The sequence below is a fragment of the Dromaius novaehollandiae genome, chromosome 2, assembly GCF_036370855.1.
Source record: "Dromaius novaehollandiae isolate bDroNov1 chromosome 2, bDroNov1.hap1, whole genome shotgun sequence".
NCBI lineage: Eukaryota > Metazoa > Chordata > Aves > Casuariiformes > Dromaiidae > Dromaius > Dromaius novaehollandiae.
This window is the reverse complement of record NC_088099.1, coordinates 3,138,200-3,278,187: the sequence shown is the minus strand read 5'-3', so window position 1 is coordinate 3,278,187 and position 139,988 is coordinate 3,138,200. Positions and strand designations below refer to the sequence as shown.

General features: G+C 46.0%; 1 protein-coding gene across 1 annotated transcript; it reads left to right on the top strand.

The window, feature by feature from the left end:
• Positions 1-21,521: 21,521 nt before the first annotated feature.
• WNT9A (Wnt family member 9A) lies at positions 21,522-82,106 on the top strand. Its single transcript, XM_064505647.1, has 4 exons — positions 21,522-21,724; positions 57,853-58,112; positions 62,134-62,396; positions 75,213-82,106. Exons 1-4 carry the CDS (start codon positions 21,630-21,632, stop codon positions 75,684-75,686), a joined length of 1,092 nt encoding a protein of 363 aa, XP_064361717.1. The 5' UTR covers positions 21,522-21,629; the 3' UTR covers positions 75,687-82,106.
• The last annotated feature ends 57,882 nt before the right edge of the window (positions 82,107-139,988 follow it).

Below are 139,988 nucleotides of genomic sequence, written 5' to 3'. Positions count from 1 at the left end.
AAGAAGATCGTTTACACACAGTGTCCATCAGAAAGGAGAGTTCAGCTGGACAAGATGCCCTAGGAGACCTCTCCATTGCCTACACAGCGATGGAGTGGTATTGTCTGAGGGCTAACACCAGGCATTGTCAGAAAGCCATTCCTTAAGTGCAGGGATGACTTTAAATTGCTCAGCCCATGCGATTTAACTCTCACTATTAGCACTGGCAATGTGGCATTGCTCAGACCTTTATGCGGTCCTGGATGGACACATTCAGAGACACGAGTCCTGCCCAAGAACACCCAAACACCCATGGAGAAGAGAATAAAAGACATACGCCATTTTTATATGCGTGCAGGAACGGGTCCCTACTAGACCAGGCATCGTATCAGTACCATAAGCCTCTGAAAATTTCAGCGCGCTAGCAATTGAGTTTAATATTCAGCTGAGGAAACCCTCCCTTCCTGCAGGAGCAAACTGCATTTGCTCCTTCAGACAGGGAAAGGTGAAGTTTCAGAGAATCCCTTCCACCATCTGGAGATGGAGTCTGGAGTCTTCCTGGCTGCTAAAAATAAGAGACCTATTCCCACTCTTTCTCTGGAAATCCCAGTCTAGGGCTTCTCAGGGAGAAAACACCCAAACTTTGCACCACAGTGAATATTGTGTTATCCTGGTTCTCTTCATCACTTCCCTTGTCCTTCCTTCTGACTAAAGGCCAACTGATTCTCACCTCAGCCTCTTCATAGGCTCTTTTTGTGGCTAAAGGCTCCCACTATTCCTTCTGGCCAAGACCACAAGGCTAAACACTTTCAGCATCAAGACTCCCCTCGGCAGCTAAACCTTCATTCATTATAACAGCATTTCCCCTTGTGGGCCTATTTCAGTGCTTTTCAGCTTGGCCTGCTAGTCCCAGACTCTGCTGCAACTTGCAATTGCATGAGCCCTCCCAAATTTCAGAATGGCTTTGCTTAAAGATAGGACCTGAAGGACAGATGGACTAGGTCCAGCCTGTACTAAAAGTGCCAGCAAACCTTTGCCAACTCATACATACTTTTGAGGATTTAAAGCAAGTGGGTAAGATAGATGAGAATTGCTTTTACCTGCCTGACAGCATAAGCCAGCAGAAACATGCCCTTGGAGGCTGCACATGCCTTTGGCTTTTTAACATGCCGCAGTGGAGGGAGCGAAGGGCACACAGACTCCTCTCTGCAGGAAGCCTAACTGCTGCACTGATCCTGGGAACGTGGGAAAGCACAGACCTAGCGAGACATCCAATCTAGCCCTTTTCTTCAACCATCACGGTGCTGTGGAAACCCTGTCGTACCCCTGTCTGCTAATCACAGAATAATCCAGGCTGGGAGGGATCTCAGGAGGTCTCTAGTTGAGTATGGGGGTGAGAACAGATGTGGGGAGATGGATGGAAGACACTTATTTTGCCTGGAGGTGGGATGCAGAAAGAATGCAGGGACAGAGGAGAGACAAGACCTAGGCTGATAAAAAGGTTAAGAAGGGGATTAAGAGAGGCTTATGCAAGGTGAACATGGTGATCTTTGTGTTTTCCATCCACATTGCTGTTTGCCTGGCTCCAGCTCTCATTAAAGAATCAACACTGTGCTTAAGAAACGCGAAGTCTCTCAGCAGATAACCCAAACAAGACTCTGGGCATACGGCTGAGGGACCGTGGTGTACTGTGTTTTGCCCATATCTTACCCGCACTAATGACAAAAACACGAGCACAGTCACGTAGTGGTCAAGTGGGTGCTGAGAAACATTTTGGACTCGCTCTTGGCAGACACTGCAGGTGCCCGCTATAATTTCTTTGACAGTCATGCCATCGCACTGACTCCAGATAGCTGGGGAAGTCACACCCAGGTCTCCTCTGCTCCATGGGTCCACAATGATACCAGAACATGGCTAAGATGACAAAAAACGATGAGGAAAGGTACGGAGAGAGCAGGCCTAGCAGCAGATAGCCCTGACTCTGACAATGGCCCATTACCTAACCATAATTGTTTCCCTTATGTTTCCACCCATCTTGTCTATGAAGGTCTTGAAGGTCTGAGGGTCAAGTCCCCAAAGGGCAGCAGATATTTGTCCCCACTCCCACTGCTGGTGAAATCAGCATCTTCCCTGTGCGAGGCATCCAAATGCGACAAAACTGCATTTCCTCTCTCCCATGGGAGCATCTGAAGATGTCTGGTCCCCCATAGCTTGATGCACCCCTGAGCCTGCAGGAGGAACAGTCCTGGGAGCACTGAGCTGCGACTGCTCGTAAATCAGGGGTGAAATGGTATGTTGGAGAGTGGATGCTTCATTGGTTAGTCCCTGAACTATGGCCTAATATGTGTGAGTGCTGACAATGATTTACAGGCCAGGAGCGGTTTGCACGCCCACACACACACACATGCACACTTGCAGGTGCCAAAATGCCCTGGAGGGCTGGCAGCTATGCCTTCTACTTCTCCTCCCGCACCCATGCAGGCTCCTCGTGGGGTGCCTTGACACCAGGGAGGCAGGCTTTGCAAGGTGGGAGTGAAGAGCAGATTGCTTCCCATCCGCTTGGCATTTGGGTGTAGCAACAGCCGAAACGGAGCAGAGGAAGGGAGGGGGCTGACGGGAATCATATGCAGGAGGAATTTAGGGTGAACCCTGCACCCAGGAGGTCTGAGAGGGTCTGAGAAAACTCGTCTCTACTGTCTGTGTACCTGCGAGGCCTCATACATGGGGACGACACAACACAGAGGTGAAATACCAACATCATATGGAAACTTCTGCAGTAACTGAAAAATGTCATGCCTCATTTTGAATTTACGTATGCCAGGTTGGCCGTGATGCTGCCCCCATTTGTGACGGATCCAACAACCTGAGCCTGAGCTGGGACCTCGTGGCAATATCTGTGCTACTAAATAAAACAAGCTGGAGCATGTTATCTTCATCTGAGATAAGCAGCATGGACAAAGTATGTCCATATATCTGAATGGTCTCCCCACTCTAAACAGAGTGGCTGCCCCAAACTGGCTTCTGGCCCAGGTGGTCTCTTGGACTGTGTGTTCCACTGGGGAAGGTACTAACAAGGACAATGTGGATGGTTGTGGGGCAGAACTTGAATCTGGACCCTGGTCCTATTTTATTTCCTAGCATAGGTGTATTTTACATGTATTGTAGCTGTATACATGCAGCTGAAGGTCTCTCCTCACCCCAAAGGTCTTGCCTTCAGGAAAGGTATTCCAGATTCAAGCCAACACCTATGTGCCCTGGATTGTCCACATTTTGAGAGCACATTGGCTACCAGAACTGAAATATAAGGGAAGGTCCAGCCATTGCTGGCCAGCCCCAACACTGTTGAGGATCTGGGGCAGGTCTGCAGTTTGATGTCTATTTACTGAAGGCCGAATCTGCTTTTGAGCAGAGCAGAGAGCGCGAGTAGGAGATTACACACCTGCAGGTGCCTTTCTTGGTCTGCTTTTCTCCTATTGCTGCCTCGGGCGGCCTGAGGGCTGCTGCAAGGGGCAAAGCCGGGGCGGCCGTCAGGGCTGCTCCAGCAGGTGCAGCTGCTGGATCCCTGGCAGGATCTGCCCAAGCACCGATGGCTTTGCACGGCTCAGAGCAATGCATCCTAATGCTACGAGCACTGATCAGGCAGTGAGGCGACGTACAGTCCAGTAAGGTGTGACTCATTTTCCCTGTTTGTAAAACAGGGAAAAGCACTGTGACCTTTGTGAAACATTCAGAGGTCCCCATGTGGGAAGTCAGGCGTTACTGATAATCAAAGACAAAAGAGAATTATATTATTTTCTCAATAATTACGATTTCCTCAGAATTCGGTTAGAGGAGAACAGTGCCTAGCAAATAACTGCATACTTATACACACTGATCTCTTTCTCCAGGCACACACACACACACACACACACATAGAGCTAGTTCCATGCAAAAATGAGAAGCCTGGACAAACGTTCCCAGCAAACTACTCAGCCTGTGACTCTGCACACGGTCTGCTGTTGTGGTATGACTGTTTCTGAGCAACGCAAAGAAACAGGCCCTAGTGTCCAGCATCTGCAGTGCACATGCCAGAACGTGTTCCTGACAGCTCGCCCTCAGAAACCCGGCACCGAGCCACCCAAGCCAGAAGGCGAAGGACAGGCCTGAAAGGAAACTGGAAATTAGTGATCAGGACTCTCATAACCTCCCTGGCAGGCAGGGAAGGATGCCAAGGCAGAACACACAGTGAGTCTGTTTTGTGGCTCCTTCCAAGATCAAAACTGGCTTCTGCATTCCAGGTCAAAGCTCAGGGCATCAGACAAAGATGTGTAAGTTAGCCTGCCACTTGTGGACCTGCCCACGTGCTCTGTGACTGCTGCAAATGCCACCATAGCCAACATCCAACATCAGTCCAGGCTGCTCTACCCCACAGCCAGTGTGAGCAGAAGACAGACACGGGACCGTACCCACAGCTCAGCTGGCATGCAATAACTCACTGAAAAATCTGCAGTTCAGCTTATTTAGAGACACCTGCCTGCGACTGGCTGAACAGTTCCGCAGTCACCACGGACCAGATCTCCACCGATTATAGTGGGAGCTCAGATGCCCACTCACATGGAGACCCTGAGGCTTAACTCGGTTGCCTAAGTGTAGGTCTCAAGTGCTATTTGAGACATCTGTGGGTCATTCAAGATATCCATGTGAGCCTGGGGGGACCTGCATTCACATGGGATGGCAGCTGGAGGCCAGCGGAGGATCCCATAGAGCATTTCAGATGGTCCTAGGTGCTTATGTTTAAGTGACTGAGTTGTGCCTCTGCATTTAGACATCTAAACCTAGGTGCTGTAATGTGCAAGCTGAATCTCGCTCCTTGTGATAGGTGAAATGAATCCTCTGCCAAGGAAAACACCAGCTCGCCCAAAGTCATGTAGAAAGCCTGTGGCACAAACAGAATTTGAACCCAAAGTTTCTATGCCCTTGCCAAGGCCCTGAACCACGTGAGTGCTTTTCATCTCCATAGGACTGTGATTTCCCCTTTCTTCTGTGGCATTTCTCAGGGCATGTCAAAGCAAAGCTTGGCTTTGCACAGCAACAGCGTGGACTGACAAAGAGAAGAAAACAGCCAAGCAGGTGGGTATCTGGTAACTGGGTCTGGGAGCTGGATCTCCAGCTCTGCATTGTTTTCTTGGGTATGAGTTTAGTCTGAGCTTTAGCATGCTACAGACGGGAAAAGGCCAAGCATGAGCATTGCAGGACCAGCCTGTATGGCTCAGGCAGAAGCATGGCCAAGCGATTTGCAAACTAGCCAAGCTGCAAAGCATCAGGCAGATATATCGAACCTGAATCACTGGCACAGTAAAAGCCAGACGCTGGCATGGAAAACACTCCTTTTGCAAGTTTGCTGCCGTTTTGGTTTTTCGCTTTGCCGTTTTGGTCTTTTGCTTTACCACATGCTGCATGTGTAGCTGCAGGGGATGGGGTAAATCACGAGGATGCCCTGTGAGCTGGACAGCCCTGGAGGTTTCGAAGGGTTTTAACGACACAGCTTCTTCAGCTGGCTGGAGGTGAGCAGAGCTGCCACTGTCTCAGAGTCCAAGCGGCGTTTGCCAAGCAGGCATGTAGGAAGCTAACAAATATGATCATTTGCTATAGGCAAGCAGCAGGACTTCAGAAGGGAAATCTCCGAGAATTGATATCCTTGGAGCTTCACCCAACGACTGACATGTGGCTCGATTTCATATTTTTTTCATTACCTTTCAGACCTCATCACCAGGAAATGAGATGAGATGTGAATTTGAACTGAACTTCATGAGTTAGAGCCTTTGAGAAAAGGCGAGGGTGGCTTTTACAAAGCTGTAACCCAGCCAGGCTGGAAAGGGGCCTTGGAGATTTCACCAACCCTTTTGCCCTGCCCCAAGACAGGACCATATCTGCCTAAAGCACCCTTGGCAGCAATACGCTCGCCTTGCTCTTAAATATCTCTAGAGACAGGTTGTTTCCACGCTTTCACTGACTTTCCAGTTAAAAATAATTTCTTAATGTAAGCCTGGTAGCCAAGACTTAAAAGACCAAGAAGCTCACTCATCACAGGTGTCCTTCAAGGGGGGAAGGTCCAGAAGGCTGGGCTGGTATCGGGTGGAGAGGAGCAGGGCTAAAACGGGCAAGGGGACCAACAGGTATACCTAAGCCATGCTTATTTTACATAGGTTATCTTTCTGTGGGAGGCATTTTGTGCATTCCCCTGCTTTTCTATCTTTCCAGCTTTGTCTTTCCCCTCCTTGAATAAAGTATTGTTTGTTGAACTAATTTATTCACCTTTGTGAGGGGGGAAGTTTTAGCTCACGGGGCACCAGGACATTCAGCTCGATGTCCTCAGGTGTCTGGGGTCAGAGGCCCAGACTGGTGTTTTATGAGTGACTCCATCACGTTTCAGCCTGGTCCGTGTGGCTGCCAGTCTGGCCCTGTAGACGAATTGCACTAATGTTTAACTTCAGCCTGTGTCACTGCATTTGCAGTCGGCTGTTTCTTCTCCTCTAGATGAGGAGGTTATTCCCTCCCTTTCCAAGCAGTGGATCTGCTGACCCCATCTCCTCTCAGCCTCCCCTACACCAAGCAAGTCTATTCCTCCGTTGCCCCTCATGGGTCCTTTTTTTGAGACCTCTTTTCAACTTGGTTGTGGTCCTGTGACCTTCTCTAGAGGGGTAACCTCCTTCCCTGAAGCAGCTGAAAGCCTGAGTTGTTTTCACCAGGAAGGACATGGGGGATCTTGCCCTGGAATAAGGAGATGGTTCTGAGGCCAAACAGGCCAAATTCAGGAGTACAGGCATTAGGGCTCTGCCTCATGGCTAAGGAGGAAGAGGGAGGATGAATTAGGGGGAGGAAGGCATAAGGTTACCCCCTAATCCCTTAGTTACCTGGAGTAACCGGGCTCCCCTCTCTGAGCCCACCATGCAGGACATGCCAGGACCTGGCACAAGGACTCATGTCTGAACTCAGAGCAGAAACGCCACATCAGCTCGGGCCATCGGCTCCCTTAGAGATTATCTCAACCTACTTCCCCAAGGGGAAATGACAGATTGTCCCATGTCCCCCATCATTAGGACATAAGTTAAAAACATTTTGCTCCTGGTGAGGAGGGCTAACTTCTACCGCTGATCCCTTGCCCCAGCCTTGCCTCTGTGACCTTGCCCCGTCATCTGGTGCAACATTCACTGCTTGACAACAAAGAAAGCCGGCAATGCTGAGGTGTTGGCGTGCCTCTTCAGACGTGAAGGGGACCTTTACTTCAAAGGTTGCACATCCGTGTCCTGAAAGGCTGGAAGTAATTCCAAAGTGACAAGTATCCACAGGGCAGGAACAAACACTCCAAGTGTTTGTAGACCCTTCTGCTGTTACCTCTTACCATCCTAGAGATGATGACATGAAGTCAAGGCTGTTGTTCCTAAGTGGACTTGAAGTTTATTGACCATAGTGAGTCATAGGCATTTCAAGACCACCTTTGGGAGTCCTTTGTCTGGGTTGTTAGCCTTTTTTGTCTGAGATGTATCTTTTTTCATCTAGTGGCTAGGTTTTCCTGGCGGTAGGTTGACAGGCTATGTGTTTTAAGAGATAGGAAAGTCATTGCATTCTACCAAAGAGGATGGAAATATATTGAGGGCAGTTTTAAAGCGTGTGTCCTGGGCATACTGGAGATTGGTGACTCTTAGAGTCCTATTTTAGGAAGGGACAGACTGTGCTCTGGAAGTGACCATCTCGAGAGAGTGGGGCTCAATGCCCTGTTTAGACTGCACATAGAATTAAATTCCTGACAAATTAGGGTACAGGGGCATGAATCACCATTATCCTCAACCAGCTAAGGTCCATACTTGTCACTGTGACATACAGATAGAATTTTTAAGGTCAAGAAATTATTATGCAGTTTGGCAGCCTGAACATAGTAAATCAGAAAATTGTACTTGCTGATGCCTGCCTTGACCCTGACAACCTCTGACATCTCTAGATTACTTCAGATGCTTCTGAGACTCAAAGTACCTGTGTATTCATTGTATTAAAAATGTCCAAGCAAGTGAAACCTCCAAAATGACACCAGCAAATCAAGGACACTTGGCATTAAGAGTTTGCCACCTGTCTCTAAGATCTACAACATCTCTGCTGGATCTGTTCAGACAGCAGAGGGTGCAGGGGTGGAAAATACAAGTTTGGGATCCAAAACTCTGCAGCTGTTTAAAAAACCATAATAAGACATACTATTGGAGACTCTGAATTTCTAAATGGTAACAGCCCTCTACCTGTCTTGGCTGGAATGAGTTTTGCATGTCAGCTTGCAGTCATTTGTGTGCTATCTGATAGTTTGTGGTCAGTTAAATTGTTGGAAAATGGCTCGGGATTGAAACATTTAATTTTTGCAGATCTCTGTGTGTGTGTCTGGTCATACACACAAACATTTTTGCATGCGCGTGCATCTATGATCGTGTGCATATATACATTATCGCTCCAAATGTTTCCACAAATCTGAAGTTGGAGCCTCAGAGCCTGATATTTTTCTTCTCTCTCATTCTCCCAGTGTCAAATACTTTCCCTGCTCCCAGCTGGGAAGTCGGCCTGTCACATGAACTGTAGGTAAGGAGCATTATCTGAGTGGGTTTACTTGTTGAACAATGCAAGTAGATGATTAACCATTAAAGCAACAGAGTTTGCTGACCCATTAACCAAATAGGAAGGACCTCTTGTTTGCTGAACAATGGGTCCCATACAGAAAGCACCCCGACTTGTCCATCCCATCAGCGCCGCTGCCGACAGACCTCGGCACTTATTGTTATGTAATGACTCAGTTTGGGCTTTCGCTCCACCAATCGCGTGCCTGAGGCCGGTGCTCCCCACATTTTCACTTGCACTCTGTTGACTTTGGACACAAATCCTGCCAGAATCCGTACGTTGAACCAAGCCCCGGGAGGCTTAATAGTCACCATTCATTTTTCACCCCCGCATTTGCTGACCACGGGTAGAGGGTGCGTCTGTTGGCACGCGACGTGTCCCCATGTTGCTCTGCGGGGGATGCAGAATGCTATGTCCGAAATCAGTAGTCTTTGAAGTACGCCGATTTACTCATCAGGAGGCATTGGCCAAACACCCATCAGTCCTTGCACAGGGCAGGATCAACCATTCTTTTCTGGCTTATCATTACTAGCTAATCCCTGCATCGCATACCATCATTGCCTTGTCTGTCAGATGCATTCCCAGCCAAACCATCACTCCGGTGTTTTTGCTGTATGCATGTTCAGTTGTCCACTGCTTTTTACAGGTTATTTGTCTTGGAGCTGGTGCTGGAAGTTAGGAGAACTGAATTTGCTGCCTCTCTAGTTTCAAAAGAGAAGAAAAATCTAGTGATGTGATGATATGATGGGGGAATCTCTTCCATCAGGATGTCATCAATGTCATAGTGTGACACAAAGTCTAGATATTGGGATGGGAAGACACCTTTTCTTTTTTTCCTTCAGGTTGGTAATCAGGTTGGGTATGTGGCATAGTCCTTAGTATATCACGAGGTTTCAGGGAATACTGAAATAGGAAGTTCCCCAAAGGCAGAACTGAGTCTGGGATGCTGAAAGGTATCTGAGAGCCAGATCACCAAAAATATTTAGTATTCTAAAGATGCAAACAGAAAACAAGAGATCTGTTTTGAGCCTGGGAAGGAGGAGAGTGACAAAACCATGACAGTTCAACATTTGAATTGAAACTTAAGAAAACATCTATTTGAAACAAATGAGGACAAACATTTCTGTGTATTGAACTTCATCTATATTTTCCCCCCAAAACTGCAGACTGCTGGAGCATTTTCAGCAATTCCCCCCACCCCTTTCTTTTAGGTGAGAAATTTGGCCTGGCTCCATGTCAACCTGACACATGCTTGTCCTTCAAAGACATGGACAGCTAGAATTAAGTGCACATTCAGCCCCATCTCAGGCAGTGCATACTCTGCACTAGCACAGGATTGCAGCTTCAGATGCTAAAGGAGCATTTTGCAAGATACTCGAAGTCCCTAGAGTGCTCAGTATCTCAGTGTCAGGCAGGGCTCGAGTTATAGCACTTTTTACTCCATTCCTGGGCCTCCTTACCAATATTCTGCCAAAGTTACTTTGTAAGAAACTAAGTGTATTTTGACTCTCAAGCTCTGGCCTTCAGGACTCTGGCTCTGGAGGTGTTATCTCAGTCAGTCCTGTGTGGCCTACAGCTGTCGATCCAGTAGGACCTGGGTCATATCTGCCAGTCATATGTTGGTATCTTGGATATTCTAAGTCCTCTCAAATGGCACAAGATGCCTGTGTTAAGACAACTGATTCCCACATACGGATTGTACTGATTAGGTCTCCACCGATAAGGATGAAAGCTGAGATGCCTAAGGGGAGAAAAATTGCCCTGTAGATCCCGCTGCATGTATTGGCTAGATCTCTAGTAACTATACAGGGAGCCTGCAGTGAGTGTCTAGCTGGGATGGAGGTATTTACACTGTAGACATCTACATGTAATCCAATGAATCCCACATAAGGATTGGATGAAAGATGGAATAATCAAATGGTATATGCCAGCTGTTTGATTTAGGGCCAGCTCTGGAGTGACTCTCTTGGTATGTCTAGGATGAGCACCCTGCCCTATAGGCCACACTTAAATGGCAACTAATCAATTGGACGGCCCCTGCTCTTCAGTGCTCTGCTTACCAGCTACCCAGTCTGCCCATGCAGTAATGTCACATCACTGGCATCAACCAGTCAACCCTGGGGTCCTCCTATGATTTGAGATCTGGCGAGGTTCAGCCTGGCTGCAAGAGCACTGTGGACATGCAAAGCTGGGTACTGAGAGACAATGGGACTTCAGGCTGTCCCTTGAGCTGGCTACATCAGGTGAAGAGCTTGCAATCTAAGACAGAAGGCAATGGGCTGCAGAGAGAGCAGGGAACAGAAGTAAACAATAAGCTAGCATTGCTCAGCATGATGGTGTGATTGTAAGAGCTTACACTGGATCAATCAGTCCATGGTACCACCATCCTTGGCTATCATCATGGTGTGCCACCATCAAAAGGTATTTGAATGCCTAAATATGAAGGTGCCACACAGATCAGCTCTGTGTCACTGCAAAAGCTGTGTTTAGAGACCAGCGCAGCTACTACAGCTAGCTCAAAATTGAGATTTGGAATTTCCTTAGGAGAGAGTTTCCTTCTGAGATTTGGCATTTTTATTCTGTTATTTAGGGAAAGAAGTGGTAAAGAATTTCAGAGATGTGGTGGGTTGGTATAAGGTTTGCGAGAGCCTCAGTAGTAGCCAGCACATTGCAAAATGATTATTTCATCACTCCAGATTTGTAGGGGGGCATTAAACATTGAGCAAGTGGACAGAAATCAGGACTGGCAGCTGAAAGGTAGTATAGCAGGCATGATCCTGTACTCTCACTTGGGCAGTCCTAACCCCAGGAACATGTACATGTTTACAGGCAACCTATGTGTCTGAGCTCCCTTTACAGACAATGGAGATACTCCACGCAGTTAATGGGGTGGGATTCATTCATCCAAGCATGGCCATCAGGTGACATTTGGGATGTCCTAGGGTGTCCTGCTGGCCTTCAGCTGCTGCTCCAGAAAACACAGCTTAGCTCCTGTGTCGTATCTACCAGTCCCACGTGGATGTCCTGAGGCCAGCTCAGTGGCACCAGACACCTGTGTTCAGACTGTAATGGGGGCTCAGGTGCCTAGCCGACATGGGGCACCTTCACAGGAGACCTCTAAATGGCGGTGTCTGGGTCCATGGGCTGCATCTCACTAAGGGTTTTTGTGTTTTGCCAAATACCTGTCTGGAAGCATCACAACTGACCAGCCCAGTGACCATGATCTTCTCGAGCTTGAGTGGGCCTGAAGTTTTTTTCAAAATGCTCAGTTTGCTCATGGGAGCAGGGACTCATGGAAAACTCCCTTCAGCTGCGGGCTCATGAGTCAAAATCTGGCAGCCTAAGCATACACTAACACAGGTAAAAATACCCCGTTCCTGGACTCTCTGGCTGAAGACCAGACAGATGGCAACCTTCAAGACAATGGCATTTCAGTTATAGCAATAAATCATAAGCCTGTTTCCCCCTGCTGTAAAAGAAAGCTAAACACTGTGAAATAAAACCCTTTTATTAGCATGAAACGGCCAAAAAGAGAAATAACATGACCGAAATCACCTTTCATCTAAAAATAAAAGCAAAAAGAGAGTTTTCAGCAGTCCTGGAAAATACCCGACACACGTTCAATGGGTGGGCTTGATATTGTGACTACAAAAATATTTTTGCTCAGTTTGTTTCTGGCTGTTTTGCAGCTGACAGGTTGCCAGATCTCTTGGCTGGATCCCTTCTCCTTCGGCATTCAATAGGATGGGCTTGTTAGCTAGCGCATACAACTTGAATAGACGGCGGCAGCGCAGGACTCGGGAAATGACCCTCCAGTATTTCTACTAGAAATATTCCACCGTTCTGAGCCACTGCAACTGTCAACAGTTTCAGAGAAACTGCCCAGAGCTGCTTAAAACCAACCAACGGCTGCTTCAGCGTTTCCAACAGGGCATAGCAGGACCAAGGAGCAGCACTCTTCCCCTTTGTTTAAATAAATGCATCTGCCTGCAGGACGGAGGAGCACAGGAGGACAGGTCTCTGGGGAAGTGTCTGCCATCTAAGCACTGGGGTTGAGTGGTTTTGGGTAATGTTTTTGGCCCCTCTGAGCAAATCAGAATGGGGTGAAGGCAGGTGGCTCTTCTGAGTGGCAGCCAGAGGGAGGCTGAACCCAAAAATGGGGGCAGGAAAGTGGTGACAGAAGTAAGTCCAGGTAGACTGGAAAAACCAAAGGCTTTTTTAAGGCTTTTAGCAAAAATGAAATTGGAGAACAGAAAATGTCTTTTTGGCTCAGCTCATAAAAGTCCATTTGAGTTCAGTTGTGGGTGTTGTTGCCTTCTGAGGGCATTTCACTCCTTCCTTCACCGCTTTTGCTTCCCACGTAGGGATGTTTTGTTTTAAGTACAGTATGTCATTTTCAAACAAAAAGGTCAGATTTGGAAATGTCCAAAGAAATCTGTCAGCATTTTGGACGTGCATGGAGCATACTGCAGGGAAATGCCCAAGCAATTTCAACACGAATTTGTGAATACCGTCTGTCGCTCCCAAATCTCCATTTCCAGAAAATTCACTATTCATTAAAAAAAACATAAAATCCAAAAAGACACTACCCAGATCTGTTCCTCATCCACTACTATTCTGTCTCCTTATTCTCTGCCATGTTAAAATTTGATCCAGCATCTTCTGTCCCTTCTCAATGGGGCCAATGGAGGGAACGGGATCCAACGCCAGGATCCACAGCCCCGTCCAACAGCAAGCTCCCTCCCTCGCTCCCGGTGTGCACACACTGACATTGAATACACACCAGCCAGTCTCAGCCACATCTGGCCCCATGCTGCAACCTATATGCACAAATGGAGTCTAGGAAAAGCAAATGTTATGGCTTGTCCTTTACCAGCAAGGAGAAACCCCAGATGAAATGGAGACAAGAAACTAGGAACTGATAAGAAGATTTTGTCTTTTTTAAGAGCGATGATTAATCAAGTGAAATTTTCATCACAAGAAAATCACAGCTGAAAAGAGCTCAGAAGAATTTAATGAGGATGCTGTAGATGGAAATATTCACAGACAGACTAAAATGGCTAGAAAACGGATTCAGTGCATGTTACAAGACATCACCTGAAAATTAATTTCTGGAGATTTGAAGTAATTTCCTCTTGGGGCAGTTTGCTCCATTATGGGGTTCTCTGAACCCCTCTCCAAGGTAACAGCAGTGACCCCAGCAGGGACACAGTAACGGGGCCCAGCTGGGCTCCAGGAATGCAGCCTCTGGGATCCTGTCCCTCTTTCTTTCTTTCTTTGCTTTTTTTGCTCCTTTTCCTTTCTTTCCCACACTAACATACCTCTTCTTTTCGCTCTCAGGGTCTCTCGCATGTCCTTCGGTTAAGTGGTTTAATATATGTTCAAGGTCAAAGACCCCTGACTTGGTCATATCCCTGGTCATTGCTGTCAGTCCCTAAGATATACAGGCAAGGTGGGTGACCTTAAAGATAGAGGAATAGGTTACCCTGGGCACCTGTCACCCCAAGGATGAGGTAAACAAGAGGTCCTATGACAGCAGAGCTAATGAGGCCTGATTTCCTATGGATCTGCAGCCAGTGTCCTGACATCCGTCCACTGCAGTAACCCTTGCTTCACCCGCAGGTCCCCTAAGGCCTCCCACACATGCACTACCTCAGTTTCCCAATTTACCCTCCTCTCATCACTCCCCCTACCATCTCCAGTTTGAAAGCAGCATGGCCAAGGGCTGGTTCAGGGCTGGCAGCATGTAAATGGTGCTCAAAAGGGCTGCTGAGCTCCCACGGGGAGTTCTCCCTCAACAGTGCATGAATTTACATCTCCCTCTTCTATCTGGTTGCTGATTTTCCTAAGGAACCAAACTCTCACTAAACACCTTCACTAATGGCCAGTAAATCGCTGTGATTTACAGCATGGGCTATGGCAGAATGTGAAAAGAGTCCCTGCTTGCTTGGCACTATTCCTTCAGACCTACAAGATACCTCCTGCAGCTTTATATAACAAAAACACATTCATTCCTAGCATGCCTGATTGCCATAAAGACAATAAGGACCTTATTTTGCAGTGGGACTAATTGCATTAAAAATCACTCAGGCCCAGATTATAAAGTCCCTGATTCCCCGTGAAATCACCAGGAGAAAGGTGCCCACGTTAAGGACAATTTGTTTGGATTTCCTCAGAAGGGTGATTTTGATAGTGCTCATGTACTTAGACATAAGAAGAAAAACCTTTGTGAGAGCAGAGCACAGACCAGTAAAGACATGCACAGAACTGGGAGGCAAAATTCCCATTTTTTGATGTGTTTTTAAATCACTTCCCCAGCTCTTGGGAACATCAGCAAAGAGAGGTCCCCTTTGCTGCCAGAGAGGAATGATTGGATATTAAGGGAAGCATTTACTGGGCTTTCAAAGAGTGTGAGATAATTTACGATTCTGTTTTCTTAATGATGGAGAACAATTAAAAAGCAAAGCATTTGAAAACACTTTGTTTCATGCACACCTAATATCAGCACGTAGCATGACTGAGCTCATCTATCATGATCCCATGCTCATACCCAGCCTGCCGTGGGTATGTCCCTCCATCACATGAGGGCATGGGAAGAGGCCTTTGAGAAGTCTTGACACAGGGGTATAAGAGACTGGTCCAGCTCTTCAAGAGCTACGTGGCCCGGGGTCAGGCTCACCCTGGAAATGAGACTTTTTGGGAGAAGGTTGGGCCCATGCTGCTTGTAGGGCAGGAATGGAGATGGGCTGACAGGCAGCTGATCCGTATGAAGGCTGGAATGTCTCCGGGAAGGAGAGATCTGTGCGGAGCGGAGATTTGGACAAGGCAAACGGGAGCCTGTTGAGCTCCTTTTGGTTGGACTGCCCTAACTCGGATTTTCTTGGGAGCCTGCATAGCTGCTGGGTTGATCAATCCCGTTGCAGGTCCCCCCAGAGACCAAGAGCAAAAGTGTCAGGGCATTGGCAGACCCAGCGGGTCAAGGTTTGTAAAGGTTGCTTTGGGGTGTAGGGGGGTTGGCCAAGCTACCTGCCAGTGGGTTGGCAGGCAGGAGCCTGGGAGTGCCCTGCAGAAGGCCTGTGGGCTGACGTCCTTGCGAAGGACATGCCAGCGTTAACCAGCCGTGAGCAACTCTGTGCCGACGGTGGTTGTGTGCCTCTTGGGGAAAGTGTGTGCAGCCACCCTGAGCTCATTTAAAACCAAAAAATCATGAGCTTGGGCCTTCCTTCAAGTTAACTCCCAAGTGGCATCTTCTAAAATTAGGTGGAATATGGGAAATATGGAGCAGAAATGAGAGGTGAACGCGCTTGATCTTCTTGCGTGGAAGGGACATGCAATTCCAGAGGGGCCTCAGGAGAGCTGAAAAGTTTCCTATCCCCTTCTCTTCGTGGCACAACAGGAGAGCAGGATGCCTAACAATTGCTCCAAAGAAATTAAATAAATATAAAGGAGCAGCTCCTGCTGCGGAGTGGAGGCTGGACTAGGTGACCTCCTGGGGCCCCTTGTAAACATATTTTATGAGATTGCCTGATTATACCGAGAGCTGGCAATGCTCAGAAAGGATCTGCATGAGCCTGTTACCATAGTCCAGGAGTAAGGTGCTTGCTAATGCTTAATAAGATTTAGCTGCCGTGTAACAGATGCCTATTGGGACCTGTTGGTTAAGTCCCTTTTAAGGTATTTTAATATGGGTCCTGTAATCAGTTAAGAGAGGGGATCTCTGATGGGAATGAGGGTTAAGGAAGCCTCTTGCTTATTGAGGTTTGGTGCAAGAGGCCCTGCTTGGGGTCTGTCCCATGGCAGCTTTGTCACTGGCCCGATTCCACGAGAATGACTCATTTTGGGGGTAGAATCATAGAAGAACATGCAAAAATTCAACAGGTGTAACCTCGTGAGTCTGACGTGGACCCAGGGCAGATAGACCTCAGGGGACAAAGCTGGTGGCCCCCCATCTTCTGTAACTGTGGCAGGGGACAGCCTTTTTGCAAAATGTGGGAATAGAGGCCATGGAGACACAGGGCAGGAGTGGGGACAGGAGCGGCCAGGGACACGCTGCTCCTCATTTGCACTTATTCGCACCATCCTGAGCCCCGACTGGGGAAGCTGACTGAAGCTCAGAGCTGTCCCCAGGGTGACTCTAGCTGTATCCAGGCCCAATGGAAAAGAAGTGAGAACCTGGCTTTGAGCCCGCGTATGATTACTAGGAAGGAGGAAACACCCTGGGAGTCCACATGACAGTGAAAAAAGAGCAAATGGAAATGCAAGCAGCGGAGGCAGGGGGAACTTGAACGGTGTGATCCCTGAGCCGGTGGAAGAAACGACTATCCACGGGCGGGCAGCGCTCCCACGCCTTGCCTGTTATTTCAGGCTGTATCCGGAGGGCAGAGAAACGCCGTGCCCATTTCTAATTAAGGAAACCGAGGAAGGGAAATGTGAGTGGCTTGTCTCCGAGGCGATCTGCCCAGAGGAAAGGTGGCTGAAGGCTTCTCAGCTGTCCCTGGGCTCAGCCTCGGCTGCCCAGAGCAGACCAAGCCTTGGGAGGTCCCCACCTCTTGCCTCCTCGCTTGAGTTCCTCTAGTCTGAGAGCGAGTGCCAAATATCCGATGGGGAACCCATGCAGAACCGGCAGCCAGGGATGAACCGGATGACCTCATGGGTATTTTCCTTCCCTCTCGGACTCCTATGACTCAACGGCCCCACTGAGCTGGAGTCACCGAATTGGAGAGGTTTGGTTCATGCTGCAAGACCTCGGTGAGCCCTCGCTTGCTGGAGCTGAAGCTGCTGGCACTCAGCTTTCAAACGGGGGCTGCCCGCAGAGGACAGCACACAGACCAGGGCGATAGGAAGGGCAGGGGAACTCCACGTGGCAGAGGAGCCAAGTTGCTTTGCAAAACATGCTAGCGAGAAAGGCGAGGGCTCCTCTGGGGTGGGGAAGCCTCGGTGGCTCCGCACACAGGCTGAGCCCAGGGAGCAGCTCGAGGGCTGAGTCACGGAGAAGGAACACTTGAAGTCACCTTCCAGATTTCCCTGTAGTCTAACGGGCCTGGGAAGAGCCTGACGGAGCAGCAGTGGCCACTTATGCTGCCTGAGGATGTCCCATTTGCGGGAGGAGGTGCCAGGCCAGGGCCAGCACCCTCTCCTGGGATCTCACTGGGCGCTCACCAGTTTGCCCAGTAGCCAGGAGCGCCTTGCAGAAGCGAGATGGCAGGGCTGCGGTTGGGGGAACGATGTGGGCAGGTTTTCTATGGGTGCCGAAGCATGCAGCGAGGTGGGGTCAGTGACAACCACCCCGGGGTTGATAAAGGAGCTCCTCGTCCACCATCAGCCTCGTGTCCCAGCGTCTTATTTCAACCGCAGAGAAGACCTTATCACGCTGATAGCAGCGCCGTTTCCCGATTCAGATAAGCCTCGGAGGGCCTTTGAAACCATCGCTTCTTGAAATGCCTATCTCATTAAGCTGCTTGGCCGCTACAGCGTGTCCCCTGCCATGCTGGGACTAAAACACCCTGGTGAAAAGGGACAACTTAAGAAGCCCAAGCACGCGGCAGCGGGTCGGCGCTCGCCCCGGGACACGCGGCGCTGCCTCGATGTGGCACTGCCCTCTGCTGTCGGCAGCCCGGCCCCGGGGACGCCGGCCAAGGGCACCGCCGCCGAGCAGAAAAACGCGGGTTTGGCGGCCTCCTGGGAACCGCAGGATGAAATAACGCCCTGGAGAGCTGCAAAGCTGCTCCGGGAGGATGCTGCGCCGGGGACTTGTGCATGGTCCCGTTGCGCTAAAAACAGCATCTGCGGCAGGGGGTGAAGCCAAAGAGGAGCTGACTCCGGCTTGGATCAAGCAATTGGGCTACTCTAGCCGGGATGAGCCACATCTTTGGAATAACAGCGGATTTCCCAACTTGGAAAAAGCCCCATGCACGCTGCTGCTGGCCCTCCAGCGGAGCGAGGTGCCATGGCTCACGGCCGTGCCGGCTGGTGCCGCTCGCCAGGGCTCTCCGTCTGCAGTGACGTAGCTCCGGGCAGGGTCTCCCGCGTGCTTCCCTTCCCCCCCAGCCCGGCCGAAAGCAGAAGCAGCGGCTCTATTTTGGGTCGGCATGTGCTGTGCCACGTCGGAAAGAACCGTGGCCGGCCACAGCGCACTGCCGCGGCATGGGCACCTTGCTCCCGCAGAGGGGAAATGACTAAAGGCCACGGCTGCGCTGCCTTTCCGGGAACCTGCCTTCCCTACGTCGCGGTGAGCCGGCGTAACCGGAGTTCCCTTCCCTCCTTCCCGTGCTGGGCACCTCGGCTCTGCGGGGACACGCGTGGAGGATGTCTCCTGAACCGTCCACCTAGCCCCAACCGGCAAGACAAGGTGACCACAATGCTCCAAGGCCCCTGGTGAATCACGCAGTGATGAAGCAGTTTGGATATGAACCTCCCTGCTGTGGTTTCGCCCCACTGGATGGGAGCCCTCCGCTATGGGGCAGAGCCGTGGGGAGCTGAGGTTTGCAAAGCGGAGCTGCAGCGGGAGCTCCCGAAGCTCGTGCACGGAGCGTTGGGTGGTGCGAACCGGCCGCTTTTCCATGAGGCCGTTTTGCCAAGGCTCAGTCTGCGACTCAGCTGGGATGTTTTCTACAAGCCTGGAACTTTAAACAGCCTTTTTTTTTTTTTTTTTCTTTTCCTGAGCACATGGTGAGAATAAACTCCCTGACCTCCCCATGCTACCCAAGAGCCTATTCCAGGACAAAACGCCCCGAAAATCTTTTTCCCCACTAACCCCATGCGTGGGCATCCTGAATCAGTCTGCTTCCAGACTATTGGAGACAGGAATATAGCCCAAACCTGCAATGGTTATCCCAGTGCTCGCTGTGGTTAGCATGCACCGCTGCAGACACCGCATCCTCCTGCAGGGTTATTCACCCCACTTTGGGCTCTCCCTGCTCCGGGGGCTGCATGGCCCAATCCCAGCCTGAGTCTTGTCCCCCTGTCCAAGCATCAAGGTCCCCGTGCCTCCCTGGGCCTCACTTGCATGTCTACCCTTTGCACAACTGTCCAGCCTTTGCACGACTCTCTAGTCCTTGCACGACACATCAGCACTCGCACGTGTTGCCCTTGCATGACTGTCCAGCCTTTGCACATCTCACCCTTGCACATCTGCCTCACCCTTGCACAACTGTCTGGCTCTGCCATGCTTAGCCCTTGCACAGCTGCACACCTCTTCCATTGCTATCCAGTCTTCGCACACCTAAACCTTGCACAGTTTTCTAGCACTTGACCACTACCTAGTCCTTGTGCAGAGGATCGACCTTTGCACAGATGTGTGGCCTTTGCACGGCTTTCCGGCCCTGGCATGTTCAACCTTTGCATGGCTACCTGAGCCTTGCACAACCATCCAGCTCTTGCACACCTCCCCAGCCCTGGCACAGCTGCCCAGCCCTGGCACATCCAGCCCTTGCACAACTGCCTGCCTGTTGCACACAGGTTCACCCCAGGCATACGCAGCCCCTGCATGGCTTTCTACCCCTGGCATGTCCAGCCCTTGCATGACCGTTCAGCCTTTGTGCAGTGGCCTGGATCTTGCATGGCTGTCCAGGGCTTGCACAGCTGTCCGGGGCTTGTGCGGATGTTTGGGCCTTGCGCAGATACCTGCCCTTAGCACATCCAGCCTTTCCACAGATGTCTGGCCCTTTCATGCATGTCCACCCCCGGCACCTCCAGCCCCTGCACCGTTGTCCAGCCCTTAAACAGCTGCTTGGCCCTGGCACGGCTGCCCAGCCCTTGCACATCCAGCGCTTGCACACCCAGCCCTCTCTCACCCTGCCCTTGCACAGCTGCCACTCCCCCGCACACCCAACCCTCGCATGACTGTCCACAGCAGCACTTCCAGCTCTTGCACATCCAGCCCTTGCCTGGCTGCTTGGACCTTGCACAGCTGCGCAGCCCTTGAAGGTCGAGCCTTTGCACATCCAACCCTTGCAGGGCCACCTGGCCCTTCCACGGCCACCCCCTTCCCCCCAGCACATCCAGCGCTTGCATGGTTGCCTGGCCCTTGCACGGCTGCCCAGATCTTGCAGGAGGAGCCCTTGCACAGCCAGCCCTTGCACGGCCACTGGGCCCTTGCATGGCCATCTCCCCCCCACCCCCGGCATGTCCAGCCCTGCACAGCTGCCCAGCCCTTGCACACCCAGCCCTTGCTCGCCCAGCCCTTGGAGGGCCACTGGACCTTGTTCAGCCATTCCCCCGCTACCCCGGCACATCCAGCACTTGCATGGTTGCCTGGCCCTTGCACAGCTGTCCAGGCCTTGCAGGTCGAGCCCTTGCACATTCAGCTCTTGCACTGTTGCCTGTCCTGGCACACCCAGTCCTTGCACACCCAGCCCTTGCAGGGCCACCCGGCCCTTGCACAGCTGTTCCCCCCTACCCTGGCACATCCAGCCCTTGCACGGTTGCCTGTCCCTTGCACAGCTGCCCGTGCCGGCACGCCCAGCCCTTGCACGCTCAGCCCTTGCACGCTCAGCTTTTGCACGCTCAGCTTTTGCACGCCCAGCCCTTGCACGCCCAGCCATTGCACGCCCAGCTTTTGCAAACCCAGCCCTTGCACGCCCAGCCCTTGCACGCTCATCTTTTGCACGCCCAGCCCTTGCACTCCCAGCCCTTGCACGCCCAGCTTTTGCACACCCAGCCCTTGCACGCTCAGCCCTTGCACGCTCAGCTTTTGCACGCCCAGCCCTTGCACGCCGGCCCAGCGCTGCTGCCCCCCCCCCCGCCCCCGCCGCTCCGCTCCCCCCGCGCCGCGCGCCCGCCTCCCCGGGGGGCGTGGCCTCGCTGCCCGACGCCCCGCCCCGCAGGCAGCCCCGGGCTCGGCCCCGCCCCCGTCTCGGCCCCGCCCCCCCAGGGCTCGGCCCCGCCCCCGGGCCCCCGGCCCCGCCCCCGCCGGCCGGGCGCTCGCTGCCGGCCGCGCTATAAGAGGCGGCGCGGGCGGCGGGGCCGCAGCGGGCGCGGCGGGGGAACGAGATGAGCAGCGCCGGCGCCGCTGCAAGATGCTGGATGGACACGTCCTGCTGGGATGGCTCTCCTCCTGCGCGCTCCTAGGGCTGCTCGCCTGCGCCCCGCGGCCCTCCGCCGCCTACTTCGGGTAGGTCCCCCCGGCTCCCTGCAGCCAGCCCCCCCGGCTCGCGTTTGCACCGCCCCGCTGCTTTATTGCGCTTTATTTCGCACCCGCAGAGTGCGCGGCGGCTTTCTGCTTCTCCCCCGCGCCCAGGGGCAGATGCTGCTCCGCACCGCGGGACGGGACGGGGCTGGACCAGCCGGAGCGCTCGCTGCCGGCAGCGGTGTGCGGAGCGGGCAGCCCCGGCTCCGCGGTGCTCTCCCGCCGTCGCGCAGCTCAGCTCTGTCCCCGCGGAGCGCTGCCTGCCCCTGCCAGGCGCAGCTCTGCGGGCGCTGCCGGGCTGTCACCGCTCGCCGGCCGCCTGCGAGCTGCAGGTCGCTGCCTGCACGGGCGATTGCCCTGCTTAGGGAAAGTTTTGCAGCCCGCTCCCTTCAAGCCCCCTTCTCCCCTGGTGGCAGCGCGGGGGGCTGGGGAGCTCCAGGTGCACTTGTGCTGGAAACCCCCAACCAGCATGGGGGGAACCTGTCTCCTTCTCCCCATCGTGATCTAGCTGCCCGCCACCCCCATGTTTTCCCACCTTCCCAAACCAGGTGCTTGCAAGCGGTCCCAAACGTGAGTTTTTTAATAGGAAGAAGGGGGGGGATTTTGCTTGCACAGTGACCCCATCCCGCAGCCCCGGCTCTCGGGAAAACCCGGGAGAGCTGCTCGGGGCGAGGTGGTCCCCGGCGGCCGCGGCATCCCCGGCGCGTCCCGCCCGTCCCGTCGCGGCGCCGCCGCTCACCTGCGCGGGGCGGCCGCGGTGTCGCGGCGCGGCCGGCAGGGGGCGCCGCCAGCCCGGGCCGCCGCTGCTGCCGCGCAGGTGGACGGGCCGCCCGCGGCGCCTCCCCGCCGCGTTTCTTATCCCCCCCCAAACTTCCTTTTCGCCGGCTAAAACCCATTCTTCCACCCCAAGCCCGTTCTCCCCCATGAATCCTCTTTCCCTCCGTGCATTTTTCCCTTTTTCCCTCAAACCAGTCCAGCTTGAAGCCCCCTTTCCCGTGCCAAGGGGAGCAGCCTGCGATGCTGCGATGTGATGCTCAACCTGTGCGTGCTGGTGTGGTTTGATTCGGTCTCTGGGGTGTCTCTAAGGGTTGCTTTGGCTGCTTCTCCTCTTTAAAAGACCTGTCTGGAATGGGATCAGCTCATGGTGGGGAGGATGTGAGCACCCAATCATCGTGTTTCCCAAAGTTCACTGGACTAGTGATAGGTCTTGGTCCTGTTTAGGATGTTATGTTGTGACCACTGGTAGGAGCTGCTGGACCAGCCCCAGGGAAGGCTTTATCAGGTTTGAAGTCTCCCCCCCCCCCCCTTCTTTCCAGTAAAACAAATCCTGGTGTTGAGGCTTGTCCATTTGCCTGTGGTCTGGCAAAGCTTTCCAAACAGTGCTACTTGCATCTTCTGTTTCCAACTTGAGAACTGTTTACCTTCCTGCTCCTGAGGCTGGTTTTGTGAGGAAACAGCATCAGCCCTGTGTGTGAAGGCTTTTAGGAAAACCCCCTCATCTCCCACTGCAGTGCACAGGGTGTAGTGCTGAGGTGCTTGGCTGCAGGTCTGCTGGAGACCAGAGGCACTGGGTGCTTGTCCTGTGCCTTTGGACCGATGGGGCTTGAGGAGGTGGCTTTAACTCTGCTGATAGCTGTAATACAGCAGGTAACTCATTCCAGTTATGTGCTTTGGGGACTTCTGTTCTGGCCTCGTGTGGCTGGTGTAGATTTTAGCAACTTCAGAGTGAATGTCTTGAGTCAAGGGAAGTACTCTCAGGTCTAGTGTCCTGACCACTTCAGGTTATTCCCTATCTCAAGACACTCAGGGCAGCTGCTGCTCTGCTCTCATCCTGATTTGAGGCTCCATTTCTAAGGAGGGGAGGAGATCCTGCCAGATGTGGATCACAGTGAAGTTTGCTTAGGTTAAGCATCTTTCTGTTCGGGTTGAGCGTCTGCTAATCTCCTCATTGTTCTTCTAAGAGGCCTAAACCAGTGATTGCACTTGCTGAGCTGCTGGGGACACTGGAGAATATTCAGGGCTGAGGTCCAGGGTCCTTGCTAGTCCCCAGTGAGATGTGATCCAACAAGTGTGTGTGGAAGAGGTGAGCTGCTGCTCCTTGTGGCAGGCTTCTGCATCACTGGGGAAAGTGGCAGGCTCTTCCCCCAAATCTGTGCTCGTGCAGGGCTCTTAGTGCCTCTGCATTTGCTCTGCAGTGGCTGGTGTTACCCTCTCTGATTACATGGCTTCCCATATGGATGTAGCTGCATGCATGGGGGATTTTCTCCGGGTGAGGAATGGCCTCAGTTTATTCTAATATAACCATCATCCCTAATCTTGAAGGGGAATTGGGGACTTTGGCTCAGCCATAGTGAAATGGGAAAAAACTTGGATGCATCACCCTCTGCTTGGGACTGTGCTGAAGCTGGCTCAGCTGGTGAGATGTCCCTGCCAGGCAGGGAGAAGGGATGCTCCTTCCTGGTCCAAGGAACTAGTGTCATGACACCCCTTGATGGCCTGTGAGACCCTTTGCTCTGTGGGCTTGTGTCCCCATTGGGGTGGGGGGAGCAGAGATCAGCAGCTGGCAGTGTTAAGCAGATGTCATGCAGCTCCTGCTTAGCTGCCCTGCTCTGCTGGCCACTGGGGGATAGGGACAGCTGTGGGTGATCCTTCCCCCTCCTCTCCCCCATGTCTTATTTCGGGGAAAGAATTTGGCGTTTCCAAATGTGTGGCCTGCCCGGGAATTAGTGTGGGGGGACAGAAATGAGGCATGGTTACCTGATAACGAGATTGTGTCAGCATGTAGTTATGTCTGGGGCTGCCCCCCTGGGGCAGGGGGTGAGCAGGAGGGGAGGCTGGAGCAGGGCCTGGGTGGGTGCTGGGGAGAGAAAGCCCTGGGTTGGGGGGTTTTAGGCTCTGGTGGTGGCTCAGAGGGATTTGCAAGCAGCCAAAAAATAACAAATAAATACCCTCTGGGCTGCCTGATTTTAGAGCATACACTGAAGGTGATGCCCCACTGTTCTGGGGTAGAGGGAGGGCCAGGCTTGATCCCTTGCCTAGAGATGGGGCTAGCAACCTTCTGCAGGCTCAGTGCTGGTCCCTGGGTGTTGCTCAGCTCTCCTGCTCCTATAGAGAAGCAGGTGCTTGCTGGCTTGACCTGGAGCTGGTGCACAGCAAGGGCAGCACCTGAAGTGATGCTTAACCAGACAGTGGTGAGCAGAGCTGAGTCCCCAGGCAGCTGCTCAGAAGGAGACTTAGCCCTGGTTAATGGAAAGCAGCTGGAAAAGGCTGGGATGTTGTAATGTAGCATCTCCTAAGCCTTGCCTGATATAAGGCTGCTTGCTCTTACAGAGGAGACAGCAGGCTGGCAAAACTGGAGCAGGACCTACTGGGCTGCTGCAGGGTCCAGGTCACCCAGCAGCTTCCCTGGGGATGCCTGAGGGATAAGGGCATGTTTTAGGCTGGGAGTATTTGTGACACTGGTGTTGGTTGAGTCAACACCAGAGGGGGAAGCATTGCCTTGAGATAGGTGTCAGCTGAGCCTGGCTAGCTGAGCTGCACTTGCTGCTCTGAGTCAGTCTGCTTTTATGTTCAGGCATCTCTGCAGCTGGGCTATCTTAAAACTAATTTGCACCATATTACAACTGGTGGATGAGGATAGCTTGGAGCAGCCCCAGCCTGCTGAGATCTTGGAGAAAGCACTGCATTTTGCTTTCCTCCCCTTTCTGCTGCTCTGACTTGCAAGCTTTGGGTGTGGGTTCCCCTGCCTCCCTCCCTGCCTTTCCTCTTACAATTGCGGGTGCTGGAAATGCCATAACGGTGTCTGGGAATTGTGTTGGTGGCAGATGACAAGATTAGCTGTGCAGGGGTGACAGGCTGGTTGACTTTGGTCCTGCTCTGCATGCCCCACTGTGAGCAGGAAGGAGAGCTGGCCCATAGGAGCCTGCTGCTTTCCTGGTCTGCCTTGGAGATTGCAACCTCTCCAGGCCACAGATCAAAACCCCTCAACTTGCTTCTTTGTGGGTGTTTTGATTTACAGACTGACTGCTTTGATGCTGTTCCCCCCAGATTTTTCTTTTTCTTGATTTGAAGAAGTGAGTTCCTGCAGCTTGGAGTTTATTCTCCTTTCCTCCCACAGCAGAAGGAGCTCGAGCAGATCTGCCCCCTCCACAAACACTTGTCAAGCCCCAGTAGTAATGTTACAAGTGGCTCATGCTTACATAGTGTTTATATTGACAGATTGCAATGTTCTTCATAAATGTAACTGATCTGCACCCTGCACGCAGGCAGCGGGAGCCCTTAAATACTTGCGTGGGGGAGAGGGAGGGAGGGGAAGCATAGCTTGCCCTAATTTACCAACACAGCTACTGAGAGCAGGGTTGCTACTGCACAGTGCGTTTTTGGTGAGGGAAGTGTAATATGTTTTTGCTGCTGATGGCAGGTGCAGAGTAGGTGCTCCAGCTATGCTTTAGGTGCTGCTAGGGTGGAAATGCTGCGTGCATGCTAGTTCAGAGCTCGATTCTGCTGAAATCACACTGAAAAGACCTGTGAATACTAGACTACTGGATACTCAAGGGTTGGGGTTGAGTGACCACCCTGATGGTCACAACCCCTTTAGTGGCCTCAGAGGTAGCAAGAGGTCCTGAACTGTTGCTGCAAGTATGTGGCATTGGCTTGAATGCTGTCTCCAATGCAAGCAAGCCCGCTGGTGCCGGCACATCTTGTTTTCCAGTTGCAGCAGCCTGTGGATATGCTGGACGCGAGCGTGGCTGTTGCCTATCAAGCATTTCTCTACCTGTCACTTGATGGTAGTGTGGGGCCACACACTCGAGCTCCAGCTTCAGACTCGCTGCGTGTGAACTCCTTGGGAGCTGCTGCGCCGCCAGGCCACAGCGTGTTAGCTTTCCAAACACACTGGCTGCCCCTGGCGTGCGTTGAGATGTAGCAGCTGGTTTTTTGGAGCGACCAAAAAACAAAACCTGGGCTCGGGTGGTGAGGGAAGAATGCTGCGTGCAGGCGAGCGCAGCTGGAGCGGAGGCAGCTCCTGGGGCTGGAAGAGCAGCTCAGACATCCCACCCGGGTGCTTGAGGCTTGTCTGCTTCTCTGGAGCCTGATGCTCATTTAAGGTGCTGATTTTTTTGGAATATAAAGGATGGGCTGTTTCTCTGCTTTTTCTGAACTGGGTGAATTGTCACATAGATCAATCAGTCTGAGTCCTGACTGGCTTCTCTCCCAATATTGGCCTCTCTGGGTGAATTCAAAGCAGGTTTTTAAACTTTCATTGCTTTGTAAAGGAAACCCCATGTACAGAAGCATTTGCTTTGTAGATACTTGGAGGCAGCACTTGAAGTGATGGATGAAGTGCCATGAAGGTGGTGAAGAACTCCAGGAGCACTTGGAAAAATAGCCAGCTCTGCGCACACAGCAAAGGTCTACCAGAGCTGTGTCATCAGCCCTGGGGACCTGGAACTGTCCCAGATCTGCCTGGGTGGTACCTGAAAGCACCCTCTGCCTGCAATATGCTCAAGGAACAGTGTCCAACTTTATTCAGACAGGGGTTAGTATGGCTTGGATTCATGTCCTGGCTTGTCACAGCTGCTGCATGCCTCAGTTTTCCTTATCTGGAAATGGCCATCACATCCATCTCTCACAATGCAGAACTTGTCCATGGTGTGTATTGTGCAGCCCTCTGCATCCAAATATGCCTGTTTTTTTTTGGTGGGACCACCTCTGGTGCAGGTGATTCCTGGGGGAGAAGACAACTGGTTATAAAAATAATTGCATACCTGGAAAAGCAGGAGGAGGCAAGAAGCTTTCTGTAGTGCAACTGGTGATGCAGAACTAGAGGCCAGAAATCTGTAGGACTCTGGTTTCCTGGTGAAAGGCCTGGTCAATGATTAACTTGCTTTCTGGAAGCTGCTAACAACAGAACGGGAGTCCAGCCCCACAGCCCCAACACAGAGCCCATGAATGTTTAATAATTAAAGGCCTTGTGCTTTATCACAGGGTAATGAGAATTGCCTTAAGGCTTATTCAGTGGTAGGTAATTGAATTAGACTGTAGGATGGGGAAGGGGGACAGTTGAGTAAAAGGTCTGAAAGGATCAAAGCCACCTTGATGCTCTGTAGTTTAAATCTTTCCAGCTAGACTGGGTTTTGTCAGTCTTGGCTTTTCCTGTCTGCTTAATCCGCTGTGCTGGTAGACTTTGTGGTGCACTTGTCTCTTGGAGAAGATGGAGTGAAACTTCACTTTTCCCTGGTGAAGTGCTGATATTTAGAGGAGGAGGTATTGACCTAATGAGCATCACCAGCAATTCCAGTGCTGAGTGGCTGAGCAGCCACAGGGTCTGCTGTGCAGAAGTGATGGGACATAGCTCAGCTCAGAAGAGGTGCAAGCCAGATTTGCTTCCCCTGTCTCCTGCTTGCATCCCTGTGCCTAACTGTTAATTAAGTGGAGGAAGTTAGGCTAGATGGGAGTTCTGAGGCTTTCCAGAGGTGGCTGAAGAGACTAGATGGGAATATCCCTGTGGAGGAAGCTGTGAGCTTCACTGTGGCACTTTCAAGAATTGGGTTAAATCTCTGATCACTGAGGTCTATACAATACAAATGGGACAAGTCCTATCCTGATGTTTGAGAAACTACTGGGGAAGGAGCCCAATGTGCTAAAACTGTCTTGATCTGATAGATATGACAGCTCCCTTGGCCATTTTATGCATAACCCTAGATATTACAGCTGCCTTCTGGAGATGGCACTCTTGGGTGGCATGGCACTTAGCACATAGTAAAGCATATGCTAGATATACACTCTTTCACCCCACATTTTCTGAGTGCTCAGGTGGTAACCTGCTGGATTCCCAGTGCTTCCTTGAGGGCATATGTTTGTCGAAGCAATCCAAGAAGTCTTGTGTGCCTGGCTCTGCTGGCTGCAGCCATGCTGAGCCTCTGGCTTCTCTCCATAACTAAGCAGCCTCTCTCTGTACAGCCAGATGAACTCTCTAGTGGCTTGTAGCATGTTAATGCAATTGGTTTCTCAGTCTGAGAAGCCCTAACAAGCAAAGGGACCAGCTGTCTGCTTGTTAGTGATACTGTGGAAATGTGGATGGAGGGCTACTGTCCCCTGCACAGGATGCAGCTGTGGGGAGACTAGTGCTGCAGATCTTGGACCAACACAGGCAGCCTGGGTGTGATATGTTCTTCTGACTTACTGGACCCAGCTTGGATTCAGTTGAGTAGCAGAAAGTTGTTGTGATGTTGGATAGAAAGGGTTAACTCTTTAGAAGCTGTTCTTTGAGATCTAGTCTCAAATTTTTCCTTTTTTCCCCTGTTTTTTAACTCTGCTTTTCAAGGTTTCCTCAGATTGTGGCTGTAAGTGCTAATGAGTCTTATCTCAAGATACTGTCATAAAATACACTTATGAAGCTGATAAACTTGGTAAGCTTTACATTTTATTGTAATGAATGTTTGCCCTGTGCTAAGTGGAACAGGGAGTATTTTGTGACTACATGGATAAACATGGCAGTTAAACTTCAGGGATTTGCTTTAGCTGATAGAAAAACCTATTCTGATTTTTTTTCTTAGCTGTTGCAAAGAACTGTGTGAAATGAATCAAATGGCTCCTGTATGTATTATGTGGTCTTCATGTCTGCTTGCGATATTAAATAATTCTTCTGGGAATTGGGGGAGTTTCTTGCAGATTCAATTGCTGGGGGGATTTCTTTTGGGGGAAGGGGAAATAGCACATTAACCCCAAACTCATCTGTTGCAAGCAACATGAGAACATGGCTCTTCCATGCATCTGCTGTAGAACATGCAAGCTCACCATATCTGACATTAATGCTTTGAGTCCGTGCTGGCTTGGAAGGTAGCATGGTGCATGCAGTTCATGTCATTTGGATGTCAAGTACTGAGTCAGCATAAATTTTACGAGCAGATCCATTTGGCCTAGGTTGTTAGAAGTACCAGTTAATCAGAGCCAGATGCTTGTGAAGTTTGCAGGGGGAGGGGAAAACTCTAGCCTGCCCTGTCTCTTCTCCATCTGCCTTGCACTGGATGGGCAAATGTCATTTGCAGCTATGGTTTGGTTGTTTTAGAGTAAGTGTTTTGAATGCTCCAGAGACTAAAGTTACATAATTGGTCACGTAACTACCTTCCCCTGTGCACATTTATTCTGTTGTGGAGCAACGTGTGGTCACCTAGGATGAAGTGCTGACATGCCCATATGAATATCTGAGCTTAATTTAAAACCTGTCAAATAGCCTTGTCCTTTGGATGTTTTAGCAAGACTTGCCCTGAAAGCCATTTGGGAAGTGATCTGGCAAACTTCCTGCAGGCCAGAAGATGCCTGACCTTCCTTCAGGCAAAGTGGGGAGCTTCAGTGTTAGGGCTGGGCATAGCAGACCCCCAAAACATGCCTTGCCCACAGTAAGCCGCCAGAGGTCTTGACACTGATCCAAAATGAGGCACCTGTATTGATCACCATGGTAAAATGCAGTCTAAGCTCAGCTTCAGGCATAGCTGAATAGCACTGTTTCAACACCCAGAAGACTATGGAGTTGCCTCACCTTGGCAAATTCAGATGACAAGGTGTCTGTGGATTGCAAACCTAGAGAATAGGGTTAGAAAGCCCTACACATCATGAAAAAAGTGGGAAGTATCAGTTGGCTCTCTTCTGGATGCTAGCCCTCTTTCCAAGGCAGTGCCTTTCAGCATTGGGGAGTTTGGGAGGAGACAGCAGAAAACATTGCAAGATGCTCAAGTGAGCAAAGATGTGCCTCCACTCACCTGAGTTTAGTTTAGCTTGTATTTGAGTTGAGGGCCAATGTGTTTTGGTGTTTCTCAGCTTCCTTAGAGCTGCCTGCTGTCTAGTCTCAAGCAGAAATATCCCAACCTGCCTGGGAAGGGGGAGGCCTGAATACCTCCTTCATGTCATCTTGAAGGTGATTAAGCTGGTGACCTTCAGGTATGACAGCATCTTCATCACTGTGTACTATGTCGCAGCACTGCATGCCTCTTGCAGCAGTGCTGCCTGTGGAGCTAGGCTTCTCCTTGTTTGTGGGACCAGCTTTGGTCTGGCTCAGATGTGAGCTATGAAATGTGTGCACTTGAGTGCCTGGAAGCCAGTTTCAGCTCAGAGTGCAGAACCTGCCTGAGAGCTAAGGCAACTAATGGCACTGGGTGCATGGAAAACAGGCAGGAGTGACTGGGTTTAGGATGAGGATCCACATACTGGACCAGCTTTGTTTGAGTTGACTAAAGAGAGCCCTCTCAGAGCAATTAACAGGTTCAGTTGGGCTCCATATAGGGAGCAGCCTTGCCTGGACAAGTGATGCAGCTGAGGAGTTCATGTGCTGCTCTGCTGCAAGCATTGCTCTGCCACAGCTTCCCTGGGTTGCCCATCTCTGACAAGAAACCCAATCTCCGAGCCCAAACCCCTCTGGGGACAGTCCACCAGAACTGATACTTTATTTAAAAGACCTGACTTGTTTTGCTTAATCTTGACAAAATTCTTTCCTAGCACTAATCCTCTTCCAGTGAAAGGTGAGAGCACCAAATACCTGGCAAGCTAATAGCACAGCTCTTTCTACATCCCTGGGCCTCTCTGTAATCAAAGGTGAGGGGGGGCAGGGATGTTTTAAGCCCCTGCCAAAGATAAATCTCCTGCTGGGAGCTAGCAGGGAGTTATTTCCCAGTCTGTGGTTAGCAAGCTGATCTGACAGGCCAGAGGTGAAACAGCCACTTGAGCTGAATTACAGGTCTAACCAAAGATCCAATGCTTCCTTTGGCTCATTAGCTCAACTGTTGCATCCCTGGTGACTATTTCTATCTTCTGGCTTGTCCCATGTTGACTCTAGAAATCCAGAGGCTTAGCCTGAGTTTGAGAAGAGGACAGAAGCTAAAGAGCTTTTCTTGGGAGAGTGGAAATGGGACTAAATGTTTTGAACAGTCCCTGCTGCCACAGTTGCGGGGTTATCCCATTTGTCTATTTGAAGTTAGAGTATCAATGCTGAATATTGTAGTAATAGCTGATGAAATGTTTTATAGGCAGAGAGACACTGGTGCAGGACAGACACTGGGCCAAAGAGCTGGCATTTGGAGGGGAGTGGGGGTGACCCTCATCTTGCAGCTGTCTTCTGAGATCAAGAAGAATCTCCAGCTGAGCAGGAACAAATATCACTTGATGTAGTGAAGATGCCTTCAAATTAACTGCATTTTTGTCTTTGGGGAGCTCAGTCCCTAGTCCTTGCCAGGGCATGGACTCAGGTCCCCTGTGGGCTGTCTCAGATGCTGCCTTGAGGATGCACCAGGGTAAGGAAAGTGTCCTCCTTCACTGCTGCATCCTGCTGAGGCACTTGCTGGAGCTGCAGTGAGGTTCATGGGAAGCATGGAAGCCAGAGCTTGAAGGCTTGGCTAGCTCTGATTCATTGAGTTTAGGACTGTGCCAGGCTTGGTGGCCCTTGTATGTGGTGACATAGTGAAATGCTGGTGTCCCATAGCAGCTGGTAGGGGGTTAGACCCTCTCACTTGCGGACTTTGCTGTAGGCAGGGGAGTACCTCAGGTGGATTGTGGACCCTGATCTTCTTAGGGGCTGGCTGAGGTGGTGTCAGTGTGGCATAAGGCTGGTGAGCTGCTCCCAGGGATGCTGGGCTCTGATCGGATCAGCAATGGTGCTTCTTCTTGGGGTGACGGAGCAGAGCAGTCTGACTATACAGGAGTTCACTGTTCCTGTTGCAGTGATATCTGGGTGCTGAAAAAGTGTGATCTGTTGATTGTTTAGTGATCTCTGAAATGCTAGCAAAGCAGGAAACCTTCCCTTCCCCTAGCTTTAACCTGCAAGACTTGGCTGCACAGCATGCCTTAGAGGCAAGGTTGCATTTTAGGGGTGCAGCATTGCACCCACTAATCCTTCTCCAGGGCCTTGCTGGGAGGTGCATGGCTGCATTTTCAGTGGTTGGTGCCCTTGCATAAAGCACCAGGCAAGCATTGCTCTTGCTACCGTCAGCTGCCTCAGATCTTCTGTTTGTGTCTAACTAAAACTTGAAGGCTGGCGAAGGAAGAAATCTGACCAGTGCAATGGAAACCTTCAATTCACTGCAGTCCCAGGAGGAGAATAGTAGTTTCAGGCTGGAGCTAGGAATGAACTTCATTTGTACACTGCCTTGCCCATCCAGGAGGATCGGCCAGGAAAAACATCAACAGTTCCATTAAAAAGTCTGCTGGTTTGCTAAAGTAGTGAAATAAACATACCTGTAAGCATAACGGCCTGAACCGCACAGGAAACATTAACTGGAACGAACACACACGGACTTGCTCCCTCTCCCCCTGTATATCTAGCTGATAAAAAAAAAAAAGTGCATCCATGGTAATGTGTAAATCAAACAGCAGCTGGGTGGATTATTCTTAGCTGGGGAAGAACCAGCTTGGATCAAACGCTGAGGGGCTTGGTGCTTTCCTAGAAAGGCAAAACCCCTGCAGAGCCTGCTCTGTGCTACTGCCTGGGTCTAGGGGGGAAATGCCAAAGGGGAGGGTCTCAGCAGTAGAAATTGGGGTGAGCTAGGGTTTAGGGGAGCTGTTAGCCATCTGGGTGCCTCTTGTGTCCCTTAGTGCCTCTATTTCTGTGGGGAAATTCTGGTTTTGCTTCAGGGAGGAGGGACCAGGGTAAAAGCTGTGGTGGAAACTGGTGGGAATGGCAGTGACCAGCTAAGTGCAACACTGTGGGAACCCACTGAGGTGGAAGCGATAGCACCAAATAGAGTGGGGGTATATGGTAGAAATGGCCTGTTCACTCTTCAGCTGAGCCTATAAAATGTACCCTGATGTCCGTGCAGGAGTGAAGACCTGGGAGCTTCTATGACCTTGCTGGAGCAAGGGGTGGTGAGCTTCAGGCAGGGCCTGGTTGAGAGATGGTGCCAGTGTTTGGACCAGCACCTGGAACAAGCCTGGTCTTGGAGCTGCCTGTAAAAACAGCTTCCCCTTGGCCATACCCAGCATACAGTCCAGAGAAAATGCGCTTGGAAAGTGCCTTTGGTTGCAACCAGATGGCACCTGTCAAGCACAAGTAGATATTTCTACTATGGTGTTCTTATTTTAATGTGTTGGACCACTCCCAGCCACAGCATAGCAAACCCACCCTGCTCTAGCTGTCCTCCCAAAGCAGCCCTCAAGGCAGATTGATGTGATTATTGCGTGCTAGAGATGGTCTCTGTGCTCCTAGGCCTCATCTGCACAGCCACTTAGCACAACAAATCTGAACTGACTTTTAAAGTGGATTAGCTCAATTACTCTTAACTCGCCCCAGTGGAAACGCTCTCCTTCAGGATTAAAGAGCCTTAATTCACTTTAACATACTTGATTTCAGAGCAAATCAGACTAAACTGAATTAAGAGCACTTTAGAGCCCTGCATGGAGGCACTCCTTCAAAATTAATGTGGTTTAACCAAGCCACTTTGCATTCCTGTGCTCAGTTCATTCCAGTTAGCACTGCTTGAGTGTCCCCTTACAGATGGCTAATATAGTCAGTCTCTCGGCTATAAAGCTGCAAGCAGATTACCTAGGCTGATGCGTGAGCCAGCTCCTGCGAAGAGCTTCTGCATCTGCTGATTCAGTGCTTAAAATTGTCCAGCTAGATTGTTTTGGAGGTGTTTGCTCATCTTTGTCCAGCTCTTTCACTCTGCATTTTTCTTTTCAGATCTTGCTTTTTTTAATTCTTTAAACCAAGCTGCTTGCTTTTTCACTTAAAAAATGCAAGGTGGTGAGTCATGCATCAGTTTTTTTCTCTGCTGCCTTTAACCCCTGGAGTCAAATGGGAGTACTTCACTAGTAGCATGTGCATCCTCTTATTCTAGCAATTTAACTCTCTAGTGGAAGGTGAGCTGAGACCCTCTGCTGCAGCCCATTAATTGATTTAATACCATCCCCATCCTTGGGCTCCAGCTGAAACTGCTGATTTGCTGCTCTGGGCCCAAAATTATCTGCCCCTGAGGGGCTGGGGAGGAGGTGGTTACTTGGCACAGCTTTGCTCTGTCACAGTGAAGGTGGCAGAGGGACAAAGTTAAACCCTGTGACTCAAATGTGTTGGCATCCTTCACTTTCTTTAGTTCTGGGTTTTTCATGGCTTACCTGAAGAGTCCCCTGGCATGCCACGGAGAAGGGACCAGGCATTGTATACAAGCAAGGGGGGACACTGCTGGCTCCCCATGCCAGGTCTGCGAGGTGGCTCTGCATGGTGTGAAGCCCTGTCTGTGAGTTCCCTTGAAGGACCTGCTGTGCAGCCATGCAAAGCCTATGACTCCCTTTGGGTACCTTGCGGATGCTGGAGGAGAGGTTCACCAAAACTGAGTGGTGCCATTTTAATCAGGGGTGCAGAGGTGCTCTGGGTCTGTTGGGTTATCTCTGGAGAGCAGAGGTGAAAGGACACAATGGTCTGCTGCTGCTGAATTATAAAATGCGTCTGGGAAGGCCCCTATTTACATGTATTTGAACAATTCCTGGCAAACACTTTCCCACCCTTTGCATGACCTTTCAAAGACTTGATGAAGGATGTTCCACTGTAAGTCAGGCCATTTGCACCAGCACCTCTTTTCCTGGCAGTGAAATTTTGCTCCGACAGTCCTGGTTTCCTACTTTAAAACATGAGACCATTAACCTCATCTTTAGTGTCTTTTCTCAAGCTCTTCTGGAGGTGACTGCTCTGGGCAGTACTGAAAAGAGCATGACTATTAGGCACATGTCACTTTGCATAAGCAGTAAATTTCTAATTTCTGAGAAGACACTAAAGCCTTGCTTAGAGGAGATGTTTCACCTAGGTGCAAATTTTTGTTTGGAGGTGATGCTGTCCTCTTGCTTTATGAGCCAAGAGGAGGGACATTAATGAACCTGCCAAACTGTACCATCTGCAAAGCCTCTGCCTAGCCTAGGAGTGTCTGGACAAGCCTGGGGTGTCCTTCTGGGGTCACTCTTTGAAGGCCTCTTGGTGGTTAGGGCCATGCTTGTATGAAGCAGCTTTTCAGCAGGGGGAAAAAAGTGCAGTTGTAGATGCTGAGGGAAAGCAAGCTGATCCAGGAGCATGAAGTCTAGATGACCAGTTCCTCCCTTGGGTTTTGCCAAAATCCTCTTGTCTTTTGGTAGCGTGTTCATACATCCCTTGTTTGCTGGCTAATCCTGTCATGGACTATGAGTGTCCTCACCTGCTATCAGCTTCCCAAGCTGCCTCACCTTCTCTTAGCAGCCTGGCATAAAACAGCAAGTCTGCTGCCACAAACTGTGGATGTTTGTTTGCACAAAGTGGAGTCATTCTTGAGATGTGGCCTGACATTTTATAGGGAATTGCAGCCTGTTTTAATAACTAAACAATAGGAGTAGGTGTATGTCCATGCAGAATAGACTGAAAGACTAATTTGTTTCCTGAATCTACATACTGCACACCAGAGCAGGGTTGCAGTGGCACCGTGTGTGGATAACTTGCACACTGGTGTAATCACATTGTACAGGAGAGATGGGGGATTAGGAGTTTCAGGACTCTCTGCTGTATCTTTGGTCAGTGCTTGAGCAGAGATAAGCAACGATGATGTAGGAAGTCCCCGCAGCTCTTTTTTTTAAGCCTGGGGGAGCTGAAGTTGGCCTATGCTTCCTGGATACAGCCAAAAAGTGACCAAAATGAGGGGGAGATGCTTCCTAGTCTTTTGGGCTGCTGAACTCCTCAACTGTATTTTTGGGTTTTTTAAATCATTCCCCTTAAAAGTGGGTTGACCAGTAGGAGAGAGAATATATCAGTAATTGGTTGGAGACCACTCTCTGGTGTGGTACCCTTGTGAGTCAGATGGCCAATGCATTCCTAGAGAGAAGAATTTGTAAGTCCTAACTGCAGTGGCTCCAGGGTGCAAGAGTGCAATGTGAGGAGGTTGGAAGGCTGTAGAGCCTGTTGCATGAGACAGACCAAGACATTTTGGGGGTGTGTGAGAGGACACATTGCCTAAACCACCTTCCTCACTCTCAAACCTCTTCTGTAATAGAGCTCTTAGAGATAGGTAGCATCAGTATCTTGGGTGAACTGGGCTCTCAAAACCTTTGACTTCTCATTGTGTGTCCCCTGTGCTGCCTGGTAGCCCTGGGGAATCCGAGCTGGCTCCTGAAATAGCCTTTTGAAAAGATATTGAGCAATTCTTAATCTTTAAAATGTGGAATGCTCTAAAATCTAGTGACAGAACAGTCATGTGAGGCTCTTAATGATGGTTTTCATTTTCTTGTCCTCAAAGCACTTTACAAAGGTGGTCAATGTCATGATCCCATTTTTATTGGGAAACTAAGGCATGGAGCAGTGAAAGGATTTGCCCATAGTTATGTGAGAGATGGTGTCAGAGTAAAGAATACAGGTTCTTGGTCCTGTGCTTCTCGTTAACAACTTGTTTTGGCGTCTGTCTGTGATGTGATGTGAAGGACTGGCCAAGAGAGCTCCAGATGATACAGTTTGCTTCATCCTAGATTTCTGGACCAGGGTTAAACAATTCTGCTTGAGACTTGACTCCTTTCGTTATGCCTTGCTAAAACCATTGGGCAGAATAGCAAAGGAGTGAGAGCTGCTAGAGCAGGCTCTTAAATTTGGTCCTCAAAAATGAACTAAGCAGAGTCAAGATTGGGAGTAATGGATCAGGTCAGTTACTGGTGCAGTTAATGGTTTATGGCTTTTTCGGATTTCAGACTAAGTACAAACCTCCAAAGTTGACTTTTTGCTGCAGTCAAGCAAGGAGTAAGAGGAGGACAACTGTACTAAGTTGAACTGAGCTAAATCTGATATAGCACCAAGGCTGCTGCCCAGTTCTGTCTCTGTGGCCCCAAGGACTGGTTTACAGGCTACCCAAAATAGATTCTTTTGCAGATTAAGCTCTTATCCCATTAGAGAATGAGACCAATGTCCTCTTCAGTGCTTATATATGTACCTTTAACAGAAAGATGGGCTTCTCTTAAACTCACAACACTAAAAATTGCTATCCCCTGTTGTGGGATTTTTATACATCCTGCTTAAGGGGTTCAGACTGGAACATTTCCTGATCTCTTGCTGCCCTGTTTTTAACAGCCTGTGGACACTCTGCGGGCCACTGTATTTAGATGCCAATATAATGCGGGAAGGATTTGCCCTTTTTAATTGTTTCTTTCCTACCTCACTTTTAAAGCAGCTCTAATTCCATATTACCCTAATTGTGATATGCAAATTTTGAAAGGAAACTTGCTGCCAATGTATTTTAAGATTCTTATGGGCAAGCAGCCCCCTGCATAACGTGATAAATTTGGACAGCTTTTCTCACTAAGGAAAATAAAAAGCTTTCCAAATCAAGAGAATTATGTAAGCAAATCCGATGAGTGTGCTCTAAAATTAAACTGCCTCACAAGCTCTAGCACCTTCAGTGCGAAACCAGTGAAGACTATTTGGGGGAGGCTGTAAAGCCTTGCTTATGGGGTGTCCATTGGTGTTCCAAAATTCTCTCTACCCATTGATCCCCATTTGCCCATCTGATGCAACCAAATGTGTGCAGGAACATAAAGCTTTCAGGGTCCATCCTCATCTTGAGAGCAGCTGCCCAGCATCCCAATCAAGCTGCAACAGGCGTTTAGCCCAGGAGGCTCACAGAAACACTGCTAACTCATCCTCCACCCCCATGCACCTTCTGCCATGCAGCATCCTATTCAAAGGCATGACTTTGAAGCTTGGTGTGGCTCTGCTGTCATGGAGCAATGTGATGTCTCATTATCTGAGACCAAAGATGTCTGGTATGAGCATCCTAAGTATGGACTTTGCAAGCTGTATTACATGCACTGTGCAAATGTTGATTATTCTAGGATGAAGTTAGCAAGCTTACTGAGTTAGAAAGGCTTTTTGCCATAAGCCTTTGTCCATCTCTACATGTGCTTAGGGGATCCGTCTTGTGTTATTGCTGTGCATCCACCCTCCATCCTGTTGTATTACCCAAGCTCTTCTCTACTTTGCAGTCACATAAAGCATCCTGTCTTGGCATGCTTTTCTGTGGTATGTGGCCAAGGCTGCTCTAGACAGACTGTTGCCCTCCATCCCCTTTGGAGAGAGTTAATGTTTGCCTCCGGGGATGTGACTGCCTCCACGAGGCTTCCCTATGGCAACTGTGGTGCTGAAGTCCCCTCATGTTCAGAGAGGGAGAAGGGAAGATGCTCTTCTGTGTGCTACTGCTAGCACGGTATTTCCAGCCACCACAGGAGGTGTTTGACCTCTTCCCTAGCATTTATACTGAGATGGCTTTGAGCTGTTGATAGACTGGGGTGATCTCAAGCAGTTCATGGCACTTCTAGCTGATGCCAGATAAAAACACCTGGAAAATCTTAGTGGGGAGTACCTCGTGTTATGCTCTTAGCTCTTGTTATGCCCAATAGATCTGTCAACTCACAGCCACACAAGATATTTCCATCTGCGGAAAAATCTCCTCTGATATTGTTTCACTCTTTTATTTACAGACTGATGACAGGTTTCCACCAAACATGTGAAGCATTCATTAGTGTCACTATCCTTTCCCTTTGCCTGAATTGCTTTTCTTCTTGGCCCACAGTCTTCCAGAGTTCTTGCAGCCAGGAGACCCTGAAATCATAAATGTGCAAAATACAAGGCAGATAAACATTTTAGTTTCACAGATATTTCAATCTAAATGTTTTCCAAGGCCCTCCTTCAAGAAAGATCCGCCAGGAACAGCATCTGAAAGGTCGTAGCCTTGCTTCTGCTTTCTCTGATCTTCAAGATGCTAAACGTGTGTGAGAGCTTCAGCAAAAGGCCTGAGATGCCACTGCTGTTCTCTGAGGCTACAGGGAGCATCTGTGTGTCCTCTTAGGCTTTGGACATTCATCTTGGAGCTCTGCCTGCCTGTATTAGCTATTGTGATAACGTTGCCTAGAGCACCCAAATGTGACATGTATCAACTGGCATTTTGGCTGCACTAAGTGTAAGATTTTTCCAGTGTTGGTTTATATCTTTTTTTTTTCCTCAAGTGTGTGCAATTACTGTTGTGATTTATTTTCAAGCTGTAACTTTGATTTTTATCACTTGAAATACTTTGGAAACTTGGAGGCCTTTTATAATTAGTTGCAAACTCTCTTTGCCTTGGAGGAAAATTCCAGTGTGAAGCATGCTCTTCATTCACACAGAAATTGTGTTACAGAGCTCTGGTAGAAGGGTGTCCTCTCATCTCTGCATTATTTGGGCCTAAGTTTCCTCCCTGAAGCTGCCATTTGTTTGGTAAAGTTGACTTTGCTTCTCACCAGCTCTAGAATAGAATGGATATTGTTACTGAAATGTCAAGACTATCAACATGGATATCCTTCAGTGAAAAGCTGGGAAATCATGAGTGTAGGAAACCAGTCTGAGTGCTTGCTTACTCCTCTGGCAGAAAGTGGAGGAAATGATTTGGTATATGCTTACACTAGTAGTGTTTTTGATAACTAGTAGCAATAGATCTGGACTATGATGGTTTATTCCTTCTCCCCTCTTCTCTCTCTTGTGACTTGAGACCTGTTGGTCAGCCTGTAACAAAAAAAAAAAAGTGAATGCCTTGTAAGCTGTTCCTTTGCTATAAAATAAGATGTCTTTCTCTGACTTTAGCTTCAGTATTGCCTGTTGCTCCAGCTGCGTATGCAAGGCATACGCTGTTGGGGCACTTTCAACCACTGCTATTTTGGGGCTGGAGAGGGGTAAACTGTAGGGATTCCTTTCTCCACCACTGAGAAAACAAACATCGCTCTGGGGATCGTGGTGGAGGAAAAGCTGGCAAAGCAAGTGAGGTTCTGTCACTCTTGTTCCTGCGGTTCAGCCTGCAGAATCGCTAGTGTAACCCATGCTCACCATGCTTCAAGGAAGTGAGGTGTGAGACTTGTGGTTTAGTGTCCCTCGGGGAACAGGTCAGGGAATGCTGGATGTCTTGGTAACCTCAAGGAGGGTTGGAGGGAGCCAGGGAGGTTGATGGAAGTCTTGGCAAAAGGCATGAGCTATTGCAGGGATGAGGAACAAAGGCTGGGGGTGGGACAGTTTTCTTGACACCAGGCCAACTGGAGAGTCTCAAGCGCAGACGAAGAAAGGGGAAGTCATCTGATACAGTCTACCAGGGAAGAACGTATAATCTGAGAGAAGGACGTAGCCAAGTTTTGTTGCAGCGCTATAGAATTTCAGCTTGGAATTAAATAGCAACGCTATTTTCTAGTGACTTGCTTAAAGCTCTGGGACTTCTGCTTTGGGTTTGTAGGAAAAGGCCACAGAGATCTCATCTTAATGTATATTTTTATCTTTTTAAGTTTAAACCTCCTTGAATTTTCTGATTATTTCCCTTCAAGTTGCATTTGTACCTGTCTTTCAAACATGCATTGCCACAGGATTTGAGGACAAAGAAAATTCACTCCAAGTATGGTTGTTGGTTCAACCAGCTTTGAATTTCTCTTGTCCTAACTTCTGTCTTCTGTGTATTATCTAGGATTTGGGCACTGAGCAGACAGCTCAGGTCCTGCCTCCCCAATACTATGTGAAAACCTTCTGGGGAGGCTTCTTCATAGGCAAGTTTTTTCTTTTCTTGGAAACATCAGTGTTAATCCTGCTCCAGTATCACTGTCCCTGTTTTTTTCCCAGATTTCACTGTATAGCTGAGTGCCTTCACAGAACATTTGAAACCAAGTTAGATTCTACCAATTTGAGTGCTTCAGTCCGCTGGCTCTAATTTGGATAAATTCCTTGTAGTTATGTCCTGTGTCATCTCAGGAATGATGACTTGGTCTCCAGACCTATTGAAAGAGGTGGGATGTGGGAATTGTAAAACAAGCCTACATGTGTTTTAAAGACAGATGGAAATTCCATTTCAGGCTGGAGCTGTTCTAGTTATGATTAGCTCTAATGAGCATTTGTTGATGGAATAGTCTAGGTGGTGGTTCTTGATATTTGCTCTTATGAATTGTTTAGGACATGAAGAACTAAACTAAAAAAAAGACCTGTGACAAAGATATCTTGCTTAGGGAATATGCCCAACATGTTTTTAAACTTGTTTTTGCCTATTTGTAGTATTTCTGTGTCAGAGATTAACTCCACCTGCACTAAAACATCATCACAAATGGCTGTATTTGGTTGTTTATACATACCAGAGGAGTTCCCTAGCCTGTGTTCTCCCCAGGTGTAGGCTGGAGTCCCTGGAACTTGCACAGCCCTTGTAGGGCTGAAGACTCTTTGCCCAATGCATGTGACAACTGAATGCTGCTACCAAATTGCATCTGCAAATGAATCCAGAAGTGGTGTGGTTTAATGCCACTGCTTCAAGCATCTGGAGGTGCTTTTTAATACAGAATTACTGCTAATGTTAGGCCCCAGAGTTAAACTGGGGAAACTTCAGAGATAATTTAGATTACTCATATGGCTTATCTTCTTTGTGCATGCACACTGCAATAGCATTTTGTTTCAGGACTGCATGCTACTTTTATTCTGCAAAATTCTTGCCTTTTTTCAGTGAATGGGCAATTACTAAATATTTCTCTTTATCATTCTTGTGAACTGTGTGGCCTCAAGGCTTATTTAGACCACCTTATGGAGATTCTGTACTCAATTGAAAACACACTTGTTTCCTCATGGGTGTTTTAAAGATGCCGTCTGAGACATAGAACTTAAGGACAGTATGGTCAAGAATCCTCTAATCTAGAGCATCCATGCTGATGCTGAAAATCAATTTTCTTTTCATTACTTCTGGGTACTTAGAATTATTATAGGCCATCCCATGTTCAGTTGTTGTCAATAGGGGAAGCCCGAAGGCTCAGTACCTGGCAAATGGGATGTGCTAATGACTTGTGAATAGCTGTGAAAGCTGTTTGACTGACTTTCCCTTGTATCACATCACTACTGGAATGGATTCTAATTCTCCACTGTAACACTCATAAGACCACAATCTGTTCTTCCCATGGTCCTCTGCCTCCTTTCCATCTAGTCTTCCTCAGGAAGTGAAGACAAGATGGGCATCTGTAAGGGAATATCTATCTCATGCATGGAATGAGGCAGTGCTCCTTTGCAGAACATGTTCACATACTCTTGGTAGATAAAATTGGTTTCCTAATGCATACTCAGTTATGCTGATGTTTCCTGACCCTTGAATGTTTGAATTGCGAGCAATCTGTGTATAACAATTTATAAAGTGTATAATAATTTAAAATGTGTTCTTTTCCCATCTTTCACTTCTGGCTCTCAAGAGTTCCCAAGGAACAATTTAGATACAAAACTTCCAAATTTCTACTTCATCTCTGTTTCTCAGATGAACTAACACATTCTGAATTCAGAAAGAGTTTAGGAATAGGTATCACTGGCATTTCAAATGAGATGTCAGCTACATGCCTTTGTGAATCTGTGAAATGATCATCCATTCTTGGCCTGGGAGATGAGTCATTTGTTTGTAGACCACACAGCAAGTTATTCTGTAAGGCAAAGTATCAAACTAGGTCATTGTAGTAGAGTTGAATGCACAAGGTGCCCTGCTTGGATTTCGTTCTTCTCTGTTGGTTCTCTCCCAGAGGTGTAGATTCATGGGACATCTCTCAGTAGGAGCTTCTGACCTCACTGTTGCTTTTCACAGCTTAAACTTCATGCTGTTGATTTGGCTGGAACTTGGTGATCTTTCTAAAGGAAAAAATTCAAATCCTGCAGTGTAGATTTGTTGAAGAAAGTGCACTCACAGAAGTTTAAGTAGTAAAACTAACAAAGCTATTGGACAAAAGAAAATGGGATGCAATTCCCTTCTTCCTCAAGCTCTTTAGGGTTGTATGCTGCATTAGATACGTGGTTGTCATGTTGCCCTTCAGTCTCTAGAAGGTGCCATTATATGACATTGAAATGGTATATTTAATGTTCTACCATGAAATTTTTGTGCCTTAATGCTATTCAGTAAGAGAAAGTAAGGGATCACAGTAGTATGCACCCACAGAGCTTGTAGCTTACCTCCAAGGCATTTGTGGATAACAAGTGGTGTAAGATGCTTGTTTTGCTAGCTGTTGGTGGGTGATTTAAAAAATGAGAGCTTGCACAGATTGGCTGAAGGTGTCTTGGATGATGTTTGCATGCTAGGATATCACCAAGCTAAAGCATCACCAGGAACTTTCGTGTCCCTTCCACTGTCTGATGTACGGCAACTCTTTTCCATGCTCCTTGGCACCATTCTTTAGTGCAATTGCTGAAATGGTAGAAGTTCATATTCATAAATCTGCAGGCCCCTCATCTAATCTCTTCATTCAACATGGTCAGGGATATCATCTTATCTAAAAATACCGGAACCCTTTGGAAAGGAGGATGTTTTGACTTGTGCCAAGAATGTGGTGCACTAGGCCGTTCAGCCCCACTGACATTCCTGGGACTCACTCACTGGTTGTGACACTCTGAAGCTCACTCCGAGCAAGTGGATCCTCTTCCCATAAGATGTTTTTTCTTCAAGATGCTTTCCAGCATGCTTTTTTCTTGTGCTTTTCACATTAAGATTGAAAATGTTTCTCCCTTTGAAGTCTATGTGTGTGGGGAAAGAGTGGTGTAGAAATAACGCTGTGTAGCTCTGCCTCTGTTGGGACTTTTATGTGTTTCCTCACCTGGTTTGTTACTTGGAGGTGTTATTTACAGGCAGTGGCTTTAACTAGAGGTCTGCTTTGACCTTCTTGAAGTGCAGCAATCACAGCTTCATGAAGTGTGTATTTTATGGTGCTGAGGAACAGTTCTCTGCAAAATGAGCTAAAGGAATATGGACACAGCTGTGGCATCCCACTATGCTCCATCTTCATGTTCAGTCTTAAGGTGAGGCTCTATCCCCCTCCAACCCCCCAAATAGCTTGAAATCTCTCAAAATGCTGTGAAGAACAGTTTTTGTATTTGATAAGGATTTGGGTGGTGAGCATGCAGTGTGACATAATAGGTCTTTACTCTCCATAATCTTTTACCCCTTCCAACATCCAGGCATACAGAGCTGATTCAATTCTTAATCTTGCTCTAACGAAACCACCTCGTGGTTTCTGTATTTGGGTTGATCTAAATTGGGATGGCAGCAGTTCTTGAATCCAACAGCTTTGGGCTATTTTAGGTAGCGAAAATCTGCCACTGGCACTATGGAAGGCATTTATAAGTAACAAGCTAATTATGTAAAATGCACACTGTCCACTTGTTAAGATCTTCTTAAAGTTTCATAATCTAATCAGAATTTGCAATGTATAACACTTAGCTTGTTTTCCTCCCCTGCTGCCTTTTTAATACAACCTAGTTTGGATGATCAATACAGGAAGGAAATGCTTTTCTTAATACTGGTGGTTGATAGTGTCCCACGTGCCTCCTTAATACGATGCCTAAAGGGTTTTTTAAATTACTGAGCACAAATGCATTGCTGTGAAGATGAATGATACGCAGCCATTAACCTGAAGTCCCATCAGTTAAGTAGCACTCACCGAATAAAACTTCGGGACTTCTTGGGCTATCGTACTTTGGTTAATATGACTCTGTTTGTATGAGCTCTATGATACAAAGTTATAAATACTCAAGCCAGCAAGTGTTCTGAGGCTGTTTATGTGGAGGGATGTCAAAGGTAGATCTGACTGGGGTCCATGCAGATAGTCTGTAGTCCCATTACCTTTGAAAGGAAGGTGAGGGCCCTGCAACCTGCACAGGTACGAGCTCACTGCTTTAAACTGTCCTGCTAATCATGCTGCTGGTCAAAGGAGTGACTTCCTTTTCTTCTCACTTATGCCCAGCATCCCCTTCGGAAGAGCTGCTGAGCTTCAGGTGCTACCTGAGTCCAGGGCAACAGAGAATATTGCAGGAACACAGTGCACTTTGGTATGAGTGTGCAAGACTCAAGCTGAAAACAGAGGCCTATTAAAGACTCCTTGGTTATTGATATCTTCGTATGAATCACTTGTGTGCTTAACCACTGTTAAATCATCTGGTTGTCTTCCACAAAACTGCAAGCGGAGGAAGAGTTGAGCATTTCTTACAGTGCTGTGGGGCCTGGGCCTTTCGTGGTGGTGGGGAATGGACATCAGGAGATTGATGGCAGATGTTCATATTGTTAGTTCTTTCCCTCTTCCTTTCAGTGGAATAAATCGATGCATGGAGGAATGGTGTTTTGAGGTGTTGGGGAAGATCAGGGGAAAAAGACGGCAATGGTGTTCAACAGATGGCACTGAGGGAAGGCCTGTGAAATGCCCTTGCATCTGGAGCAGAAGGCAATAGGGTCTGTGATATTGGTTGGCTTTATGGGAACCTGTTTTGCAGTGTGGGATACTTTAGTGAGAACAGTCTCTTGCACTGGTGATTTATCCTTAATTAATGACTTAAAACATTGGCCATAGCTGGTTTGTTTAGCTGGAGATCTGACCCTTGAAGTTTCATTTGGAGCCTGTAAAACCTCAGGGCTGCAAAGCTCCTTCAGAAAGACCTTTGAGACACCTTTTGTCAGGAATGACCTTTATATAAGAGCTTTGTGTATTGTCCTCTCAATTTTTTTTTTTCTTTTAAGGAACCAACCTCTGTTCACAGTCTGTTCCCCTAGTCTTTGCTGGGGCTCAGAATGAGGACAAACTTGTACCATCCCATCAACATAATCTCTCTCTCATACATCCTGTTCTCTCCAATGCCCAGAAAGTTTGTTTTTTCACCTGTTTAGTTTTCAAACCTGCCACGAGGATAATATGACATTAGAGTGGAAAAGCTATCACTGCTGCTGCGCAGGGGAGGAATTGCAGAGCCGTAAACTGCTCCCAAAATAGATCAGATGATGTGTCAAACTGCCCAACCATCTAAATACTCCACAAGCTGACCTCCATGGGATATAAAATAGGGTCTGGGTGAAATGTTTTGGGGGAGGGGAAGGTTAAAGCCCCCTTCTGCCTGAATCCGCACGCTTGTTTCTAGAAGTTGTCATTTGTCCATAAGTTGATAAAGAAACTGTTGAGCCAGTCTCTGCTTCCAGCTGGGACCTCTGGGTCCTGAATATAAAGGCTGGGGCTGGGGAAGGAGGAGAAAGCTCCTTCTACAGTTGTTTTTTCTGGCCCCACTGACTCAAGGAGCTCTTTACCTTCACTGTGCTTCCCTCGAAGGCTCAATTTCAGCCTTTTGACCCCCCAGCTTCTGAGATTTGTGCTGTGTGGGAAGTAGCCTTTATTTTCTCTTTAACTGCTGTGCTACTTGAGCGCGGGTGTCTGCAGGGATATCTCCGGCAGGGAGGGAAGCTGCTGCGTTGGCTACCGGCAGTTTCTCCCCTCGCTGCCAATCTCTGCGGTCTGAGCAAGGGCAGCTATGTAACTGCGGCATCTGCCGAGAACAGATCGGGCAGTGTTCGGGAGGGACAGCAAGATTTATGTGACAGACGGGCCGGGGAGGAGGAAAGGAAGAGGCTGGTCCCGGTGCACGATGTGTATTGCGGAGCTGTTAAATTTGGGAGACAAGGCTTAACAAAAGGCTGGCTGAGGTGTTAGGGAGACAAATGGGTGATTCATTACAAAGTCAGATGTGTTCCCTGGCAGGGGCAGATAGGAAAGAGACTGACACTAACACATGGTGCACTGCGTATCGCTGGAGCTGTGCAAGGCATGCCCGTGTCCTGAAGCACCGAGGGCTGCCGTGGTTCGGAGAGGCTTGCTGGACATGTAGCAGAGCCACCAGTGTGATGGCATCGAGTTTGCCACAGTGCTGGGACTGTGTAGGTGGGGTTCCCATGCAAGTGTGGCAGTGGTGGCATGTCCAGGATGGAGACCTGGCTGCTCTGGCCGTACCAGTTGGCCTGATGTTGTCAAGCATTGGAGAGTGGTGTGTGCTTGACAAGGCCGTGTCAATTCTTGCTTGCACCTGGAAAGTTTGGGAGCACAGATGGGTTAAACACTGCAGCTGAGGCAAGGTCCCATGGTGCATCTGCAACCAGCTGAAAGACCGAGACTCCTGTCTCAGTGCTGAGAACATACTACCACCATACTGGGTCGAACTGAAGGTTTCTCTACCCTGAGTATTTTGCCAGCCGTGGACATCCAGGGAAGCCAGTGAGAAACGGGACAAGTATAGTGATGTGTCTCCTGGCGCATCCTGCCAGCTTCTGGCAGTCAGTGGTTTGGAGACTTCCTGAGCCAGCGGCTGCAGTCAAACCCGCATGTTTAATCATCTACCTTGGTGTGCCTCCCTTTCCTGAATTTGTCTAATCCCTTTTTGAATCTATTTATATTTTCAGGCCTTCACAACATCCGGTGGCAATGAGCCTTGCAGTTCGTGCTGTTTGGGGGTGTGTGGGGGGGAAGCTCTGTTCTCTCCGAATGTCGTGCATTTGCTATTTATTTTTCATGCTGCTGCCTCATTTCATTTGGGAGCCTGGAGGGGGCTATTTAGACTCATGCCCAACCTGTGCTGGGACTTTCTGAGTCAGCAGATCTGGTCACTGTGTGGCCCTATGCAAAGGGTTCCCCGTAGAGCCCCCAGCTGTGGACAGGGCTGCAGGATCTCATTAGGTCTTGTGCCAGCAGCTTGAGCTGCAGAGATCCAACAGGATGGGCTGGATTTTTATGGATTTTTTTTGGCCCTCCTCCTGTAGATTTAGATATACAGGTTTATGGCATTGATGACTGTCTTGCTTTGAGGAATTTGGGCTCCACGGCAGGAGGATGTGTAGTAGAGTTTTCTCATAGCTCAACTCTGTTGGAAGAAAATCGTGCTATTGAGCACCTGGCCTCTTCCCTGTGGCCTTCAGTCTTTAAAATCTGTTATAAATTCTTTTGCTGTATTCCCAAGGTCAGTCTGTTTTTCACTGTTGACTTACCCTTGTGTGATCCATCACGTATGTGGTTTTCTCCTGGCCCTGTACCCCACCAGAAACTGTTCAAAAGCAACGGAGGGGAAATGGCTGTGTATAGTTTCCATAAATGTCATCTGGACATGTCCCTTGTTTTCTATATCACTGGAGAGCTGTTTGGCCCAATTCTAGATTAAAATAAACTACTCTAGCCCCACAGTCATGGATGGAGCTGAGTTGTTTTTACTGCAGCTGGGATCTGAGATCCTGGTAGGGGAGGATTTTCTGCCAGAGTAAAATTGTGGTATGTTCCTTGTCTCCCTGCTGCAAGGAGGGGGCTTTGGTGTTGCTGTAAGCCATGGGCACTTGGGTTCTAGTTTGTGTGTGCATCTCTCACTATTTCATCCTTTCATGGAAAACAATGGCCTTTTATTCTGAAATCTCTTTCTCTCCCCAACCCCTACTTGCTCGTGTGGTGCTAAAGGGGTTAAAACAAGTCTTTTCTTTTCTTCTCCAGGCTTGTTTCTTCCTCCTCTTCCATTGCATTGCCCCCCTGCTTACTCTTCCCTGTACCCAAACTCTCAACTAACGCATCGCCTACGGTCTAGTGGGACATGTGCCAAAAGAAATGATGTGAAGCTGAGGGGGGAGGCAAAAAAAAAAAAAAAAAAAATCCATTGCTGGCATAAGGAGCAGGACGGGGCTCCGAAGGAGGGCGGGGTGGGAGCTGCGGAGCTGTCCAGCCGGGGGCCAGGGCGGGATGCGGGCTGGGGGGATAAGTCCTGGCACCTGCCGCGAAGGGCGAAGCTTAATGCCGTCTTAAATCGTGAGCGAAAGCTCCTGTTGCTGCCTGGCCCGTGCATTCCCCTGGCACGGCGGTTCACCGGCCGGCGTTAAGTTGAGTTAGAAATCCTTCGTAAATCTAGCTGATTGCTGCTTCATTCTTGAGAGGATGAAGGGGAGAGGAAACAGCCTTGCCCTCCTCCCTCCTCTCTTCTCCTCTGCTCGCTTGCAAACAAAAATCAGTCATTCCAGTGGAAGTTGGTTGCTGGCAGCTTTTTTCCAAGCTGCTAGGAAGCTCCCAACCAAAGGCAGCTAATAGTTATTGAATTAAAAACTAAGCACCCTCTCCTCAAAAATCCAGTGGTGTTTCCAAATGTGACACGGAGGTGGGGACTGTTCAGTCCCCTGGTGTGAGCTGCCCTGATTGCGAGGGAATATTGCAAAGGCCTGCAGAGCTGGAATCGGTGCTCTCCTCATATCGCCTCCATACTGGTGAACCTTAACTCTGCCACTCTATTGAGATACTTGCCTAAAATAAAAATGCTTCTTGCTACAGTGGGCTGGAAACTTCCTGAATAAGGTTTGTTGTTCGGAGGGGGGAGGGAAGGGGAGAGGTAGTTTAGCCTTGTGGTTCAAACACACCACCAAGGGCTGAAAGACCTAAATTTGATTCTCTCCTCTGCTGCTGGAGTGCTTGTGCCCTCCTCACTGGGGCAGGGAGGTGGACGGGAAGGCAATGCTTCCTTTACTTCAGGGGAGCGCTATTAGCTGTAATTCATAACCTGTAAAGCTCTTTTGCCTTGCATGGGTGGGAAATGCTATAGCAGCTTCAAGTATTTGCTTGTGGTGCTTCTGGTTGCCACGATGCAAAAATAGCTGTTCCTCATGGCACCTTGGTCCCGTAGGTCCTACGCAGGAATGCACCATAATGAGAACATCTCCAGACCTCCACATCTGAACTGAGTCACGTATTCCCTACTCATTCATTGAAATATTTTTCCTTCAGTAGCTAAATTTGACCCTCCTTTACTATGCGCCAAACCATTGACTTTTTTTGGTGATTTGTGCAGAAGCAGCTAAGGGCATGATTTGGCCTTGCTTTGGGGTGCAAGTTTAATTGCATGAAAGCTCATTTATACATGGGGCAGCCATTCTGTATTTGAGAGGCTGTAGCTGTCACCATTCACAGAAAAATCGCTTCTGAACTGATGCAACATAATTCCTTTGTAAGGCTGTTGAGATCCACCTCTCTTTTTGAATATGACAGCTGGCCTAGTGGGATTTCATTTGCTGAGACTGCATTCAGCAGTCCCCTGACTTCTGTGTCAACTTCAGCTAAGGCTAAAATAGGTAACTTGAGAATAAATTGTCTCTGTGATAACACTTGGGCATGAGAAGAGCTTAATGATTTAGGATCAAAGAGTGCAGTGGCTGATGTGAATGTTGGAAATGTTCAGGAGAGTGCTCTTGGACAGGAAGAGCTAGAGATTTGCAGGAGCAAATTTCTGCTCCCAGAAGCAGCTGTTATTTGTTTCCCCTGGATGCTACAAGTGACTCTTGATAGGGCCTGAGAGTATGACAGGTATGTGTAGCAAGCTTGCTACGTGCCCACTCCTCCACCCTCTTGTCCAAGGGAAGATGCTCAAAGGAGAAGAGAGCCCAGAGGAAACAACTGTGTAGGTATGCCCAGTTAGAGAAGGAGTGATTCAAGACAGGCATGAATGACTGGAACTTACCAGCATCTCCACCTTTTTATCTCTTTAAAACAAACAAACAAAAAACCCACAAAAACACATTTTCTGTGCATGCTCCATTGGCATTCTTTTGGGTTTGAAGTTCCCTCCACACTGGTTTTGCTCCTCTCCATTCTCCTAATGCTTAGACCAGAGAGGACAGACTGTTTGGAAGAAGAACTGAGGACTTGTAGATATTTGCCTCTGTGAAACACGTGCTCTGAATTTGCTGAGTTTGCAAGGATCGTATGTGTAGGGTATAGGCTGGCTGTTTTCCATCTGCATAGAGCGAGGTCGTAAGGTCCTGTTGCCCATGCCTTTTGTGTCTGACAGCATGTGGTGTTGGAACAGGCTCCATGGCGGGGTCCTGTTACTTGTTCCTTTGTAAGTAGAGACTGAAACCAAGGCTTGGGCAATATACAGTAAAGACATGGCCCATTTTTGAATGGGTTGACATCTAGACAAAAGCTCTGGGTATGTGTACCATGCTGTTGAGAGGAAGATAAGGATCAAAACTGCAATTGAGAAATACTTGTCATGGGAATAGCTGTATTCATAACTTGAGTTTCTGAATGTTTGTTTGCTTTGTTTAATGGTCTCCAACAGCAAGGCACCATTGTTTGCAGAGAATGACATGGGGAATGTGGAGAGGTGAGCGTAAAGCAGCAGGTTGGGCGCAGCCTTGAAAAACAGACCAGCACGTGCAGAAAGGGCTGTAGTCTGGGATGGTGTCAAGGAGAGGCAGCCTTGCAAAGTGCCAGAGTGGACTTAGTTGTAGCAAAGCTGCCTGTGGCTGGTCAACCACCCACCAGCTAGAGGTCAGAGATAGAGGAGAGAGTCCAGAAGTGGAAGTGAGCTGAGACAGTCCTATGAAAGGTTGGCCTGAGTCAGCTGGGAAGGAAGGTAAGTGCAGCTTGGGACAGGCTGCAAGAGCAGATACTACAAGGGTAACTTTGGGTGTGAGTGGAGGTGCAAAACTAGGGTGTCACAAGAGGATGAGGATCAGCCCTGAGAATCAGCCGGCTCAACTCCAGTGGTTAAATGTTGTCAGGACAGCCGGCATGAGTACTCAATGCCCTGCTTCTTTCCGATTTCCAGGTGGAGTGTAGCCTGTTTAGCTCGGTCCTGTAAAGCCCCAGATGTCCAGGTTTTCCCAGCCTGGGGGGAGACTTTTCCTCCTGTTACCTTCTTTGACTTCCCAGTCAATGTAACAGTGCAATGCCAGGGAAGATCGGTGAAAAACTTTTACCGAGGAAGGGCTGAGCTAGAAGGGAATGCATGTCAGAAGAGAAGTTGTTAAAGAAATTAAATTCTTGCTGAGATGTCAGGATATCATGGAAGCTCAGAAATCCTGGCTGAGGTTTGGAGAGTATCTTGATGGTTTTTTTCCCTTGGGTAAGGATTCAAGGGGATTTTTTTTTTGCATGCATGTATGCTAGTCGAAGTGGGAAATCTTTGATTTTGTAGCTCAGTGAATGGCAGGGGATTTTGCAACTCGCACGTGTGGCTTTGGATTTTGTGGCCTAAGCAAGGTGGCAACAAATGTGAATGCCTGCATGCTGGGGTAAGCACCGTGTGTTGGAGCAAAATTGCTTATTTCTGACTTTGAGACGTAGAAAGGCAACTGGAGAACTAAGCTTTTAGTGACCAAGGGGGAAAAAGCTCCTAACTTAAAATGTTTGAGTTCAACAGTGTTTCCACCAGCTCTGGGAAGAGCAGAACTAAAGTTGGTGGACACTCTTCAAATAGTTGCATCCAAAGGACTTCGGGTTACTGTGGGGGCACATCAGTGGCATCTGTACCCACAAATATTAAAAAAACCAAAACAGTTGGTTCTTCAGTAGCCAACTCCTGCTCCAAATATTGAGTCCACCATGAAATTCTAGGAATTTTCCAGGACTTTTGGCTTGTTTTATCTCAAGTAGCAGTTAGCTGTTGTATATGGGAGGACTATGTTAAATCAAATTTGGAAAGCTCCTTTGCAGTGTATGTGATGGTGGGGGAGAGAGATCAGTTGAAGTTTGGATGCAAGAAACAAAAATATAGGCCTGCTGTGCAGTATAAATCAGTCTGGCTCCTTGAGTTGGAGAGTCATTAGTTTAGGCATGGAAGTGAAGAGGGTTAGTGTGCGAGTTCTCAACTTTTTTCAAAAACATCTTTGTCTTTGTTAGAAGAAAATAAATGGTGGAAAGAGAATGAAAAGGGTTGGAAGAGGTAGCAATACTGCAGAGAACATCCATGTGAAAAGTGGAAATGGAATCAATTGGCGCTTTGTACAGATATACCAAAGATAAATCTCCCAGCAGAGAAGGAAGCGCAGGGGTAGGAATGCAATATTTCAGCAGGTCTGTCATTCCAGGCGGGTATAGCAGAGGCATTTACTCACAGGAAAGCAACTCACTTTGTCTCGCGTCTCTGGAGGTACTTGCAAAGGAAACTCCTAAGCATGTCAAAGATGAGAAGGTGCTCGCAGGTCTATGCAGGTGCCTTACTTCTGTCTCATCCCCCTCAAATTCTCATCAGGAAAATCTCCAATTAAATAAGAGAAAATATGGGGATGGACATGAAAGGATGAGCTGACAAGGCAATAAAAACTCTTGACTTCCCAGATTAGCTGAAAACAGGACCTATCTGAAATTGCCTCTCTGGAAGGACAATAAATCTATGTTAATATAGGTCCAGCTTGGCTTTGCAGCTGTCAGTGTGAGTTGTGCAGTGGCAGGGGCTGTGTTTGGGATCCCTTTCAAGCCTGGCTGAAGTCTAAACCTCAGAAGAGAAAAGCAATTAGCAAGGTAGGACAAGAAGTTCATGACCAAGGCAGCTGAATGCCACCAGTAGTACTTGGGCAAACCAGATAGGTCTCACTGTTTACAACTGGTGATAATAAACCTTCTGGTTCCCTGGCTTCTGACTAGTAATGGACTGAACTGGAAGGAAATTTGGACAGAGAAGAATGCAACTGATGCTGGAAACCTCTCTCCTGCGATGACAACCTCCTCCAGAGGAAGAGGACTTGGGGGAACACTTACTCAAGATTAAATGTAGCCAATTTGGCTGCTACTAATGATTATTGTTGACGCTAACTAAATGCCTGGAGGTCCCAATCTAGGCAAGGGTTCCTCTGAGCTAGGTGGTAAGGCATGGAGCAACCAAGTCCTTCCTGAAATCTGGACAGTGCAAGCATGCCGCTCAGAGCAGAAGTCAGGTGAGGTGCACAGATGAAGATTAGGACAGAGTTTGAAGTAAAACCAAGAGCAAAAACCAGTCTCTTGACTTTGTCAGATTGCTCTCACAGAAGCCAGAGTTAATTTCCACAGAGTTAAAGCTTCCTGGGCTGTGTGAAATAAGCTGTTTGGTTTCTCTCCAGGTTCCTAGTGAACAAACACACCTTCATCCGTGCTCAGCCCTCTTGATCCAAAATACAATTACACAGATTGCTGGCTGGCAGTTTAATTGTAACAGTTGTGAATTGGGTGAATATAATAATAATAAAAATATATATATACACATTAAAATAACCAGCTTCCTGCCCCCCCATCCTGAAAGATTTCCAGATTCCTTGGAAGGAACAGCTCGGTCTCTGCGACGAGCTGAGAAAGCACCCGATTCTGACACCGTTGCCTTACAGGACCTCACTCAGCAAAGGTTTCATAAAAGGGCTTTATGGGATTATAAAGGTGCCATGCTGTGGCTCTGCATGCTCTTGCTTATTGCTGGTGCTACACTCAGAAGTGCCACCTCGCCCCATTTGCCGGGAGTGCTGGAATGTGCGTGCAAGGCCTAAGGCTGCTGCGTGGGTCCCCTCCTACTGAAACGGGCACAGATCCAGCGTGGGGGGAGAGACAGTGTGTGTGTGCATATGTGCTGTGCCTTGCAATTGTGGAGCTCTTTGCCTGGAAGAGCTATGTTGCTCGGCGCCTGGGAAAAGCCCCTTTACGCCCTCCTCTAAATTTGTTCCCTCTTGTCCTGTTCTGGAGATGCTTTTATAATTAATTTGCTCCAGTCTGATTCAGACCGGCTTGGAAGCCAGCGAAATCAGTCTGAACAATAAGCCAGGCAGTGATGGACAAGTCTCCGTTCATCACGTGTGTTGCATGGCCTGTTTCTCACCAGCTTGGATTTCCATTTCCCCTTCTTCTGGGATGGGTGAGGACTGGGGACAGTGCACTCCTTAGTGCAGAGCTGGGCCAGAGGGCTGAGAGGAGATGAAAAAGGTGGTTTTTGGCCTCCCCTTCAAGACACTGTGTTGATGTTTTGCCCTCGCGCTGTTTCTCAGGAAGGGGTGAGTGAGAGATGCACTGGCCCAGCAGTCATGGTTCACCTTTGCTGTTACCCGCATGCCCCCATTGTCAGATCCGTCAAACTTTTGCACAGATCAGTTAAAACGGACGTTGGCAGTTAGCACATTTGATGCTTCAATTTTTTATTTTTTCTCAGGATTTTCCAGCCGCTAATCCTAAGCAGCTTCTGGAGGCCCGTGTCCTCTGGCTCGCTGGAGCACTGTGAATCCCACTTCCTATGTTTTCCCTACACTAAGCTCTTTATTTTGCTTTTACTTTTTAAGAAGCGACTCTGCTTGGGATCCAGTTTGGGATGCATGGCACTGGGCTGTACTATCAGCAAGTTTTGTAAGCCTCTGGTGTGGGGAACTGTCTTTGAGGTGTCTCAAAGCCAAGCATGTAACGTGGGAGGCTGGGGAAGGGATTCAAAATCACAGATTGCTCTGCAGAAGTCTTGGCTGTAGGATCAATTTCTGTATCCCTCCTCACTCTAATAGCTGTCTGCTACATGATACTTGGAGCTTGTGTTTTTTCAAACATTAAGCTGAACAGTACAAGCTCAGTCAGAAAGGTAAATTGGGAGAGTGGGAGCTGTAGAAAATGCTTTTATGGCTCCCTCTCCTTTGCCAACTGGGGATATCTCTTGCACCAACTGTGGAAGCTTACAGGAATGAACCTTCAGGGCAAATGTATTGATGAAGGCCAAGAATGACGGTCCTGGAGATTTTGTTACAGGTCTCTGCTACTGTGAAGCTTGGACCAGGCCATCTTTCTCATAAACAAGTCTACTCTGAGCTTCACTTAACTAGGCCACCAAGGGCCAGGTGATGTCCTGTCTCCTCAGGGAATAGTCAAAACTGGGTTTACACTCATATTCCAATCCAAACAGAGTAAAAATGTGTAAGAGTTAAATTTCATCAGTGCTTCAGACAAAGCTTGCTGTTTGGCTTTTGGGTGGTTTTATCTTTTTTGGAAGCAGAATTTTCTGAAAACTTTTTTTTGGAAAAGTTATACTAGTTACACTAGTTTTTCATGTTTCCCACAAAGCACTTTTTGAGTCTTCATTTTTTCCCATTGCAGTTTTTCTTGAAATCCTAATACTTCTGGAAGTAACACTTCCCCGCCCATCTCCCTGTTCTCCTAAAACAAAACAAAAACCTAGCCATTTTTCCCCCTTCCTTTAGACATTTGATGTTAAATTACCTCATTAAATCATTACTCATGATTGTCATCTGTACTGGATGTTGCTGGCTGTGCCTTAGGTCAGGATTTGGTGCCTATTGTGCAAAGAGGTTTGGGAGTTAAAACATGCTAGCTGCTTGCCTGGGGGACTGTGTGCCTGGCAGGATGCATCCCATTGAGTTGGAGAGAAATCCCTCATTAAAAACAAACAACAATCCACTGTTTCTGCAAGGCAGGTGGAATTTTAAGAGTTTCCAGGGTCATCCTGCACTTAGCCAAGGGCATGAGCGTGTGCTCCCCTCTTGTGCCCACCACCCCGTGTTTCCTCCCACGATGGAGGCGAAGGTTGAGCTCGGCCCCGTGCTCGCTGTTTGCGTCCATCTGTGCAGGGCTGCAATGTTCCAGCATGTTTTGAATTCTGGCTTTAGCGATTCTTCCTTTTTGGCTGGGGAAATGCGTCTTCAGGTCCCTCGAAACCCTACATAGTGATTCCCATTGACTGCGTGGACTGGCACCTGGCCGGAAGAGGGCAGAGCCAGGAGAGCGGGGCGCGGGCAGCTCGGCCAACAAACCGCTCATGAGTCCAGCAGATGTTCCTGCAGCGTCTCTGCTCCCCGGGGCCGATGCCAGCCTGGTCCTCTTCCAGCAGCTCGTCACTTGACACCGGGAACAGTACGCTGGCTTCTTTTGTTGCACATTGTGCGAGTCGAGGACCTTGCGCTTGGAGGAGGCAAGGGAGGGGAGAAGGCAACAGGACACGTATTTCTTCAAGGCGTTTTTCATTTTCAAGCTTGTTGCTCAGCATTAAAAGCTTTTGGCAATACCACTTCTCAAAGCTTATCCTGCTTGCAAACCTGACGCTGTGGCTTGCTAGGTTTTATGTAAGGAACTCTCCTGCTCTTCTGCCGAGGGCAGAGTGGCTGTAGTGTTTTTCAGCGGGATGGATCACCCTCTCTCCCTTTCCAAGACTGTCCTGGCTCTGCTTGCTGTGCTAAACTGTTTTTTCTGTGCACAAGAGAGCAGCTGTAGTGCTGTTGTGTTTTTGCTAGCTTCCTGAGTTTATGCAATTTAGGTATCTTCTGTTAGTTCTTCCATATTTCTGTATTAAATGGCCTGTCTGGTGGAAACAGAATTTGACAGGGAAGTGGAGACTGAAGGTTTAGTCTCTGAACAAGCTCTGTGAGAGCTGGTAGAATAAAGCCAAATACTGCTTCTCACTCTTCTCCTCTTCCTCCCACACTGGAGAAAACCTCTCTGTAACCTCCATCCTCCCCCAGACATCAGTAAATCCACATAGCTTAGCTGGGGGAGATCAATTCCCGCCACGGCTCCCCTTTCTGCCTGCTTTTCTTTCTCCTCATGCTTGTGCCGCTCCGTTCCTCCTGCAGGCTGACTGGGAACGAACCCCTGACCATCCTCCCTCTGACCTCGGAAATGGAGGAAGCTGCCGTCAAAGCCCACTACAAAGTCTGTGACCGCCTGAAGCTGGAGAAGAAGCAGCGTAGGATGTGCCGGCGGGACCCCGGCGTGGCCGAGACCCTCATGGAGGCCATCAGCATGAGCGCGCTGGAGTGCCAGTACCAGTTTCGTTTTGAGCGCTGGAATTGCACCCTGGAGGGCCGCTACCGGGCCAGCCTGCTGAAGAGAGGTGAGTGGCATGGGGGGGCTGTGCTTGCACCCACTCCAGCTCCCCGGGCACCCCAGGGTCCTTCTCAGGGTCACTGGTGCCTCCCACACCCGTGGGCTTCTCCAGGGCTTTGCAGATAAAGCGGTTGTCCTGATGCATCCTTTGCCAGTGGTAGGTCATCACCTCTCTAGAGGTCCAAAAGGATTTTTTAGAGGGTGGTGGGGAGATGAAGATGAAGCTGGGGTCAGCTCATCTGTGACAGTGGAAAGCGGTTGCTGTCATGACCACGGAGGCTCTACCTAGCTGTAATTTGTGTTCCTACCGGTGAGGCAACTGCTTTCTGCCTCCGATTGCTGGTCACAGCCTTGAAGGCTGGAGGTAGTTGCTTGCATGTCTACTGCTGGTAGCTATCGTTGCTCCTCCACTTCTGCTGGGACTTGAGCCATTGCTGGAGGGGAAGGGGTGGACTTCTGTCCTCCCTTTATTAAAAGATCTACAAGCAGGGTATGCCAATCTTTCATGAAAAGAAATAGGAAAAATGCTTTGTTAAGGGAATTGAGACAAAATGGGCTGTTGCATGCTGGCCTGTTGATGGTGTTAAGAGGAGTCCTCCCGTAATGCAGGCCGACAACTGCAGATATTTCCTTGTGGTCTGTTATTGCTCAACCTGGGGAGAAGCTCTGTGGATGGGTAATTCCCACGCCCCTTCCTGGCAGCTCAGATAGAGATGACCAGAAACTGAAAGGGTGTATTTGAGGAACAAGCAGTATTTTTTGTCTTCTTCCTGTGCACAGACTTGTATAGTTTCCTGCATCTTCCCAACAAAATCTGGTTTCTATTTCTGCACTGAAGATAATGATGCAGGAGGCCCATTTCACAGATAGGTTGCCTGGGCCTCGAGGGCTTCAGGGACTTCCAGAACGTCCTGCAGTCGGTGATGGAGCTGGGCCTAGAAACCAGGGGTCTGACTTGCCCAGAGATAAGAGCGGAGGTTTGCAGCGCTTCCTTTCTCGCTAATAAGTGAGAATGAGTCATTCAGAAGTGTTGGGGCTTAACTAATGCACTGTCACTGCCTGCAGTGGAAACAAGGAAAGTCCTTATGAAACCCAAGAGGTCCAGCCTGAGCTGCAAGACGTTTAAAAATATCTCCGCGTGCCAGAGGAGTCCCTGGATTAGCGGCGCCTTGGGAAACCCAAGCACTTTCTCATGCTGACACCTGGAGGCCACAGCTTGTTCCTTCAGACACACCTGCCCCCCGTGGGCAGCCTTCAGCAAGTGACATGGGTATTTTAAAGCTGCCTGAAGTTAAGCTGCCTTAAAACACTAGTGAGAAGCCCCCCTTGTCGAGACCCCGTGTAATAAATGGTAGCTCTGAGGGCTGCAAGACTCTGTCTGCTGTCTCATTCTTCCATGCTTTATGCCTCTGCAACATCTCTCCCCTCCGCTGATGCTGTAAATCCTTCAGATGTTGTTTCTGCAGCATAAAACACTGCCCTGTAAATCTTTCTCCTTCACTCTGGGAGCTGCTGGTTCCTGGTTCAGCATTGCAGCAAGCGATACCCTAGGGCAAAGGCGTACATGTATAACCTACTAAGACACAGCTATTCAAATACGTCAGCGTGCTTGCTTTCTCTCCTCCGGGGCTTTTGCACTGTTTTAAGGAGACCAAAGAATCCTCTCTTTTAAACAAAATGTTTCTCCTTCCGTTGTAGTACTTGGTCACCAGAACTGCCTGGCTGCTGGTTTGTAACTTGGGCTGATGTGGCCCGTTTCTTAAAATAACGGAGGATTGTTTAAAGGACTTGTTATCCTCTTTGGATACTCGCGAACAATTTTGGAAATGGCTGAAACCGGATAGCTGTGGATGGCAGGCTGTCGATGCGCTGGAGGTTAGAATGCCTGCATTGATTTAAAGCTCATTATCTTGTTACAAAATATCTTGGTGCAATCAAATAGTGCACTGCAGAGATGGCTTTAAATCTGGCCAGAGCCAAATGTCACATGGACTTGCTTGGAAGCTGCCTGAGCTGCCTGAGGGTGAGATGATACCCGTGCTGATGGCCGCTGGGAATTTGTGAGGCTTTAAATGATGGAGAACGGGAAGAATATATCCGAAGCTGGTGGGAGGATTGAGAGGGAAGAGCCTGGCAAAGGAACAGTTCCTCCTGGCTTTGTGTCGAACCAGGTTTGTGTTGTGGCTGCTGGGTGCTGACTTTTCTTGGAAATTTCTCAACCTCTCTGGATTCAGGGCTTCAAACAGGAGGCTTCCAAGCAGGTTGTAGGTCTGTGATACCTACTAAACAGGGGTGAGGCTTGGCTGTTTGCCACCAATTGTGGTGTCTCAAACTGGAGGAGAATTTGCACACCCTGTTGCATCGGGGGCTTTCTGTTGGCATGCTGGTACCTCTCTATTTCATGGCACAAGTAGTAGCAGTGAAGAGAGGCCGGCTCTCCAACCTGGGAGCACGAGAGGTAGGGGAGCATCTCTTTTTAGCAAAAGCATCCCTCTGACAGGCGTGTCAGCAGTCTGGCCCAGGGCATAACCTTGACAAATTGAATCAGCCTGCAAGAGATGAAAGCTGTTAAAGGTGTTTTCTACCCAGAGATCTTTAGTTCGCATATCCATGAGTTTTTGTTGTGTGAATTAAATAAAGAATTCTCCACCACCTACTGAGACAGCTTGCGATATTGAGGGTGTTTCTGAAGTGCCAGAGCACATGGTCTAATTTCAGGGAGCAAATGAACAGAAGAAAAACCAAATCTGTTTTCTCAACCCTGATGACTTCCTACTTTGTTCCTGGTGAGTGTGGAGTTGACCCTGTTTTGTTTTAGCCTTCCTTCCAGAAAGGGAAAGGTTCTTGCTATTCTTTTCCAGATGAGCAGTAGAATGGTTGGACAATTCCTACTATGACCTGGTTTGAGTCGGCCCTGTTGGGAGGACCAAACCTTAGTCTACTGGACTGAATTTTTGTTCTCAGTCTGCTGGAGTACAGCACCATGCGCCTGGGAGTGCTCTGGGAAGGCATGCTCTGGGGACAACCCAGAGTAGTGCCCCATGAGCTTGCTTGGATTACCATGAACCTCCCAAATAACAGTTCCAAAAATGACCTGGCAGTGTCTCTGCATGTCCATGGTTGACACACCAGCTTGCAGATAAATCCACTACTGTCACTATCCATTTGTGTTGCTTCAGAGTGGGGGATTTCTTGAGCCAGATCCAAAGCTGTCCTGGAATTCCATCTCAGATATGCAATCACGTCTTCCATAGCTGGAGAGTGAGGAGCTATAAATTCTGTCATGTTTGCTTTTTATTTTGGGCTTTTATAATTTGGACTGAAATCATGGGTATTTATGGGCCTCGGTTTACCTACCGGAGGGAGGCAGATGCATCACAACCCTGCAGGTGAGCATGGAGGTGTAGTAAAAGGGTTATGTATAAAAGATTTGGTGTATAAAAGATTGGCGTAAACTGCTTTTTGAGGCATTTGGGTGAGGTGCAGCATTGGGCCACAGGCTGGCTGCTCTGCACTTCCGAGCCCTCGGGTGGCTTTTGTTAACAATTTTGTTGAACTGGAGCAGGACCTGGTAATTTTTCTGGGGAGGAGGAGGAACAAGAAGCCCTCATGGTTTCTATCCTGACCCTGTGACTGGAAATCTGTGCTGGCTTCTTGCTATCACTGGCAGCCTCTTGGTAGGCGTATGGCTATATCACCATGATGGTACCTCTGTGGCCTGTTAGGCTCTTTCTCACATCTTTCTTTTCAGGCAGAGACAATCTGTGGGGCGACAGCCACAGGGCTGGCCAGGTTTGGCTTCTATTTTTGAATTCTAGCTTGTGCCACCTCTCTCCTGCATTCCTTGCCAAGGAAGGACTTTCCTGATGTGCTCTCCACCATCAGTGATGATGTGCGTAGGGCTTGGCATGCTTTGATGTTTGCTCAAGCCTTCTCATTATGGGATTTGCCTCAATTTCTGCACTTTTTTTTCTTTTTTAACTCTCACTCTGGCTGCAAATAAAGCCATCTCCTCCTCTCTCCCCCAGGTTTTAAGGAGACAGCCTTCCTGTATGCCATTTCCTCGGCGGGGCTGACTCATGCCATGGCCAAGGCGTGCAGCGCAGGGCGCATGGAGCGCTGCACCTGTGACGAGGCCCCCGACCTGGAGAACCGCGAGGCCTGGCAGTGGGGCGGGTGCGGCGACAACCTGAAATACAGCAACAAGTTCGTCAAGGAGTTTCTGGGGAGGAAGCCCAACAAGGACCTGCGAGCCAGGGTGGACTTTCACAATAACCTTGTGGGCATGAAGGTGAGTCACAGGCTGGTCTGCAGAGAAGGGACCCATGGGTCTGTCTGGGGGGCTTCACGCTGTTTTGGGTTTTGCATGCCTGGGTGCAGAAATGGGAGTGTCGGGTGCAAAATGCATGGAGTGATCCTTCTGGTGCACAAATCAAGTCTCAGCTAGGTGACTGCCCCGTTTTGGTCAATATGCTTCAAGAAATGTGCAAAGCCATGAGGAAGAGAGACTGGAGGGAAAGACATAAGGATATGTCCAAGTCTACAAAATGTGACCTGGGAGGAAAGATTGCCGACTTTCCATAGAGAGGAGAAGGGGAACAGAATAACTGCCTTACAGTACAAAGGGAAGGAAAGATGGGTTGTCTGGGCCTGTGTGAGTTAGGACAAGGAGGAAGGGATGAGGTTAAAGGATGCATTTCTACCAGTAGTTCGGTAGAGGTAGGGAGCATGGCACATCCATAGCTGGGTTTCTTTAAAACTGGCTGGAGAAACATCTGTCGGGGAGCTTGCACAGAGCTATTCCTTTCAGACCCCAAAGTCCCTTCAGCCTATTTCTTTCATGCTGTGACTTTGCCTTCCACCTCCCAAGACCTGGATTTGCAGCTGACAGTGCTGGGGTATGGTAGTCGATTGTGGGTTTTTTCTTTTCTTTTACCCCCTCCCCTCCTTCCCATCCCTATGCACTTTGGGTGCTTTTTGCTCTTTATCCCAAGTTCCTCCCCATCAGGCTTTATTCTCCTGCCTGGGGTCCTTCCTGCAGGAGTGATGTAAAAGGCAAAGCATTTGCAATAGCTGGGCCATCCCAGCAAGAGAAGGGGAGGTGGAGGAAGGGAAGGGGCTTTCCACCTTCTCCCATAATTTGCTTGGCTGTACCTAGTCTAGATTTGCTCAAACACAAAAATCCTGTAGATTGGCCAGCACAGGTGCCTAGGATCAGTATTTCATTGCGCCACCGTGGAAGGGGGACATACTATAAGGCTATAAATAGCCTTTAAGCCTTGTTATTGTCCGTGTGATTGGATAGAGGGTTGGGGCTGGGATGGGGACCTGGGTCTCCAGTTTCCCAGGCAAATGCTGCCCAGCCAGTTGTGCATTCTAGGAATTGCCACCCCAGCTCAGTTGTTCATGTGTGTATGCATAAAATGTCATTCCTTGCGGTAGAGCTGGGGCATTGGAGAATGCCACCAGTGAGCGTTGGCCAGCAAAATTTTCTCCCTCTCCCCACGACCAGGTGCTCCTAGACAGTGCTGAGATCAGGATTAGAAATATCCTGGATTTAGCTGGTGTCTGACTTTGGCTGACAGCTTTCCTGCCTCTGGATTAAAAGGCTCAGCGCCTGTGAACTGTTGCAGCTCTTTGGCAACGCTCGTGTGTGAAACAGGCTCTGCAGGGTGATGAAATGTTTTTTTATCCTTGTGGTTGGTTGTCCCTGAGGGCCTATCCTAGCTTTTTGGAGCTGGTCGTGTCACAAAGGAAACTAAAAATGGTGAAGGTTGCCTGTGGAGGCTATGGTTGCATGCAGGAGAGAGCTGTGACATGTTCTTGGCTCTCCTCCCTTTCCAGAGGGTCTCCTCCCTTTCATCAGCCACAAGGCTGTTGCTTCGGATGCCATTGCCGTGTTCTTGTGACTCTTATGAATATCTCCCCTCCAGCAGTTTTGGGGCTGAAAAACCATGCCCAAGGAATTTAGTCTAATTCCCAGTGCTCTCCACCCCACTAGTTGCAGGCGGGATGGTTGTATTGCTGAAACCAGCCTTAGATTTTGGTTAGATGTGCTCATTTGTCAGTCCTGATCTGCAATACCTGTGTGACTTTGAGCTAAATGAGCTCCAAGGAGGAGATGGAGGGAATGCACCTCCCTTTCTGCCTGTCCTGATCCAGCTGAGAGTTGCTGGGGGAAGAGGGGGAATGTCAGAGACTCTCTTGCATCTTCTGCTTCCACTTTATTTGGCACGGTCAGTCCCTGGCCATTGGCAGTGGTTTCTAAGCACTAGTGTCATATCTGCAGCTAAACAGCTGAGTAACAGTTGTGACGGTTGTCCAGACACCGAGGCCCTCATGGCAATACAAGTCAAAGGCCATTGCTGCAGGTCAGTGATCCGGTGTTCCTATTTTCGTCCACCCACGCTGTGTCTGTTGAGTTTGTGTTGCTGTCTGACAGCTTTTTCCTTGCCACTTTGCAGCAGCGGTTGAAAGTATTTCTCTGCTTATGCTCCTAAAATAATTGCACTTTAGTGTGGTCGAAAGGCAAGGCAAGCAGCTTACCAGATTCACTGCAGTGCTGTGAAACCAGGTGGAGAACAAGAAAATTGCATCTTAAGAAGGAAGCTTTTAGGAAGATATTGGGTAGTAATCAGGAGATTATAATTCTATGTAGTTAGGATATGTGGACCTAAACTATTGTCACAGTTTAGTGCCTTAGTGATGATCGGAGATGTCTGGGTCGGAGATGAGGATTAAAGCCCTTGCTATTATACCCAGGCTAGCTTCGTGATGGCAAGGTCAAAGTGTGCAACGCTTGCTTCAGATATCAAAATATTGAGACTGATTTAAAGCCTATGCATTTAATTTCTTAAGTGTGTTTGATGGATTGTCTCTGATTTTGCTTACACTTGGGTATAGATTAAGGTCAGGTTTAAACTGCTTCCTTCCTGTCCCCCTCTCTACACACACTTCCAGTGCAGCCTTGGTGGAGGGTGAGAGTTGTCTGACAGGCAATATTTAGATTCCCCAGCTGAGCCTACCGGTATTTTCCTTGATGAAGGCAGTGGGTTAAATATGAAACTCTTGATATGTATCTCCTCCTCTTCAAAAACAAAACAAAACAAAAACAAACAAAAAAACCCTCTCCATCAGCTAACTGTCGCCTTATCCATTGAGTATCAGGAGATACTAACCTAGTGGCTATGATGGGCTAAAACCACTTTAGACTAACTTAGTTTGTTTATAACTAGTTTGTCCTGGATTTAATGCAAGTCAAAGTGGATATGTGAGGAGCATAGATAACCTTGATTCATGCCATTTTGGAATTAAGCAATTTTGAAATCGAGCACTTGTTAAAGAGCTATGATGCTCTTATGGCCTCTGAGGTGTTAAATGTTCCTGTGAGCTACAAAAGGATAATTACTGCTGTTTTGAGCAGGAGCTGAGACACAAACAGACTTTCCCAAGGTTACGGAGCAGGAGACTGAAGCCAGCTCTTCTGAATTCCTGCTTATCACACCCTGTTTTTCCTCTAATCAAACCACAGATTTAAATCATTAGCTAAGCTGTACAGGCAGGCCCCAAAGTCTGTAGTGCAGCAAAGGTTGCTTTGGATTGGGCTGGGAATGGACAAGGAGACTTTCTTTTCCAGTACTCTGCTACGGGAGCTTGTTTTGGTGTCTGTCTATGTTGGTGTAGGTACTGGGTACGTATGGATGTATGTGTGTTTGGGGGGTAGGGGAATATCTATTAAAGATAGAGCACGAGCTTGGTGGTCTCTCTCTGATTCTCAGCAACATATAATCCTTCCCATCTAATTACTCCTAACCATAGCAAAATATATAAAGAGGCCCTTGAGACCCAGCAAAAAAGACCTGTGCTTAATTGACTGATTTGGCAAGCAACTATTCCCTTCTGGTCAACACGGCGATTTCTCCATGGTGTCACTAGCAAACAATCTGTGTATTTCTGGGAGAGTGACATTACCCTATCCCGCCTAGTTTTAGTGTCTCTTGGTAGACGTTCTCATTTAATTATTTTACTTCTGTTTTTTACAACCTTGATGGGTCAACTGTAATTTTGCTGCAACCAATGAAATAATCGCCGAACATGTTGTGCCCATGATGGCTCACAAAGTTATATGATATGACCTCAATCGCTAATGAAAGGGCGAGCTTGTCTAGCGTGAGGATGAGGTAATTAGACCAGGACTTCTCCAGCCTTCTCTTTATTGAAAAGTAGGAGCTCTGAATAGGCCACTTATTAAAAAAGCAATTTCCCTTCCTTTGCCAAATCTACTCTAGCTCATTCAGCTATTCTTTCAGAGGGGGTTTGGGTGGAGTGTGTGTGTGTGTGTGTTGGGGGGAGTTGTGTGTATGTGTCAAAGGGTTTGGGGGTGGTGTTGGTGAGAGAAGTCAACTGTATTAAAGCTCAGTTGCCAGCAATGGTTATATTAAATGAAGCACAAGCAGCCTTGCTAAGGCTCTCTTCTTCTCTATATCCTCCCCCCTTTCTCCCCCCATGTATACACAAGTGCAGCCCTCTTTTGTAACCCATTAATGAAAAGTTGGAATATTAGAGCACTCAATTAGTTCCACTGGGCTTGAGTAAGTGATGTTTTAATTAAATTTGCCCAGTTTCTCAGCAAAGTATCATTAAACATGACTTTCCAACTCCCTCTCTGGAGCGTTGCTAAGTTTCTTAATCCCAGGAGTGCTGACCTCTTCCAGAGGTATGTCTGGTCAAGCATGTCTTACAGATCCAAGGGGCACTATTAAAGGGGGCTTCTATTACCCAAGGAAAAAAAAAGTCATGTTCTCATTCCTCTTTTTCCTTTATCCTTCCAGATGGAGGGACACAAGTAAACCTTTGCCTTCAGGACCCTGAAGTCAAGGTTATAAACCACAGCCTCTTTGAGAGCCAAGGATGTTTATTGGAAAACTATGGGAGGATAGAAATAGAGAACCAGAGAATTTCCACTGAAAAGGCAATATCTCCCTTTGAAACTCTTTCCCTTTATGGGGCTTCCTGAATTATTTTCACACAGTATAAACCCAAGCATTTTGATCTACGTGGACTATATGCATGTTTCCAAAGAATCCTCCTCACACTTGTTGCTGTAGGGTTCAAATCCAGACCTGTCCTGGGATATATTATACCCACATCTCTGAAACCATAGGGGAGGCTCTGAAGAGGTTAGCACGAGGTGCATAGCCTCTTCCCTACTGTTGACTTGCTTGTTTTGGCAGTCCACGCAAGTAATGGCTCTTCCCCTTAGGCTGTTCTGGCAGGGTTATCAAGGGTTGAGCATGCCTCCCACTCTGGAAGCGCACTCTCCATATCAGGTAGATGTTTGTCCAGCTATCATCTGTCTGAGGAACTTCACAAGGTATCATGTGACATGTTATCAGAGCGCACCACCCTCTTTGTTGCTGTATCTCCATTTTACAGATGGAAACTGAGACCTAGAAAGATTAAGTGACTTGCTAAAGGTCACACAAGTCTAGCAAAGCAGAGACCTGTACCCTGGACTCCTCTTGCAGAGACAGTGTTTCCAAGCATTGCCCATCCTGTCTCCTACCATTCCCACCAGCAGACATGATTAGTCTCTGGAGCTTGTTGCACAGGCACTGTAAGTGCTAATCCTCATTTTTTAGCACCTTCAAAAAGAGTGTAATTGCTCTTTTTTGTAAGGCAAATCCATATTAACCTAATAATATAGTTGCATGAAAAAAAGCAGGTGACAGAATGCACTCTGTATGTAGTTTCCTTAGGGACACATTTGTTGCATGAAATTTAACATCATACTTTTACTGAGATGCAAATCAAACCTAGCAAATATCGGCCTCTGTGAGGCTCGCTCCAGACTTTGCATATAGAGGTCGGCTTGTAGGGTGACTGCTAGTATTAATTGCTCCAGCTTATGACAGGTAGGAATGCATGAGTGTGCTCTCTGGAAATCTCCCCCCCACCCCCCTTTCAGGTTGAGATTGGCTCAGCCATAGTCTAAGGCCTGGAAATAACTTTTTTAAAGGTGTTTGGCATGTCCCATAAGGAATTGGACTTAGTTATTTATGTAGAGTTTTTTTCAGCATGTGAAGCATGTTAGAAATACTAGAGGGAAAATGAATTACGTTTAAAGTTCTCAAGTTAAAGTAGGGTTATGTTATTCTATGCTTCTTAAGTGCTCATTTTTTAACTCATATTTCTTCACTAAAATGTTGTAAAAGGAGGAAGGGTAAAGGAAAGGAGAAGCTCTTCTGAAAAATGTTTGAGAACAAGCTCAGAAGAATTTTTTTTTTTAAATAGGAAAAAAGAAATCCTAACAATCTGTGAAATTCACATACTTAAACCAATGGCAATGGCTAGTGTTAAGGGACAAGTCTGGCCTTGTAGTGGTTTGGGTACTTAGAAGAAATGGGGACTGCGGCGCTTGTCCAGAAACATTAATATTTGAGCCTAGAGAATAACCAAGCATGTTTAAATTAAAGGAGTTATATGTGTATAGAGGATGGAAGAGTTTTTTGATTTTTAAAAAGAAATCTCAAAGTCCTGTCTGAAGTAACGCTAGGCGTTAGCTGGATGAGCTAACTCTAAGGCGTTCATCTGCTCCCTGCTCTCCCCCAAACCATGGCGAATGGTTTGAAGCTTTGGAGCCGCAGACCAGCCATGACGACAGCGAAAACGATAACCGAGGAATTCCCACGGCTGCGTGGCCGCTTCAGACTGCTGCTGCCCAGACAAGAGTTGTCTGAAAACCACCGCCAGAGCCCCGTGACCCAGCTGGGAATGAATGGCAATCTGTCCTCAGCGTTTCAGCTAAAACACTGAGAAATTGTGTGTTGCAGCATGTCTGAGACTGATCATTACGGGGGCACTTAGTCTGAGCTTCGTAGCAAACCATTGTTGTGAGGAAGGATTACATGTTGCATAGCAATGCTCTGCTGTGATCCCTTTTCCCTGTGGCTCTTACAAAGCCATTTGGGCAGGCGCTCCCGCAGTACTATCTAATTTCCTCTTTGCAGCCGGCACCAATAAAGAAGGTTCAGTGTTGCTGTATCATAATTGTTTTCCTCATTGTGCTTTTGTCAGAATTTGGTATTCTCAGAAGAGGATCAATGGGGATTTTTGTTTGTAAGACAATAAAACTAATTTGTTCATAGAGTGTTATTTTCTTCCCAAACTGCTGTCCTATTTGTAAGAGGACTAGACTAGCTAGGATGCTCGTGTGAGAGTGGGAAGGTAAAGTTTCAGTGTGTGATCCTATGCGTGTCCCACTGCTTGGCTTTGTTCAACTTAAGTTTCATGGTAAAACTCTCTGCAGCAAATAACACAATGAGGATTTAAATGCACACAGTAGCTGTGACTACACTGGTGGTGTTTAGGCCACAGCAGAAAATATGCTGCACTTTTGATTTAAGCGAACAACTTTTCCTTCATGTTTATAAAAAGATAAAAGTATATACATGACCACTTACCATGGCATAGATGAAATATGTTTACTAATAAGCAGTGATGCTGTGTGTGTGCAAGAGATTGAAGTCCACGTAGGATACAGACAGATCAGGCTCTGAACTGTGAGTTACCTATGGTGCTTGAAATGATATGCTTGTGTTAAAGTCCTATACTGCCCTGTACACACTAGAGTTTTTTGGCAATAAGGGCTAAGCTATTCTAGCCTGGAAGTCTTTCCTGCATTGGAAGCATGACTTAGATATTTACCCATTTGCCCTGGGGCTCAGCCAGAAGAGGTATCTACAACACTGCTCCAAGCAGCCTGATGACCTTTCACTGGGCTAAGTCTTGCTGTGCTGTCTGGAAGAAGATGGGTTAAGAGTCTCTGACAGGACCCTGCAACAAGAGGAGGGAGGTCTTCAGGGAGGGTGGGGAAAGCCAGGGGAAGCAGAAGGGCTTTGCAGGAGTTCGTTTCGGCTCCATGGCACTTAGGAGCCAGTAGACAACAGTCCTCCATCACATGTTTCCTTGAGCAGCTGCCTTGTAACAGCAGCAGCAAGAGAAGGCTGTTGGGGGGAGAAGTTTCTCTGGGATTTTTGCTAGAGCTGCTTTGTAGCATTTTTGAGTCCATCCCAGCCCTTCAAAGAGAAGATTTGTGGGGCAGTTGGGATGCACCGTGCTTGCACGGAGGCCACATGAAAATCCACAATCTGTGTTTCATGAACTGGTGTCTTCATGAAAATTGGGACAATGGAAACTCTTTATGCCTTGGCCCACCACTATGTGATATCTGAGCTCTTATAGCCACTGGTCAATGTGCAGGTAGAAGCAGGGCAGGTAAAAACAGACTGGGATTCATTAGGGGCTTTGTTCATTGCTATTTAAGCCCAGACAAGGAGAGTAGGATTCATTCACCTAAACATAGGCATCTAGTACCACCTGAGATGCCCTGGCAGTTAGGACACAGTATGTAGGAGAGATCTTTATGTTTCTGGAGAGGCAGCTAGTGGTGTGGTACAATATCTTACAGCAACTGAAAATAATGCTTGATGCTGATATTTAGACACCTAAATCCTGCCCTGAGGGCAGGATTCCACCCACAGGTTAAGATGCCTAAGTTTAGATGTCTCCATGTGAGCAGGGTCCCTAGGCTCCTGCTAGTCTGTGGAGATAGAGTCAGCACATTGGTGGATCATGGAGAACTGCTCAGCTGAGCAAGTGCAGGTGTATGCTTCAGTGTCAGCTGAATCTCTCCAGGATCCCCTGACAGTCTTGGCTCCGCTGAGTCAGATGGGAATTTAGAGGTGTTTCTCAAATGCAGGCACTTGCATTCACATGTCTGACTTGGTGAGCTCAACCCTGGCTGGAGGGTATGATTCAGGTGCCTAAACCTACATATCTGTTACTGCTTGAAGGTCTCCTACCACCTACAAGCTGCCAATCCGTAAGGACCTGGGTTTCCAACACTTACTGTGTCATATGTACCAGCCCCATGTGGATGTCTGGGATATGCTAGACCTGCAATGTCAGCTCTCACAGCTCCAGAGAGGTGGCTCCTGACAAGGAACAGCCGTGTTCAGGTTCCCTTTTCCCATTTCATGACTGTGCCTTGTTCAGCTGGCTCTAAATCCAGTCAAGCCCATGCACAGGAGCATGTGTACCAGCTGAGCCTATTCTCTTTGGTTATTTGCTTTCCCATCTCCTGTACAATGGTGATTGTCTCCTTCTCTGGGCGGAGCAGATGCAAATGGGTTAGGGGAGGTGGAAGGGTTGAGAAAAGCCTGAACTGATGAATGACTGCAGTGTGTTGCCCTTCTGCAAGTATCTCAACAATTTTACCCAGTTTGCTGATGGTCTGGGCGTGAAATCAGGTACAGGAGCTTTGTTTCATGCAAACCCAGCTCTCGAACCAGTGTAATGTGACTTCACATGAGGGAGAGTATGGGTGATTTTTTTTTCCTCTTGGTGTTGAAATGTGTTCTGTACACTCCTGTCTAACACTGTGGGATTTCTTGCAGAGTTGGCTAGACACTTTGGCATGCAAAGCGTGACAGCCCCTAACCAAGCCGGCCCAGCTGAGTACTATAAGCAGTAACACATCTCTCTCTGTAACCCATCACTTGTTTGAATGCTACTGTGTATTATTGGATTGCATTTGAAAAGGTCTTGGCTGTCACAGGAATGAAGTGTGACCATTGGCCAGGCTTTGCTGAAGGCTGTATTATGCATAGTGTCTTTCTAAAAATGTCTCTGTAATGTCAGGATTGGGCCAGACCCCAATTCCGAGTCCATGACCTATTGCACATTTGCACATGGTGCTCAGCAGGGCTCATGTCACCAAATAACGAAGAACTGGATGGTCAGGAAATGGACTGGAGCCAGTCCTCTGCTGTCATGAAACCATAACATAGGCAGATGCCACAAGGGGCGGAGAGGAGGGTTGTTTTTTTCTTTTTTAGATGTTGTAGATGCCCACAGGAAGGGCACTCTTCAGTGGTACCTTGACAGGAGGCAGCTCTATGAAACAGGCTCTGTTCTAACTTACTGTTTTAAGGGCTAGTTGTAGGTTACCCATTTAAAGTCAAAATGTAAACTATTTAGGGGGAAGGGGAGGAGGCAGAACTGGAATTATAAATATCTGCTTATAATCTGTGGGCAAAACGCAGGTTGTCTGTGACCCTCCACGTAATGTGTCTGCTCTCACGTTGCCCACAGAAGAGTCCCAGGAGTAAACCTATCGCTGGAGAAGGTGGGGGAGAACATTCAGATGCCTCTTGTAAAGAGATGGACGTGCTTTTGTGTCGTGAAATGTTGTTGTAGCCTAGTTTGAAAAGGACAGGATCCTTTACTAGCATCAGTCAGTTTATGAATGTGGAGTCCTTTATAGCATCTGGGAAACTGGTACCATCTTTGTCTGTCTCCAAACTGAATAACTGTTCTCTGTTTTATTCTCTTCCCTTTTTGATGTTGCTGTTGAAGATAGCATTCTCTTTCCGTTCCCTCCGTTTTCTATGTGAACACAGTGGTTCCGCTGGCTCTGCTCTTGCTTCCGTATTTTTCCTTTGTCCTGATGCATGGTCAGGAGGGAGCTATCTCCATGGAAGGGACACCATGGTCTGTACGTCTCCTTGTATGGGAGCTTATGCTTTGGGAATAAATCAAACACACGCTATTTTTTTTTTCTGATATGAACAAGATCCTTCCTTCCTTTAGGGTATCAGTGAGATGAGCCTTATTTCTAGTAACAGTACCCACTTCAAGAGTGTTTAAATTTTAAAATTGAAAAAGAAAAAGAATTAGAAAAGGATTTTAAATCAAACCTTGCTCTTGATAGTTGTAGTGAACAGGCATAGGCAGGGATAGCATTTAATACCAGAGTCCTGGCCTGGAGGGGTCAGAATCCACTCCAGTTTCCAAGGATTTGAATGTTTTGTTCCCCACCTTGAGTCTGAAGACCTTGGTCATAAGTGCTTGGCTTTTTTATGGAAAGGAGAAGCAGAGAATCAAATGTTTCCATCCTAATTGAAAATATGTTATAGAAGGTTCTGCAAATGTATTATAGAAGTTATGCCAGACTGAGATTCAAACCCTGCAGCCTGTTCCTCCATGGATGGTGGCTTGTGCAGATAATATTTGAACGCAACAACCCCCCGAATGCCTATGTGATGCTGTTCCCCTTCATCCTTTCCCCAGAAGCCCTGCACAGCATTTACCTAAGTGGCTTTTCTACCTGCTGGGCCCTGCTCTGTGTAAATGACCTGTGGCCTTGCTTTCTGGTCAAATCTTGCCTTTGGATGGGCAAGACCAGCCCGCCCTGAGGCACCGCTGAAGAATCAAGGCAGAAGTTGAGGTTCTTCGTCCCAAAATGAAGCATCTCCTGTTTGCTCATGATGAGGCAGATGGTGAGCTAGACCCACTTCAGCACAGTGGATCTGGTCTTATGGCCAGAACTGAGAATTTAAATTGCTGTTATTTTCCTGCGGGGTGACTGCCCCATATCCTAACTTTGGGTGAAAACTGAGGACTGTGCTTCCCCAGTCCTCCCCACACCCGTCAGCCCTGTCGTTGTCCCCAGGGGCTGCTGCCTGACAGGCTGCAAGGACTGATCCCGGTGGGTGACTTTTCCTCACGGTAACACCAGCCTAGTTTTCAAGTTTTTTCCCTTGAAACTCTGTGAGAAGCCAGATTCCCATCCAAGCTGCCCACAGCTGGTGCCACAGGCAGAGTAAATCCTGGGGGCTGCATTAAAGCACCTGGAATTAATGAACCCTTCACACAAGGGTCTGTTTTCCATTTCTTCATGTCTTATTTTTTCAGGGCATAGAGGAGACTGAGAAAGCTTTGGGTTTCAGCGTGCACGAAAATGTGCTTCATTAAACATGCTTTTGGCCAGTGAGCAATGGCACTCTTTGTTTTTAAGAGCACATGCAGCCTTCTTCATTGCTGTCAGAAAAAATTTAGCAGCTCCTTTTGGATATGCTGCCACACTCCAGAAGAGGATCCTGAGCAAGGCTTGGGGATGTGGAAGCTACCTGCATGTTTTTGGAGCTGTTGATTTTGGTGGTGATGATTCAGGCATGTGCTGTTGCTCTTGAGGGCTCTATACATTGCAGCTACATGAAGGTTTCTCTTCAGTCACAAAGTGTACAAGTTGGGATGCCTATGCCTAATCTCGGTGCGTGGAAATAGCACAGCTTAACCGTGTTTCCACTGAGCCTGTGCTGCTAATTGGGAGCTATGTGCATTTAAGGTAGACTCCCGCATGGTGTGGAAAATGCTCCTGTGATCTGTGTTCATGTTTTGAGGGATATAGCACCACCGGTGTGTTTGTGTGTGTTGCAGTAGCGTGCTCTCACTTCCCTCTGTTAAATCAGTATTTTGGAACATAGCAATTGTGTTTTCATCATCTGCGTGGTGCATTAGGGGTTGGCAGAGTTTTAAATATGCCACGAACACACAAAGAAATAATTTGTAAAGCAATGGAACTGCTGGACCCTGGCTAACCCAAGCATCACCCAAGGAGATGAGTGAGTGTTTTGCAGACTGCTGGTGGTATGTGGGAAAAGGCATTAGGAAAAGAAAACTTAATTGTCCAAGAACTTCAGCTGTGTACTAGCTGGAGGTGCAAACTGAAATCCTATAACAAAAGATTACATCTCATCTGCCCTGGTGAAGGCTTAAATACCTCTTTCTCTCAAAAGCGGAGGTTTAAGGTGGATTAATATTGGTGATGTGGGCAAGTGAGGTAGGCCTAAATTCCTTCCACTTTTGCTGTATCTTATCTCCTTGCTCTTATTAAAATATGTATAGGCATTAAAATTTGTATTATGTAATCTCTTAGCTGCATCGCAGGTTCAAAACTCTGAGTAGATGAGTGCTGATATTGCAGGCCAGTAGCAGATAGCCTTTGAACACTGTACTAGTATCATTAACTAGCCAAGTAATGCAATATTCTGGCAGGTAAGTGTCATTTTTCTGGAAACTGGGACTCATCTTCTAAAATGAACACTTCCTCTAGTGTGCGCTTGCTGCCCTCTTCCAACAGATAGATTTATGTTGTCATCGACTCTGGGTTCCAGGAGCATCTTCTAGCAAACGGGATTTTTGCTCCGTGCCTTTATTTCTTCTCCCATAACGGATTTTCTTTTGGGGCTATGTGTGTTCGCAGGTCATCAAAGCTGGAGTGGAGACAACCTGTAAATGCCACGGTGTATCTGGGTCCTGCACTGTCCGAACATGCTGGAGGCAGCTCTCTCCATTCCACGAAATAGGGAAGCAGCTGAAGCAGAAATATGAGACGTCACTCAAAGTGGGCAGCACTACCAACGAGGCCACGGGGGAAGGAGACATCTCCCCACCCAAGAAGTCCATCCCTGGTCACAGTGATCAAATCCCAAGGACTACGGATCTCGTCTACATTGACGATTCCCCGAGCTTCTGTCTGATGAGCAGATACTCTCCTGGGACTTCAGGAAGGAAATGTTACAAAGACAAGAACTGTGACAGCATCTGCTGTGGGCGAGGGCACAATACGCAGAGCCGGGTGGTCACCCGTCCATGCCAGTGCCAGGTTCGCTGGTGTTGCTATGTGGAATGCAAGCAATGCACCCAGAGAGAAGAGGTTTATACCTGCAAAGACTAACGCGTCTTCTGTCTAATGGCTACCCTCAGTGATGGGCGATTGCGATCTATGAGAACTACATATGGAGACAAACAGGGTTTGATTGACCTTCTGGGATCTGAAAGCTATGTTGAGACATAAGCACTTTGTAGGGTACAGGTGACCCAGCTGTGTTGCTGTTTTTTGTTTTTGTTTTTTTTCCTGTAGACTGAATTTTAATGAGGTCCAACCATGTGGAAGTAAGTGCCTGTCACACTGGGGTTAGACACCAGTTGACCTTCACCTTAATCATCCACGCAGTTTAACAGATCATTTATCCATGGAACATCTTGATTGTTTCACCAATCCTCCATGGACTCCTGGGCTAATATATTCTCTTCAGAATAAACAACTGTGTGACCTATACTGCTTTATTCCTGAAGCTTACCTGACTGCCTAGAGAGCTGAGCAGATACGAAAGAAAGACCTTTCTGCTTTGAATGTGGTGGTAGAGGAAGCGGTAATTTTTCCTTCTGAAACTGGAGATACGTGTCTGGGGTAAGCAGAATCAGCTCTGATTGTTCCTCTAGTGGAATTTCTGCACATCCAGCAAACAAGGCTCTGACAAAGAGACCCACTTGGAGGGTAAGCTTTTTAATGACAGCTCTGTATCCACGTGCTCTGATCACCAAAGTAGCTCCAAAAATGTTGGGTCCACCATGTTGCAGATAGAAATTTATCCAAGAAAGAGGTTGGGAAGACAGTACAAAACCAGACGTGCCTGTCCCCTTCAGTCCGATAGCATTTTTTTTAACATTTTCTTCAAATGCAGTTTCTTTAGCACTATCACTGTCTTAATTTTTATTTTTTAAAGAAACCACTACTTTTGTTTTATTTTCACTCTGTACATGTTATATGTTTCTCTCTTCTTCCCACCTCTTGCTGATTTAATTCACCCTGTGAAGACTGCTTTGGAAATCTAAACTGGAACTTTTTCATCTTATGTCAGCTGAATTTGGACGTGCATTTCTGAGTAGGACAAGAGAAATTCCCACTCATCTTGGAACATCATGCTGTCTTGCATTGTATAGCAGCCGTTTTGGACTGGATTGGACCTTTGGAGGAGTTGACTTTTCTTTTACTGGGTCATCATTCCATTTACTCTAAACCGTGGCAGTGGTACATGACACAAGCTGTATGTAAACCCTATGACCTTAAGATTTTTTTTAACCACTAGATCGAGAACTGTATTTTGAAAATACAACTGCTAAATGGTAACCAACTATTGGATTCGGAACAGCTAATCGACACCGAGACAACCTATTGAGTGGCCAGAGACGCCAGAAATCAACTGCAGTGGTAGATCGCTCTGACGCTGTGAAACAGATGACAACCTTCAGCATTTCTTCTTCCCTTTGAAGAAGATACTTACAATCCAGGACTTGATATGGCAATATCATTCAGTCATATAAAAGTGCTTCTGGATTGGAAGCAACCGGTAAATGCCTCAACGAAGCTTTCTCAGGAAACACTGGAGAGCAGAGGGCATTTTTTTTCTTTTTTTGGTAGCAATTTTTGATTGTCCAGTAGTAGCAAATTCGAATAGCTTTATAAAGCATTGGTCTGATTTTTCAAAAGATGAACGCTGGCTGGAATTTTTCAAGAAGTGGTAGATGTTTGCCAAGCAAAAAGAGCAGAGTTTTCCAAGATGGACCATTATTTTTCAAGGTGTTGTTTTTCTTTCCTTTTTTTTTTCTTTCCCCAAATAGTAGCCACTAATATTTAAGCTGTTCATGTGCATCTACTGGGAGGAGAATTTTTTTTTTTTCTTGGTAACAAATAACTGCAGCCCAGTCTGGCTCCATTGGCTTCAAATTTTGAGGTGGGGGACTGGGGAGGGACAGGTGTTACCATTAATAGTGCTATGGTCCTGCAAAGCGAAACATACTGGCTCTTTTTTTATTTTTATTTTTTGTTTTGTTTATTTGCTGTACAATTCTGGAGATTGGGGTAGTGCTGGAGAAGGAGGAATCCACACACAGTGTTTGTCCCATCCACCACAGCAAGTGCTCGGTGGAGCATTCGACGCAGAGAATTTGCAGGAGGGTCTCGCAGCTTCCGTGGGATGCACCGTTTTGAAAGTCACACACGAGCAGTTTATCTAATGGTTTAAAAAAATGAACTGAATAGAAACCTATTATTCAGTGTATGCATGCGTGTATAGATACACACGCATGCAGACACGTAAATATATATATATATAAATATTGAACGAACATTTATTTATTGTAAAGCCCTTCAGAAGGACCTTCTCATGGTTTCAATGTGGTATTATGTTAAATTCTCTTTCTCCCTCTGTCTCTCTCTCTCTCACACATATGTGCAAACTCACTGTTACATTTTTGTGTGTGTGTTAGAATAGCTCTTGCCCCTCCAAAGTAAGGCTGGATCCAAACCTGCTCAAAACACGAAGGTTTTGGGGTCTGAATTACTAGTTCTGGACCCATTCTTTTTTAAAATATTTGTTCTTAATGAAAGAATGGGCCACAATTTATGTGCATTATTATTATTATTAATTATTATTATTATTCTTATTGTTATATTTAAACCATGGGCCTCATTTTCCTTCTTTTCACTGGTGTCTCTGTCTCCGTTGACCTCGCTGGAGTAACTCCATATTGCACTGGTGTGAGAGGAGAATGAGTCCCTAGATGCAGAAGAGAGGGCAGGATTGGCATTGATATCATTATAGTGAAAATGCCTGTGACAGACGGGATAGGATAGATAGCTTGTGTTTGGCCGTAGAGGGGAGAGAGAGATGGGTGGGCAAATAAGGCAGACTGTCAAAAGTCTGAATAGAAGTAAGAGGCAAAGAGTGAATGAACTACTGAGTGAAAGAGCTCTTCTGTGTATTATAATTCACGCACTGAAGCCTGGATGCTTTCTGTAAGTATTTAAAAAAAAACCACACAAAAACAAATTGTATTTATGTTAATGTGGATATATTACTTGCCTGTTATATATTTGTAAATAGCAAGGTTTATTCTCCTGTGGTTAAAAAAAAATTATAAATAACTAAATAGTAGCGAGGCACATGTGTTAAATGCATAGGCAATGTATAAAATATACTAACACTCTGAAATCAGGAGAACTTGTCTTCTTGGCCTTTTGACCTAGGGTGGTAAAACATATGTGGGTTATTTTTCTTCTCCCCATCCCTAAGCTTTCTGTGTGTGTTTTGGGGGAGGTTGTGTTAAGTTCCAGGGTTTTCTGATGCTTGCCTTATCTTTGGAGAAAGAATGGGGGAAAAGCTTCGTTGTGGAAAAATCCAATGGAGCTTGAGTAGGACGAAACAAGTAGCAGCTGGTAGAAATATTGTTAGACCCTCTCAAAACTCTCTCAAATGCTTGAGTTGGGTTTTCTGCTGGGGAGGGTTGTGTATTGGAGTTGAATTAAACCACAGGACCAAGCAGGGATTTCTGCTTGTGATCCTCCATATGCAAGTTTAGAAAACTAGGTAAGGAGCCTTGAAGTCCTCTATAAAACATTGAGTAATGTCCTGTAAAACCCTTTTGGCTCCAGCTGTATGAAATTGGATTTTTCCAGAGAGGCCAGTTGTACTGTCACATCGTATGATCTCCAGTGCAATCCAATAGAATTGCTTATTCTTGTAAAACTACTACAAGAGTGGATTTCGGCCCTGAATTTTTCATGGTGTCACTTCATAATGAAAGTGCAAAGCAACTTTTCCTCTTTTTCTTCTCTTCTACAGAAACAGCTTTTTGCAGCAGATATAACTGGAGAAGGATGGATGGGTATAGGGGAGGTCTCTGGTTTCTGATCCCCTTTCACGCCCTTTTCCCCCCCAAAAGTGTCAAAGCGTGGGTTCTCCTAAGCTGATCCAGCAAGACTTGCAAGATCAGTATTGGGGTGGGGGGGTGCAACCATTATTTATATAACTTTTTTATTAATTTTTTAAAAAGAGAAGTTAGCTGATGGAAGAATATTTTTATTGAATAGTGCATTTAGTTATGTCAGAAATATAAAAAATATATATAATATTTTTGTAAACAAGGCAAACTGAAAATGTTTGCTGTTTTATATTAGAATTTTCTATTAAAAGAAATAAAAACCCACACAAATAATTGTTGCACCCGTCATCTGTTTTTTAACAAGCTTCTATTCTGTGTGACTGACTCATATATACCGGATGTGGAGATGTGCAAAACAAGTCCTAAACATTACGTTCTCATTGTCTTCCAGCTCTCAAAAGACTTCAGTTGGTGAAACAAGCAGTGTTTAGTCCACAGGACTTTTTCTGATTGCTGACGCTAAAAATTTCTTACGAAGAGTGACAGAATCCGTAGCTTGCAATTGAAATACAAAAACCTACCCGGAAACCTCAAGCTTGCTGGTTTTAATTTTGCTTCCTGGTCTTGGGATGGCTCTGGAGGGAGGAAAGCCCCAGATGATTTTCAATAACTAGATTTTTGCCTTCGATCTCCATTCGGGTGGGAAGGGAACAGCCTTGTGAAGGCTGTTGGAAGCAAACAAACAAAGAACAAATCTGAATGCATGGGAGGTTTAAATGAAGAGGACCAAATTCCAGGCTTGATCTAGCACAAGCTGTTCTTATCGACTTGACTGGCGTAGTGTAAAGTTGTGACACTGGAACTTGGTCCGCTGGAGTTCAGGAAGCCTCTTCTTCCCCTTTGGAAGCACAGGATAAATTGTGAGCCATCTCTTTTCAGGAGAGCTTTTGCAGTTGCTGATTTGGAGACCTGGATAGGGATGAAAAATTGCTGAGGATCTTTCATGGTCAGCCAGCCTTTATTCATCTGCCTTCCTTTGGTCGAGCCCTTGAATTTCTTTGTTAGTCATTATTTCAGCTGCCCTGTTTAAGCCAACATACGAGGAGAGATTGAGTTGGTTTGGTTGCAGTAGGTCTGGATGAGAGTCCAGATGAAGGGACAAATTCCTCGTGGTTGCTTTTATGGAATAGATGCTGCTTAAGGTAATTTTCTGTTGAATTATAGTGCCTATGAAAAAAAAAAAAACCAACCCTCAGTTGATGTTGCAGTAAGGTTAGGGCTATTCTGTACTCTCTAAAAAGGTGCAGCAAAGCTGTATTCCCTGCTTTTTTGGCGCTATGTGCACATCTGTTGGGATGAGTCTGGCTTCCATGGTCAGCTCACCCTGGCTTGCACTATTCAGGATGCGTAACTAACTAGGTGGTGACTTTTTGGAAGCAACGTTTTCCCACAAGATGAGGCCTTTTATTACCATTGCAGTCCATGTAACTTGAAGGAGGCTCAGTATGGCACAGAATCAGACCTGTAGAGATCTGGTCTATGCTTAAGCACTCAAGCTTAAGTCCATGGATATGAGCATTGAAGGGCTGTTTAAATCCAGTTGCTGGTGATGAGGGTTGGATTTGACCAAGCTATTTACAGGTTCCAGGAAACAGAGTATCTCTGAACAAAAATGAGAAATCTCTAGTATTTGTGAGAGGTGAGGAAAAGAAAATGGATTTTGCTAGCACATTTTAACTCTGGTAGGTTTTTAACGCTGTGGTAGGTGACCTATAACTACATTTCTTCAGGGACAGAAGTGGGAGAGTGTAAGTGAAGACCATAAATGATTTGGATACGTGAAAATTCAACATGCTGTCAGGGGACACATCCGAACATGACGCTTTTCTCAGTTGTTGCTGTATGTTCTCAGAAAAGGGCAAAACCCTTCTAAGCAGGTTTTGGCAAGGTGACCCAAAGGAACAGGAGATTCCCCTTCCTCACCTCGTCTTTCCTTTCATTGCAGAGTTGCTCGGGAAAGTCAGGCTGTGCAGGGCAAAGGTAGTGGCTTGCTTGGTGCAGTGGGACATTTGCAATGGGCCAGGAGACATCCCCCTTAGCTAAGGAGCCCCAGTTAAACCTCACTTGCCCCATCTCCATTGGCAATCAATGTTGGCACCTCTAGAATGGCATTAAGACATAGACCTCCCAGCTGAGAGAGGTGGGGATGAATTCAGGACTAAGCAAGGTTATACGTGGGCATCTGGCAACCCTGCCAGATATCCTTTGATATGAACCCATCTGAAACAGGGGTCGCCAACTTAGCATGGGAATTTTCCCTTTTTCCACCCCACCCCAATCTCTTAACAGTGCCCTTTGAGGCCTGAATGTGAAGTCTAGGATTTGTTTTGCACACTTGGGATGGCATTTCCTTTTAAAGGGAGGTGGGGACTGAAAACTAACATGAAGGATTAGTATTTTTCTTTTTGTTTTTTGTTTTTTTTTCCAATGTCTTATGGGAGCCTAAGTTATTTTTCTCTACCTCATATGTACAGCTTGTAGGTATAAATCTGATTCTGAGTGACTGTTGAGAATGTATTTAAGTTATTTAACATCTTTGTATAACAAGAAAGCCAGAACAAATGAAACAATAAATGTATTTTAAATTATACTTGAAGTGTGCTCCTCTTTCTTCACTTCTGTTGAAAAACGTCTAAAATTTCAGTGGTAACAGGAGCTTTCTGCCTCCCTCAGCACTGCCTCAACATCTGGGCATGGAGCCACTCTGTACCTGTGGCTGATGTAAGCCTTGAAAGGCTGTAAAGTCTAATAGGGTAGCAAGTAGGTGGACTGTTGCCATAGATGAGAAGGATGATTTATCCTTCCTGAGGTCCCAGTATGTTTTGGAAACCTCAGATGATCCATGTTGATTTTCTGGGTAGTGGAGATCCTTATCTATTTGGGTGCCTTGTGGGCTGACCCTCTTGAAAGCCCCCAAGGTTTCAGGGGAAAGGATGCTCACAGCCCTCAAAGGAGACAGGCAAGTGTTGATCTCCCTTTTTCTCCACAGTAATTAGGCCTACAGAAAGCAGAGTCAACAGCTCAAGAAAGACCTCTTTAACAAGCCCAGCTTTGGGGACAATTAACCCTTGCCAGATGAACTCTGAGATAAATCTTATCCTGTCCATCTTTGGTCCTTGAGCTGGCCTTCTGATCGTGATCACTTAATGCCTTCCAAATTAAAATATAGCTGGCCTCATAATATCACTGCGGGCTAAAGAAACACCTCTATCTGAATTTTCTGGCTGAGGTACAATGGTGGGATCACCTTCCTCCAGCCAAGTAATGCATCTGTGGCACAGCAGGGCCAAACTTCTGGCTTTCTAACTGCTGCTCACAAAGTCTTTTGCTCTTCTGGTGAAACAGCTTAAGTATGATCTAATCCAGGACTGCTACAGGCTGCTGTGGTTTGGGTCAGGTGCCACTGCAGTGTTTGGAGCAGTAGAAGGTTAAACAAGCTCAGGAGGTTGAAGGACGCTTTCAGCTTTTTATGGGATCATATTAGTCATCATGTTTAGCTGAAGAAGTCATGATACCTTGGCCAAATGTCACTGTCATGATGTGATTGCAAAGTTACTCTGATAGAGTATCTGGCATGAGCTCAGGACAGGGAGGACGTGGCCAAATTTAGACCGGCTGAATGACAACCATTGTCATTATCCTAGGCTACGTATTGTCTTGCCTGCTCAAATGTCTTTCTCCTCACAAAGGCCTCCTGGAGCTATTTGGTATCTAAAATTCATTTCAGCAGAGCTTTAAATATCCAGAGCCTGTTGCTGTTCATCTGGTAACCTACTCATGACTTGAACATGGGTGATTCGGGTTTGCAAAGCCTCTGAGAAACAATTCCTTCCCCATACGTGCATGCATGCAATGAGATGTTGCCTTCCTGGTCCCCAGCCATGTGATGGTTCACAGGTGCTGCTTTTCCATGTGGGTGAGGAGAAAGCTGAGGAATCAACCAGCAGCCGATTGAGGTCACATTGGTCAAGACATTAAAAAAAAAAAAAAAAAGAAAAGAACAGGGAAAAAATCCCAAACCCAGCAGCAGATAGAACTTATGGTAGAGAAGATATTGACTGGGTCAGCAGGTGGTGGGCTACATGCCCTACTAAAGAGGTCTGGTACCTGCTGGATGATTTATTAGACTGTTCAGTAATCCCACTGTCAACCAAAAAGCTTTTGTGTGGGGAGAGGTTAGAGGGGTTCAGGTCTGAGCAATCAAACATCATCTGGAATATGGGAATTCTCCCTAGCTCTAGCTGTTGCATTCCTGAATATAATGTGCTGCTGTATTTGGAGAAAGTCTGCCGCACTCCTAGGGCCAGGTATTTTAATCCTCTGGAGTTGGAGATACGGTCCTGAAAGAGAAGCCAATTCAGACAAAGCCTTTTGGGATATAGTTCCAACAGTTGTGACCCTGGCCATGCAAGATGGCTTTGCTTGGCTTGCCTTTGGTCAGCTGCTGAAAATCCTGAGTCTAAATCTCTGATGTCACTGTCTGCACAAAAGGGTCTGCTCTGTAGACATTCATTGAGAAGAGGACTGTATTACCATATACGACATTGTGGCTGCTGACCTTGTGTGCCTGCCTCTACTGTGAGAGCTCTGATATGTCAGGGAGAAGCCAGACTCCAGTGTGGGACTGCTTTTCCGTTAGGTATGAAAATAGATGGAGCACAAAGCCAATGTTCCAGAAATGAAACTATGCCACCAAATGCTACCACAATGGTGGTAGCTATCAGGGCTCTTCTCTGTCCTTCCTGCTAACCATCAAAGAAAGAGGTGGTGAGACCGGAGGGGTTGCACCTGGCAGGGAATTTAATTGAGGAAAAGATGTGATATTAAAGTCATGTATCACCACACTGCCTTGATAAGAGGATGCAGCTGAGTTCTTGCAGCCTACTGGGCTACTGCCTGTTGAGGTCCCTGCCTCACCTTGGTGCAGGCACCCTTGTCATTTCCTTCAGTGGCCAATAAACCATGTTAGTTTAAAGCACCTTCGTGGAGCGGGGTGAGAAAAAGCACATAACCAGCTATGGCAGTTTAGGTGACCGCTGGTAACTTCCTACACTGCAAGAACTTACTGCCTTTCACGCATGTGTCTATGCCCTCTTGCTCTCAAAGGTTTGGCACCCTGGTGAGGCAGTGTGGTCCAGGTAATTCAAACAGGCAAACTCACCAACCCAAGGAGCTTGGCAGGCTTTCTGAGCATGTGACAGAAAAACTAAGCTTGGAAAGAGCTTTACCCATAGCTGTCCTTTCAGTGTTCCCGTGATAGACTTCTGTCCTGAATGAGACTATTAAAAAGGGTGAGACTATTAAAAAAAGATCTACTCCATTCTTCTGTGCTAGGAGGCCTTGAAAACTCTAGCTTGTTTTTCCTAAGGTACTTCACAAAATCAGAGTTGGTTATCCAGTGCCTTCCCTCTTTCCATGCACGCACTAATTCTTATATTTACGTTACCTCCTAGTCTTATTTTCCACTGTGGTGGAATCACGTCCAGGTCTTTAGAAAGCCTTCCAAAAGATGGCTCCTCAGCACCTCCCACAGAATCACCTTTGTCCATCCTCAAACCAATGTCATGATACCTTTAAAGACCTGGGATAATTCTAGCATTAGTTTCCTATGCACACTTTCACATTCCTTCTCACAGCTTATTATCTACGTCCACGCCCCCCCCCCCCAAAAAAAAAGGTTTATTAAATTAGTTAGAACTATGCAAACCAAGGGGTCTTGTTGTGATGAGAATGATCAACACCAAGTGTTTGAGGAACCAGGCAGATCTTTCAGATGATGGTAGTTTGGAGCAAGAAATGTGGATTATTGGAGGAGATGGGATTAGAGTTGGGAGAGCCAAGGAGCTACTGCTGGTCTACCTCCCACCAAACCCTGCAACATACCTCCCTGCCTTCTTCTGCTTCCCATCTGACCTTGCATTACACTTCCTGCCAGTCGGGTAATGAGAAATCACAGGCTTGAAACCTCACAGCCAGCCTCCGCCAGACCCTTAAAGAGCTGCTAATGTGAGTCGTAAAGCCGCAGTAGCCTAGGATGTAACGGCGTTTTGACAGCTGTTCCCACAGAGGAAGTGGGTGAAGCTAGAACGCATATTGTAAAAATTTGGGATTAAAAAAAAAAAAAAGTATCAAATGAGAGACTACCTCTAGAAAAATAAAACCTGGCTTCTTCCCCTTTCTCCCTCATTCCTGTTCTTAAGGCCACTTCTAGGTCTTTGCAAGAAGATGATTTAAGCCTGCATCTGTAGATGTGCTGAGCAGCAGGGCAGCATGTGGGAGCATGAGAACTAAGCAAAATCCAATATGTAATAGAGGTGCCTTTTGCTTAGAAAGAACTAAGGACCTGGCCCGAGTCTCTTACAGGATTCTAGCTGCTCATCTGAGGGATGGTGCACAGAGAAGTGTAACTGCGTGTCTGTGTGATCCTAGCAGGAAACTCAGAGATGTCCTGAGCACAGACAAATGGAGAAGCGGGGGTATTTGTGAGCCAAAGAATAGAATGGGGAAGGAGACAGAAGTTAATGAGGGGACCAACTTTATAAAGAACTCTGCTTCTTCTTAAACTGGCATGAAAGCTGAAAATGTTACTATTCCTTGGCCCCCCCCCCCCCCCAAACAAAAAATAAATTGCTGAAGGATGTACTGTGAGACGGGAGAGTCAGGTCCCAGATATTAACTCACCATCATTATTAATATAACTGTAGGTGCTTTTGGATATCTCAATGTAGAGAGGTCCTACTGCATTCAGAGACAGTCACCATGCCTACTCTCTTTCAATCCAAGCAGGACTACAGACACAGAATTGGAAAGACAGAAGAGGCCTAGAGAGGAGATGTGGCTCTCCCAAACTCATGTCCTGGTCACTTTGAGAGCTGGGCCCAGAACTGGGCAGTGGTAAGTGCTGTCGACACTATTTTAGACATGGGGATACCACTAGTGGCCAGGACAAGTACACAAATCAGGCCACACTTCAGTTTTTATATTCTGCCTTTCTGCAGCGGGAAGCAGGCAGGGGATGGCAGCATGGTTCATGTGTTTCCCTGTGGATTCACTTCCAGGCTTATGCTGGAAGCTGTCTGCTCCACTTCTGCAATTGCCAGTCTTGCAGGGGGAAAATTGAAGCTGGCTGGAGATGATGCTAAACATACGACTCCCTTGTGCATGGTTGGCTGCAGTACTGGTGTGCTGCAGCCAAGCTAGTAAAGGGTAGAGCTATCAAATGCAAAATGGAGTGCTTCCCTCAGGACTTGTGCTATAGAGATAGTGAGAGGACACGTTGCCAGTTGCCTAGAAAAGAGGAGGAGCCATTTCGTTTTCTGCATCCTCTCCCATCTGCGCTTCTAGATCTAAAAGCCAGATAGGGTCAGGATATGTGGTGGACTGAACTTCATGGTTATGTCTCTACTAGTTAATTAAACACAGCTCTGATGCTGACACCACCTGGCATGAAACAGCCCACATCCAACCTATTCCATTCCCTTGCCCACCAGATCAAAGTGGATCTACGCAAACCACCTCCAGGGAATGGTCCTTGGCCCATGCTAACACTTGAACCAGGCCCAGGAATTGCTCGGGAGTGCGCTTTTACATGAGCCAAAAGCACGCCGGAGACTTTCTAATATTTTAACAATATATCAACCAAGTTCCAGTGCACAGGAATGTTTCTTGCCAGTCTTTAAATCTTCTCAGATAGATGTAGAAATCTGAAAGCTCTACAGCAATACTCACATACCTATGCCTGGAATATTTATTGATCAGTTCTCTCATTCTTGCATGGCACCAGTGGGAAAAACCGCTGGGAAGGCTGGCTTTCCTGGTCAACCAGGACTAAAGCAAGAAACAAGTCCATCACAGCTGCTGCAGCACATCAGCCTTCAGGTACTCCCCAGCTGATTTTTATAGTGGTGATTGACCATAACAAGGCCTTGCAAAACTCATCACTTCTCAGAGAAGACATGGCCAGGCCTTGAAACAGTCCTCATGTCCTCATTTCAAAAGACTATCAAAGTAGGGATGATTCACCTCTGTTGCTTATCCTTGTTTATTCCCCCCCCCCCCCCCAACTTTCTGCTGCTCCATTCCATGTGCTCAAGGACCGAATAGCCACAGGTTTAGGTCTGGATTTGTTCTGCTTTCCTTTAATTATTTAACTGAGATATCTATATAAGGAAAGAAAGTATTTCACCCTCCATCTATAGTTAGTGGAGAGAGAATCATGGAATATCAGAGGGGGTAAGCGGTACCTGGCATTCTCCTCCATTAACTGTTCATGCCTTGGGATATCTGTTTATGTATGTGTGTGTCTGTGCTCACACATACGTTTGTATTGCTATCTCCTCTAAATTTCATTTCTGGCAACATTCACTGTGAGAATCCCAAATCCTGATACAAAACCTTCTGGAGTCAAGCAGTGTTTCAGCCCATTCTCCAGTTGTCCATCTCTCCTTTGATTAAAAATTCCCCGTGCAAAGTCCCTATAGCAGCCCCGAAGCCCCAGTGTGCTAAATGTGCTATGCATACTCATTATCCGATAGTTCCTGCCTTAAAGAGCTTGTTACCACATCAGATAAAACTAAGGGGAAAGTGTTTTGGCACGCTGGTTGCCTAGGGCCCTGCCCACACCACTAGGCTATGCTAATCCTGCCTTCCGCCACCCTCAGCTCCCACTGACTTTAAAAAGACTTTAGATTTCACATCAGAATGACCCCTCTGCCCTGGCAACACTTTCATTTACGGCCTTCTCAGCTTCCCCAGGCAGCATTATTTTCCAAGGTGTAAATTGCAAAGGCACTTATCATACATTATCACTCATTTCTCCCCCTCGTTTGCACTGAAGGATCCCTCAAGGGATTATGCTCATTAAAACAGGACCAGGCTGTCCATGAGCGACATCCCGGGAGCAGAACTGGGCAGCCCGCTGGGAGGGCTGAGGGAATAGGAAGGAAACAGAGGTGATTTGGCACTGAGGTGTAAACTTGCAGGAGCTCCAGCATTAGGGAATTCCTCAGTATCTGCTGGGAAAACCTTTTGGCTTATCCTGCTTGATGATTCACCCAGAAGGACAGAGGACCCTGAGTTTCTGAGATTTCACTGTTTTTGGCAGGGTTTAGAGATTAAAGAAAGGAAAACAGCTTAGTTTCTTCCAAAAAGGTAGCACTTAAATTGCAGTATTGGATGCAGCTTCCAAAAGAAAAACATAAGGAAGATATTCAAGGCTCTACTGGGTGGTCTTTACCTGATGTGATGTCTTGGGTAATTTTACAGGCTTGCAAAACATCCACAGCTTCAACACTGGTCTGCTGTGGTGTCTTCCATGAGCTACATCTCCTGTTCTTCTCAGAAGTCTGTCCTCACCCAAGGCCAGGAAACCTCAATAAAAACACAGCTTTTCCTTTCCTGTATATGAATGATCTCAGGTGGTGTGAGATGCAGTGTGAGGACTTTGCTGTGGAGAGGCTGGTAATACCAAGCAATTTGTGCATCACCTGATGGAGGGAAGGTTTCCATTTTCAGTCATGGCTTGAAGCTACAGAGGAGGGGAGCAAAAGCCGTCTGTGAATTTTTCTGAAGTTTCAGCAAGGTTTGGTGACAGAAAATGAGCTGGAATGGGTTATTTCACCAGAATAAGCATGCCACTCATGCCGGCAACCACAGCTGACTGGGCAATGATTTGTTTCTTATTTTTCTTTGGAAAAAGCAAATTTTTTTTGGAAAACTGATAACAGACAAATTTTTATTAGAAAACATAGTTGTGATGCCTTATGGAAATTGTAGTTTAATTATCTTCTGCTTCTGTTCTCCCCTGTAGATAGGCCTCCTGGTTAGGTCACACTACCCTGATGCACAATATGTCCCACATGGGAGCAACGTGGGGGACAAATTGGCTGGGGAGCTCAGTCCTGTGTCAGGATAGTGACTGGAGGCATTCGAGCTCTAACTCTCATACACTAGCATGTGAAAAAATTATTTTCAGCGCGTGGAAGTGCAGGGGAAGGGGTGGCAGGGAAGAAATTTGGATGAAAATAGCAATATTTTCTGTGGAGATCAGAGCATGTTTTGTGAAAAATGTAACTGCATTGAAACCAAAATTCTCCACTGTAAACAAATAATTATGGGAATATTTTACCCATGAGTATCTGTGAGTAAAAGGATCCTCAGAGAAGATCATTATAATACTGAAATCTCCTAATGCCATATCTTGGCTCCTGCTGGCAAGGTCAACACAAAGTCAGCCTTACACCTACCACCTCATTTTATATCTCGCCCTCACCTGACATACGGGATGTGCTAGAGCACTGTCAAAAAATGAAGGTTGTTTACCTGTAAATCCATGTTTCAGTTTTATTTTGGTGTCCTTTATTGTAGATCCCTGACAGAAAACCAGGTCCCATTATATCAGGTTTCACTCATACTCATAGTGCAAAACAAGAAGCTGTGTGAAAGACCTTATAAGTTCAGTGTTCAAGAATCTATAACTGAGGAGCTGCTTTCCAGCAGGTCAGCCCCCAGCCCGTAGTGGTGCATGGGGTTATTCCTCCCTAGGTGAAGGACTTTGTTGAACTTCATGAGGTTCCCCTGAATTACACGTTGCTACCTGATCTGTAATTCACCTGGAGCTTTTAGGAATTATGATGACCACAGTCAACAACGCTTGGAATTAAAGAGCAATTACTGACTTGGTTATTCCCAAGTATACTGGTTGATTCTGCAGCTAGGGGAGACAGCATGGCTCTAACACTGCTTTTCCAGTTGAAAGTGTCCCTTCTGCTGTCCTCTGTCCCATGGGAGCACAAAATGCGGCGTTCACATTGCGTTCCTCCAGCCACACTGATGCTCCCATGGGCACCACGCCAGTCCCCGAGGACCTCTCCAGGAGGGCGGAGGACACTGAGCTGCAGCGAGTTCCCAATGGGTGGAGGTTAGATTAGGACAACATCTGCTCTGCTGATCTCTCTCAGCCTTTAGCTTAATATATACTTGGGCGGTTTATGGAATAAGTATGATTCCACATGGGCTGCAGCCTTTTTGGGAGAGTCGGCAGCGTGGCTTGGCCTCCCCTTTTTTTTCCCCCCCTTTCCTCAAGCTGTTTTTTCTCTCTACAGCTCCATTGGAGTGTTTCTCAACCAGGCTTTAGCCTTCTATAGCTTCTATAACTTCCTACAAAGAGTTTGCTCCTCACGCCCTGATATTTCTCATACCAGTGACCTCAACTCCTGGCACGTATAAGTCAGGCCTGTTATTTGTAAGCTAGGGAAAGATCTCCATAGGATACAAGCAGCCTTCCCAAGAGTGTTTCCGGTGACCATGTGTAACAGTAATAGTATTTGTAATCAGCTTTATGTTTAAAATGGAAGTGTTATATACTTGGGTTTGTTGCATCTTAATCACTTATTAGCTACTAACCAGTCCTGGGACTTTTTGACAGTTTATGATTTTTGATATCCAGAAAAAAACTGGGACACTTTCAAAATTTTTTTCTTATTGCTTTTTTGCTTTTTGGGGAAATACTTTCTTTTATTGTACATTTTAAAATATCAGATTTTTGACATTTGAGAAAGAGCTGAAATTACTCCTTGCATTTAGGGGAGGAATGCTTTGCATTTGGTGTTCTGGAGCTGCTGAAATTTTCAACTTTTCTCTTTCTTTCTTTCTCCTGCCTTCCTTCCTTCTCTATTTCTCTCTCTTTTTATCTTTCTTTTTCTTTCTCTTTCTTTCTCTTTCTTCCTCTCTCTTCCTCTCTCTTTCTTTTCCTTCCTCCCTTCCTTCCTTCCTTTTTTCTTTTTTTTCTTTTCTTCCTTTCTTTGCAGACAAGCCTGAGCACTGTATTTCAGACCAGAAGATGACAGAAACCTGACACTATCTTGATCCAGATTTGGTGTCTGACTGATTCAAAGGGCCATGGTTTGAAGGGTCGTGGTCTCCTATCCTGCTCTCTGGGGATCTTTAAATCAGTACTCTCTCTTTCTACCACCACTTGCTGTTATGATCAAGTCAAATAGACTGTTTGCTGAAGCTGAAGGTGTCTTCATAAGGATGAGTGCAACTACCACTCCATGTGAAAATAAAAACAGGCCAGGTGAGACACTTGAGGTCATCTCAAAGGACACTAAATGCCTATGTCTGGACAACTGAGTCAGCCTTAGACCTCCTAAGTGATAAGCTAGGTGTCACTGCTTTGACCACCCTCTAAGACTCTTGACTGCCTGATGGTCTTTGACTGTCAGAAGTGGCTCAGCCCCAAGACAAATAGTACAAACATCTATCTGCTGGGTCTGGCTGCCAGCCCAAGGCTCTCTTTGCTTTCTTGTTAGGTGCCTTCCTCACAGCTGTGATTCTCCCCACAGTGCCACACAGATGTGCAGAGACAGAGCCTACCCTGCAAGAGAAAGGCCGTTCTCCTGGTGAGAGGAGACAAGCTAATGTCATGCCAAACAGGGGGCACAAATGCAAAATGGCAGAAGTAGAAACAGAAACCCCCTTTCCCCAGTCTGGTGCCCACAGCATGAGTTTGAATGTCCTTTTTGCCACCAGGTGGAGCTGGGAGAGAGCTCCTTGGAAAGGGCCAGCTGACAACACACTGGGATGATTGCACAATCCCTGTGGCTAGCTAAAAAGATTTTTTTTTTTGGTTTGTTGTAGGATTTTTTTTTTTTTTTTTTTGCTTCCCAGACCAAGAAATTCATGTCCTTTTTATCCTCCTGAAAATCAAAGAAGCAGAAATCGGGTGCAGTTTTCTTTTCAAAGAATGAACTTCTACTGAGATGTGTATCTGGCCATTGCAATCAAATCTTTCAGTGGGTGGCTGTTGACTGGGAGGAACAGCTAACACAACGGCGTTATTGCTGTTCATTCCATGTGCAGCTGCTAGGCTGGCCCGTCGCATGGGTCTGGGGTCACCTCGCAGTGTGAAATGTCCTGCCGAGGCTTGCAGGGGGCAAGGCGCATCTCACGCTGGTCTTGTGCAGCGAGTTGTTTGCCTCTGCAAGCCACTTCACGACTCCCCACTTCTCTCAGTAGCTGCTCTAGGAAACAGTTGCAGCTTTGCTAACCAGTCCTGTTATTCCAGCTCTTAGCCAAAGCTCATGCAAACACTGGCCTGACACATTTCTCCTGTCTATGAGAGACTCTTCAACTCAGTAGACACTTAGGCAGCGCCTCCCACTTAACAGCTTATAGGAGATACTTAAACAAAGTCCTCTGCCCTGCCTCTCCTTTGTTTACGCTGTAAATTTTGCCCCCCACCAGTGCTGGGAGCTGTATCCTCCCAGCAGACTGGCACGCTTCTATGTGAGTAAATTCAGATGCGGCTGTTCTCCGTTTGCCTCATTTAGTGCTGTAAAATGCCACTTTGTGCCTTTCACCCTGCTGTTGAGGAACCTCATGAGACTTGCATTAATCAGGCCTCCACAGACGAAGCAAGCAACACGCTGCAGAGGTCAGATGGTAATGAGTTGCAAAATGAAAGCCATTTGACCAGGTGGACCTAACGCCATATCTGCACTAATGTTTACTGCCTCTGAACAGGGTATGTCAGGTCAGAGTCAGAGTTGCTGTGACATGACCATTTGAGCCCCAGAAAGGAGCAGATTCACCTGCAGCGCAGATGTGTGCCTGAGGGGCTCATCGAATAGATAGGGGCAAGCAGCTCAGCATCACTGCCAGGCTGGACAGCTGCTTGGAGCCAGGTACGTAGTATTACAGTCAAGGCCATTCCTGGTCAGGAGTGGGAGAAGCCAAGGGCGAAACCAGTCTGAGGTTTGGAGCAGGAAGCCAGCTCACATGGTACACTAAGCATTGGAAAATGGAGGAGGGAGACAGCAAAGGGAAAGGCAAAGAAAAAGTGTGATCCCAGGACAGGCCAAAGGTCAGGAAATACATTATATGAGATAGGGACCAAGGAATGAAGCAAGCATGGCTGAAGCAAGGCCAGGTAGTCTGGGTCTTCAGGAATGGAGGCTGGGCTGGGCCCAGCTCATGCAGAATATGGATAAGAGAAGAGTGACTCTTCGGATAATGTCTAATACCCGTTTCATAGGGTTCACGATCATACTTATCAAGCCTTTAACTTCAGGAAAGGGAGACTGTCATCTTGATGTTGGTGGCACATCTCGATTGTCTGGTCCAGCCTTGATCCAGGCCAGCTTTTGCCACTGTAGCCATATGTTAATAATCTGTGAACATCTCATCTTGAAATGCTTGTTCTTTTGTGGTAATGTTTGTGTGTGTGCGTGTGTGTGTGTGTGTGTGTGTGTGTGTGTGTGTGTGTGTGTGAGTGTGTGTGTGTGTGTAGGGGGGAAATCCATTTGACTGATCAGGATGCTAATTTCACATATCAAGCTTTGGTTTTGTAATTGCGATAGCTCAAAACAGACTTTTGAAAGAATACAGAAATTGCATGCTTTATGAAAGACAACAGGTAACAGAAGAGGCTAGATTCAAGCCAGCCAGAAACATGCAGCAAATATAGCCACACACATAGTCCTGCCTCACCAGAAGTACAAAACAACATTGAGACCTGAGGTTTTTAAATCATGAGTCTCTTACCTCATCAGTGCAAATAAGAACTTTCTCATGTAGCTAAAGCAGTGGCAGGTTCGTCAGCTGATGGAAGAGGCATGCACAGACCATTTCATGGGTCTGTAGGTTGTGGTAGTTTGATGCCCTGTTCTCAGGATAGGGGTGATCACCACACTGCCCAAATGCCTTGTGTGTCTGCCACACAGGACCCATTCTATTGTAATAAATGGAATAAGACCAGTTCCTTGGTGTGTTATTTTTATTTTTTTAAGTGGGACTGACCCTGAGCACACTTGCCTTCACCTCACATTCAACAGTTCCCCTCCTTTTTTTAATTTTTATTCCAGCTGGATTTGCTTTCCTTTTGCTGTATTTTTAGTACTGTTGAACTCTAAGGTTCAGCTCACAGGCTTTCATTTGCTTTCTTCCAGCTCACAGATGCTTTTAGTGCAGAAACCTGGAAAAACAGGCTTCTAAGATAGAGCTGAGCACTAGGAAATGGCTTTTGGGGACTCTACAGGCTTTGCTGTCTCTGGGCTTCGGACCACCCGTGTCCCTCTGATTCATGCAGCATGGTCAAACCCTGTGGCCACAGCCAGGGGTCCAAAGAGAGTAGAGGGAGGATGTGCTCAGAGGAATCCCTCCAAAAGGGACCTTCTCTACCTGCAGCCTGGTCCCAAGTCCCTTCCCGTTAGGCAACTGAGTGCATCTCCTCCATCTGTCATCTCCTAGCTTGGCTATGGTGCAGCCATCACAAGGGAGGAGAAGTGAGAGGCCTCTTCTCACCGTGATGTGCACCTCCCCATCACCACTACGAATGACCATCACTGGGGAGCCAACACTGGGCAGAAGAGAGACACATTTTTCTCCCCTTGTCCATACCCGCTTAATGTTATTTACACCCAACCGGTGTGTTTCTAGCCTGTATTTTTTGTTTCACCCAGCTGTGCCATTACTTCCTCAGGCTGGTTTATTTCTTTTCCATGCGCTCGGCATCCTTCACAAGGCCACTGGAAAGGCTTTGCAAGCTAGCATGGAGGTAGCATAGGTAATAAAATACACGTTACCGAATGCTGTGCAAACAAGTGAGGTCACTGTGTTTAGTAAATCTGTTTTTCCCCCGACTGTGGAGAAAACCTTGTTCTCTCAAGCCGTTGGAAAGTCTAACGCCTGCCTTTTTTTCCACCTTCTTCTTCTTGCACTGATTTGTAATTCTCCCTCTTGGTTCCACTCGTGAGTATCCCACCTATTTACCCAATGCTTATTATTGTTGTTAGGTAATGAGCAAAGACTGACATCTCTGTGAGCAGTCTCCTGGCCCACAATACTGCCTTTTTCTTAGCCCAGTAAAGAAGCTGAGGACCACTAATATGAGCTTTATTTTCATTGGCACTTTCCAGAGCTGGAGCCACCCAGTCTTTCCTTGCAGAGTGCTTCTTAATCAATACTAAACAGCTGAGTGTGCAAACAACTTCCCTGTACAAGCAATATATTAACCAATGCTGGGGGGCTGAGATGATGAAGGATATGCAACAAGCCTTTAAGATAAGAGCGAAAAAAGAAATTGCATGAGCTGAGCTCTGGCAGAGGGGGATATGTGCATAGGTCAGGTATACGCTCATGTGTTCCCAAGAACCGAAGGATATAAGACTCACCTATCCCTATGCTGGCATCCATCTAGTTCAGGATCTGATCCCAGTCGTGCCAGTATTTGTTGGGAAAGATTCCCATCTTTTGATGATTATTTTTTGTCCTACATTCACCAATTCACATCAAGTCAAGACTTAAGTTCCAGAGTGGCTCAAGCTGTGTATGTACACTTCTTAAACTTAAGGAACATTTAGCTGCAAAGCTGGATAAACATGTTTAGAAAGCAGAGGTACAACAATTAAAATACTGAGAAAATAAAAAGAATTGAGTCTATCTGGGGGTTGTTTGAATTCAGCAGTAGATCCCGAACAGGTCCAGAATGCACTGATTAAAATGTATAAATTCCATTAATTTAAAGGAATCATTCAATCGCACTGTAGTTATCTTCCATAAAATGCATCTTCTGGGAAAGCAATAGCTAGGCAGCTTAAATCCTTGGAGAACAGAAACCAAGAGAACTATTTCTAACTTTTATATTGACCCTTCTGAGAGCCAATGCAAAATTTTCTGAAGGAACGCTTTCCTATTGGAAAAGTCAATTTGATAAATTGGAAATGGTTTGGAAATGTTAATACTGATGATCTTTCATTAAAAAAAGGCTTTGTTTTTCAGTTTCAAAATGTCTTTTAATTTCTATTTTTTATTTTAGGTGTTACAGCATCTAGTATATACAAGCAATAAATCTCAAACTCAATCTGAAAATTTGTCTTTATTGAGATGAAACGTGTTGATCAACCCCAAGTGTTTTTTTTTTCTCAAAATTGTGTTTAGTAGGAAATTTGGAAAATATTTTTCTTTGCTTTAGGTTCAGAGTGGAAAGATATTTGAAAGCACAGGATTTACCACAGAATGGAAAATTCAGTTCCTCTCCAGTTACGATGCATGCAGGTAATATGCACTTTATGGCGCTTTTTAAAAAGGATACGGGAATAGATTGTGGCATAGGCTTTCCAGGAACATGGTGCAACCCCCCCCCCCTCCCCCCCCATTGCTTGAGCAATTTTAAACCCGATTTGACAAAGCTCTGGAGAATATGTTCTTGAGGGCAATTTGGTATTGGCAGGCAAGTGGACTAGTTGACTTAAGACATTCTTTATGCTTCCATGAAGGGAGGACAAAATGTTTATTTTGGTTTCAGGGTTTAATAGGTTTGGAGATATTTCAAGCTACTGGAGGCTTCAAAATTAAACTATTCAGCCTAGAGACTTCTCCATTTTTCTTTTCTTTCTTTCTTTCTTTCTTTTTTTTTTTTTCTCAGGATGACCAAGAGCAATCTGGTTAGTAACAAAACTTCAGTTACCTACTCAAAACCTTTCTCCTGTTATTCTTTGACTTTGGGCCACAAAACACTTTTCCACCTGAAGAATGATCTTTTATAGGGGAATGTTTTCCCTTCTCCACAATCCCATTACTGAATTCCCTCCAATCTTTGGTCAGGTTGATATGGGCAATGATTAATAAGGGAGAAATAAAATTCCTCAAATGAATATTAATTCATTGGTTGTTTTCTACAGTAGGCATAGTGTCTCATGGCTTCCTCTTCTTCGTTTCCATTGGCTGTTGGCGATTCCCTGGGGCTTTGCAAGCAGCCCTGTTTTCTCCAGAATGTGAAGACTTTCTTGCCTTTTAACTTTCCAACTGCATGTCAGGAAGCCAAAGTCCTTGGAAATGTCAACTCAAAGGGGAAACAGGTGATGTGAACTCGCCATGAGTAAGGCTGGAGGGTGACTGCAGAGGGATGGTGTTCCAAGAGCTTTATATATAAATGCAGATCTGCTGGAGCATGAAATGTCCTTACTTGTCTTTTTTTTTTTTTTTTTCCTCCTTCTTTCCTGCCTTTTTCAATTGTGTATGTCCTTTTCATTGCCGAGTGGGTTGTGTGTTTTGGATGAGGAGGTACCTCCTGCTCTCTCATATGACAGGATTCAAGGACGAGTCCACCAAGAGCATTAGGAGAGCAGATAAAACCTCGGGAAATCTCTGAATCCAAGTGTGAGTCATCAGAAGAGTTGATTTGAAAGGACAGCTGTACTAACATTGACTAAGATGCCTATTAAAAATATTGGCAGTCAAAGAAGGATCACTCAGTATTTGATCATCCATTTTGGAAATTAGCAAAACAATCTGTAGAGATTCTGAATAATATTTTCATGTCAAGATAAGGACTTTTCATTTGTGGGTGTTTTTTGCATTTTATGATTTCCTCTCAATTTTACTCAGGAAATTGTAGAACCACAAAATACTCCTCCTTTGGTGGAACTGAGATTTTAAACAAAACAAGAAGCCTAGGATATGCTTTGTAAGCCTAATCATGATTCTCCCCCACGCTCAATTATTCTTCCTGTTAGTCTGTCACAAACTGCCTCAGGGTTCTGGGAAATGAGCAGTTAACTCTGTATCATCTCGGTTTAGTGTTGGGTAACACATGGAGCCTTTAGGGCAGTTGTAAGCCCTCTGGGAAACTCCTCGGTGAAGATGATGTCTTTTCCAACAGACACTACCAGCTATGCTCTGTCCCCAAAGAGCCCCACGTTCAGCTCTGGCTTTGGGACTAGCCAGCAAGATTTGGGCCTATAAATGGTTTTCCTAAGCCTGGGTGTATTTTACCCACCCATACTGGCTTACTGAGTCCAGTAAGGCATCCAGTCATTTGGGGCAACATTGCAGCTCAGGTTAGGGGCAATGCTGGACCTCAAATGTCTCTTGAAAATGGGAGAAGCTGGCTGTGTTCCTGTACTTGTTCCAGGGTGATATAAGCCTGATTCCTCCATGCTGTTTGCCCAAAGACAGATAGAAATGGAGGACATCCAGTGACGATGGCTTTGGTGAGGAAGGACCCACAGCCAGATGTCAGAGAGCACCTCCAGCTAGGGATTTCCCTTTAGTGTCCTTGAGGCGAATCACAGCCTTTGGTCCCTGTTGGGTGACCCTTTCACTTCCCCCTAATGCAGCAGCCCTGCTAGAGCCGGCATGCCACGGGGAAGGGTTTGCTGGGTGTCCCATCACTCCAGAGACACTGGGGTGCTAGGAGAGCGTCCAGTCTGACCTCTCTGGGAGTTGTGGATGTCGTACTGCTGTGTTGCCACCCATCTCATCCACCTGCTGTGGTGAGGGCTTGTTGGTTATAAGGACTGTTGTTGCTATTTTCTTTTTTTTTTTTTTTTTTTTTTTTTAGTAGAAGTTATCCTTTTGACCAGAATGAAATATTTTGTGATACAGAAATCATCTTTGACAGAAACTTTAACTGAAAAGATAAAAAGTGTATTTTCTTCTGTTGCCAGAGAAGAGAAGGACAAAGCATTATATTTTGCTTTTGTGAAGATTTAGTCCCAACAGTTTTTTAGTTGAAAGAATAAAAAAAAGAGAATGTGTGTATTTGTCCTCATGCCTCCATATCCCTTTTTCTTTTCATTAAAAGAAGCAAATAGAAGTTTAAGAAGGAGGACACTTATACATGTCATTTCATCACAGCTAGATGTGCTTGTGCTCCTTCAGTGATATTACAGTAGCTCAGCTTTCTGAAGTAAAAATAACCTCATACAAACTAAGCTCTGTACAGAAAACTCAGCAGAAACAGGACCTTTCTTTCACAGCCTTTCTTTCAGCTCTGTGTCCTCAAGAACTGGCCTACATGTATGTGCAAGCCTGTGGGTAAGCAAATGTAGAGCGATTATAAATATGAGCAAGAAACCTTTTTTCCTTCAATACCTTTCAGATAGGCTGTTGGGTTTTGAGCTTCCACAAATTTCCTCGCTCTGCATCAAGACAAAACCGAGCTGTCTGTGCATTTGTCATAAAATAAGAGACATGGAAACACATGCCAGAATAGCCAAAGATCTGATACTTTAAGACTCATGAAAGATACGTAGAAACTTGAATTTAGACCTCTCATGTCTAAGAAGAAGTGTGGCTCCTGGTGTCCAGGTCTGTCTCGGAGCCTCTCGGGTCCTCCTGTTGTAAATCCAAGAAGATGCTCAAGCTCATTCCTGGAATGCCATAGGAGAGCAAACTTCCCAGGGCCAAAGAACAGTCCATTACACACCTTGGGGTGTCCTCACTCATACTCAGGAGATGCTTTACATTGCTCTGGCTCAAGTCAGACTTTTAAAGGCTCTCTTCAACCAGCAGTGCCTCTGCAAAAAAAGGGGGGATCATCCTTTCTTTCCAGCCTCTGAGGAAAATGGGAAGATCTGAGTGACTGACTGAGATTCATAGAGGAAACCATCATTAGAGAACCAGGATTTCATTCTTCCCACTGGTACATGCTTTCACTAAAAGTCACCCTTTGCCACCCTGGTACCAGATGACATTCAGATCTGTGCTACTCTCAGATGAAAATCTATTTTCCCATAGCACTCCTGTTGACAATCTGCCAGCAAAGGTTATTAGATACCATCCACAAAGCCTGTGGCACATTGACCTATTCTGAGGGAATCAAATGAAAGCCTATCCCCTCTCCAGTCAGAGCCCACCCAGTGAGAAGCAGGCTGGTGGGTTGACTGAATTCAGATTTTTCTGCCTGCGAGACTGCACTTTAATGGATTAAACATCTCTGTGTTTCGTGGTTGCTTTCTTAAGAAAGAGAACCATTAAAAGAATAAAATTTTGTATGGGTATATATTTTGATCTTTTGATTCAGAGTAATTTTTCTTTCCTTTCTCCCCCTGCCTTCCTCCTCTCCTGCCTTTCTGTGTATGGAGAAGTAAATTTTGTATCCATGATGTTTCTTTGGCTGAACATGATTCAGCACTGCTGGCACTCTAAATCAAGGTAATCAAAATAATCATGTCCTTTTAATTCATCCACTAGTCCCAACACTGTGTACTACATATATATTTTCTTCCTAAGGTTTGGCTCTGACATCACTGAAATACTTCAGCAAAATATCAAGACTAATGTCAGGAATAAAACAGCATTGTTAGTTCCTCCTTTCATCCAAAGCCAAACACCTGCAGCTCTCCACAGGCCTCAGACAAGACTTTGCTGCCTAGAAATGCCCAAACAGGACTCCTTCTCTGATGCTACGCTCTTGCAGGAAGTGAATTCATTAAGAGGAAAAGCTCAAGACACAGATTCCAGGAAAACAGCAAAGAAAGAAAGAAAGAAAGAGAAGGAGGGCCAGATTCTCAGCTGATGTCAATTAGAAGAGCTTCTTTAACGTCAAAAGCTATACTGATTTGCTCCAGCTGAAGATTTGGCCCAGGATCTCATCCCAGTTGCTATGCAAGGATGTGGTGTCAGTGCTGTTCTTTCTCATGAAGGCCTGAAAGTGAGCTCCTGGATTCATTTTTCCCCACATCCACTGGGTTGTTTCACTGAGATCTGCCGATTTTTGACTGGGTCTGCTCAGCAGACAGCAATGCGCGAGCTCTTGTTCTGCCAGGCCACCCAGGCTGCTGTACATCGCTTCGACGGGTGGGGATGGTGGTGGTGCAATAGAGTTGCCTCTTGAGAGACGGGGAGACTGATAAGGAGTATGGGAACTCCACCAGGAAGGCGGGAAGTATCAGATATCTGAGACTTTGGAGAGGCCCAAGCAAAATGTGTTTGTGCTCTAAATCTGCTGTATGCTCTCCGAGTAGCCCTTCCCCAACACGTCCATGGCTCTGCAGTCTGTGTGGGCAACGTCCCTACTCTGATTATAGACACTCGTGTTTTCCTGGCTGCTGAACTCCCTAAGTTAGCACAGCTGACAGGGCAGGGCAGAGAGTCCCAGTCCTGGCAGGCAGGTTTAACTGAGTAGAAGCTGGGAACTGATGAGGTCTGGGGCTTAAAAATGGAACAAGAAGTCCAGGGACCCTTGCTACCTTCCAGTTTTGTCATGCTAAGAAGGATTTCTGTTGCCTGACTTTGGACATCCAATTGCTATTCACATCCTAATCACTAATTGCTAGTGAGCAATACCGCACCAAGCCAGTGTAGTTCACAAGCTGTCTCAGCATGAGCACATCAGTAGGACACCTGCACTAGCTAAACCTATTGGAAGACAGGTACAACATGTAATACCATACTCCTGCATTATGTTGCTTCAAGGACTAGGCTGGTATCTCCACATAGTATGGCACTGCGCTGTATGAGCCGTCCAGCTAGAAATTAATATTAGTGCAGGACATCACACCATACCCCACTGCTCAGCTTAAATGTTGCCTAGGTTTGGAGCTTATTGTGTAGAAAAGGGGAAAACCTACTGACTTCAATATTGTCAGTACAAGTAGTTACCATTGCTAAGAATTGAGGCTTTGGTGTCTAAATCTTGATATCCAAGAAATTATATATGAGGATGCATCTAAAAATAAATGCAACTTTTGAATATTTGGTGCATGTTCTTCCTACTTATGTATAGCTGGAGAAAATGAGGCCTGGGAGTCAGTGTGAATAGTTAAATTTTATATCCAGTCTCTGTATGCTGATACTAGGGAGATTGCAACAATTCTTCATACTAAATGTTGGCTTTGGGAAATCACTGCAAGTTCCTGGGAAGTAACCAGTTTGAAGTTTCAAGGAATCTCATTGAGAGGCTATGACTAACAGAAAAAAACAAAGGCCAAAACTGGAGCTTTCCAACTAAACATTTATTTGCCCAGAGAGATCCCTTATTAATTTTTAATGGTGCATAAATACCAGAAAACCAGATACCATTAATCAGTGACTGATCTGGGCCTTCTCATTCAACCCAGTTCAACACAAGCCAAACTGGGATTTTTTTATTAAAGGTTTAGGGAAAACTGTATTTCGATAAATTGATTTTGTTATTTATTTATGTTTCCTATGCCTTTGACACATTATTATAGGATCTGATATGTTGACATATCCTCAGGGAGGCTACTTAATAGATTTCATCCTTGAATATTTGGTACCGTAGGAGGAAGTCTGATGCCAACTTAAATTAATTCAATTTTTGTTCCAGTCATTGGTACCCTCTCATGAGACGTTATTCTTCACATCTGCCCCACATATCTTTTTGGTAGCTGACAGTTGCAACAGTGCTTTATGGATAGATACAGTACAGGATCCTGAAGACTGAAGTCTATTTCTTTTATGGCTTGATCCAACATCTATTGACACAACAGATTTTTTCCCAGTGACTTCAGCAGGTGTCTTTAGCCTGGCAAACAAGAGCCCTTTTGTGAAGTCCCTTGCTGATCTGGGCACAAGCTGTGATGTGCAGTCCCCTCTTAGTCAGCTCTTCTCCCCCAGAAGTAGGAGGAGAGAGGCAGAAAGTACAGATCCCTACCCCAAATCTACACAGAGGCTGCAACAGCAATAAGCATCTTGGCTGCCCAGGTGGCTTACATCAAAATCATGGTTTTCCTCTGATATTGGGCCCTTGGAATTGGCCCTCATAGAGGCCTTTAGACAGAGGAGAATTTGGGTGAGCATCCCTGTTGTGAGCCAGACTTATCATATGGGAGACAGGTTCTCTTGACTTTGATCATCTGCTGTTTGGAGAACGCATGCCTGACAGACACAGCGACTGTGCAGGATTCATCTGAAGTTTATTTCTTTGCTGTCAGTTGCTGACAGGTTTCTTGCTCATGTGGAATTTCTTTTAAGGTTTATATGGTAGGTTCATCCTTTAAAAAAGCATGAAGCCACCAGGAATCTGATTGATATAAATTCTTAAATCTGAGAGGATTTGAGTGTAATGGGTTATTGGCTATTGGGACTGGGAAAGGGTGGTATTTCTGAGTACTGTGTCTGCCAGTAAATCACGCAAAGGTCCAAATATTAATGTCTTTGGATGTTCAAAGCATGCCATAGGTATTGTGCTAACTTTTGTTGTCAGGATATGTTTCAGTGCTGTCTGTGGAGCTGCACTTTAGCTAGTTGGAGAGCTATGGTTTCTAAAGACCCACAGAAGTGTAGAAGAGGAATTCAGTCAGAGTGAAGTGTCTGTCTTTCTTAGGCCTCAGTAAAAAATTCAAGCCTAAATGTTTAAGCCCAGTTTGGTTTGAAAGCCTAGAAGTTTGGATCTAGCTGGCAGGGTCACACAGCTCTACAGAAGGGTATGGCTCTGCAACACTTCCTCAAGCCAACCCAAAAATGTGCTCTACGGAGACGAAGTCTTGGGTTTGTGTCTGGGTCTTATTGTAGATCTAGCATTTCTGGTCCAACTCTCACAAAGATTAAAAAAAAAATCTATCTTGCAAAGTACTTCTATGTATCCTCTACTGTCAGGTGCAGTGACAGGTTAGTTTGGCTACACCCAAAGCTGGTTTTAGTAACAGGTGCTCAAGAATATCTTCCCCTTTATCTGGAACAGGTTTGCCTCATTTGTGGAGAGAGTACTGACACTAAGCTGCTAGTTGGAGCTGAGAGAAGAGCCCACTACCCTAGTCACCATGCATGTGTCACCGAAGTTTAGCTGTTAAAATTAGTGTCACTGGAGGCTAATGACCACAAATAGCCAATTTACATACATACCTCCCAAATAATTAATTCCTCATAGTTTGAATGGGATGAATGACCTCCTTGGAAGATCCTATCTACCTCTAATTAGAGGAGTGTTTATAATTAGCTTGGAGAGATAGGTGAAGCTAGGGCAGAAGGTTGCATTTGCTCCTCCATCATGCCATAATATCTTTTAACTCAGCACTCAAGGTCTCACTTCACTCTCACTCTCATCTTTTTTGCACTAAAGCCATCAATAAATCCGTTGATCAGTGCATCCAGGTAGGGTTTTCTTTTCCTTCACTCTGCTTAGTGAAATAAGTTATTAAACAGAGGAGCCAGTTTCAGAAGCCAATGTAAATCAGAGCGCAGAAACACAGTGGAATGAAAGTGTTACGCCTAAGGGCACTGCCAGAGCTTTTGAATGAGAAGACAAAGTGAAAATTGAAGATTTGTGTGTTTAGACCACAGAGCTGGGAAAATGGAGTTGACTGAACGTAGGTTGGTGAGAAATGGTGTGAAAATTACATGTCTTCCAGACTCAAGCACAGCTGTAGAGCACCCAAGGGTATGCGCTGCTCTGGGTTTCTGCTATTCTTGGCTCTCTCAGTACCTCTTAAGTGGCAGATGACATCTTGAGAGTCTCCATACGTGACATGATCCGTGTGCTTTGTAAAAACTCTATGCACGATTAACATGCTGTTTGCCTAGGAGAAAATCTTTAGGTCTTGCAGCCTGAAATTCAGTGTTATTAAGGGGAATTCACTCACAGAAGTTGCCCAAGTGGAGCACGGAGGAATTTTAGAGCCTTGGGAATGAATTGTGCCTGTTCAGCTTGACCTTATGTACAGAGTACGTGTGATTTTATACACAGCAGATGAGTAGGTTGTGCAAGGAATACTATGTGCACCTTTAGTGGTTTGGTTATTACAAGGGGATAGCATGGGTAAATGGTCTCTCTGAGAACGGTCTGCCTTGCATTTCTGTTATATGCTAACGATGAATAGCATATGTCTGGGCATGAAGATCTCTAAAGAGGCTGGTTTATAAGCCAGTGACTTTATGGTTAACACTGCACTCTTTTCTGATGTTTGCCTGAAATCTCTGTTGATGTTACGATTTAACTGGAGGCAGCCTGCCTAGTGGCTTAGGAGAGCTAGGTGCAGGTCAGGACTCAGTTTCTAGACAAGTCACTTTAACCTCCGCATGACTTGGCTTTCCTTTTAGCAGTGAAATATTTTGGGTTTAGACAAAACAGGTTTTTTTCCTAAATGATTTTTCCCTCTAGATTCTATATTTTCAGATGGAAAATTTTAAAAAGTTCTTTTTCCTCCTTCCAGTTCCTGTTGCAAAACATTTTTGTGGAATACACAACTTTTCCCATAAAGTGTTCTGAGATCTACCAAAGGAAAGCGTGATATAAGATCTATTATGCTTGTGGTTCGTTTGGGGTCAGGATGCATTCATTGGTCACATAAGCTTACCCGGCGTGCTCTCCTGGAAAGGGAGTGCTGATGGGAGAGAAAGCCTCAAGGACTTTTTTTTTTTTTTTTTTTTTTGGCCTATTTGGATTTAAAATATTTCTAACCTCTTCTTAAATGCAGGCTTCTGCTCCTTTTTCAACTGTTTCCAAAGGGAGGAATCCCAAACTCATTCCTCAAGACTGTCTCCTATGTGGAAGTACCACACACAGCTCTTATTACCCTCCTTCACCTCTCCCCCTCCCCACCCTCCATCATCTCCCTACAGATCCCTCCCAAACACTTGGGTTTGGCTTATTCCCGAACCCAATCAGTTTGGTTTTCCTTCAAGAAGCCTTTCCGCAGCTCTTGTTGCAAACCACACATTAGCAAGGCAACGAGCTTCTTCAAAGCCCTTCCCTCCTTGCTAGCTGTTGTGAATATAGGGGGAAAAAAAGCCACCGTCAGGAATAACAAACGTTTCCCCTGTCTGCAGAGCTGGGCAAAAAGGCAGAATATTCAGATCCCAAACAGGGAGTTCATCAGGTCAGTCTGCAGGGTGATGGTGATTTACGCCAGCTGAGAAGTTGTGCAAGTGAATGCCACGAAGCCAAACACTTTTATTTACCCTTTGATGGATTTGCTGTCTGGTTTGGGACAGAATCCACAACCTGGTTGGAAAAGTTTAGTTTAAAAGGGAACCTGGATTTGAATTGTCCCTTGGTTTTGGCTGATCAGTTAGCAAAGCCCTGGTCTGCCTCTTGCAGAAAGGGAGCAACCCCAAAGTTTGTCAGGGCAGGTTTGTTTTGTTCTATTTCGTTTAATTCATGTGAGTGTAAATAAGAGAAAAGCACATTAAAATTGGGGTGTGTGAGCAGAGAAGCAAGAATGTGATTAATGACTGTGAATACAGAGCTATTTTACAGCAGTCGGCAATGATCACACTGTATTTGTACCTGGCTCTCAAAACTCCAGTCAGGAGATTCAAATCATTTACTTTTCTCACTTACCATCAGAATTGATAGGGAATCAGAACTCTAAGTGAGATACTAGGAGACCTGTTGAGACTACACTGATGAGGGACATATATAATTATTAGTCAGATGTCTGGATTTGTAGATGGAGATGTACCTATGCACTCGTCTGCAGAGAAGCAGATTGGAAGGCATGGAGAATGTGCGGGAGCTGGCATTGGTTCTGCAGAAAACTATGTAATTTAACAAACATTATAAACTTTCCAAAGCAACTAATCCCCTTCCCCCTCCCAATCAGATCGTGCAAATGGCACGAATCATTCCACCCTATACGTGTTGGAGAAGCAAATTTTCATCTTAAAGCATTCATTTCTTTTTTTTTTTTTTCCAAAACAAAATGATATCAAAATAAATTTATTCTTATGTGCTATTTCAGTCTTATTTTCATATAAAAGGATTATTCTCGTGCAATATTTCTCAGAAGCTAAGTTGCTGTCTAGATCTTATTGATTTTTGAGCACTGTTCCTTCCTTGGTCACTGCTGCTAGTCAAAAGCACTAATAGAAACCAACCAAAATATTCTATGATGATGTTCTAGTACCCCACTCTGCACCACTGGAAATGGGAAAAGGCAGTGCTGCAGATGTCACTGACTCAGGCTCAAGTCCTTGCTTTGATGCACACTAAAACCTGAAGATGCTCTTCAGATCACAGCTAACAATATTGACTTTCAAACACAGGGTTTTTTTTTAAGTGCTTATCCTTTTTCTCTTCCATTTTTCCATAGTTTCAAATGTTTTATTGATTGCTTAGGGTTCCCTGTTTCTCCTTCCTCTGCCAAAATCCCTCCCCTTCCCCCTTCATTGTGCCCATGCACAGCAATGCCTAGAAGTAAGACTGTATTGTCTGACGATGTCATGATGCAGACCTGCATTGTCGCATGAAGTCAGACATTGATACCAAAAGCAAGACATCCATACCAAAGGCAAGCAGTGATGTTTTTGGGTAGTGAGATTATGGGGAGAGAGCTGGCTTGAACTAGGGTTGCAACAGCCACTGTCACCCTTTGAGATGGACAGGGCGGGTAGAGCCTGTGGGCAAGGTAACACGGACAGAGGGAGAGCTTTACCTGGCTTACAGTACTGTCAGTCATCCCCCAGATGATGGGCAGAAATAATTTTGGTCATGCCACACTTAGTTCAGTGGGGAGGGCTTCTGAGAGCTCTTACAAAGCAAGAGGATGAAATTATCATTTCAATAAACCACTTCAGAGCCCATCTACTCTTTGGAAATGTGTATGCTTCCCCAGAGAAATTTGCACAAATCTGTTCTTGGTTTTTTTTTTTTTTTTTTTTTTTTTTGGCCTTTGCCTCTTTACCTCCCTTGCAATGACCTCTGTTTCCTTTAGCATGAGTGGGTTTTGCACAATGAATGATCTTTGCTCTTCTACCCATCCTTTTCTCATTTTTCAGCCTGCCCTGGAATGCCGGATTAGATGTTGTAATGCGGCATTAGGAGACTTAAAGGTTAATATCCTGGCTCCCAAAGTCACTTTTAGGCTCACAGCATTGCTAATGAAAGACCCCCTCCTCCACACCCACCCTCCCTAAAAAAAAGCATTTAGGAAACAGATCAGGGTCTTGTCAAGGGTGAGAAAAGAGGAGGGAAATAATAATGATAAGTATATTAAATGAAAACCAAGCCCTGTCCTGCCATATACAGGAGTCAGGAGCCCTTTTGCATTTGAGGGACCAGCAATTATGGGCTAATCCATTTGGCAAATGCAGGATGGTGCATAGATCAACTCTTCCCAGCCTAGGTTTTTTGTGTGGGGAATGTTTGCTGACTGCATTAAGGGACAAGCAAAGAAAATACCCTCCTTGTTTCCCTCCAGGCAGCAGAGGAGCCTGACAAAGCCGCTGGCTCCCCAGGCTGTAGCCTTGGGAAGTGGATGCCGCTGGGCCTCCAGCTGCAGGAAAGGCTGGAGGAGAAGTGACTCGGCCTGGGGAAAATTTCTGTTCCCCCCTTGGCCCTGCACTGGCCTCCTCCATGTCAGGGGACACTAAGCTTTTACATGTCACCCAACCAATGTGGCATTGACCACAGTTCAAGGCAGGCTTAAGCAGAAGGCAGGGGAGAAAGGGCATCATCTCTGGGGAGAAGAGGAGGATGGGAAAACCCAAGATGCAAAGCTGTTGAAGTCACCTTGCCAGCCTGGGAGGTCGTGGGGACTTGATGCTGGAGGACTCTGGATAGGCAGAGCTGGGTCTTGGTGTGTGAATGTGAGTCTAAGCTGGTGAGACATATTTTTCCTTGCTTCATGGGGGTTTTGGGAAGTGTCAGCCCCTCCAGAGCACACAGGAGAGGTATCTCAGTAAAAGCACCCTCTTTTAGGGCTTGGGGCTATAGTTGCACATGCTCTTTGGAAAGCAGCGTTGCTTACACACCAATGTGATCCATAAGTTAAAATCATGCAAAGTTGAATTTGGACTTAGCACATGCATCTGAACCATAGGAAATACAGGTCTGAGTTGAGCTTTTTCCTCAATGTCCATAGTTGCAAATTAGATGCTTCCTGTGTGCTTTGTGCCCCTACCTATAAAATCGAGAAATTATATATTTCTTTGTCTAAGGAGCTAGTAAGCTGAACCATGCAGGAAGCCAAAGAGCTGCACAGCCCAGAAGGTAGGAAGGAGATACTGCCATAGAAGAGCAATTCTGCTTCTTGAAGAATCTCAGATATTCATCATGGCCTCTGGTTTTTGCATCCAACCTGTTTTCCAAAGCACTGACCTACAGTAAACTTCCTGGGAAGCTCTTCTGGACTCTGATGGGAAATTCTGTCCTGTATCTGAGAAACTCTCAGGCAGTAGCTACCTAGAAACCAAAGAGTTCTTCTTCAATGAAATGACTTTTTCCCATCAAAAACAATCAAGCAGCCCTCTGAAACCAAGATATGTTCCACCAGCAAATTTCCAATCAGCCCTACCTGAGCTGCAGATAGGAGAAACCATTTACAGGCTAGTCTACCTGCCTTGGTTAATTTAATTAAGTTTCAGCAGGATTTACATGGTCTACTGGGAAGTTTTGATTCTGCCATGCTAACTGGGAAACTGTTTAAGGAGAAAACCCCTTTCTATGGAGAAAATCATAATAATATCTCCAATACATAATAATAACTCACTCTGCTCTGGTTATTTTATCAATACCTTCATAAAATGAGAAGCGTCCTTACGCCTGCTCTGGACTAGATAGCCCGTGTGTCTGTTTGGCTATTCCTATCATGTTCCCTGAAAGATGGGTATAAATGATCCACATCTATCAGAATGTATCCAGTGAAGTGTGAGACTGAGTAGCTGTAGGTGTTTGAAAAAACCCTTACTGGTATTTCAGACTTTTTGTTTGTTTCTCTTCTTGGTAACACTGTTCTAACTTGGAGAATATTACCTGAGATAATCAGTAGCTTCAGAACTGATTTATAGTGCTTTATAAGTAACAGACAAATCTATATACCCATGAACACCTCAGATATTAGCACCATGTCACATAGACTCCAAGGACTCCCTTCTATCAGTGCCCTGAGCTTTTGCAGTGTATAAATAAATGCTCCTTGACAAATGGGTCAACAGTCACATTAGTTACCCGTGTTCTGTCCCATCAGGCCCTGAGGCAGTAAGTTTTAGCCTAAACTTGAATTATTTGAGAGGTCTTTTGTTCTCAGATTTCCACAATCCTTATCAGGAATCTGCTAGGGTCTCTCCCCAGGGTGCTAAGAATAACTTAGCACCCAGCTCAACAACTTCAGTAAGCTGAAGTGATCTGGTGGGAGTGACAGCATTTCTCTTATGCAGCCGTGGGAAGTGCCATAAAAAGTAGGGAGAGTTTGAAACGAAAATCCATGATTGATGGTGCTCATGAGGGCCATATACCTAGAATTACTCCAGTGTTCGTAAACTTAGGACATTCCACTCAACAGCTCAGAGGAAAGGTGTCCCTTTGACACCTTGGCTGTCCTCCAGCTTAAACGCTAGAAAGACCTCACACAGGGCCACAAAGAAGCAAAATGTACATGAAACAACCTGAGCCTGAGGCCATGGCATGTCAAGACTCAAAGGAATGATGGAATAGTTATTTGGTTGGGGGGATTACTTGTTTTCAGGCATTTTGTGTACCCTGTACATTTGCGAGTTTGATGCTATTCATAACGTGAGATTATAGTCCTGGACTGATGGCCTGGAGACCTTAAATGCTCTGGTTAGCCACAGGACTAATACACCGTAACAACAGCAAAAGATATCTTCTCCATCCTCCCATACTGCAGGTGATTCAGTCCTGCTGCAGTGGGACCACAACTGTGGGTAAAAATAAGGTTTTATTATTCTTAGTTTCTTCTGCTATTGCCGAGCTGCTTGGATTCTCTAGCAAGGGCATGAGTAAAATCCTGTCAGGATTAGTAATGGGACTACTGATTCAGAACAGAAGTTTGCCCCATATATGTTATCCCTCAAGGCCCTGGATTTGACAGAAGACCTGGTATGTGTTATTTACTGTTTTTTTTCCTTTGGAGTTTACTAGACCATTTGATATGGCCTACCAAAGACATGTGAAAATACTTTCAGCTGTGGAGGACAAAGGCAAGCCCTTGAGTGACTTCCCAGAATAAGGAGACTTGGTAGGGTATTGACAGTCCTCTGCCCTGATTCACCCCTCCTTGCTCTTCTTTTGCTCACCATGAGTCTAAGAAGGCAGGTGGTCTTCTCTCTGCTGATGCTGTTCTTTGAGTGAGGAAGCATTTCTGTAAGTAATAAAAAAAGCAGAAAACAAAAGATGTCATGTTTTGTCTCCTCTGAAACAGGCTTTGCAGTGATTTTCTTAAACTTTTCGGACAGTGCACATGCATTTTTGGGGGACTTCTGTGAATCTGAAACTGATTCGGATAAAACTGCAGCGTATAGGAATTGCAAAAGAGTGCACAGGAGATGAGGGGGAATATTGCATGTGTTAGGAAGTTACCAGCACCAGGAGAGCTTAGGACAGGGTGACTCTGTGCAGCAGGTCCAGGTGATGATGGATATACTTTGATGGGGATGCTTTTAGGCATGGAAAGTCTGTAGGTGAAGAGAAGGGGCATGGAAAGATCCTGAATGGAGAGAGAAAGGATGGGCAAAATGAAATGGTCAAAAATATGAGTAGAAATTTCTCAGCAGGTGCAGCCTCTGTCAGGGGTCTCTTCTGTTCCTTGAGATCAACTCCAAACTCTGTATATCTTTGCTACTACTGCAATTCCCCAAAGCAACTGAATATATCAGCTCGCAGAGCACAAGGTGAAGAAATGAAAGTCTATTGACTGTAAGTTATTATTTACAGTGCTCTCTGATCACTTTACATGGAATACCACAGGCCTGGCCATGTCACTGTATCTAATGGAAAGAGTGAGGTGAAGCCTCTGCTCTCATCTTGTTTGGTCCCATGGTCCCCGTAAAACACGGAATTTAGCAGCCAACTCGTAAGAACCAGCTCTAAGCCTGGTCTGAGTCTTTCTTTTTGTGTAACATGAAACACCCCCTCCTTCTGTCCTCTAGCTGGCTGGTTTGAGAGTGGCCTTTTTTGGCTGGGGAGGGGGATGTCAAAGGCTCTAGTGTGCTAGTGGTGACTGATGTGAAATGAATTTGTGGTCTCAGCCCATTTCTTAGCAGACAGAGGGGCTGCGTCATCCTAAACGACTGGTACTAATTGTCAGGGTATTCAGCAGAGAAGCCAAACGCTGCTCTGTGTAGGGGGCTAATTAACAGCCTTTGTAAAGGAAGATGCAGTGGTTGGGAAGCAGGAAGAAGCAAGATGCTCTGATCCTGATTAAGTGTGGGTTTGTGGATAAAGCCAATTCCATTTCTGAACCTCTAGGAAAACCAAACCAAACAAAACAATGTGAAGAGAGGTCATAAGGAAAATCACTTAAAATAAATAAAAAAACCTTCTCTCTAAGAAGAAGCTGAATCAAGATCATGGTAAGACAAGGCAGTCACTTTGCTGCAGCAGTTCCTGCAGTACTTCAGGTCTTACATGAAGCTCAGTAAAGTCAATGAGCAGTTCTCCAGTGGCTTCAAAGACCACAAAGGTAGATGGCTATGCCATGTGAGCATAGCTCCTTTGGCGTGTCTCCTGTAAGTCTTTAAGGGGGCTTGAGAGACAACACTTATGCCTACATCTATGCATAGGTACCTTTTCCCCTCTTCTCTTAGAGAATTGTTCTGGATTCACACTCAGAGTAGGTGAGATTATATTTTAGGCCCTGGTTCTTTGGATAGGTGATGCAGGTAACAGCTGATGTGCTCAGGCTGCTCATGTGTTTGTGTGTTGATGTGTGTTTGTGTTGGGTTATCAGGGCAACCACAAGGCTTAGCTCTTCATGTCTTAGATGTAATGTCTGCACAACATTCCTCTTGGAGGGCTCTGTACTCCTCAGCCTACTGCCTTGTGAAGGCAGAGCATCTTTTCTTTGACCCAGACTTTCCCAGTGACTGTTCTGATGGTGGAATTAGAAAAAAGAAAATAGTAATACCATTCCCTCCCCTCTCATCCATTTGATCATTTGATTTGTAATGAAGCTGAAGAGTTTAGTGACTATGGCTCTGCACTGGAGGGTTTTGAAGCTTCTCAAACTGGCACCACACCATTTTGATATGTGTGTTCTCTTGCCTCGGTTTCCCCAATCGAGGAAAAAAAAAAAAAGCGTGTGCTGTCAGCCTTGTTTTGCAATGTTATCCTTGGTTGGAAAAGCCTTTGCTTTACTGTCCTTAGCAACTTGCATGTTGTGGCAGAGGATACTGAATGCTTTGGCACTGCAGCAGTACATCAGCTCTCTACATTTCATGGTGACAAAGACATCTAACAAGTTGGGCAAGAGCAATAAAATGTCAGCAGTTTAACTGACTCCTGTCCCAGCATTTGAGGTTTTGGAAGTTACTGATCTGCTCTTTAGTAGCTTTATCATAGGCCTGCACTGGGGGCCAAAGGCTTCCAGCTAGTGATTTCCAGTGGAAGGGAGGGAGACAGCTTGATGAGGAAGTTCAAAATCAAACCTGGGACTTGGTCCAATGCAGAATCATATCTATTTTGAGGATCTGATTTCTAGTTTTAATGAAGAAAATCTTTGGATCTTCGGTCAGCCCTGTGGCTTAGTAGCAAGCACAGGAGGCTTTTGATTCACGTGCCAGATAGCTGACCTCCTGCTCCACTCCCTGGCACAATGGTGGGATGTGGATTCTTCCAGAGACAAGTCATCTGCATTTTTCATGGAGGAGACGGATTTATGGACTGGCTCTGACCACCAGCAGTAGACTGGGAGGAAAAGTATTTCTGCAATGGTTTCAGGAGCAGGAGGTTGACGAGCCTGTTGTGACTTGCATGGGGATGGAAGAGTCGTTTGTACAATGGATAGCTGATAGGGATCCTTTGTGTGCTTAAATACCAGCCAGGCTTTGCCTCAAAGGAGGTGGTATTCCACTTGGGAGGGAACACAACAACATTAGTAATGTCATATGACAGTGCACACAAATCATGCATGCCTGGTATGAGTGCTCCTGCAGCCCTTGACAGCAAATTGCTGCTGTATTTGGAAATGGCCTTACTCATGCTTCTGGGATGCAAATGCTACAACTCCTGGCTCCCCTGTCACCCCCTGCGCTTGTGCTGTGCTGGGCCAGAGGCCAGGGCAGTGTGGTGCCACTGCCACATGGAGATGGTCTCAGTGACATCCTGTGCGTGGAGCAGCCAGGGATAATGCGAGAGCAATCCATGTGGAAGCAGTGCCCTGGAGGGACGCTGAGATGATGGGCTGTGGGGCTGTGCCAGTGCCAGTTGTGGCCTGGGTGGACACATAGGGCAGCCAGCTGTTGCACTGTACTGCAATGTGTCCTCCCTCCCCTCCAGATGTTCCTGCTCAGGGGCACTGGCAAATCCACCCCAAAAGGATCAATATTCTTGGATTCCAATACCTGGTTCCTAGGGTTCTGTTGCCACCTTGGAAATTAGCTGGATGGATGTTTTATTTAGTAATTAAGATGTATAAATAATATGCTCAAATCTCAAATAATAAGCTCAGAATTTTTCCCCCTTATTCCTGCTTTCCAGGGAATGTTGGCAGGTTTGGCTCTATGCATCATACCACAAAAATCTCACTCCTCCAGAAGAGGGCTAATACACGAAGGAGCATTCTACCAGGCTGATGTATCACACATGCTTTGTATATCAGCACTGCATTTCTTTAGTCCAGACAAAAGGATCAAAGGCATGGAGAGGGCCATGGCTTTCAGAGAGTTGTTATGTTTGCAGACGTGGAGAGCAGGGCAGAATAGCATGACTAGAAAGGCCAAGACATAGCCAAAAGAAAAAAAAAAAAGGTATTTATGAGCTGTGCTTGGAAACTGCCTCTGAAGCATGTGTACCAGCTGATGTCACCTTCAGCTGACATTTGTACAACTGAAACAAATACAGTGCAGACAGGAGCAGGAAATACAAATAATGGATGAAGGGTTACTGGATGCAGGACCAGGAAATATGTATTGTGCAGTCCAGGTCCCTTGGTTATAGTTTTGACATTTTATCAACATGAAGCTGAGGTGGGTATTAATCCCAGGGCTGAAATGCTGCTGGCGTTGGAAGTAAGTTTAGATATTTGCATCTAATCTCATCATCCTGAGCTCTCTGTGTAGTTTCTGTTGCTTTTAGGACAAAATGAATCTAACCCTATAGCATCCATTTAGGAGAGAAATCACACCCAGTTCCACAAAAGGACCCTATTATAGACTTTGCAAGAGGTGTCCACCTTTTAGCAGATGAACATCTGAGATGCTGCTGTTCTTCTCAAGCTCAATACAGTCACACTCTGGAAATGGAGAAGCTACCTGTGAAAGAAAATTGGTATATTTAGCAGCAATAGAAAGGAGGATGTCTGTAGGAGGAGCTACCTAATAGCAGTTGTTTAAAAGGTATTGCAAGTCCCAAATATCTGATTTTTCCAAACCTGACTTATAAGGTTTTCTATGTTTATTAAGATACTGGAGCTGCCTTGTCTTTGAGGTTTGACTATTAACACCCACTCAGTAGAATGTTGCATATCAAACCCTGGATTTTTATCTCATTTTGATGCATTCAAGAAAATGAGGGAAAGAACAGATACGTAGCCTGCTGTCATCTTTTAAGCCAAGCTCGTGGAACATAGGGACTATCAATCACTGTATGACAGATCATGATCACTTGTCATATTGACACACATGCCCACCTCCTATAACTCTCCTCCCATGAGGAAAGTCATCTGTTTGACCTTTCATAAAACAAAAGACAAAGCTTTTTTGGTGGAGTATGGTGTGAGGATGAGAGACCTAGCAATGTACAGGGTTGTTCCAGGTTAGTAGCATCCCTCCTATCTACGAAGTGGCCAGTAGGCTTTTCGACTGGAGTGAATACCATTGCATAGCAAAGGGCTGTGCTGCATGAATACACTAGCTCACCCCCATGCTACCTCAGGCCCTTCTAGGCTGTTCTTCAGTGGGTGACATAGGCACACTGCTCACCAAAACTGCCACCAAAAATGACCTTGACTGAGTGCCTCAACAAGGGACAGTCTGAGCTAGGTCATGGCCGACCTTCAGGGATACCTGTCCATCCAGGCATAAGCTGAGCAGTACTAAAGAGTGTCCTGCAGAAGGTCACAGGGTTGCTCTTTGTTGGAGTGGGGTGTATTGTGGCCTTTGGTCTCAGGGTCTATCCATTCCCTGGCCCTGAGAGCAATAGCCTCCTTCCATGCCAAATGGCCACATTCCTACTTGTTGGGCCACCCTTGGTCTAGACAGGATAACAGGGGATACCACATGTCTGGAAAAATGCTGCAGGTCTCTTGACCTTTTCGCTATAGGAATTGCTCCTGGCTCCTGCTGCAGAACTGCCTCCTCCTCCCCCATCCCCTTGCACGACATATACGTAGCTATCACACGTGTGACCTCTCACTGCGGACATGAAATGCTTGCAGGAGCCCAGATTAGGTTTGCCAAGGCCAGGATAACAAAGTCAGGCTTGTGTTAGTGCTGTGGAAAGAGGGGTGGGAGGTCCTGTTCCACCTCCTCCCCATCATCCCAGCACAGGTTTTACTGTTCCTTGATGATGTATTTTCATTGCAGGAATAGCTGGAGAGAGTGGCATGCATTTTCGGCGGCTGCCACTGCCTGCGTTGGCAGGACGTGTTGCTAAGCAGTCATTGTGTTTGTGTACACGCTGCAACGGGTTGCCATGAAGAGCTGGGAAAGACCCGTTCTGGATGTGACGTTCTCACCACCACTAGGCAACTCCATGAGCAGTTTTCTATTGGTGCTGAGAAATTGTCACTCTTTGCAATCATCAATATGTTATTTTAAGCGGTGATGAGATTTTTCTTGCTCTTCTAGCCTACCGTATATTGGAAAGCTGATGGGATGTAACCAGGGATGGTGCCAGCACTGTTTGGAATAAAAGAGGGAAAATCCATGCTATTCAGTGCTACAGCCTCATCATGTGAATGAATTTACATCACCCAGGGATAGGGTGTGTGTGCAGGAGACCCTTATCCCTATCATTCCCGTCGAAATTGGGAGTGGATGCAAACATAGCACCTCTTTGGGTGCTTTGAGGGTGGGAGAAACTGAGCCTCTGCACAGAAAACAGCCTCAGCGGTTGTTTTGCAGGGGTGGCTCACCAGCTCACGATAACCCATAATATTGCTGCCTTTAGAGGCCTGCTGGGGTTAGAATTAGGAGATCTTAGGATGAGAAGAGATTCTTAAAACAGAGGCTTCTGGATCAGTGACAGAATGACTGAGTGTGAGAGCAGTTCAAGGGAAGTCTTAAACAGCAGGAGACCAGAAGAACAGGCCGGGTGCTGTATCCTGATCCCGCTTCAGTGGATTTACAGCTGGTTCCTTTCCTGGAATGAAAAGATTAGAATCGCTGGAACTGCGTGTGTGTCTTCCAACAAGGAGACCTAGGTATGCAACAGCTGTAAAAATAAAGAGCCCTCGCAGGCCGTCGTAGTAAAAAGGTTTGGAAACTGTTGAAAGTGGGGTGGGGTGGGAAAATCCTCAAATTTCCTACTTTTTTTTTTTTAATTCTGAATTTCAGCCTGTTAGTTTGGAACCTGATTTGAAAGAAAAGAAAGAAATTTCTATGATATTTGGGGAAAAAAGCCTTAAAATATAGAAAGCTCAAATTTTCCTTGAAATCTAAAATACTCTGATCGGTTCTGTTTTGTTTGTCCTGTTACTGCCTCTCCCCAGAGCGCTGCTGACATGTGGATGTTACGGCTGCAGAAAACACAAATGCAAAACTTGATGAGAGGAATTGCAGAAAAACTTGACAAGATTAGACTGCGTTTAATTATGTGTTTAGCTCAGTGCATCTTCATACTTCAGGACTTCAGCTGAAGACCTGCAGAAATCAAGAAGGGAGCATGCAGATACGTACATGCAGGTGACAAGAGATTTGCCTGTGACATTAAAGTTGTGATTTCCAGTGCAGCACCAAGTATCACTTACATAAAGAAGCAGAGTATAAGAGCAGACAAATAAGACAAGTAGTGGCTTAACTGAATTTATAAAAAGAATATATTATGGGCTGGAAAAGTAAAACCTCACTTTGTTTCTTCTGATAAAAAGGATTGAACAGAAAACAAAGGATTATTGCCATTCTGCTATTCAATGCTTATTGCTGCAAAACTATTTGCTTTGCTAACTTAGAGATTTGATAAAAGCTGAAGTTTTGCACAACACTTGGGTGAAATTAGAATAAAAAAAAAAACCCTCTTTCTTCCTCTCTCTTTGCTCCCACCTCATCTGGAGTGTCCTCCTGGGAGATGGCACTGGGAATTATGAGAATTATTATTATTACTTTTCTTTCCCTTCTACATGGTGCTATATAACTGGTAACCCAGCACCAACCCCCTCCACCACAGATGTCTCTCCTAGCCCTGACCTGACTGCAAATACTCCTTTGTGGCACTGTGGTGGGCAGGAGAACAGGAGACATTGGCTGCGGGTGGTTCACGCTGTGGTGCAGGTAGCATTAGCTCTGGGGAACAGGATGAAGGTGAGAAATGAAGCAAAGCAGAGATCGGGTGCAATCCAGAGGCAACACAGAGCTAGCGCTGCCATGCCAAAATAGTGCTGCCAAACAATGTAGGTTCCACATCCGCTCAGGATCATGAAACCACGATGTTCTTCAGATGGTGTCGTTCGTTAGTAGGGTTGGCTTCCTGTACATGAGACTCTCTACCTAACTGCACATGCTTAAATCCCAACCTCTGAGCTCTTGCATCTCTGCTGGCTACCAAAAGCAGGCTGGAATTGCAGGAAAAATAGGATAGACTAAACACAGCTGCTTTTCAGAGACAATTTTATTATGGAAGTATGCTTACCAATAAGTGAGATATCTTAGTATCCTTATTCAATGAATTGAAATGGCTAATTACAAACTTACTGGCTCAATTCTTCTGCCTAATTTTGGGCTCCTTAGTCTTCATTTTACTTAACTTTTTGTTTACTTTCCTCTAAGCATTCCCCCTTAGCTCAGTTGTCAGTGGTCTGTCCTTCCCGTAAGGTTGTCTTCGATTCTGAACCCTGCCAGGCACCATGTTGGCAGGAGGGTACCACATCATGTTGCACATTCAGTTCCTCTCACCCTTTTTTTCTGTTTATTTGTTGGTAATGGAGACCACTATCCTGGCTCAAACTGCTGATCCAGGACCTGTTCCAAATCTTGAGCAGTGGCAAGTGCCATCTGCTCCAGAAAAAAGTCCAGGAACCTCACAATCAACAACTAGGGAAAGTTGCCCTTGGAAACTTTCTTCTTGACTTCCATTAGTCAGAAATCAGTTTATGCCTTAAAGCATGACAGTTTCCATACCCTCCCAAAAGTATGTTTTAAAATTCCTTATTAATCTCATTACAAGGTCATTATTGATCAACATAAATTTTAAATGCATAAAGACAACAATAGGATTTGCAGAATTATGTTTTGTGGACAGACTTTTCTTCCCCTTAATATATTTCCCCAGCCCCTCACAAAATTTGTTGAGCAACTCTTGAGATTAGAGACTGTTCTGGACTTGGTCCTAGAAAACAAGCCAAGTATGATAAATAAAATAAAACATCTGGTGGTCTAGCCGTCAGAATATCATCAGATATCCACTGATTCTGAGGGAATGTTATGTATGAAAGGTAATAATCTGAAATATTGTGCCTTTCATAAAACATAACTCTCTGAAAGAATGTAGAATGAGACAAAAAACAATGCTGATCGGAGTTGATTGTCTAGAAAATTTACTATGGAAAATCATAAGGTCTGTAATGAATAGTTGGATTGCTTTAACAAGCGTCTGTGCCAATAAAATCTAAACATATATTTAAAAAACAAAGATAACAGAAGTCAATCTTATTAAGCAGAGATGCAAGGAACAATGTGAAGGATAAACACTGTTTTAAAGGGGAAAAAAAAAGCAAATAAGGTTCTAATTAGTGGGAGGGACTGAATAGATTATACAAAGAAGATAAAAGCAAAGAAACCTAATTGGAAACACAGCAATGTAGTTTCAAACAATCCAAAGTATGTTATCTAGCACAAATGGTTTTTCAGCTCTTTTCACAGGCAAGTGGTGAATAAAAAGGTTGATGATCTTGAGGTTAAGAGACAGGAAGCAGAGGGAAGACAGAGAAGGCAAAAATATTAGTCATGACTAAAACACCCATTTCCCAAGTTGAGTAACAGGCATATACAACCTTTTCCCCCATGGTGTTTCACTCTCTGCTATCATGGAAGTACGTGAACATGAATTGATGTTAGATGTCCAGTGAGTTCACCGAAGACCTGTTGTCTTTTCAAGTGTTGCAGGGTCGGTGGAAACAGAGACCAAAGTTGAGCCTGACCAGTGCTACCATGTCCTATCTCTTTGGTGGTGCATGTAGAAAGAGTATTTCTCTGAATTTGACCCACCCACTGTAGATGCTAGCTGTAGAACCAGTAATGCTGTAGCAGGAAGCACTGGTGGATCTTCTCACTCCCTAGCCAGGATGTGGTGGGGTAGATGCTCCTTATACAGTTAGAATGGTTGTAGAAAAACATTATGTTCAACAGCTAAGAAGAGACGCTAGGCATGATGTCTCTGAATAGACATCTAATCAAGGGCTTTGACACTCCTTTTCGGAGTCAACTCTGTATTCAAATTCTGAGGAAGGATGGACAACTAACAGAGCAGACAATTGCTCTCCTGAATTCATGTGCTTACGTCTGTCTTAGGTGCTTCAGTCAGGGCTGGAATATGAACTTTTTTTTTTTTTTTTTGGATGTGCAAACATCCATATTAAAAAAAAACAAAAAAACCCTCTATTGTGTGTGGGATTGCCTTGCCTGCTGTCCTTGTTGTCAGTCTCGGAATTAAATGGACATGAAAAGTGACACATTGTCTCTCTCTGTATCTTAAGACATGGGCAGAGAGTAGATGTAGGTAAATAACTGTGTGGTAAATAACCTACTGGCTGCCTTTCATCGCTTTTCCTTTTCATGGATTATGATTTTCTTCAATTGCTCCCCTGGCAGTGACTTTCTCCATACAGATCTGTGATCACTTGCTAATGAGAATTGGTTGCAGGGGGTTCAGCAGCCCGCTCAGGAGAGCTGCTTTTGTTGGGTGCCGGGATACAAAGCAATGTATATTCTGTGATGCAACATGCACAACTGTTTCAAGCTGCTTTCTAGAATGAAGATATTTGCAAATGGCTTTCTACGGTATTGACTTGGATGCGTGACATTACTTGGCAAATACCCCTCCTTGCAGAAAGTGTGCTCATGTCCCTCTGGAACCTATAGATTTGGCTGCTCCCTTTCCAGCCAGCAGACTACCACAGGCAACAGTCACTAGCAGTGCCAGCTCATCTAGAATCTAAAACACAGACATTTTTGTGGTCATTTTTACTTCTTATTCTGTAGGTTTTTGCTCAGCAATGCTTGGAACGCATTGGCCTCATCGAATTCTGGTGGAAGATTTGTATTGCTGTGATCCTTTCTGTGAATGAAGTGTCTGTCTGACTAGCTAGCTGTCTGTCTGTCAGTCTATTCGTCCTGTATTTTGGACCCTTACATAGTGTAGCAAGCTCACTGCTCACCCATAACGATGAACACGGGGAAGAATTCCTTAATGGTAAAGAAGCAAAACTGCCTATAGGGGCCACATCACATTTTGTAGGTGAGTCACATGACTATTTAAGGCATTTTTTGTTAAAATAAGATGACATTTAAAGGTGAAATAAATGATGTCATTCTCATCTGGTTGATAAATGGGTGCAAAAATGCCAGAGAGTACACTGGGAATAAAGGCGAATAGTTGTTTGAAGTGAAGCCTTCATGAATGAGGGAAAGTAAAATAGGATTGGACAAAGTAGGAGTATAGAGAGAATATTCAGTAAGAAGCACTGTTTTAAGAAGGCATTTTTTTCTTCTGTCTCCTCTCTGAAGAGCTGAGGCCCTTGTGAGGTGGTGAACGACAGAACTCAGTCTCTGAAGAGACAGGGAATAGCTATGGTGCAATCTAGAGCTGCCCAGAGGTAGCTTTGCCTTTTTCCTTGCAGTGAGGGCCCCACAAACCTTTGGACAGGTTTGGAACTCCAGAGCTTATTAGGCTTTAAACTGGAAAAAAATGGAGACTTTCAGATCTACCAGAAGAGATTTTTCTACATTTACACTTAGGGGCTCATACAGAGGTCTCCTTCCCATTGTGCCCTTGCAGGGATAGTCATCTCCTCTGGTTTGTTCTCAGCCCAGCAATTTCTAGAGAGTCTTCAACTTGCAACCACCTCTACGCAGCCTCCTCTAGGTCCCTAGGAGAAGTCTCTTTCTTCCTTTTGCCTCTGAGCATGGTCATATATTGGCTTCTTTGCAGCAGTCTACTGGCCAAGGATTGTGCTGCAGGCTCCATTTTGGCTGTGTCTTCTAAACCTTTTCTCTGCCACCGTTCTCCATCTCTCCTCTCAGCAAGGTCAGTTATGCTTGGGGTGCAAAAATCTCCCTTTCCTTCTCAGGGTTCAGCACACCAAGACCCATCCCCTCTCTCAGAAGCTGCTGGCCTAGTTTTTCAGGTTTGCTAGCTTACTTTAGTAAATTATGCCATGGGCCCGTCTTCTCTGTGAGTCCTCTTCAACCTGCTGTCATAGACACATGCTTATTTTGCTTCTAGACAGAGGTTGCTTTGCATTTTTATTGTTTTAAATAGGAAAATACTAAAAAGAAGGAACTTGGCCTTTTACTCTGCTGAAATATTCCTAGCAAAAGTGTCACAAGTGCTTTTCTCTTCTCCCACTTCTTCTTTCTTCCTTTCTTTCTAAATCTTGATGAGTGAACAGAGAGAAAAAGAGGACAGTTCTAGCTTTCCAAAGTGACTAGTGTTTTTAAGGGTCAGTGAATAATTAAAACTTGCAGCCACTCTTCACAGCACCTTCAGCATTGTAAACAGATCAAGCACCCCTGATTAACAGTGTGCAAATAAAGTTTCACAGCCAGTGGGAAATGCCAGTGGGGTATTGACTGCTTGTCTTCTGAGCCTGAAGACTAAGTGCCATGATCACTCAAGTACTGACCAAGAAAGCAAAAAAAAAAAACCACTGGTGAAATATAGTTGTCTATAAATAAGGACAGGAAAGGTGTCTTTGTAAAATGAATGTGTCTCATGTTAACTTGTGGTATAATTTTGAGGTTATGCTGATGGCCAAATAACAAAAAAAAAGCAGGTCTGCCATATGTTCTCTTGACACATTTTAAGCAGGGGAGCATGCTGTGGTTGAGGTTTGCATCTCAAATATGATGTGATAGAGTAGGAGAAAAATCTGGCACACCAGCCAAAGGTCAGGAATTGTGGTGCAGACACAAGTGGAAAGTTTTGAGGCCGGACTAAGGTTATGACAGTTAGCGATATGGTCAGACGGCCGCAGCAGCACGACTCAAGTGCAGAGAGTGAAGTGATTCATCTATGTACAGCTGTTCCTTGCTGGAATCAAGATGGGGTTTGTCCCCTTGACCCTTAATGTAACCAAGCCAAACTGCTCCATTTTCTGGGGGAGCTTCCCTGGTTTGCCAGGATTCCTGCCAAACCGCTATGTGTGTGGGACTCTTGTCCCTTGTCGTGGTCAAAATGTGCTGTCCCCCTTCTCCCCTTTCCTTCTCACGTCCAAGAAAACCTTTCCTCTGGAAGCCATACTGGATCATAGGAATGATAGAGGCACAGGGAAATTCAGGCTGGAGATCATCTTGTCTAACCTCCTGTTCAAAGCAGGGTCAGCAATGAGGACAACACACTGCTGATGATACATTGAATGAGATGAGCTCTTGTCTTGAGCTCTATACTTTTAAAAGGGCAATGTACCTTCTTTAACAGAAGACGTGAATGACAGCCTTTCATGAATCAAGGGAGATGACATTTTGCTTCTCATCCCCAGCTATGTGACAAAGGATGACGTTGATCTGACAGCATTCCTTTACTGGCCAGTGGACTCTTTCAACCATGAGAAAAACCACTGGTTTCAAAATGACCCTATTTTGTAAAGAACTGCCCTTGTTTCTCTGCTTTCAGCAACTAACCTGAATTGGGTATCATCTCCCATTTACAGAGAATGAAAGAAAAAGATGGACTTCTGGAAGCAGAATGGAAGATCTAGAGCTAAAACAGCATTGAAAATCAAAGAGTGAGCATTGCAGATAGTTTAAGCTTGGCTACTACAAAAAGCATTTTCAAGTTGTCCACTGACATTGCATTACTTCTTATGACTTGTTCCCTTTCAGTACACCGTGTGATTTATGGCAGTTCCAGAATCTTCATTTTGCAAGTGGGAGCTAGGGTTGATAGAAAGGGAAAGAGTAGAATTTATTAGCAATCTCAGATTAGGTGCCTTGTCTAAATTGGTCATTTCTACTCTTTCTGCAGTAGTTGAAGCTAGATATGCATATTTAGATGGCCAGTCATCTGACTCTTCACAGGAACATGTCTTAGCATGGGATATATCACTGTCAGATTTTTTCAGAGAGCACCATTTTGATGATTTAGAAATTAAGTAGAAGAAGGGTGAGGCAAAGTGAACTAAATATTATTTTCTAAATTCCTTAACTCAACTCCACATCCTGACATGGCTGTACAAGATCTGCAAAGCTGCCACATCTTCAGGATGACTTTGCAGATGACTCCTCTAGGAGTTTCTCTAAAGCTAGGCTATCAGCTGTTTTCCATCTGATCTAGGCCCCCCCACCCCCAGCTTTTTTTTTTTTTCTTCATCCCTCTGCTTTTGCTTTGATTCAGAAAACCAATAAATATCCTGGCAAGAACCATTCCTGGAAGGTTAGGGTGCATGGAGCCACATTAGCCACTAAAAGTGTCTGCAGGGCACCGTTCCCAGACAGTAGACATGGGGGTGGGATTTTCCTCATCTTAATATCAGATGTCTGAAAATTATTTAAGTCTGTGGTAGTCATTCAATTCTGCCTTTATAGTGAAGGGAACTTCCAGATACCCATTCACTCCCTGGCCTCCAGGATCAATTTCACTAAATGTCTCTATAACCTCCCTTTAAAAAAAAAAGAAAAGAAAAAGAAAAAGAAAAAGGCAAAATAAAAGAAACAAACAAACAAACAAAAATCCACACAAATGAAACCTCCTTTGCACCAGGACAGGGAGAATTTGAAGACTCCAAGAAAGTACTATCTCTGAGCATCTCCAGGATATTGTAAGGCCACTTTACCTCCAGCTGCTCTCTCCTCTCGTAGGTTTTCCTCATGAGAGAAGCTCTTAACTCCAACCCTTTGCAGCTGACTTACAACCCCTGCAAGTTAAATAAAGAGCAGCTAAGTTTTCAGCAAAGTAGGGTCAGTTCCGGTTTCATTCAAAAAGCAAAGCCAGGTGCTTTAAATGCACTTTGCAAGAGAGGGTTAAGTTACAATAATAAACTCACTTGCACTGGTGTTAGCTCGCATAGAAGGAGCAAAAGAAAAATTATGCTCATCCAATTCTATACAGCTTGGCAGGAGATGGGAAAAGCAGAGCAGGGTTTCTAGGAAAGTGCAAGGAAAGTCACTGCTTAGAAAGCTGATCTGGTGCATTTTGCTTTTTTAATTTTTTTTTCCTGGATTCACACAAAACCACAGAGGCCAAGAGGGATTTATTTCAGTGTCTGCCACAGTGCATGGTAATGAATACTGGTCCAAAAAGAAGCTATTTGCAGATGATGTTATATGTGCTGAGCAGTTCTGTGGCCCTGTTCAATTAGATGAGAAAGTTCTGATGTGCAAAGAGCACCAAACATGCTTTTCTAAAGCATCAGACATGCGGAAAGCTAGACTGAAGATTCATGAATAACTCTCTTTACACTGATTGTTACGCATATGTTATGCATATGACCATAAAATGATCATCAAACTTGTACATATCCCTTGGAAAGTTAGCCAGTGCGACATGGACAGCCCTGCTGAATTTGGAAACCCACCCCGTCTCCCTTTGCCTCCCAGGCTCTTCCTACAACGTGTCTGGATGTTATCCAGGTGAGCATGGTCCTGCTGTCTGCTCTCCAGCAGCACTTATCCCCTTCCCTGCTCTTGGCTACCTTGTCCAAGGCTTCAGATGCACCAGCAAAGAGAGCAGGAATCCTGGTGGGAGAGAAATGGGCAAAGCTCTGGTTCCACATCCCTTGGTGCTGACCGATGAAACTGTGACTCTTTCTCTGCTGCAGGCCAGCTATAAACTGTTGTACTCTCGAGCAAGGGCAAGCCTAAGGGAGAAGGATCTCTTGAAACTTTGGTTCCTTCTTGACCCCATCAGCAAGAATGGAAACTCTGAGAATCCAAGGATTTTACCTCAGAGAAACCACGCTCTCTCAGAGAAACCAGGCTCTCAGTTTAAGAGATAAAAAGTGTTTTACCATCTGTCCCAGACTCAAAAGGCAAAGAGAAAATACAAATTGAGGCAATGTAGATGAGCAAATGAGAACATGAAAATTCAGGTATGTCTATTAGCTATTTATAAATAGGCTGATCATGAATAATAAAGTACATGTGGATGTTCAAAATTAAAGACTACTTTAAAGAAATGTAAGAGTTAGTCAGTGTCTTAGAGACACAAAATCCTACTCAATTTTAGTTCAGAAGAAAGGTACAACGAAGGCTTTGGGGAGCCTGTAGATGAAATTTCAGCCTGAGAACAGGTCCAGGGCCATAGGAACACTGCAGCGGAACAGCAACTTTCTTTCACTGTCTCATCACCCATACAAAAAGTTTGGATAATACTATTACTAGCTTATCTAATTTGTGTAAGATAAGCAGGCATATCTACAGCTAATGTAAAATTCTCTCATTTGATATAAGGCAAAACATACTTCTCTGCTGATTTGATCAAGCTGGCTTTCTGATCTCTGCCAGGGGAATACTCACTTCATATTTGCACTAGTGATATCTTTTCTGATCAGCTATTTAATTTATTTAATTTAAATTTTATCGAGTTTATTTTATTTAACTATTTTATCTAATAATTTGTATTATCATCAGTAAAGCAAATGTATGTATGTCTATTATTTTTATTCATGTTTTGTTAAACCACTGCTTAGATTGCTTCCTTACATGATTTTCAATGACAATTTACACTATTTAATACACACATGCCTACTAAATGGGTTAAGATTAACTGCTACATCTGCAGTCTTCTTGGACAAGTTTGGCAGTGAGCTAAAGTTGTAATCTACTCTAAAGGTCTATAGGAACAGAAGTTGGGATATATTCTTGTCATCAAAAAGGGATGGTCCAGCTTACCAGATGATGGAATCCAGCTTTCAAAACAGTTAATGGATGGGGAATCTGTGTCAAACTATAGTTTCCAGGTACACATTAGTTTGAACAGTCCAGGAAATACTCTAACCTAGAAGAAAAAAAAGGCTGTATGGGCCAGCGGCTAAAGAAACCAAAAAGTAGCAAAGCTTGAGTCCTGCAACAAAGAGAATATGACCATGCCCAACTGTAGCCCCTCTGCCAAGAAACTTGTGGTTTAAGTGATTTTCTGATACAAGCTACATTGGCAACAGCAGAGGAGAGCTCCCAAATCTCTCAGAAAGGACTTGGAAGTGTTTTCATAGACAAAAGAAACACATCTCCTTTGTTTTGATAGCTGGGGGAAGGGGAGAAGATTGTGTCACAGCCTTCCTTGCTCACAAGTTTCACAAATTTAAGTAGAGATAATTAGTTGGCCAAAACACCATTCCAGCAACCACATTTTCCTAGGGACTGTGGGCAGAGGATTACAAATGGTTTAGTGAGTTGTCATGCTGTTGGCTGAACTGTGGTAACTTGACCGCAGGTTGCTTGTAATGCAAAGCACTGATTTGCTTAAACCATCTTCAGAGCTGGTTTACGTGAACCCAATTGCAGTGGAGAGAGAGCATAGGGGTAGCCTGATTTGATTGCCTAAACCTGAGTGTCTAGTGCTATTTGAGACTCTTGGGAGTCTGAGACACCCACATGGGACTGCAGATACCAGAAACTCTTACAGGAGACTGATGCTTTTCTGGAGTGCTGGAGACCAGTTAGGATACCCATGGGCATCTCTGATGGCACTAGATGTCTATGTTCAGGCAAATGAATAAAGGCCCTTAATCATCATGGCTAGCCTGGAGGGAGTGAGGGGAACGACCTTTGACGGGGCTGCAAGTTTTCAAACAGCTCCAACTCAACATTTCTGATGGTCTGACCATGCAACCATCCAACTGCCATCCCACCTGGGAAGAGGAAACAGTATCAGAGTATATGCTCACTTGCATATTCTAGATAGTGAATAAAAAACAACCAAGGACAAATGGGTACAAATAGAAGGTGGAAATGCAAGGACTGTGTGTGTTTTGACCCAAGGCTTCATCTTCTCTGGAGGTTTTTTTGTGCAACCCTCACTCCCAGAGACAAGTAATTCTGAGGAAATCTCCTTTTTGTCTAGAAAAAAGAAAGGAAAGTAATAGTTCTCAGAAGTGCAGAAGAAAGTCTGAAAGGTCAAAATGAAAAAAAAAAAAAAAATCCAGTGCTAGAAGACAAGTGAAAAGAGCCTACATTTATTTTTGTAAAAGTCTGGTGAATTTTATGTCGATAACATAGCTGGGATGGGAGGGGGGAAGGCAGAGAGAGGGCTGACTCATGTTTTTTGAATGTTTGGGGTTAGCACCAGTGTATTTGGCAAATGCTTATGTGTACTTAATATGTGTGAAGGAAATTATAATTGGTCCATAGATGATTTGTTAACTAAAAATAGGGCTAAAGCTGTAAAAATATTTGTAACATAAAATTTCACCAACTCTTCATCATTCTTTAGTGCTTTTCTCAAAACACATTGCTAACTATGGGGTCTCTAAACACCTCTCTGTGGTAATTTATTTGAAGGCTGATGGCAGGGTTGAAGATGCATTTCAGCACGCTATGCAAGATCTGCAAAGGCAGTTAAACAAGATGAGGACCTCCAAGTGAATGGAGCAACTCCTTCTCAATCACAGCATTGAATTGCCTCACTGTCTCCAATGCCTTTGTCCTCACTGTGCCGCTTGTCAGGTTAGGACAATGCTGTGGTCCTTCGTTTGTACATGAAGCAGCAGCAGCTCCAAGAGGTTTGGATGCCCCACTGTCTGAGCAACATGGCTTTAGTGGTTGAGGGTGTCTCCAAAACACAGCAGAAATCAGGGAACTGATCCCAGGTTTTGCTAACCACCACGTCGTCTTTCCAGCCCTCATTTTGCCTGTTGTCTCTACATTTTGAACATCTTCCTGCCAGTGAGACTCTCTTGGTGAATTTATACTCATTGGCAAAAACCTTCTAGACAGTGGCAAAAACCTTCTAGGACATCCATTTTCCACGCACTCCAAACAGGAATGTTCCCAGATGACCTTGGCAAACTTGCCATGAGAGAGGAGCTCCAAGCAAGCCCATCTGGGCCTCAGACTCCTCACCCCAGTGTGGTCCCACTCACTACGATGGCATGTAATGCCGTTGTATATCATCACCTTATTTTCTGGGGTACAGGCGGGGAAAGTCTCAGGCTGAAAGTGGAACTGATTAAAAAGTCCAGCTGAAGGTGGTGGAAATAATCCTCTCTTGACCTTCATGAGCTTTGGCTCGTATCCAGACTCATGATGTTCACACCTCCTTAATGCAACCTCTGGCACTTGAGTAATGTAAAGCTGGGTCGGGGAAAACGCCAGGTAATGCAGTGTAAGCAGCCACCCTGGAAGAGGCGAGCCAATCGGCCTTTCCCAGCCCGGCTGTGGTTTAGCCCAGAGTTTATGAAGTGCTCCTTTTCTGAGCGCTTCCAAAGCGAACAGCAGCATTTGCTGCGCCTGTGACCGCTGGGCCCAGAGACCGTGGAACATGAGCTGCCACCGACACCTCGCTGGTGACCTCAGTGTTGCTCACTTCTCCCTCCCCTCTGCAAGATCTGCCCCCTCCCAGTCACCCCCCTCTTCTTCCTCTCCCCACCCCCATGACAGCACTGCAGCTGGATCCAAAAATCTGTCAGCTGGAGTTCTTACTCCCTGAAATTATAGGCGATGGTTTGTGAAATGGTGGAGGCCTGCTCAGTGTTATCTCCCTGTTACTCCTCATTTGCCCTTTATTCATATGCGGATGAAATTGGACAAATCCTGCAAATTCCTCTGCTCCCCTCATCTTTTGCCTTCCCATCTCATCTCTCTTCTTCTGCCCTGCACCATTCCTCCTCCCTCTGCAGTTCAAGTCAAACAGCAATGGTAAAAACAATGGCATTTCCCCAGGCAGCTAGCCAGTCTGATAGTCTTAAGCCTCGTTCACAGCATGCAGCTAGAAATGAGGTGGTGTATGTGTGTGCACACGTGTGTGCAAATGCATGCATAGGTGTGCAGGAAAGCTTTGCTTTCACATCAAGATTTGCATCTTCTTGTAGAAGAGGTGGGGAGCGTCCGAGGAAATCTGTCTGGGAATGGGAGCAAACTGCAAGATTTTAGTTCATTTAATTTTATATTTCAAACTCCACCCCAGATTGCCTCCTTCCACTATGTATTTTTTCCGATAGGAAACAGAGTGCTGCTGTTGACAGGCTCTACATTGAATTATGGGCCAGATCCCCACCTGCTGTGAAATCAGCAGTTACATAGGTCCATATGAGCTGATGAGCCAGCTCTCATTTATTCAGATAATTATATGTCCTTCCCTGCTCCTATCACCAGAGGAGGCACAGCGTGGTCTGTTTTGAATAGGCCTAGGTGACTAATGTCAAAAAAGAGGTGAACAATTTGGAAGAGAGAAGCTAGTGACTATTCCCGACACATACTAGTTGCCCCGGGGGAGTGGCATGGGCAGCCAGAGACTGGCTGTGCTGGACTGTAAGTCTGAATCACTGCTCTCTTGAACTTGGATCCATCACAATAAGCAACAAAGTCTGTCTTAGATGGAGCCAGTAGATGCTTTTTACGACCTTCAGGTTACACCTGTGTTTGTACTCTAGCACAGAGACCAGTTGTGGTGGAACAAACTTTGCGTATACTGGTAAAGGCTCTTACCCTTTGAAGCTGCTTGGCTACATAGAAATAACCTGCTGAAAACATTCCCTTTCCATGCTAACTCCTCAACTGCACTTTGGAGTTACTTGCGAGTTCGCTGGTCAGTCTGGGCTAATACTGTCCTATGGACAGCGTTAACAGAAGAGCAGCTTGGACAGTCAAGTCCCAGTACCCAGAGAAGTTCTTACTACTCTCCCTTTTTTGCTGGTAGGTGTAGTCTGGGATACCAGTAAGCAAAGGTAAAGCTTTGTCTGAACGGTAGATGCCTTAGAGTTGTGGATTGCTAAAATTCAGTGTTAATTAAACAGACTTGAATATAAGTCTAGAGACTGAGAAAAAATGGACAGTTTAGTAGTTAAAAATGCCATCTGGAGTTCTCTCACATTAGGTTCTTACTTTTGGCCCATTTTTTGAAGAAGGAAGGTCATCTTTGGCTACCCTCTGTGCATTTGTCCCACACAAATTGAGATTTTCTCTTCTTGTTTAGGAGAAGAAGACAACGAAGCCTAGCAGAGCTGTCAGGCAGAAAGCTAGAGGCAATTTATCTCCCAGTCTGACAGCTAGATTCACCAAGAGCTTGACTATCAGGATTGCCCTGGGTGGTTGGGCTGGTGGTGCAGTCTGGTCAACTTTAAAATAAATATTGCACCGGCTTTTTGGAAATTGCCCCTGGAAGGGAGATCGTGATCTCTCCAGTTGCAGACTGTTGCATATTAAGAGCTCCCATCCATCCAAGGGGATTAAAAGACAAGCTAGCTGTCAGCTGTGCTACTGGAATGCGGGAGACATGCCTTTCCCTAGAAAGAAAACATACAGCAAACACCCTGGATATTTTTTATCTTCCCTTCCAACTCTGTGAGCGTGTATGCACGCCAGATTTGTGCCAATTCAGGTCACTGCACACAGCACAGCAGAAAAAACAAAACAAAAACCCTAAGGAACTCGGCACAGCAGAGCAGTCCAGGCTCCAGTAGCTGCAGCAGCAGGTGGGCAATGTTAACTGGGCTTGGCCGTCTTCAGCTGTTTTGAACATTTGCTGGTAGAAGGAGATGATCAGAGGTCATGTCTGTGTTATAAGGGAGCACTGTTTCCGGTTTAGGATATTAGTCATTAATTAAAAGCAGGTGTTGGTTGTCTAGACAACCATGTGGGATAGCCAGAAAGAAGTGGGCTTGCAGGTGATTCTTGGCAAAAGACTGGGAATTAACCACCTAATAACCTTTCCTTTATTTTGTTTTCTTTTAGAATGTTTAACCATGGAATGTCATTTTATTCCAACAAGGCAATGAGTTATTCCATAAATGCACAGCATCATCTTCAGGACACACCTTGATTCGCCACCACAAAATGCAGATCGGATCGGTACCTGGTAGGACCTCACTCCATTTGAGCTTTCAGAGAGAAACACTGTGTTTCACAATAATCTCCTCTGTCTAGTTATGAGTTTTGCTGGGAAGGAAACTGCTAGCAGTGGTGGGCTTAAAGTGAGGCCAGTGAACCCACAGCCACTCTCCCATGCAGAGAGACACAAAGATATCTTTATTAGCCACAGGTGTTGAAGAGATGGGCACCACCTGAACCCAGCTTGGATATTGGTTCCTCTATCTCACACCTTCTCAGCTGTGACATGTGTCTTTGTATATCTGTGAGTACATGGTGTATCTGGATATCTGCATACAAATATGTGCATGTATACTCATGCTTTGTCCTGGAACATACTGATAGAGAGGGAAACACTACACAGTCCAATGCTTTGACCAGTATAAGGTAATTTTTTCTGTATTTTATTGTGTTGAATTTGTTTGCCCACACAGTACCTGAAGAGAAATTTCTTTGTGATCTAGTCCTGTTGCACCTCACCAGGTAAATAGGGTGAAAAGTACCAAAAGTATTAGAAATAAAAGAAGCCAAAAGTGCTAAGAAGGCATTCCTGGAACTGATAAGGATGTGTTCAATAAGTAGTCGAGGAGATATGGTGGGAGGGTGGACAACATGACCCTCTGAACTTAATTCTACTCCTATGTCTTTCCAGGCCTGTGAATAAGCATCCATATGCTTTTGAAATAGAAGGGTTGATTTGAAGGATGTCTTCTTCCTTTTGACTCATAACTTCACCCATCCTTACAGACAGGAGTACAGATGATGCCCCGGTCAGCCTATGTGCCTGGTAGACATTCAGAGGTACTTCCTTAGGATTTCTTGACAGGCAGCTAACCTAGTGCTAATCATCTACCTGGCTCCAGGGATCAGCTCCTGTTGCTCCAAATTACTTGGTGATGTAGGCACAGGCTGTAAGATGCACTTTTCAATATGTTACATTAATGCTAGTGCTCTGGACTAATCTCATCTTAAATTCAGTTTTCCCTTAGTGGTATTTGCATGCTGTCTTCACATCCTCCTTAAATGACTTCATAAGGGACACTGGAATCCCTTGGCATGAAAGGTGGTATATATAAATACGTTACTTGGTCTGGCATTCTGCTGTCTTGACTCATGCAGAGCTCCCATCAATGCGGTGATATCACTGCTTTCCATACATGGAGGAAGGGGGAAATTCAGGACATGAGGTTTGTCCTGCTCAGCCAACAAGAGATTGTTGTCCCGTTGGCTTGAATCTGAGCCCATTGAAAGTGTGCGATGGAGGCCACCGGAGAATCTATTTGATACTCATTGTTGAATTTATGAGGGGTTAGTAACTCATCTGGGTAGAAAGCAAATCTTACGCCATGCTGGGAAACTACTGACTAAGGTCTGAAACTGACTGTTTAATGACCTTGGTTTGGATTTGTGTCTCCTAATCTTAGTTGTGTAAAATGCCTGTGTCTAGCCTGGTCCCTGCAGGCTGCCTTTCTACTGCCTAGCTTGAAGACACCTCCCACTGTGCAGTAATATGCATAAGACCTGACAGTGAAGACCAAAAGCTACAACAATGATGTGGTTAAAGGTGAGAGCAGAGGAGAACACCGATATCCTGTGACTCTGAAACAGGCTCAGGCTGGTGTCTCTGTGGAAGCAGTTGAGTCTTCTGCTGGAAGCTGCCATTAGTTCAGGCATCCTTGCAGACAGTGTCAGAGCTCCTGAAGCTGTTGAGATACTGATCACTGGAGAGCGGGAGAGTGTTTTTGAGACACATCGCTCTGTACTTGAACTGTGCTTAAGCTGTACAGCTGTTGGCCACTGTAGGAGGCATGGTAGTGGCAGAAACAGGTATTTAAGTGAGGCAGGTATGGCTGGTCCTTAGTTATGTTCCTTTTTTTTTTGGTGATGCATCATATGTTAACACCACGTAAGTGTACACCATTTTCCCTGGATGTTTAGACACCCATTGACTATGTCGAAGTTGATTTAAAACAACACTAAAAGAAGTCTAATTGTTTTCATAATGAAGAGCAACCATCATTTCAGTTCTTTTCCAATCAGTGTAAAATTTTCTTATCTGTAATTAGGATCACACTTGATGCTAGCACATATTTTTCAAAAGGACTTAAGCATATGCTTAAAAGTGTCTTTGCTGAATGAAGGATTTGACCTCAATTTTTTTTCCTCCCCCCTCACCCTTTCTTTTTTCATTTCTCATCTTCAACTTCTAATCTAAGCCTGCCTTGTATAAATAAATCCTAAACTGACATCATTTGTCTGTGGTATGGAACAGTGTTTGTGTTGAACCAGGTTTACTGTTTTGTTAGCGTGGAAGGCAACCTGAATGTTCCAGGTGCAGAAGCCTGAAGCTTAGTGGCTTGAAACAAACATGTGGATTGATCCGGACAAATTATTATGCTAATTAACTGTACTTCTTAACTGTTCTCCTCCTCCTTTTTTGTTCCTTCTTTCCCCCTCCTGCTTTGGTAAATGAAAACATTATTTTGATTCATGCAGCATAGCTTTGCTTTTGGTCTGACATGGAGCTGAAGTGGGTTTTGCTTGGCAAAGGAAGGTATTGCAAAGGTTGCTGAAAGCAGCGTGTGATCTCTACGTGACTTTTTTTTCCTCTTTTGTTTCTTGCCCTTGCTGGTGAAATCAACACAGATTTATAAATGAGGTGTCTCTAAGTTGATCTACTGATTGCTTTATCAGTGGCAAATTTGCTGTAACTGTTTCCCAAAGGTACTTGTTTTCTTTTCCCCACTTATGCTGAGAGTTGGGCTGTTATTTTCCCTACAGAAAGGCCATTTAAAAAAATCTACCTCCAGCTGAAACAGCTCAAGTCTTTGATAAAATATATATTAGTTTAAGTGAATTCTACTGAAAAAATAATAACACCCCCCTCCTCCTGAAAGGTAATTGCATGATGAAGGTCTTCGATCAGAACTTGGTTGTTTGGGCTCCATTAACAGTTTTGCCACAGATTTCCTCTGTGACTTGGGCAAGTTATGTAACCTTGTTGCCTTATTTGTGAATGGGTGAAAATTTTAAAAAATGCTCCCTTTGTCTCATCTCTTGACACTGGACGTTCTGCATAGCAGATTTGGTATGTAGTGCATAATAACTGTCTGTAATGGAGTGTTGCTTTAGGGCCACTTTACAATGCCAAAATAGTGCAAAGGGACGTCTGTGTACATAAGAATCAAGCCTTTTATCTCCCAGTGCCTTGATCTGTGATGATGATAATAATACTTGCTTTGTCGCCTTGGTCTGTGTCAATAGTAAGCTCTTTGATGCAGGGTGGTTTCCAGCTCCATCGCTGTTGGGAGGACTTTGCTGAGTGAGGACCTTGTTTTCTGGTGGAGTTACTATAACATTGATTATTTACTCAAACCACAACATATGTCTAAACTAGAACTGACGTTGCCAAACCATGCACTTGCCTGTTAGGTAAGGCCGAAACAACTTCTGTCCCACTCAGTGTCCAAAAATTAATGGGTCCCTCTCAGAAAGTGGCTGTTCAATATTCTGTTTTATTGACACAGTTTGGGTTGTTGCCCCAGGCCAATTTTCTGAAAGCTGTTCAAGTCCCAATCTGAAAACAGAACAATTACCTTCCTTCTTGGCTTTTCTGTGGCACTCATATTTCACAGTAGCAAAGTAGCGGCTTTCAACCTTCTTGCATGTGTGGACATATGGAAAATTTCCAAAACAAGAGCAATCCCTTGGTAGAAAATTTAAGTCTGTTAAGTTGGATCTTTTCGTGCGCATGAACCAGAAGCAGAAACCACACTTGATTTTTTTACAGAATTTATTTGCATGTTTGAGAAAAAGGAAGAAAGGATGCCCCATGGAGAAACCACAGGCCTGGTTCTAGAGGGTTGCAACTCTATAGCTCATCGCTACAAAATAATAGTAAAAATAATAAAAAAAAGAAAAAAGTTATGCACTTCTCTCTTGTAGATTAGACTAACTAGGTGGGATTCATCTCTTCTCCTCACTTCATATATCTCTAGAGTAGACTGCTCCAGATGAGCTATTCTCTCTCAGCTCTCTGTAGAGTCAAGGAAGAGAAATAAGCACTTTCAAGGACAGCTTATTTGACTTGAGACACCTCCTTTAAGAGCAGCCAAATCATGCTCCAGACTTCAGCTACACTGCCTGGGACCAGATCCCTGCTGCCATCAAATGCCGAGGGCATTCAGATGAGGTGCCTTCGTTCAGGTCCATCTGTCTTTCACTTATCAGAGCAGGCTGTGGGACCACATAAGCAATTTTCACAGGAGCCAGGCTGCTGGAAGAACAGACTAGAACATGAGAGAAGTGTCAATGGAGGACGGGGTAGGTGGAGAACAACCATATGACCTGTGGGCAGCCAAATTTGCTCAATGGTGTGACGATGCTGACGGTTTTGTGCAGCCAGTGATTAAGAGGGCAGGTGACTTAGAGAGGAGCTGATCTCTTACAAACTGCTTGGTTCAGCAACGTCAGTGGGAACAGCTTGATGCAATCCAAGAGCAGTTGCCCTCTTTTCCTCGGTGACTTCAGCAGAGGAATCAGCCTGCAGTAGCAATCATCTGGACCTGCCACTGACCCTGCCAGAAATGTCCTTCCACTGTGTGGAAAACTCTAGTTTCACTTGGGCTTTTTGTGCCCCATGTTGGTTGCCCCATTCCCATTTCTCATGGCCTCTGTACTTCAGCTTCACTCTGCATGCAGACCCCTTTCTTTGTCCTGTTTCCCTTATCTGTCCTGTCTCTTTCCCTTTATTGATTGCCTTCTCAGGAATCCTCCAAAAATAGTCACTGAGCCCTGAGGCTGTTGGCTGCCATGTCCTTGGTCACCAAAAAAATGCATGATATGCAGGTGAGACTCATGAGCACAGAGCTCTGGCAGGGTCTGCTATTGCAGGCGACTGCAGCAAATGCAATTCTTCACAACTTCATTAAGCTCCTTCTCCAGACCCCTGACATTTGTCACCTTCGCTGCTCCTGTGGGGAGGCTGTCCCCAAACCTCATCCCTCTGATGATCAGAAACCTCCTCCTAACATCCAGCGGATGTTTATTCCTAGCAAACTTGGCACATTTGTTCTTGTGTGCCTGTGCTGTCCTTTGGATTAAGTAGCTCTTCCTTCTCTGATGTTTATACCCTGACGTATTTACAGAAAGCAGTTGTGTCTCCTCTCTTTTGCGTGGGGTATGGTATCCAAACTCTTTCTATGTCTGTTAGTAAGAGAAGATCACCATTCTCTGAGGTCTTGTAGTCCTCCTCTGTGGCATGGTGCTCTGACAATCTGTGCAGGTCCCTTTATCTTAGCTTCTACCCTAATCCTAACCACAGATACTAATATAAAGAAAGACAGTGTTTGTACAGAAGACACCACAGTGACTGGCTTATTGGAACTAGCCCAGCGCTAATGATAATAATGACAGTAACTTGCTGCTGCTGAAGTGAACGTGAATTGGTCAATCAGAGATGGAAAGTTCACAAGCTTACTTTCAAAATCATTTATTGTTGTTTTTTTCCCCCCCACCTAAATACTGGATAATGAAATAATTAAAATGGATAAGGTCATGGAAAAGAAAAGCAGCTAAGTAGAAATTACATTTTTCCTTCCTATGGTTGTTACTGCTGACATTAGGATATCAATTTGGGGTTATGGGAACAAAGCGGAGAATTTTTTCTGAGAGTTTTCACCAACTCAGACCAAATCTTTTTAGGAGTAGCTGGGACCTTGTGACACAGCTCTAAGTTACTGTGGTGAGGAGGATGCTAAATTTCACTTTGCTGTGCAAAGGATAGAGACTTGGCTTGTGGACGTGGCCAAAATCCCAGTAGCCTGAGGCAAAACCCAAATGATTATAAGCTAAAGCAGACCTGGAAACTATGTGGCCACAGACAAATTTATATCTCCCTGGGTTAATGACACAGGGGAAAACATTCTCATCTACCGTCCCAGCTTTCTGCCTCCTCGTGATTTACCTTCCTCATGGGGATGTTATCGAGCCAGCTCTAACTCCTCCCAGGTTTCAGTTGGTCACGGTCCCTTTTCTTCTGGTGCTTAGCAGCTTTTCTGGAGGCTGTCTAGGTAGGACTGTCTTTGTGCTGCAAGCTGATCTAGCAGTCAGGCAGGAGGTTTTAGCCTGTATGAATTCAGAGGAAGGGTTTCTAAACTTTTCAGTCCATAAGCCATGTGAGCATATGGCCATAAATCCTATAAGCTCGGGCACTTAGTGGTGATACAATAGCGCTTGACGGACTCCTCTGCATAATGCTGCTTTAATGTAAGGTGGATGCAGCAGGGAGGGACTGGAGCCCCAGGGTCGGCTCTGAGGGCTTTGCTGTCTTAGGCGATGTGGCAAATGTCCACCGTGCGTGCAGACAGCTCCAGAAGGCAGCAATACCTCTGGGCAACTGCTTATTGAACCCCCCGACAGAGGGACGTGAAGCCCTGCAATGCCTGCCCGGAGGAGTTTCTAGGAGAGGATTCCTGCTTTCCTTGCAGCACAGCTGAGACCTTCCCCCGGCCTCCCCCTCGTCTTCCCTGGCGGAGGATAGGGAGCATCTGTTTAGCCTTCTCGTCCATTCCTGGCTCCCCCCGAGCACGAATCAGATTAAGGCTCTGTTTTTTGTGCCTGATGCCATGTATCCTCAGTGAACGTCAGGGCCCCGAAACACCAGCCCTTTGCCAACAAGAAGATATTATATAGGATTTTTCTGATTTGGGTCTCTCTGATTACAAGCTGATCGCAGAGTTTCCTACTGGGGCTTACGGAGTAGCACCACCCCCTTCCTCCCCTCTCATATGTCCCGGAGATGAAGGGGCTAATCCTTTACATTAACCAGCCCATTAACCATTGTGCCTGTAAAAACACCCAGCCTGTCACAATTACTCCTGGCTCTGTTCCCTCCTGCCCATCAACTTGATCGAAGATAATGTGTAAGGGGATAGCCCCGTGCTGCATGCTGTTGACACTAGGAAGAAGGATTCCAGGGCTGAAGTGCCACTCCGGTTACAGATGAGCTGGAAAATCCACCCACTCACGAGGGTGGTGACAGCTTTGTATACAAACTCCTGCTGCCCGCGATACTGAGACTGCAGAGGCTGAAAGTCTGCAAGTGCTTGACGGACAGGACTTTGACGAGAGCCAACAGGGAGAGGGGCTGGGTGGATGTCGCTGGAGGTCAGCAGGGTCATCTCTTTTCTAAACCTTGATGCTGTAGTGTAAGTGGAATAAGTTATCGGCTTAAGAGAAATCAAGCGAGGATATCTGTTTACCACGCAGCTCATCCTTTTTGTCAGTCAGAACAAAGGGCACATTGAGAAGCTGAAGGTACAGCTAGATTATTGTGGCCATAGGTTCCTCTTGCACATTTGCACACATCATACTGGCTGGATGCTTCTCGCCAACCATGACGAAGATGTCTGTGGTCTGCTCCACTAGTTAAGGCATTGAATTCAGGCATCAGCAGAGTCAGATCCAGGAGCCCTGCCTTGTCTTCTTGGGTCTG

Bases quoted from the DNA above. Each gene is read 5' to 3' on its own strand.
- WNT9A (XM_064505647.1), top strand. From the start codon at position 21,630: ATGCTGGATGGACACGTCCTGCTGGGATGGCTCTCCTCCTGCGCGCTC. The intron at 58,113-62,133 runs GTGAGTGGCATG...TCTCTCCCCCAG, and splicing joins GGCCAGCCTGCTGAAGAGAG to GTTTTAAGGAGACAGCCTTC. The intron at 62,397-75,212 runs GTGAGTCACAGG...GTGTGTTCGCAG, and splicing joins ATAACCTTGTGGGCATGAAG to GTCATCAAAGCTGGAGTGGA.